The sequence below is a fragment of the Chiloscyllium plagiosum genome, unplaced genomic scaffold (genome assembly GCF_037043375.1).
Source record: "Chiloscyllium plagiosum isolate Xiang-an unplaced genomic scaffold, Cpla_swu_hap1 HiC_scaffold_33, whole genome shotgun sequence".
In the NCBI taxonomy this organism is placed as follows: domain Eukaryota; kingdom Metazoa; phylum Chordata; class Chondrichthyes; order Orectolobiformes; family Hemiscylliidae; genus Chiloscyllium; species Chiloscyllium plagiosum.
The window spans coordinates 20,111,324-20,255,502 of NW_028270171.1; the positions used below are offsets into that span (position 1 = coordinate 20,111,324).

General features: G+C 43.2%; 3 protein-coding genes across 4 annotated transcripts in view; 2 read left to right on the forward strand and 1 right to left on the reverse strand.

Moving 5' to 3' along the window:
- Positions 1-17,470: 17,470 nt before the first annotated feature.
- Positions 17,471-61,932, forward strand: LOC122542278 (ICOS ligand-like). Of its 2 annotated transcripts, XM_043679854.2 has the most exons (7): positions 17,471-18,156; positions 47,331-47,389; positions 48,344-48,685; positions 50,725-51,018; positions 52,642-52,788; positions 55,674-55,736; positions 59,652-61,932. In XM_043679854.2, the coding sequence occupies exons 1-7, from the start codon at positions 17,999-18,001 to the stop codon at positions 59,744-59,746; spliced, it is 1,158 nt and encodes a 385-aa protein (XP_043535789.2). In that variant the 5' UTR covers positions 17,471-17,998; the 3' UTR covers positions 59,747-61,932. The 2 variants fall into 2 exon arrangements, with proteins under 2 accessions (XP_043535789.2, XP_043535790.2); XM_043679855.2 differs by lacking the exon at positions 55,674-55,736 and having other exon boundaries at positions 17,473-18,156.
- Positions 61,933-73,827: 11,895 nt separating this feature from the next.
- Positions 73,828-89,027, reverse strand: LOC122542279 (uncharacterized). The gene is made up of 5 exons (XM_043679856.2): positions 88,554-89,027; positions 85,582-85,810; positions 84,549-85,474; positions 78,153-78,214; positions 73,828-73,965 (listed from the first exon to the last, which is right to left on the reverse strand). The coding sequence occupies exons 1-4, from the start codon at positions 88,791-88,793 to the stop codon at positions 78,197-78,199; spliced, it is 1,413 nt and encodes a 470-aa protein (XP_043535791.2). The 5' UTR covers positions 88,794-89,027; the 3' UTR covers positions 73,828-73,965; positions 78,153-78,196.
- A 34,769-nt stretch (positions 89,028-123,796) lies between these two features.
- Positions 123,797-144,179, forward strand: part of LOC148141244 (uncharacterized) — a 36,667-nt gene continuing 16,284 nt past the window's right edge. The window contains exons 1-2 of the mRNA XM_087978112.1: positions 123,797-123,836; positions 124,932-125,270. Of these exons, the coding sequence (XP_087834238.1) occupies positions 123,797-123,836; positions 124,932-125,270 (379 nt within the window). The remainder of the gene's footprint in view (positions 123,837-124,931; positions 125,271-144,179) is intronic.

A 144,179-nucleotide genomic window follows, 5' to 3' on the forward strand; every position in this document is an offset into this window, starting at 1 on the left:
TCTCCCGGATGTTAGAGTGTAGGAAAACATTGCCAGGGTGGAATGGATCTTTGAGAATGCTGGTGACCTTGCCTTGACTTTGGGCCTGGTAGATGGATTCTATAGATGGGAGGTTGGCCTTTGTGATTGTCCGGGCCAAATTCACCACTCTCTGTGACCGTCTCTGGTCCTGAATGGTATTGTTGTCATACCAGGGAGTGATACATCTAGACAAAATGTTCTCGATGGCGCACCTATTAAAAGTTGGGCAAGGGTATTCGCCAAATTTCCTCAGCTGCCTGAGGAAGAAAATATAATTTTGGGCCTTTGTAACCAGCGCATCCATATGAAGAGTCCGAGAAAGCTTGTTGTGGATGACCACTCTCAGGAGCTTGACACTCTCCACTCATTCCACCTCTGTGCTGTTAATGTGTAGGGGGGCATGAGTAACAGTCAATCATGAGTTCCTTGGTTTTGCCGGCATTGAGAGCTAGATTGTTCTCAGTGCACCATTTTTCCAGGTCGTGCACCTCCCGTTTCGTTGCCATCTGAGATTCGACCAACTATGGTGGTGTCATCAACTAACTTGTAAATGACATTAGTCTGGTATTTAGTGATGCAGTCATGGGTTTACCGTGAGTAAAGTAGGAGGCTGAGTATGCACCCCTGGGGGGGTCGCTGTTGAGTGTTAGTGAGGATAAAGTATTGTCCTCAATCTTCACTGATTGTGGTCTGTGGGTCAGGAAACTGAGGATCCAGTTGCAGAGAGTGGGGCTTTGTTTGATCATCCTACTCCATCTCCAGCTACCTGTTCCAGACTGCTGTATTCAAGTCACTCGCTGCCACATCCTTCCATTCTGTCTTCACCACTGGCCTCAGAACCAAGCTCATGGCCTACATGGTGCAATGTTACCTGCCCTTCTGTATGTGTTGGAGTTGTGGACAAGCAGACACCTCAAGTCATTAGAAAAATATCACCAGTGTCTGGCTGATTACTAAACATCCACTGGCAGGATCAGCACTCCTGTTTCAGTGTACTCTCTCAGACTAACATCCCCAGTATTAAGGCACTGGTTACTGTCAATCAGCTGCATGGAGTAGGTCATATCATCAACATGTCTGACACAAAGCTTCTAAAACAAGCTCCCCATTGCAAGCTTTATCACAACATGGTGGTACCAGAAGGACAGAGAAAATGTTTCAAGGAAGTCCTCTCTGAAAAACTCACTGACTCACTGTGATCTCTTGTCCAAGACTGCCCTAACTGGAGAAGTGTCCATGAAGGTGCAAACCAACTTATGCATCTGCAACAGGCCCAGATGAAGATCAACTACAACCAGAGAAAGCCACTTGCAAAAGCACAAGTATCCCTTTCATCTTCCTAATGAAACAGCATCTGCCCTTTATCTGGTAGGGTCTGTGGGTCCAGCATCGAACTATTAAGTCACGTCAGATCCCACAGTACTGGGAGTGGGAGAAAGACATCCTTGGTCCCCAAGGGAGTGTCTAAAAGAAAGGACCTTCCTGAATCTATTTCCTCTCCTCCTCCATAGCAGGTGATCATAGCAGGGATGTGGTAATGTACTGTTAATGTCACTGGACTGGTAATCCAGAATCTAATGTTCTGCAGGCAAGAGTTCAAATAAAATAATTCCAGATGGTGAAATTTAAATTCAATAAATCTGGAATTAAAAGTTAGACTAATGGTGGCCATAGTTTAACAGTGATCATCGTGAAAACCCAACTTGTTCACTAATGACATTTAGGGAAGGGAATTTACTGTCTTTACCTGTTTAGCCACAGCAACGTGACTCTTAAGGACGCTCTGAGATGCTTTGACAGCGGATCCGTTTAAGGGCAACTAGCACTGGGACAATAAATGTTACCCTTCCTAACAACTCCCATGCAAACACAAACACCAGTTCAGTATATTTCTGATTACTTTTTCCAATGCTCCAATAATCTTGAAACAACAATAGTGGATTGTGAAAGATAAGGGAGGGGTGGTGGTTGGAGTAATGTAGAAACAGTATGTTTGATTTATAGAAACAAAAAAAATCATACAGTAACGTGGTTGACTATTAACTGTCTTCTGAAATGGTCTAACAAGTCACAGTTTAAAGCTAATAGGACTAGGCAACAAATACTGGCCTTGTCATCAATGTCCATATTCCATGAAAGAGTCTTGATTAAAAAAATTCACCTACAATTTCCCCTCCAGATCTGGCTTGGAATTATAATTGCTGCTGGTTCACTACTGCAGGGTCAAAATCCTGGAACTCCCTCTCCATCAGGATTACTTATGCAACAGCGGTTCAAAAAACAGCAACTCATCACAATCTTCTCGAGGGCATTTAGGAATGGGCAACAAATATACCATCTCTAATGAAAGAATTTTAAAAAAAAATTCTACACAAGAATAAGCCCTCATGTTGTTGAGGATAATATGGCCACATGGATTGATGATTAACTAACTAACAGAATGCAAGCATTTGAGAAGAATGGGGAATTTGGAAAACTGTAACTAGTGGAGTGTTACAGAGATCAGTGCTGGAGTGTTACAGAGATCAGTGCTGGAGCCTTAACTATTTACAATCTATATAAATGAATCGGATGAAGGGACCGGGTGTTCTGTAGCCCAATTTGGGGATGATGCAAAGATAGATTGTGAACACATTGAGGATCTCACTGAATGGTAGGACAGGCTTGAGGATCTGAATGGTCTCCTAGCTTCCTACGACACAAAGCATCTGCAAAGGGATATAGATAGTTTTAGTGAGAGATTATTACACGGGAAAATGTGATGGTTTTGTATTGGTGGGAAGAGTAACATAAAGGATTTAAATGGAGAAAGAATGCAAAATGCTGTGAAATAAAGGAACAGCAGTTTCCTTGTACATGAATCACAATAGGTGAGCCAACAGGTACAACAAGTGATTAGGAAGGCAAATGGAATGTTGGCATTTATTGCAATCGGCTGAAGTATAGTGGTAGGAATGTCTTGCCAGAATTGTGCATAGTATTGGTGAGACCAAATCTGAAGTAAAGCTTATAGTTTTAGTCTTCATACTTAACGAGCGATGTACTTACATTGCAGTACCTAGAACATTCAAGATCGATTGCAGGGTTGAAGGGATTGTCTTCTGAGGAAAGTTTGGGCCTATGTGATTGGAATTTTGAAATTGAGCTGAGATCCCCTTGAAACATGTAAGATTCTGGATGCATCTTGTAAGTGTAGATGCTGGGAGAATATTTCCCCTCATACAACGATATAGAGCTGTGGAGCACAGTTTAAAAATAAGATGGAGATGAGGAGGAATTTCTCTGAGTTGTTAATTTTTTCATGTCACTACTCTGTGTATATTGAGTCATTTTACAGAAAAGAGGAGTTGAAACCACAAATAGAATAGAATCCCTACAGTAAGAAAGCAGGCCAATCAGCCCATTGAGTCCTCACCAACCCTCTGAAAGTCATCCCACCCTGAACCACCCCATCCCTGTAACCCTGCATTTCCCACGGCTAACTCACATAGCCTGTACATCCCTGGACACTATGGGCAATTTAGCATGTCCACACACCCACACACCTTTGGACTGTGGGAGGAAATCGGAGAACCCAGAGGAAACCTGAGGGGAGAATGTGCAAACTCTACACAATCACCCAAGGAAGGAAGCAAATCCAGGTCCCTGGTGCTGTGAGGCAGCAGTGCTAACCACTGAGCCACTGTGCCACCCATTAGCTCCTAACTCAAATGCTTTTAATGTCCTACAGATGAGCATTAAATGTGGGCAGAAAAAGATCCCATGGAAATGTTTTGGAAAAAAACATGGAAGTTGCACACAATGTCATAGCTAATACTTACCATTCAACAACAACATTGTGACTTGTCATGAATATGCTGCTGTTTGTGGGAATTTGCTGTGTGGAAACTGGCAACTGTATCTTCCCACAACAGTAACTAACTATAATTTTTTTAAAAAAGGACTGCTAGAGATCTGAAACAAACAAAAAAAAAATCAAAAGTAGAAATTGCTGAAGAAACTCAGCAGATCTGGCAGCATCTGTGGAGAGACAAAAGTTAATATTTTGAGTCCATTCTTCAGAACTGTGACTTCAGACTAAAACTAGATGTTAGAATAATACCCAACTAACCCCTTGAAAGTCCTTCACAAGCTGTGTGGGGTTTGAGAAATCATGAGGTTGTGAAAGATGCTGTACAAATGGACAATATGCTCAGATCATGGGCAGGAGGGAGTTTAAGATTGTGGTTAATGCGTAAAAGGAATCAATTTGAATTCTGTTTTTTCATTTCTCATACACGTTATATTGCCTCACTGTTTGTGAACAAAATCTCCAGATTTAAAAAACAATTTTGAAATTGTGGCATAAAAACAGAAAGTGCTGGAAATACCCATTATGCTCAGTGGAAAGCTAATTGGCTTAGTCAAGCTATAAATCAGATTGGCATGACTAAGAGGACAGTGTTTTTATAAGGCTCAGTAAGACTTTCATAAGACGAGCATTGGTAAGAACATGGACATAACAATGTCTCATCCTGTCCTTCACCTAGGAGCAGTAAATAGATTCAGTATTGCATAATACGATTTTAAATGGACAGAAAAAGTTGCAAGGTGACTTGCATTATATGAATGTTCTCCTTGTTATCATTTCAGTCCAGTTTGAGTCAGTTATGACTCAAAGATGTAAGGAAATGTCGTGAAGGGACGAAATACGAATGAAGATGAAATCTTTGGTTACGTGTGTCAGTATTCTGACCAGAAGCCTAAAGAGCATGTAGGGGGAAATTAAGATGCCATTTCTAATGACAGCATTAACTCTAAAAGAAGTAGTGTATATGCTTCTGAACGGAAAGCTGGGAGTGAGGGTGGCGGTGGTTATCAGAGTTAAGTTAGCAAAGTGTCCCAATGTCAGTATCAACAGATTGGAGGAAGTCAGTTCACAACTGGAGTCATATTGGACTGGATACATTAACTCTGTTACTCTCTCTCTCTCTCCCACAGATGATCCCAGATCTGCTGAATTTCTCCAGCATTTTTGTTTTTGCTTTTATTGTGGAGGAAGTTAGAATCACTATTTGGGAAGAAAGAACATTTGGACTGAAGACGGCTAAGTGGAAACAAACAAGTGAACAAATCATGCAAGAGATAATGCCCAAGAAAGAGGAACAACGGCGATGAAAGAGTGAACATGACTGTACTGCAATTACTGTGGAACAAAAACCGTACTTAGTGACGAGAAAGGAAGCAGAACACTTGGTGAGGCCACACCTTGAAATACCATGTGAAGTTTTGTCTAGGGAAAGATATACTTGCCTTGAGATGAATGCAATGTAGGTTTATCGGACTAATTCCTGGGATGAGGGGACTATCAAGAAGGGGAAAGCAGGAACTATTTGTCATTGGAAATTAATAGATTCCATTATAATTAAAGGCCTTATTACTGTATATTTAGAAAATCATAATGGGATTAGACAGAGTCCACACAGTTTTCGAAAGTGAAATCATGCACAACTAATCTATCAGAGTTTTTGATTAAGTAATAGGTTAGGTGGAAAAAAGGGACACAGCGTCCTTGGATTTCCACAAGACATTGGTAAGGTGCTACATCAAACATTACTGTACAAGATGAAGATGCGTGAAAGTAACAGGATCAAGGATTGATTAGTTAATAGGAAGCAGAGAATACGGATAAATTAGTCTTTTTCAGCTTAGCAAACTGTAACCTGTGGAAGAAGGCGTTTGGTATGCCTTCCTTTACTGGTCAGAGTATTGAGTACAGGAGTTGGGAGGTCATGTTACGGCTGTACAGGACATTGGTTGGACCACTTTTGGAATATTGCATGCAGTTCTGGTCTCCTTCCTATCGGAAAGTTGTTGTGAAACTTGAAAGGGTTCAGAAACGATTCACAAGGATGTTGCCAGGGTTGGAGGATTCAAGCTATAGGGAGAGGCTGAACAGGCTGGAGCTGTTTTCCCTGGAGTTTTGGAGGCTGAGGGGTGACCTTATAGAGGTTTATAAAATCATGAGGAGCATGTATAGGATATATAGACAATGTATTTTCCATGGGGTGGGGGTGTCCAGAACTATAGGGCATAGGTTTTGGGTGAGAGGGGAAAGATATAAAAGAGACCAAAGGGGCAACTGTTTCACGCAAGGGGTGATACATGTATGGAATGAGCTGCTAGAGGAAGTGGTGGAGGTTTGTACAATTGCAACATTTAAAAGGCATTTGGATGGGTATATGAATCGGAAGGATATGGGCCAGGTGCTGGCAAGTGGGACTAGATTGGGTTGGGATATCTGGTCAGCATGGACGGGTTGGACTGAAGGGTCTGTTTCCATGCTGTACATCTCTATGACTCTATGACTCTGTGAATACCACAGGACTCAGTGCTGGGCCCTCAACTATTTACAATCTGTATCAGTGATATTGATGCAGGGACTGAATGTAAATATTTTAAATCAACCTGTTATGGCACATCTCTGGAGCAGATAGGACTTAAACCAGATCCCCTGGCTCAAAGGTAGGGACATTACCACTGTACCATAAAAGCCATCAGAGACTATGGTAGTTAAATTTGATAATGATATCAAGGTAGATATTGTGGAATGAACTTCCAGAGGAAGTAGAGGATGTGGGTACAGATACGATTAAAAAACATTGAGATAAGTCGATAAATAAGAAATATTTGGGGGGATAATGGCAGAGTGGGACAAGTTTGGTTTGGGATTATGTTTGACATGGACTGGTTGAAATGAAGGGTCTGTATCCTTGCTGTACGATTCTATGACTATGACTCTATAGGTAGGGAAATAAAACTGAGAATTTGCAAAGGGATATAAATAAGTGGTTGGGTAGAAATTTGGAGTATAATGTGGGAAGATATGAACATGTCCAATTTAGCAGTAAGAACAGAAAAGCAATATGCTACTTACATTGAGAGAGATCACAGAACTCAGTGATACTGAGGGATGTGGGTGAATCGGTACAGGGATTATAAAGTTAATCTGCAACTGTAGAAAGTGGTTAGGAAGGTGAATAGAATATTGGTGCTTATAGAAAGAGGGCTAGAATACAAAGTAGCAATGTCTTATTGCGGCTACACATGGCCATGGTGAGACCATGTCTGGAGAACTTTGTACAGTTTTTGTCTCCTTATGAGAAAGGATGTTATTGCAATAGAAGTAATGCAAAGAATGTTCACTCAAAAAAGAAAACTCAATCCTGGGATGAAGAGTTAACCTTATGAAGAAAGGCTGAACAGGCTGGGCTAATACCCATGGGTGTTTGGAAGAATGAGAACTTTGCTGTTGAAACATGGAAGATCCTGAGGGGACATTACAGGTTCGGTGGTTGGTTATCCACCCGATCAACAGCACAAATACAGTACTGAGAAACAGCTTGCAGTCAGAGAAACATGAGAGAGACATGAAATTCTCTGATTGGGGGAGCAGCTGGTTATGGATTCTGTTCCTCTCATATAAAGAGATGACCTTACGCTGATTAGTCCATTATCATTTCCTGGGCATTTTGGGGGATTTTTAGAGGGGGGGGGATTTTGCCTGCCACCACACCCCTCACATATTTTCAGCTTTGTGAGGCACTCACTTGCTACTTTTGGTGCACTTGAGAAAGGATCAGTGCTGTCCAAGTTTCTCTGAACACACCGGCCCTGACAAACAGGACTATCTGCCCAACCCTCTGCCAGACTCTGAGAAAGTGTCAGGACGTCATTGCAAGTTCACATATTCCTGGCTCACAAGAGGAGCTGTTACTTCCGAAGCCAATAATTCCCACACAACATTCTGGAACAAAAAACAGGAATTATAAGAAATGCACACCAGGTCTGGCAGCATATGTAAAGCAAGAGATAGTGTTAAAGTTTGATGTTGATGTCCTCTCATCAGATCAAAAAACAGTATTTACAACTTTCCTTCTTTCTGCTCTCATCGCCATGTAGCTGTTGTGTTTCTCAATCTCTGGAAATGCTCGTCAGCAGAATAGGAAGGATTTGAAGGGATACAGTCCACGTGCTGGCAGGTGGGACTAGATTGGGTTGGGATATCTGGTTGGCATGGATGAGTTGGACCAAAGAGTCTGTTTCCATGCTGTACATCTCTATGACTCTATGAGCAGGCATTCAATTTCAGTCTGGCTTCTTGGAAGCCTGAATTACATCTTCCAGGGATGTTTCCAATCATCATGTTCTTCACCACCCTTAAAATGGCAGCACACAATTGGGGATGGGCAACCAAATGTTGGTGTTGCCAGCAATGTCCACACCCTGTGATTGAATTATTTAAAAAGGCACAAACACACACACACATACAGCCGTTTGGAATCACATTTCCTGGTTTTTCATTTTAGCCACTTTCTCCACATTCTCCTACTTATTTGGGGGCTAAATAGCCATTTCAACACCTCAGTGAGAACATCACCTCCCTCCAAAATGTCTATCCAGATGATATGCACAAGTCTTGGAGTGGGGCTCGAACCTTTCTGACGTAGATTGGGGTACCACTAACTTGCAAACCTAGACATAACTTCAATATGAGAATAAATCAGAACTCTGCTGCTCACTTTCCCTCTCTCAGCAACAATATTAATTTCTCCAAAGACAAAATGGGAAATTCCCACTGAGTTCAAAAACAGTGCATGGTGCCGACCAGCCAAGATTCAGGTTCAGTCCTGAGTATATTGCTAAGCTTGCTAAACTAGCAGAGGCCTTCTCTGTCAAAGAGATAGAAGCACCCCTTTCCTCCACCTCTTGCAACAAAAATCTCAAAAATCTTCTACATCAAAGGGAGCAGTGCTTCCGTAGCCATTCCGGAATAAAATCAGGACTATTTCTTCACAGGGTGTAGTCAGAACCTGGAACTCAAAACAGCTGGATTTTGAGGTGGAGAGGGACACTGAGAAGTGGATTGATTTGATAATTCCAACGTGTGGGGACCAGTTAGGATCAGAGGAGTGGAGATATACAACTATACAAATTCGGCCCCTTGAGCCTTTTCTGCCATTTGATAAGATCATAGCTGATCTGATTGTGGCCTCAACACTACTTTCCTGACTACCTCCAATAACCCGTGACTCCCTTGCTAATCAAGAATCGATTTGCCACTGCTTTCAATATATTCAATGTCTCCTCCTCTCCTGCTCTCTGGGGAAGGACATTCCACAGACTCATGACCTCCGAGAGATAAATTCACTTCTCAATTTTAAATAGGAGGCCCTTTATTTTTGAACTGTGACCCCTAGCTCTAGTCTCTTCCCTCTTCGATCTCTCAAATTAAAGGTTGGGGAGTTAGTGGGCGCTGTTTGTGGGCTGTAGGAATTTAAACAGATAGTGAGGTTCAAGGCCATTAAGGTATTTGAATGCAAGAGTGCTCCTGTATTAAATGTCTGACTTTAGTCCTATGAGGACCAATATAGAGGACAGGATGTTTATTGATGAATCTCAGGAATGGGTTACGGGCATCAGAGATTTGGATAGGATAAAATATTGCTGTCAGGGATCTTAGGTTCCTTGAGAAGGTGAATTATTAAAGATCTCCCCCACTCTGCAAACAATTGGAAATTATTGAATACAGCGAGAATTTCTTCCATAGGTTTTGGATGAGATGTTAAGCCAAGGCTCTGTTTTTCCAATTGGGACATATAAAATAACTCATGGAATGATTTTGAAGAAAAAGCATTTAATTTTGATTTGAGTTGAGTTTTTGTAGTCACATGTACCTAAGTACAGTAAAAAACTTTGTTTTGTGAGCAGTACTGGCAGATCATAGCAAACGAGAATAGGGTGCTTAGACATAGTGAGGTATATAAGGTTACACCGCACAGGAGGTGCACAAAGCAAGGTCAATATTGGCAAGATCACAGGTGAGCTTTCCTTGGTGCCTCAGCCAATATTTATCCTTCACAAAAACAGATCACCTGGTCACTATCACTCTGCAGTTTGTGGGAGCTTTGCTGTGCATAGATTGGCGCTGAGCTTTTGAGGAATAGTCACTACGCTTCACTGGCTATAAAGCACTTTCAGACATCCAGTAGTCATGGGAGGTGCATCTAAATGCAAGTTAGTCTTTTCTCATGTGCTCTTAGTTTGTGAAAAGTCTGAAGAAAGTTACATATTATCAAATGAACCATAACCGTTTTTTTTTAATAACATCTAAATTCGTAATTACTGCTAAACATCCTCATTGATGGATCCTCATCCATCAATTACTGCTAAACATCCTCATCCTCATGCTGGAAAGTTAGTTATACATTTGTTAAATGATAAATTTCTCATTTTGATAAAATTTCACCTTAAATTTTTAAAGTTTTAACATGATAGTTGGCTTATATTATAATGCAAATTATCATTTATTTCATGAGCTGAAATGTTTAAATTAAAAATGGAAAGGATTCAATGCTTTTAGCATCCTGCTCTGTGTACTGTAAGAATACTTTAACATGATTGGCTTCTTACCTTGTATGATGACATCATTGTTGTTGACATCCTGGAGATCCTCTTTGCTGCAGATAGGGGGAGATGGTGGTATAATGATAATGTCACTGCGCTATTCATACTGAATCCTAAAAGTAATGTTCTAGATACATGGGTTCAAATTGGCAGGTGGTAGAATTTAAAAATTCAATTGTAAAGGTTAATCCCAGTAATGATGACCAAAAAACTATCAATGATAGTAGCAAAAAAAAACCATCTGGCCCACTGAAGTCTTTTCGGGAGGGAAATCTACTGTCCTTAGCTCGTCTGACTTACAACACGTAACTCCAGAGTTTCAGCCAGCACGGAAACAGATCCTTCGGTCCAACTCATCCATGCTAACTAAATATCCTAAATTAATTTGGTCCCATTCGCCAGCACTTGGCCCACATCCCTCAAAACCCTTCCCTACTCATATACCTATCCAGATGCTTTGTAAATGCTGTAATTGTACCAGCCTCCACCACTACCTCTGGCAGCTCATTCCATATATGCACCACCTTCTGCGTGAAAAAGTTGCCCCTTAGGTCTCTTTTAAATCTTTTAAATCTTTCCTCTCTCACCTTAAACCTATGCTCACTAGTTTTGGATTCCGCTATCCTGGGGAAAAGGCCTTCACTATTTACCCCATCCACGCCCCTCATGATTTTATAAACCTCTATAAGGTCACCCCTCAGTCTCTGACACTCCAGGGAGAATAGCCCCAGCCCATTCAGCCTCTCCTTTTGGCTCAAACCCTCCAACCCCGGCAAATATTTTCTGAACCCTTTCAAGTTTAACAACAACACCTTTCCTATAGCAGCGAGACCAGAACTGAGCCTACAATAATGTGGTTGCCTCTTAATTGCCCTCATTTCAGGAGTATTTAGGGAAAGGCAACAAAAGCTGCTTTGCCTCTGATGTCCACATCCTCTGAAATAAAGGGACGAACATTAATCTGCGTTTGGAGAAAGGGAAAACCACAGCAGAGTGATCATTGGATCTCTGCCGACAGTAGTAGCATATGCCGTAGCTTCACTACTGATCACAAGATCCAAACTGATATGTTTTTTGGAAGTTTTGTGCTTAATTCCTTCTGATATTAAATCCCGCCTCCCTGGCTAACTAAAGAAATCAAGGATTGTATAAAATTGAAAGAAAAAGCATACATTGTTGAAGAGGGCAACAGACTGAGAACTTTTTATAACCTGCAAAAGATGATTTGGAAAAAAAAAACTTATAAGGAAAATCGTATGAGGAAAGACTGAGGCACTTGGGGCTGTTTTCACTAGAGAAAAGAAGGTTTAGGGGTGACTTGATTGAGGTGTACAAGATGATTAGGGGGTTAGATAGGGTCGACAGTATGAACCTTTTCCCGCGTATTGAGTCGGGTATTACAAGGGGGCATAGCTTTAAATTAAGGGGGGGTAGATATAGGACTGATGTTAGGGGTAGGTTCTTCACTCAGCGAGTCGTTAGTTCATGGAATGCCCTGCCAGTAACAGTGGTGGACTCTCCCTCTTTATGGGCATTTAAGAGGGCATTGGATAGGTATATGGAGGATAGTGGGTTAGTGTAGTTTAGGTGGGCTTGGATCGGCGCAACATCGAGGGCCCAAGGGCCTGTACTGCGCTGTATTCTTCTATGTTCTATGTTCTATGTTCTATGTTATATGGGAGACATTAGAATACAAAAGTAAACTAACAAAAAGTATAATAACATGCAGTAAGAGCTTCTATCAGTATACAAAAAAGGACAGAGGGTAGCAAAAGAAAATGTTGGCCCTATAGAAGATGAGATTAAAAATAATAGTAAATGAAGAAATAGCAGGGAATTCAATCAACTATTTACTATCTGTCTTTGCATTAACATAGACAAAAAATAAACTAAAAGTGATAGAAAATCAAAGGACAAAAAGTGAATAAATAAAGGACTTATTATCACTGGTGAAAACATACCAGGAAAATTGTTTGGACTAAAGGCTATTAGGTTCCTTGTACCTGATGGCCTATATCCCAGGATTTTAAGGAAAGTACCTGAAGAGATATTGAATACATTGGTTGTAATCCTTCAAAATTTCCTATGTTCAGGGAAGGTCCCAGTGAATTGGAAAGTTACAAGTGCAACACCTCTATTCAAGAAAGGAGGGAGACATAAAACGACAGGCCTGATAGCCTAACAGAATTACATAAATACTGGAATCTACATATTGAGGAAATTGTGGCAGTGTATTTAGAAAATCATTATATAATACAGCAGAGTCAACAGGGCAAGTGCAAAGCAGGACAGCAAATTTGATGTCTTAGTTTTAATATCTGCTTGACAAATGGGTCTTCCTGAATTATACAAAACGTATGTTTGCAGAATTCTGTGCTGAGTGATACTGTAAGCCTAGGTTCAATGGGAAAAGATTACAGTCTTTAGGCCTTTATACAGCAGTAGATTGATGTAAATATAGCTGTAAATTGCATTTGGAGTGAGACTTCTTGCCAGTTATTTGGCCAATTTGATCAACAACGCAACTCATGTATCCAAATTGTGATGTATAGAATTCCTTGAGTGCAGATGGAGGCCATTCAGCCCATTGAGTCTGCACCAGCACTCTGAAGGGCACCCCACCTTGACCCAGCCCAAAGCCTGTCCCTTTAACTCTGCATTTACTACAGTTAACTCACCTAGCCTGCACATCCCTGGACACAGTGGGGCAATTTAGCATGGCCAATCCATCTAACCTCCATATCTTTGGACTATGGGAGGAAATCAAGGCACTCAGAGAAAACCCATATAGATATGAGGAGAATGTGCAAACTCTACACAGGGAGTCGCCCGAGGTTGGGTTCAAACCTGGGTCTCTGGTACTGTGAGGTAACAGTGCTAACCACTGATCCACATGCCTTGCCTTTAAATCAGAAGGTTGTAGCTTCAACTCCTGCTCAACCTGGGCCCAAAAATCAAGTCTGATACTGCTGCACTATTGATGGTGCTGTTTTCAGATGAGATGCTAAACTGAGGGCCCACTTGCCCTCAGCTAAGATCTCAGTGTTTCAGAGAAGAGCAGGGGAATTCTCCTGTGTTGTCCTGATCAATATTTATCCCTCAATCATGAACAACCAAAATAAAACCAGACAATCTGACCATTATCCCATTTAACAAAGTTAAAAATCACATAACACGAGGTTATAGTCCAACAGGTTTAATTGGAAGCACACTAGCTTTCGGAGCAACGCTCCTTCATCAGGTGATAATGGAGGGCTCAATCCTAACACACAGAATTTATAGCAAAAATTTACAGTGATGTAACTGAAATTATACATTGAAAAAATGATTGTCTGTTAAGCCTTTCATCTGTTAGAATACAGTGATAGTTTCACTTCTTTCATGTGTAAATCACAAAACCTTTTTGTTTAAAGTTGCATTCTCAGGTTAGCTGTTAACAATGGTGATAGCTAGACAATATGTTGAAAGTGTTGGCTCCCTGTATTCTCTGTCTATGCCATGATGTTTATATTGATTCTGATCTAAAAAGTGAGATAATGGAGTTCTACATAAATTCATGCAGTTTTTGAGCAAAGTACAATGTAACCCTGCAAGTACAAATTCACCCCACAAAATATATGTGTGCATATGGGTCTGTGTGTGTCTGTCTGTTTGGGGTGGGGGTTGTGAGTGTGAGAAAGTGTATGTGTGTAGTGAGTGCAGAGTGTCTTAAGTTTGTGAGGGGGTGCATGTGTGAGTGTGGGAGTGTGTGTGGGTGTCTGTGTGCGCGTCTCTGTGTATGTGTGTCCATGTGTATAGGAGTGCCTGTGTGTGTGTGAGAGTGTGTGTGTATGTAGGAGTATCTGTGTGTGTGTATCGTGCAATGGTGGTCACCTGTAGTGTGACATGAACCCAAGGTCCTGGTTGAGGCCCTCCTTATGGGTACCAAACTTAGCTATCAGCCTCTCTCGGCCACTACATGCATTCATGTAGAACTCTGAGCTCAAAAACTGCATGAATTTATGTAAAACTCCGTTATCTCACTTTTTAGATCAGAATCAACCTAAACATCATGGCATAGACAGAGAACACAGGGAGCCAACACTTTCAACATATTGTCCAGCTATCACCATTGTTAACAACTAACCTGAGAATGCAACTTTAAAAAAAAAGGTTTTGTGATTTACACATGAAAGAAGTGAAACTATCACTGTATTCTAACAGATGAAAGGCTTAACAGACAATCAATTTTTCAATGTATAATTTCAGTTACATCACACTGTAAGTTTTTGCTATAAATTCTGTGTGATAGGATTGAGCCCTCCACTATCACCTGATGAACGAGTGACGTTCCGAAAGCTAGTGTGCTTCCAATTAAACTTGTTGGACTATAACCTGGTGTTGTGTGATTTTTAACTTTGTACACCCCAGTCCAACACTGGCATCTCCAAATCATGCCCATTTAACATGGCTTTTTGCAAGGGAAATCATGTCTCATAAATTTGATTGAGGTTTTTGAAGAAGTAACAAAGAGGATTGATCAAGTCCATATGACGTGATCTGTATGGACTTCAGTAAGGCGTTTGGCAAGGTCCCCTATGGGAGACCGGTTAGCAAGGTTAGAGCTCATGGAATACAGGGAGAACGAGCCATTTGGATACAGAACTGGCTCAAAGGTAGAAGACAGAGGGTGGTGGTGGATGGTTGTTTTTCAGACTGGAGGCCTGTGACCAGTGGTGTACCACAAGGATCGGTGCTGGGTCCACTACTTTTCATCATTTATATAAATTCTTTGGATGTAAGCATAAGAAGTATAGTTAGTAAGTTTGCAAATGACACCAAAATTGAAAGTGTAGTGGACAGCGAAGAAATTTAGCGCTGAAAATGTGTTGCTGGAAAAGCGCAGCAGGTCAGGCAGCATCCAAGGAACAGGAGAATCGACGTTTCGGGCATAAGCCCTTCTTCAGGAATGAGGAAAGTGTGTCCAGCAGGCTAAGATAAAAGGTAGGGAGGAGGGACTTGGGGGAGGGGCATTGGAAATGCGATAGGTGGAAGGAGGTCAAGGTGAGGGTGATAGGCCGGAGTGGGGTGGGGGCGGAGAGGTCAGGAAGAAGATTGCAGGTTAGGAAGGCGGTGCTGAGTTCGAGGGATTTGACTGAGACAAGGTGGGGGGAGGGGAAATGAGGAAACTGGGGAAATGTGATTTTGCTCATTTCCCCTCCCCCCACCTTGTCTCAGTCAAATCCCTCGAACTCAGCACCGCCTTCCTAACCTGCAATCTTCTTCCTGACCTCTCCGCCCCCACCCCACTCCGGCCTATCACCCTCACCTTGACCTCCTTCCACCTATCGCATTTCCAATGCCCCTCCCCTAAGTCCCTCCTCCCTACCTTTTATCTTAGCCTGCTGGACACATTTTCCTCATTCCTGAAGAAGGGCTTTTGCCCGCAACGTCGATTCTCCTGTTCCTTGGATGCTGCCTGACCTGCTGCGCTTTTCCAGCAACACATTTTCAGCTCTGATCTCCAGCATCTGCAGTCCTCACTTTGTCCAGTGAAGAAAATTAACTCAGATTACGACACAATCTTGATCAGATGGGCCAATGGGCTGAGAAGTGGCAGATGGAACTTAATTTAGATAAATGCGAGGTGCTGCATTTTGGTAAAGCAAATCTTAGCAGGATTTACACACCTAATGGTAAGGTCCTAGGGAGTATTGCTGAACAAAGAGACTTTGGAGTGCAGGTTCATAGCTCCTTGAAAGTGGAGTCGCAGGTAGATAGGATAGTGAAGGCGGCGTTTGGTATGCTTTCCTTTATTGGTCAGAGTATTGAGTACAGGAGTTGGGAGGTCATGTTGTGGCTGTACAGGACATTGGTTAGGCCACTGTTGGAATATTGTGTGCAATTCTGGTCTCCTTCCTATCAGAAGAATGTTGTGAAACTTGAAAGGGTTCAGAAAAGATTTACAAGGATGTTGCCAGGGTTGGAGGATTTGAGCTTCAGGGAGAGGCTGAGCAGGCTGGGGCTGTTTTCCCTGGAGCGTCGGAGGATGAGTGGTGACCTTATAGAGGTTTATAAAATCATGAGGGGCATGGATAGGATAAATAGACAAAGTCTCTTCCCTGGGGTGGGATAGTCCAGAACTAGAGGGCATAGGTTTAGGATGAGAGGGGAAAGATATAAAAGGGAACTAAGGGGCAACCTTTTCATGCAGAGGGTGGTACGTGTATGGAAATGGTGGAGGCTGGTACAATTACAACATTTAAAAGGCATCTGGATGGGTATATGAATAGGAAGGGTTTGGAGGGATATGGGTCAGGTGCTGGCAGGTGGGACTGGATTGGGATATCTGGTCAGCATGGGCAAATTAGACTGAAGGGTCTGTTTCCCATGCTGTACATTTCTATGACTCTATGCTGTTTAGTGGGAGCTTGCTGTGCATAAATTGGCTGCCCTGATTCCAATCTTATGACATCAATCAGGTGTAAAGTGATCTGAAGGAGCGTCCTCCAGTCATAGAGGCGTACAACAGGGAAATCGACCTTTTGGTCCAACTCCTCCATGCCGACCAGATATCTGAAATCAATCTACTCCCATTTGCCAGCATATGGCCCAAATCCCTCCAAACCCTTCTCATCCAGATGTCTTTTAAATGTTATAATTGTACCAGCCTCCGCCACTGGAAACAAAAAAGTTAACTCTGCTTTCTCTCCACAGTTTGGAAACAGGCCCTTCGGCCCAACAAGCCCACACCGACCCTCTGGCCAGCAACCCACCCAGACCCATTCCCTTACATTTACCCCTGACTCATGCACCTAACACTACAGGCGATTTCCCATGGCCAAGTCACCCTGACCTGCACACCTCTGCTACTGTGGGAGGAAAGCCGCACAGACACGGGGGAAAGAGTGTGCAAACTCCACACACAGACAGTCACCCGAGACTAGAGTCGAACCTGGCACCCTGAGGCAGCAGTGCTAGCCACCGTGCCACCCTGCCGAGTTTTTCCAGCAAGTTCCGCTTTTATTTCTGATTTTCAGCACCCACCGTACTGTCGGATTTGTTTTTGTCAGGTGTCAAGTGTGTCGGGTTTGTCCTGCAGCAGCGAAAGTTGCTACGAGAAATGTATACCCCTGTATAAATTATAATCCTCCCAATCCTCTGTGACTTGTAGTCCTTCCTCAACCCCCAGTTATTTAAAAGGGAAAGCGTGAGCAAGGCGCGCAGTCACTTCTGACAGGTGCGGCCGACAGACGAGGAAGATGATATTTTGGATTCGGAGATTGAGAAGAAACATTTGGGATTTCCCTCCCGACTCGACAAACACCCCCCCGCCGCCGAATGAATCATGAAAGAAATGAAAAGCTTGTAAATTGCAACTTGGCGTTGGAAAATCTGCGGGCGGTTGCCTGGGGGCGCTCGAAGAAAGAAAAAGAAAGTTTCGAAAAAGTCCTCACAACTTTCGATTGCCAAGTTTCAGTGTTTAACTTCCCTCCCTGCGACAGGACTGGTTTCGGTGCTGACTCCAGGGCTTACTGGGGAGTCAGACTTGATGACATTGACTGTCCAGGCACAAGGATATCAGGAGTTAGCACAGAGGGGGAAATCTATCATTTGGAATCTCTGGAGTCTCTCAGTACCCTTCGCCACAGAAGGCATGGCGGACTTTACCCCCCCTCAGATGGACCCAGGACCCAGGCCAACTTTCAGGTAGGATACTCAGTTATTCAGGTCGTGAGAGTAAACCTGCGCAAAATTCCAACGCGTTCACTTTTTCCCAACTTGTTCATACTTTCCCCTCTGTCTCCCTCGCTCGAAACCGTTTCAGGAGCACCGCTCCCCTCCCAAAAGCTGCATCTCACTGTCTGATCTGCATTTTCGTTGGATCAAGACGTGATTGCCAGGGGGCACCTCGCCTGTGGGGGGCCATCACACCCTGAATCGAACTTTCCCCGCCTCCTGATCGACCAGGGGTTTTGTTTTTCAGAAATAGGAGAGAGAATGTGGTCTTTGGAAAAGGCGTTGGAAACCGCCAACAGTGACTTTCGTCAGGGAACTGGGTTTGTAAGGGAGAATGGAGTGGAGCTTTCAAAGAGGCCAGGTCAACACTCTCTGCGTTTCGCTGTTCAAAATGGATCTGTCTGCAAAGTGAGACAGAATGATTTGAAGGAGCCAGTGTCGGACTGGGGAGGACAAAGTTTAAACAAAAAATCACACAGCACCAGGATGATGAAGGGCCATGGGTGGGGAAGTCGTGGGATAGTGGTCAAAGCCTCAAGTGTGTGGTAGAGAACAGGTGAATAGTGCTGGGGACTTCACAGAGAGTCAGCCACAGAGTTACTTTGACATTTGTGAAAGAGAGCGGCGATGACTAACTGGGAATAGGGCATGGCGACTGACACAACAAACAAACGACAAAGTCAGGACCAAACCTTATCAAGGAACCCCTTTAATACTGTGACATTTGCTCCTTTTTATATTATTGTGCCACCCATCAGTGGTAGACGTGTGAATAAGTGAAATACTACCTGTTTAGGGAATCCTTCCTATCTGCTCTCCCTGCTATAGGAAAGATGTTGTGGAACTTGAAAGGGTTCAGAAAAGACTTACAAGGAGGTTGCCAGGGTTGGGGGATTTGAGCTACAGGGAGAGGCTGAACAGGCTGGGGCTGTTTTCCCTGGAGCGTCGGAGGCTGAGGGGTGACCTTATAGAGGTTTACAAAATTATGAGGGGCAGGGATAGGATAAATAGACAAAGTCTTTTCCCTGGGGTGGGGGAGTCCAGAACTGGAGGGCATAGGTTTAGTGTGAGAGGGGAAAGGTATACAAGAGGCCTAAGGGGCAACTTTTTCACTCAGAGGGTGGTACGTGTATGGAATGAGCTGCCAGAGGATGTGGTGGAGGCTGGTACTATTGTAACATTTAAAAGGCATTTGGATGGGTATATGAATAGGAAGGGTTTGGAGGGATATGGGCCGGGTGCTGGCAGGTGGGACCAGATTGGGTTGGGATACCAGGTCAGCATGGACAGGTTGGACCTAAGACTGTACATCTCTAAGACTCTATAATCAGTGATGTTGTGGTAATGCCATTGGCCTATTAATTGAGAAACCTAAACTAAAACACTGGGAATATGGGTCAAATCCCACCATGGCAGACAGTGATTTTGTTTTTAAAATCTTGAATTAAAAAGATAGGTCTTGAATGGTGTAAAAAACAATGTGTTTCACTAATTCAGAAGTCACATGACACCAGGATATAGTTCAAAAGCAGCTCTGAAAGTTTGTGATTTTAAATAAATTTGTTGGACTATAACCTGGTGTCATGTGACTTCTGATCTTGTCCACCGCAGTCCAACATGGGCATCTCCACATTATGGTTCACTAATGACCTGGAGGGAAGGAAATCTGCCACCGCTACCTGACCTGACCAATCTGTGACTCCAGATCCACAACGATGTGGTTGACTTCTGGGTCATAAGGAATGGGCATAAATGCTGGTCCTGCCAGTGACACCCATATCCCATGAACAGGTAATAAACAAAATTGTACTTTTCACACCCGCTGGTTGTCTTAAAGTGCTTTACAGCCAATGGAACACCTTCTGAAACATAGTCACTGCTATATTGTAAGAATCACAGTGGCTAATTTGTGTTTGGCAAAGTCCCCCAAACAGCAACGTGGTAATCTGTTTCTTTTGTGAAGTTGGTTAAGGGTTGACTTTTGTCAGGGCATTGGGGAGAAACCATCTCTTCAAAAAAGCACCTGAGAGGGCAGATCGGGCCTCTGCTAAACATTGCATTCAAATGCCAATACCTCCAACTGTGCGGCACTCCTTCTGAACTGCACTCAATTATCAGCTGTGTTCCTTTGAACAGGGATACGAATCCAAAACCATGTGATTCACGGGCAAACATGCAACCAATGATCCCCAGCTGACATGAAGTGAGATAGATGTGTTCTTAACATAGCTGACAACATGGACTTGACAGGGTAAAGGGCTATGCTGTAGACCTCTATGACTCAGCTGTGAACCTGTATCATGGGTGGTGTTCCCTTTCTAAGCAAAGGAACCAAAGTTGGAAATTAAAAATGGAAAGAACTGCAGATGTTATAAATCAGAAACAAAAACAGAAATTGCTGGAAAAGCTCAGCAGGTCTGGCAGCCTCTGTGGAGGGAAGTCATTGTTAACATTTGGGTCAAGTGACCCTTCTTCAAAACTTAGTATGTTCTGAGGAAGGGCCACTCAATCCGAAACGTTAACTCTGACTTCTCTCCACAGATGCTGCCAGACCTGATGAGCTCTTCCAGCAATTTCTGTTTTTGTTTCATACCTAGGCATTCCTCACTTACTTTAAGACCACAACAGTTGGTGTTTCCTCACTGTCGGTTTCCTCTCACAGTCCAAAGATGTGCAGTTTAGGTGGATTGGCCATGCTAAATTTCCCATACTGTCCAGAGATGTGCAGGCTAAGATTAACCCTGGGAAAGTGCAGGGTTACAGGGATGGTATGGGTCAGGGTGGGAAGATCTTTGGAAGGTCGGTGTGGACTCGATGGTTCGAATGGCCTACAACACACTGTGGTGTTGATCTGCTGCCAAAGACTTTAAACAAAAACGCTTATTTAATCATTTGGGGAACAATATTAAAAACACTGCTCAGCCTGTTTCAAGTGAAAACTACAACCATAAACCTAAGAGTTATTAATAAATCCAAAAGGGAATTCCAAGTGAAACATTTTTTACGAAGGGGTTGGTTAGCACAATGGTTTACTTCTTTTAATGAAGGAACCCCATAACTTATTGTGAAATTCTGTGAAGCCCCAACAGGCACTCCCTGCTACCTCCCAATGTCTATATTTTACAAAACAAGAATGAAAATGAAGTAGAGAGCCATCGAACAAATGATTATCTTTTATTACCAACATGAGTTAGGAGTAGGAGTAGGCAACATGGTCTCTAGAGCCTCCTCTGCCATTCTGTACAATTTTAGCTGATCTGATAGACCTAGCTTCCCACCTACACATGATGGCCTTTTTCTCCCTTGTTTGTCAGGAATCTATCCACTTCTGCCTTAAAGGTATTCAAAGCTCCACTTGCACTGCCTTTCAAGGAAGAGTGTTCCAAAAAATTGGTGAGAAAAAGATCTCACCCTATCTCTGTTTTAAATAGCCCCCACATTTTAAAACAGCGTCCTAGTTCTAGGTTCCCCACAGCAATATGCCAAGGATCCCCAGATAGTGCCTTTCAAACACATGACCACTGCAATCTGGGAATTTGAGGGCAGCCATTGCTTGGGAACACCAAATCTAAGATGGTGGCAGTTAGGATGTTTCAGTCAGAGCTCATCCACTCTCTCCGTTTCTTTCTATGTCTTTCTTTCTGTCTCTTTTTGTTTCTATTTGGGTGTTTCTTTTGTTCATTTCTTCACTCACGACCTCAGCATTGGAGAGGCATTGTCTTGGCCCAGCCTATGGCAGTCCCTTGGTCCTGTCTCTTGGTGGCCTGTCGTGATCTCTTGGTGGTACAAGGTGGTCTTTTGGCCCAGCTTGGCGGTGTCTCAAACCGGTGTCTGGGCAGTCCGTGACAGTGTCTTGCCCTAGTCCCTCAGCCCCGGTGTGGCGGTTTCTCGGTGTGCAAGTGGGTCCTGTCTGGGCATGTTCCAGAGGCAGCAGGAGGAGTTCGGGGAGGCAGCAGCTGCAGCAACAGCAATGGCATTATAGCCTGGTGTGTGAGAAGGGCTCGAGGTGAAGGACGTTCCTGGTATCTGAGGTGACAACATTGAGAACAGGTAGCTGAGCTAAGTGGAGGGCTATCAAAGACTGTTGAACTTTTCACTTTTTTCCTTGATTTTTCTAATTTATATTAAGAAGCGCTTTAATGTTAACTATTACCTTTTAAAAAAATGTTTCTACTTATTTTATGAATGTAATGCTTGACTTTTTAATTTTGTTTCTTTTACTACTTTGAGCCCAAGATGGCACCATGTGTGGCGGCATTATGCACTTTTCACTGTACTCCTGTACGTGAGTACACATGACAATAAAATCTAAATCTAAATCTACAAGGGTTCCTCCAGGCCATTTACCATTCTGACTTGGAAATATCTCACCGTTCCTCTGTGTTGTTGGTTCAAAACCGCGGAACTCCCTCCCTAACAGCACTGTGGGGCCACCTATTAAGAATGAACTGCAGCGGTTCAAGAAGGTTCAAAATACTTCACGGCCATCTTCTTAAGGGCAATATGGAGTAGGCAAACATATGCTGGCCAGACAGTGATTCTCACACCCACTGAAGAAATGTTATAAAGGAAAAGGAAACACCTTTCTCACGTTCACCAGACTATGATGCCTCAGGACTTGTCTTAATCACTGTCCATGTTAGCCATACCTCAATATGCAGAGCCAATCAAAGTGACTATCGATATGTTGCCAGGTTTGGAGGGTATGAGCTGTAGGGAGAGGCTGAATAGGCTGGGTCTATTTTCCCTGGAGGGTCAGTGGCTAACAAAATCATGAGGGGCATTGATAGGGTAAACGGTCAAGGTCTTTTTCCCAGGGTAGGTGAGTCCAAAACTAGATGGAACAGGTTTAAGTTGAGGGGGGAAAGGATATTAAAGGAACCTAAGAAGCAACGTTTTCATGCAGAGGATGGAGTGTGTATCAAATGAACTGCTGGAGGAAATGGTGGAGCTGGTACAATTACAACATTCAAAAGGCAGCTGGATGGTATATGAATAGGTAGGGTTTGGGGGGATATAGGTTAAATGCTGGCAAATGGGACTAGATTAGATTAGGATATCTGGTCGGCATAGACAAATTGGACCAAATGGTCTGTTTCCGTGCTGTACAGCTCTATTGGTCTATGACTTTATGTTGCAATTAAATCGCCTCTTCCTCTTCTAAACTCAAAATGTACGAATAATGAAAAGTATTTCAAGATAAAAATGACCTGAAAATTGTACGTAATACTTTCGTTATGCTGGGGGATCCCTTAGGCTTCTGGGGACTCTGGCTGTATAACAGACTAGGCTAGATTATGAAACTGAATACCACAGCAAGCTGTTGAATAATGCCAAATGAATGCAAAAGAGGAAATTGAAACACAGGCAGGCATGGCTGGTCTAGATCTGTCTCCAGAGAGTGAATTCCATGCCTGACAACTGGCATGTGAAGAGAATCCGTAACTCTGCATTTCAAAATTGACATGTTGACGATGCTCTGATCCCGTTTCTCTTTAAGAGCTCCAACTGTTGCAGAAACCTCTCTGCACTGCTGTAATTGCAAGTGCACTTTAGGAAGGTGGGGGACTTCTGAAGTGATGAGGAAGAGCTGTGGGAAGAGAGACAAGGAACACTGGGACAAGGAACTCCTTTTTCTTTTTATTCCTGGTGACTATTTGGGAAACCCCTACAATTAATGACTGTTTCTGTTCCCACTGAGGAACTATCTTTAAGTGGGGAATTCCCATGGTCCGTAGAATGGAAAGAAATATCCTTTTTTTTTTGGCGGACGAGTGACAAGAGTTTCATTATTAAAGGTGCTGATATTATTTTTCATAGATTAGTTCAACACATGACAAGGCCATTGAGTAATCTGGTCTGTACTGGCTCTTTTCAGCTGTCTTTAATTCCACTCCAGTTTTTGCTCCTCATATCCCTGTGATTTTCTTTCTTTCAAAATTTATTTGTGGCAAAGCAATTGAATGTGCCTCCACCACATTCTTGGGCAGCGCATTTCAAATCCTGAACATTTTACTCCTGCCACCCCTGTTTCTTTTGCCTTTTGCACAATATCCACACCCTCTGCTTACTGAGGCTCTAAACATTGATATCTGTTTCTCTTTGTGTACTCATGCAAAACCTCTCCTGATTTTAAACATATATTCAGTCAGAGAGTCATACAGCACAGAGGCAGACCAATCAGTCCAATAGTCCGGGCCAGCTATATTCTCAAACTAAACTACTCCCACCTGCCTGTATTTGGCCCATATCTCTCCAAACATTTCTTATTCATGTATTTATCTAAGTCTCTTTTAAAAGTTGTAACAGTACCCACATGCACCACTTTCTCTAGAAGTTCATTCCTCACACATTTCACTCTCTGTGTAAAACAATTGCCCCTAAAGTCTTTTTTAAATCTTTCCCCTCTTACCTTAAAAATATACACTGTAGTATTGAAATCCCTCAGTCGAGGGAAAAGACACCTTATCTATACCTCTTATGATTTTATAAACCTCTATAAGGTCACCCAGCAACCTCCTATGCTCTGGTGAAAAAAGTCCCAGCCTATCCAGCCTCTTCTTATAATTCAAACACTTTATTCCCGGCAACATCCTGGTAAATCTCTTCTGAACCCTCTCCAGCTTAATAATATCCTATAATGGAGGGACAAGAACTATTCACAGTATTCCAGAAGAGGCCTCACCAATGCTCTGTACAAGCTCAGTGTAAAGAGCCCAAATCCTAAAATCAGAGGTCTGAGCAATGAAGGCAAGCATGCTAAATGCATTCTTAGCCACCCTATCTATGTAACTGAACCCCTAAGTCTCTCTGTTCTACAACACTACCCAAGGCCCGGCTTCTAATTGTGTAAGCCTTGCCTTTGTTTGTTTTAGCAAAATGCAATTTCTTGCATTTAGTGTCATAGAGTCATAGAGATATACGGCATGGAACAGATCCTTCAGTCCAACGCACCCACGCCTACCAGGTATCCTAAATTAGTCTAGCCCCATTTGCCAGCACTTGGTTCATATCCCTCCAAACCTTTCTTATTTATATACCCATCCAGATGCCTTTTAAATGTTGCAATTGCACCAGCCTCCACCACTCCCTCTGGCAGCTCATTCCATACACACACCACCCTCTGTGAAAAGATTGCTCCTTAGATCCCCTCAACTTAAACCTGTTCCATCTAGTTTTGGACTCACCTACCCTGGGAAAAAGACCTTGACCGTTTACTCTATCAATGGCCCTCATGGTTCGTTAGCCACTGACTCTCTAGGGAAAATAGACCCAGCCTATTTAGCCTCTCCCTACAGCTCAAACCCTCCAAACCTGGCAACATATCGATAGTCACCTTGATTGGCTTTGCATATTGAGGTATGGCTTTTCAACCTCTCTCTATAGCTTAAATCCTCCAACCCCGGCAATGTCCTTGTAAATCTTTTCTGAACCGTTTCAAGTTTCACAACGTCCTTTCAATTCATCCAAATTAACCCATCTGTCACTCTCAGCCCTTTGACCCAATTGATCAAGATCTCTTTGTAATTTCATAGAAACCCTACAGTGTGCAAACAGGCCATTTGGCCCAACATGTCTGAAGAGTAACCCACCCAGACCCACTTCCCTACCCTAATGCTCTAGATTTACCCCTGACTAATGTACCTACCCTACATATCCCTGAACACTACGGGCAACGTAGTATTGCCAAAACACCCTGACCTGCACATCTTTGGACTGTGGGAGGAAACCGGAGCACCCGGAGGAAACCCACACAGACACGGGGAGATTGTGCAAACTCCACACAGATAGTCACCCGACGCAGGAATTGAACATGGGTCCCTGGTGCTGTGACGCAGCAGTGCTAATCTTAGATAACCTTGTTCACTGGGAACTATACTATCAATCTTGGTGTCATCTGCAAATTTACAAATCGCACTTTCTATATTCACCTCTAAAATATTGTTGGAGAAATTCCCCAGACTCAGACCTTGTGTATTGACAAACTTATTGCATGATATCACAGGGAGCACACCTTTCCTAACCTTGGTGCGGCGCTGCTTCAAAGCACTCTAGATCACCACGGATTTAGATAGTCCAACAAATGCCAAGCTGAACCACAGGATAATCACTAGAGGGCCTACGTGGCTATACACCAGTCTAAGGTCATACCTTGCCTAGAACTGTACATTAACGAGCTATTGTTCTCAGACCTCGAGTCAATGCACACTACATTCACATGCTGATAATGTTTGGCTAAGTTGTCCTTTCGCCTAGCAAGTGTCTACAGAGAAACAGTTCATGAGTTATGTGGAAAAAGCAGAAGCTATGTGGTTGATTCAGACTGTTCTAACAGGCCAGGGCAGGGGGCCAAGCCAAGCGAGATCAAAATCATGACTGACTAAAAATGGCTGCAAACAGGCAGTCCAGCAAAAACAGCTCCCACAATCCCTCCTTTTTGATCATAAGATCAAAGCAACAGGTCAGGATTACCTGCATAAGGGGAATGTAGCCGAAGCCTGGGGTATTATCCGATGCTAGAAGCTCGGAATCAAAGGGGTAACCCATCTGTATCAGAGTGAGGGATTTCAGCGAGGGGGATTGTGACCATCTGGGAAGTTAATGGGACTGAGGGTAGTAATAGCAAGCTAAAGTGTGCACAACACTGATTAAGGCAGATGAAATAATGACAACAAATATAATGAGGTCCTGCTAGAGACCCATTTCTAAGGGACCGGACCATCCACTCATCCATCTCCACAGATCCCAAGGGGAGCTCGTGTCAATGTGCTTGGAGGCAGCCTTCCAAATGTGATTGGCAAGGTTGGGAATGTTCTCACTTGAGTTTGGAATATAGCTGCAACATTCAGAGCCAGTGAGGGCACAAGTGTCCCCTTTCTGGGCTACTGGATAATCAAAGGCCAATCTGTTTTATAGGACGACAGTGCGAATGGTGACCACCTCCACAGTCAAGGGCTGCTATTTCCTCAAGAATTGAGGCCAATTTCCTGACCTCCGTTGCCAGTAGAGTGGTCCTATAAGACCACTGTGTGAAGAGAATGGCCAAGAATTTCTCAGTGTCAGTTATAGCTCTCTTGGTGCGAGGCCAAGACCATTGGAACAGGGAGGAATGTGAGTCATAAGTAAAGGGAACTACATACCCTAGATAGGAACTACCCAAGTCCAGGGTAGGCCTTATGGTCACAAATGAAATAGGTGCCATTATAAGTTCTCAAGTAATTGGTTCCAGTCCAAAGACTTGTGAACTTGGCACTTGTAGTAGTCTTGTTGAGAACTTCAAGGTTCAGGATACTCCCAGCAGAAGTGGATCAGTGCACGGACGGGGTAAGAAGCAGGGAATGGGTACATTTACTGGTCCCAGCATTCCAGCCTGACATGTGGCTGCTTTTAAAGCAGATGGTTCCCATGGGTGTACTCTTTCCTGTGGTATTAGTGAGGACCAGAGCTGGGGGTGTATGCCAGAGGTTGTGGTGAAGCCGGAACCAACCCTTACACTTTTCCATATTATAACCTGCGGACTCCCAAGGGAACCTATTATTGGTGGCAGAATTGGCCCTGTCAGGGTCTCGCATAAAAGGGTTGTGAGACTCCCAGGCAAACCTACCCCCCCCCCGCAGGTAGACATATCGGAGGACCTGTTTTGTTCCAACCACATTCAGCTATTTTAGATTCCTTAAATGGGATGAGTGTCAGGGGTTTCCTCTCTTAGAGTGTATGGGGATATGGGCGCATACCCAGCAGCTAGACTGGTTAACCTTCTGTGTGTAAGTGTAAATCATGTGAAGAAAAGTGTTGACATGAACTCCATTGTGACAGAGTTCATCATTCCATCTTCCCTGTACCCCTCATGCCCAGTCAGCATGAACAAGGCAATATCAAGATTAGAGTGGTGCTGGAAAAGCACAGCTGGTCAGGCAACATCCGAGAAGCAGGAAATTCGATGTCCTGATGAAGGGCTTTTTCCTGCTCCTCGGATGCTACCTGACCTGCTGTGCTTTTCCAGCATCACTCTAATCTTGACTCTGATCTCCAGCATCTGCAGTCCTCACTTTCGCCTTTGAACAAGGCAATGAGGAGCACAGAGACTGAAATGGCGATCAGTCTCTAAATATTGTGGATGGCGGGTGAGCTGATGCCTCTGGCGTTTTCTGCTTGTGTCCCTCTGGGGATGGCGCTCTCTTGCAGCAGGTTCCATGCGTCCACTCAGGTCTTCCCTTGACCTTGACAGCCATCCGGCTTACCAGGAGGACGAGGTACGGGCCTTTCCACCTTAGAGAAAGGGAGTTCTTTTCCAATGATTTTATCATGACATAGTCCCCAGGTTGGAAGGGATGCATTGGGTCATCACTAGGTGCGGGAATGGCCTCCATTATCCGATCATAGGTATGGGTAATCATCTTACAGAGTGCTTTGACATAATCCAGAACAGCTTCCTGTGTCAAGAGTAATGCCGTATCCACTGGAAATTTTGTAGACATTGGTCTCCCTCTCAGGATCTCAAATGAGGTAAGTCCTGTGGTTATGTTGACCATGTTTCTTATGGTATGCAGGACAAAGAGTAGGCCTTCTGGCGAAGGTAGACCCGTGTACTGTAAGATCTTTGTCAGAGTGGCTTTAAGGATATCATTCATCCATTCCACCATGCCTGAGCACTGGGGCTGATAGGGAATATGACATTTCTACACAATGCCTAGTGCTTTAGTAAAATTGTCTGTGACTGCCACGGTAAAGTGAGTACCTCTGTCACTGTTAATGCTCCCGAGAATTCTAAACTTAGGGATCACACCCTTCGTGAGGCATTTGACCACTGTTCTAGCATCATCTTTCCATGTGGGGAAGGCCTTTACTCATTTAGAAAACATGTTAACAACAACCAACATGTACTTTAATCACTGTAGAGCTGGCACGTGAATGAAATCATTCTGTAAATGATTAAACGGCTACAGGTTGAGCATTACTGTTCTGTAGACATATTAGATATTTTGATACTTGTGCTGCTGCTGCAAAGCCTGGTCGGTACCAAGTTTGTAGTACTGCATGGATCATCCCTTCTTCTCCTGCATGACCGACCCCATGAGCGGCCAGTGCAAGAACATGCAAGTAGGCTTTAGGACAAATGAACCTTCCATCAGGATGCACCATTAGCCCTAAAGGGGATTCCTTAGTTCCTATGCACATCCAACTATTGTTCTGAGCTTGTGGAGTGTGTTGCTGTGTAGTCTGCATCCCCTCTACTAGATCTAAAACCTTTGTTGCTTCCCCTGTCTTTGGAGCTTTGTAGAACCCTTTCTACAAAGGGAGCTAATGCTGCTCACCTAGCAGCTTGGTCAGCGCGAGCATTCCCTCAGGCGATTGGGTCATCAGTGGCGGTAAGGGAGGTGCACTTTATTTCCGCTACGGCGGAGGGGAGCATAATGGCCTGAAAAAGATTATTGATGAGCAGGGCATGCTGCAAGGGCCTTTCAGAAGAGGCAATAAATCCTCTGTTTCCCAGGGTTCCAAAATCATATACCACTCCAAAGGCATGTCTGGAGTTGGTACAAATGTTAACAGACCTCTTGCCAGCAAGGACACAGGCTCTGGTAAGGGCAGCCAGTTCGGCTGCTTGCGCAGAAGTCCCTTTGGTGATCGGAGGGTCAAAAAGAGGAGCCGTCTGTGAAAAGGATCATGTCTGGGTTGTCTAATGGAGTTCCAGAGAGGTCGGGATGCAGGGGGACAACTTCTAGGACTACATGCAGACAATCACGATCCTCTGCCGGGGAATGCTGTATAACAGGGAGAAGGGTGGCAGGGTTTAAAGTGGGGGCATGCTGAAGTTTAAGATTAGTGAGAGAAAACAGGACGACCTCATAGCCAGTTAGCCTTGATGCCGTAAAATGCTGAGTCACTGCTGAATTAAGCAGCAGGGAAACCGAATGAGGAACAAAAACTGTACAAGGATAATCCAGCACAATAGGGGTGGACGTTTTTACCATTACAGCAGCAGCCACCACAATGCGGATACAGGCCGGCATTCCCCTCATAACAGGTGGTATCTGTACAGGTTAATAGACAACAGGGCATCAGAGATCCCCACGCAGTTGTATTAGAAAGCCGGACGCATATCCCTCCTTTTCGTTAATATACAGCTGAAAAGGCAGCGTGTAATCGGGGATGACCAGAGCAGCTGCTGAGGTTAGGCACCGTTTAAGTTCCTTAAAGGTTTGGGCCATTTCAGGTGTTCAGTTCAGTGAGGTTTGGCGAGGATGCCTGGCAGAGAGGCGCATCAATAACTCAATAGACCGGTATCCAGTGTCTGCAGTAATTCACCCATGCCCAAAAAGGACAACAGCTCAGTTTGTGTAAGGGGAGGAGAAGGGTTAATGATGGCTGCAATGCGATCTTGAGACAGTGCTCTGAGACCGTGCACACATTTGTAGCCCAAATATTGTGCTGTGTTTTGGCAGAGTTGCATTTCTTCAACAGAGACCTTATATCCGTCCTGAGCCAGACGGTGTCGCAATGCAACACGAAGACATCAAGAGGCCACTAATAAATCATTGGCGTACTGAACCAAGGTGCTTTTACATGGCACTTGGAGGTCCTTCAGGGTCTGGTGTACCGCAGACGCATATACAGTGTGGCTCTCCGTGTATGCTTGGGGAAGCTGTGTCCGTGTATACTGGCGGCTGCCCTAAGTAAAGGCAAAAAGGTACTGGCTGTCCAGTGATAGTTTAATGGAGAGAAAGGCCGAACCGAGACAGAAAAACTATTGGTAGCAGAAGGGAGGCTAGCAAGGATGGCATTGGTGTCTGGCACCACTGGGGAGCATGGTGGCACAGTGGTTAGCACTGCTGCCTCACAGCGCCAGAGACCCAGGTTCAATTCCCGCCTCAATGTGTGTGGAGTTTGCACATTGTCCCTGTGTCTGCGTGGGTTTCCTCCAGGTGCTCCAAAAATGTGCAGGTTAGGTGAATTGGCCATGCTAAATTGCCCGTAGTGTTAGGTGAAGGGGTAAATGTAGGGGTATGGGTGGGTTGCTCTTTGGAGGGTCGGTGTGGACTTGTTGGGCCAAAGGGCCTGTTTCCACACTGTAAGTAATCTAAATCTAAACAATGGCATTGACTGCCCTCAACTCCTGCACAAATCTCCACCATACTGGTTTTCCTGTATTAGGAATAGGGAGGATAGGAGTGTTGCAGAGGCTAATGGTAGGCACCAGGAGGCAATCAATAACTGGTTTTATACCTTCATTGGCAGCTGGTGACAAATTGTACTGTCTGATAGATGGTCTGATGCCCCCATGTTTCACAGTGACCGTATGAGGCGGAGTCATTGGAGTGCCGTGCCCATAATGATGGTGGCACATTATTGAGCAATAAGGGACTGTCATAGGAGGGGCAGAGTTGCAGGGTCTGCAAGGTAAACGTCATATCTTCAAATGAGGGAAAACAATGTAGACAAAACTCCTCCTCTCCAAAACAGGAAATCCGCATGGTGGTCGGGATCCACAGGGTCCAGGGGGTTTCAATTCCTTCAGCAGACTGCGGAGTCCGTGCACCATGGGCCCCAAATCCTTTGGGTGCCACGGGGCTTTAACAATGATTGAAACCATGAGGAAATGAGGAGGGATTATATTGGAAAAGCGGTCTTTGTTCGGCATTGAGCTGAATGTCAGCAGTCATGGCGGCCTATAAAAGTGGAATCGGAGAGCTCCAAGGTGAGGCCCTGTGGAGAGCAATGAATGGAGGCATTAAGTTTGCAGACAGTCTAGTGGCTGAGAAGGGCCACCGGGCAGGAAAGGGAGATTATAACAGTGTTGGGGACCGCCGATGGACCAATGACAATAGGAATGTGGAGGGGTAGAAAGACAATCAACCATGGGCAGACCAGAGACACCCACGGTGGAAACTGTGTCAGAGCTGAGAGGAAGGGCCGCTGAAGGAGGCGCTGGGTAGCTCCAGAGCCCACCAAAACCGAGACAATATGACCCCTCATCTCAACCCCTCATCTCAATATGACCCCTCATCTCTGACAGGTAATGGGAGAATCGTATTGAGATGACCTGCAAAATCTTCCTTATGCAGCAGCTCGAGACATTAGGGGTGTGGGGAAAAGGGTCGTGAAGAGTACACATGGCCTGTCGTGGCTGTCGTTGCGGGGGAAGTTGGTGGTGCTGCTGTTGAGGGGTGGCTGGACTGGCATTCTGGCACCCAGTGGCCTATTTTCCCACATGCTCTGCATCTGACTCTGCTTTTATCCCTATGTTGCTGTCCCTTTCCCTGGCTTTGTCCCTGATTCCACACCTGTGTTAATCGGGGGGGGGGGGGGGTGGGTAAGCCTCTTTTTCCTTCTTGTAATCGAAATGACCCTGTCGATCCATATTGGTAAGGGCAGTGAGGAGGGGATCCCAGTTCATCTCCTGCCAGTTGAGGTTATGGGATTTGAAGGTCTGGGCGCGATGGGGCTCCGGCAGTTGACAGAAGTTTGGACCGCTGAACAATCATTGTCTGAGAGAGGTATGCCTGCAGATGATTCCCAAACTTCCTTAAAGTGAACAAGGAAATCAAGTATAGGCTCATTCGCCTTTTGCAGACAGCGCATGACTACTCCAAAGTCTGCCTGTTGACATGCTGCTGTCATAATGGCAGGCTTAATGGTATCCACAAGCCAATTTGCTTGTACATCTGCATCAGTCTATGGCGCCTGGGGGAATTCAAGGGAGCTTTTTATGACTTCCCAATGGGTCCCATACACCAGATGTTTTAAAGCCTGGACGTCCTGTGGCAGGCAATTATAAATACTGCAGATTTGTACTCGCCAATTATAAAATGGTATCGGGCGTTTGAGTGGATCAGAGCATGCCGTGGACCTCAGTAAGGGTTCAAGGCTTCTCGAGGGGCGTGTTGCTGATCATTACCCGCGGTAACTGAATGGTGGGCTTCGTCGTCGAGCATGTGGCATGTCTTTTGGTGCTCGTGGAGAACACGGTGGAGTCGGATTCTTCCTGACCTTGTCCCCCCAGCGGCACCCACTTCGGCCACTTGTTGTTGTTGAAGGAAAGAATTCTCAATGAGATCCTCTTGGCCTTGGAGGTGGGCTGGAGGATGAGTAGCAACAAAAGCGACAATTTCGTTCATAAGAGGGTCTGGGTCGAGGGTGCAGATGGGAACTTTAGGATACTAAGGGGTATAAGATGTTGGGGCAGAAGTTGTGGACCGAGAAGACGAAAGGTAGTCGAGCAGCTGACAGGGGTCTTTATTTTTAGGGAGCTGATGGCTTTTCGCAACTTCTTTAAATTTAGCTAAACATCGGAACATGTAATCAGTATTCCAAGAGGAATCACCGTAACGACCCTTAATGTTTATCCTCTAATAATCAATGTTTTCCAATTTAAAGGAACCTCCATAAGGCCAGTTCCAGTGGGACCACCCATATAAGTCGGAAGTGAAAGCAATAACATATCTACTGTCCCCTGTTTCCTTCCAACCAATATTGGCTGGTGACCCTAGTGGCACCAGGGGGACTCCTACCTTATTTTTGCATCGAACATATTTACTGTGGCACTGCTGCATCTTTATTGAGGGGAGAAATGGACGTGGGCCTTCCTTCTCGGCAAGACATGGTTTAACTTGTCCCCGAGGCCGGCCCACCAGTTGTTGACCCCATTGTCGCTTCCTCAGTTCTGAAGCACGGATCTACGATCTGTGGAGAAATGAACAACAAACATACAAAGACTGACAAGCCAGCACTGGCGCCATTGTCAATCCCTCAAGGTCACCTTAAAATGATTTCTGTCCTACAACACCGATCTTTCCATGCGCGCCTTGTCACAGCATCTCTCCCTAACTTGGGATATGCGTGTCGACTCAGGTTTGGGTTACACAGGCAGCCTTGTTTTAAAAACTACTGCAGGTTTGCTCAGAATTCCGTAATTAAAGGATCCTGGCGACTACACCAGATTGTTGAACAAAGTCCCTATACTCAAACCTTGATTATGACAAACTTTGTTGCATGATATCATGGGGAACACACCTTTCCTAAGCATGGTCCAGTGCTACTCCAAAGCACTCCAGATCACTGCAGATTTATATAGTACAACAGATGCTGAGTTGAACCACAAGCTAGTTACTAGAGGGCCTACGTGGCTATACACCAGTCCAAGGTCTTGCCTTGCATAGAACTGTACATTAACGAGCTTTTGTTCTCAGACCTTGAGTCAATGCACACTATGTTCGCACACTGACAATGTTTGCCTGAGTTGTGCTTTTGCTTAGCAGGTGTCTACAGAGAAACAGTTCATGAGTTATGTGGGAAAAGCAGAAGTTATGTGGCTGTTACAGAATGTCCTAACCGGTCAGGGCCACCGAGGGCAAGGGGCCAAGCCAAGTGAGAATAACACCATGACTCACTAAAAATGGCTGCAAACAGGTAGTCCAGCAAAAACAGCTTCCACAAACATTTATATAAATGACAAACAAAAGTGGACCCAGCACCAAAACTTTCATTTAAATTATGAATGTAGATTGTAAATACAATAGTTGAAATCCCGGCACTAATCCATGTGTCAATCCATTACTTAAAATTTGCCAACCTGAAAACGGCCTATTTATCTCAACTACAAGTAACATGTAAATCAAATCTCTTTGAATACAGAAGACTTTCTTACTTTCTCCTGTCTATCCACATAACTGTAACCTTTCAGCTCTGGGTAAATTTCCTGTGTATACTCCAAAGCTTTCAGATCCTTCTTAACCTGTATTGACTTAGCACACAAGCCGAACAAGTGGTTTCTAACTTCCTCCCATTTGTAATCATTGCCTCTATTCATAAAGCTCCTAATCCCACATGCCTCATTAATTGCTGTGTAAACCTATCCTGCTACCTTCCTGCCATGACATGTGCACAGATATCCAATTGTCACCCTGTTTTGAGACTGTACCTTTCAGCTTAAATCGCCTTCCTGTATTCTTCTCATAAAATGAAATGCCTTCTGTCTTGAATTTCATTGGCAGTGTTATTTCACCCATTCCATCAGCTTCCCTGTATCTTCTTGAAGCCAATTTTTGGATTCTAAACAGTTTCTGAACCTTTCAAATTTTGTGTCATCTGCAAACTGCAGAACTGCACTTTGTATCTCCAACTTTTTCACACAGAGGAATGAGCTGCCAGAGGAAGTGGTAGAGGCTGGTACAGTTCCAGCATTTAAGAGGCATCTGGATGGGTATATGAATAGAAAGGTTTAGAGGGATATGGGCCAAGTGCTGGCAAATGGGACTAGATTAATTTAGGATATCTGGTTGGCATGGACGAGTTGGACTGAAGAGTCTGTTTCTGTGCTGTACATCTCTGTGACTCTATGACTAAGTCATTAATGTGTATCAAAAACGAAAGTGGTCTTCGGACTATGCATTGGGGAGGAGCACTATAAAAGAGCACAAGAAATAGAAGCAAGTTTAGATCATTCAGCCCATTGAGCCTACTACGTTCTGGCCGATTGAGGCTGACCTTGGGCTTCAACTCAACTTTCCTGCCCGCTCTCCATACTTTTTGATGCCCTGAGAAAGTCTATCTATCCCAGCCTTAAACATGTTCAATGCCAAAGCATCCACCACCCTTTGGGTAACAAATCAAAATGATGTTTATTCAGCTTTTAAATTTACAATGCTCACTTAACTGCTGCGCACTACCTCAAACTATTTTTTCTCACTGTTGAAGATTTCTGTCTATGGCATATCAATTCTGCCACATGGATGTTACATCCCGGGGTATAATGTCTTGTAAATATCAGACTGTTTCTTGGCCTTATTGTTGGCACAGACTACAAGTGTAGGATAAAAGAATTAAGATTGCTGCCAATGATAACAGGCACAGGCCTGCTTGATGTGCTGCCTGCAGTCACAAACCAGCTGTTCCTTGGGAACATTACAGTTATTAGCCGAGTAGGCCATTCGGTCCTTCAAAACTGCTCTGCCAATCAATACAATCACAGCTGATCTGGTCATAGTATCAGCTTCACCTTTGTTTGACGACCCCATACCCTTAACTCCCTTGCCTATCAAAAGTTGAATAAGTTCAATGTTCCAACCTCCATTGCTTTCTGAGGGAATGAGTTCCATACAGTAACCATCCTCTGAGAGAAACACAACGCAATCGCCATCTTAGGCAGGAGATTTTTGTTTGCAACGGTGTTCTCTAGCTCTCATGCCCCTCACAAGAGGAGACATCCGTCCTGTCAGATCCCCTCAGGATTCTGTCTGTTTCAATTAGACTACCTCTCTTCCTTCTAAAGAAAGACCAGGATGTACAACACTATGAAATACATCCTTCTGTGCATGGATGAGTTGAGCAAACCTTTGGTGAACTGCTTTATATTGTATCCTTTCTTAAATAATGAGTTCAAAGCTGCACACAGTGCTGTTTGCATGTGGTCTCACCAAGGCCTTGTAGAGATGTAGTAAAGTGTCCCTAACCAGTATATTCCAATACCCTTGCAAGAAACATCAGCAATCCATATTTTCGTAATCCCTTGCTGTACCTAAACTCTAACATTTAGTGGTTTATATCCCAGGGCACTCAGATCCCTCAGTTCCACCAAGTTCTGCAATCTCTCTCCATTAAATATTATTGCTGCTTTTCTATTCTTATTGCCGAAGTGGAATAATTCACATACTCGAATTAGAATTAGATTTAGGTTTATTGTCATTCAAGTACAGGAATACAGGAGAACAGTGAAAAGTTTACAATATCGCCCTTAATGGTGCCATTTTAGGTACACAGTATCTCAGTACAAAGCTTAGACACAAAATAGAGAAATTTTAAAAAAGTTACATTACCTTACAGTGATTCATAGTATAAGTTGAAAAATAAGACATACTCCATCTGACAAATTTTTGCTGAGTCATTTAATTTATATTCCTTTGTAGCTTATTTACTTGTTTTTGACACCATAGTAACCCACCAATCTTGATGAGATTGGCAAGTTTAATGACCGTACATTCAGTCCCTTTGTCATCATTGAAGTTTTAAATTGCTGAAGCTCCTAGCATTGATCCTACTGTGGCACTCCACTCCCACGCCTCCAGCTATTACATTGTGTAATATTCTTTGATGTAACACCTTAACAAATGCCTTTTAGAAATGCAAGTTTTTTTTTAGATTACATTACAGTATGGAAACATGCCCTTCGGCCCAACAAGTCCACACCGACCCGCCAAAGCGTAACCCACTCATACCCCTACATTTACCCCTTACCTAACACTACGGGCAATTTAGCATGACCTGCATATCTTTGGACTGTGGGAGGAAACTGGAGCACCCGGAGGAAACCCACGTAGAACGTGCAAACTCCACACAGTCAGTCGCCTGAGGTGGGAATTGAACCCGGGTCTCTGGCGCTGTGAGGCAGCAGTGCCACCGTGCCGCCCACCGTTCCCTGCTATGATTTCCGCAAAGCACTCTAGTAAATTAGTTAAACATGATTTCCCATTTACAAAACCATGTTGACTCTGCCTGATCCCATTATCATTTTCTAAACATTGTGCTCTCTCAGCATTTCTTTAGATGAAGATTTTAAGAAGGTTGTACTTGTCATTTCCAGGCTCGCTGATTGGCTAGTCAGCAGGGTGCTTAGATTCTTCCACAGTGGGTCACGTGAAGGTGAATGGATCTGCCCTTCTCCACCCTTCCACCTTCGTGCCGAATGCTCGCTCAGTCTCAGAGGAGACCGAAGCACTCCTGATTTGTGTAGTCCCAATATAAGAATGGCATTATTAAACCGGAGACGGCTTATCAAAGACTTACCAGGATGTTGCCAGGAATGGAGGGTTGGATGTATAATAATAAACTGGAAAGTCTGGGACTTTTTTCATAGGAGCATAAGAGATTGAAGGGGTGACCTTATTGAAGTTTATAAAATCATGAGGGGTGTAGATAATGGCAGTTACCTTTCCTCTAGGGTAGGAGATTTCAAGACTGGGGGCATACCTTTAAGATGAGAGGAGAAAGATGTTAAAAAGACGTGAGGGACAACTTTTTTTACACTGAGAGTCGGTCATGCATGAAAAGCTCTGCCAGAGGATATGGTAGATGCAGGGATGGTTACAATGTTTAAAAGACAGATAGGAACGTTTTGGAGGGCTATGGACCGAACACAGACAGGTGGGACTAGCTTAGTTGGGAACATGATTGGCATGGACTGATTGGACTGAAGGGTCTGTTTCCATGCTCTATGACTCTATCTCCAGGTATCTGGATCCAGGGCCCATGCTTCCCATTGGCAATGGTGAATGTTCCATGCAGAAAGGGACTTCTTCAGGGAATACCTAAAAGGTCTGTGTGGGCCCCCTCTGTTAGATTAACCAATGGTCAGCCCTCTGTACACTATGATCTTGGGCAGGCAGCTATCATCCATCTCGGCAACATAATCTGCCCATCACAGTTGGCTGGTATGTCCTTGATGATGTTGGCTATTTCCACGACTCAAATATTTGTGATTAGATCTTTCCAGGGGATCTTGAGGATGCTGCAGAGTTAATTCTGGAGGATGGGCTCTAGAAAGCGAACATATCACCTGTATCACCATAGGACCCATGCATGGCTCAGGCCCATACTGAAGGGTGGTGTGGACTGTGGCTCTGTACACTTTGAGTTTGCTCAGCTCCACACTTGTTTGTAGTGCCTGCTGTTTGCTTTTGAAAGTCTATTCGCTACTTAGCATCATACAGCATGAAAACAGAGCCTTGGGCCCAATTCATTCATGCTAGCCATATTTCCTAAACAGAATGAGGTCCATTTACCTGCTTTTGGCCCATATCCCTCTAAACCTTTCCTATCCATGTACCTGTTCAAATGTCTTTTAAATGCTGTAATTGTACTTGCCGCTACCACTTCCATCAATACACCAGTTTCTTGCCTCTGGTGGAATTGAGCTGAAAATGTGTTGCTGGAAAAGCGCAGCAGGTCAGGCAGCATCCAAGGAGCAGGAGAGTCGACGTTTCGGGCATGACCAGGGTCATGCCCGAAACGTCGACTCTCCTGCTCCTTGGATGCTGCCTGACCTGCTGCGCTTTTCCAGCAACACATTTTCAGCTCTGATCTCCAGCATCAGCAGTCCTCACTTTCTTTCTGATGGAATTGAACAAGGAGGCCCTTCTCAAAGCAGTAAATTGTTTGATGGCTTCTAGCTCGTGTACTACTGATAATGTTTGGTGGAATCATAGAATAGGAGAAAGTGAGGACTGCAGATGCTGGAGATCAGAGCTGAAAATGTTTTGCTGGAAAAGCGCAGTAGGTCAGGCAGCATCCAAGGAGCAGGAGAATCGACGTTTCGGGCATGAGCCCATCTTCAGGAATGAGGAGAGTGTGCCAAGCAGGCTAAGATAAAAGGTAGGGAGGAGGGACTTGGGGGAGGGGCGTTGGAAATGCGAACCCTCGAACTCAGCACCACCTTCCTCGCCTGCAATCTTCTTCCTGACCTCTCTGCCCCCACCTCCACTCCGGCCTATCACCCTCACCTTAACCTCCTTCCACCTATCGCATTTCCAAGGAGCCTGTACTGTGCTGTATTGTTCTATGTTCTAAAGTATAATTTACACTTATTAATGATTCAATTTCATTGTAAGTATATACACAAGAATAAAGTGAACACTGGTAGATAAATACTGAAAATGTAAGAAATAAGAGTGGGCCATTCAGTCCATCAAGCCTGCTCTGTCAATAAACAGATTATGGCTGATAACCTACCTCTATGCCATTTTCCACTTTCTATTGATTTCTGTCTTGAACCTGCTCAGTGCCTGAGCTTCCACAGCCCTATGGCATATGAATTCTAAATATTTACAATCAGCTGAGAGAAGAAATCCCTACTCATTCTAGTTTTAAATGGGATACTCTTGGTTTATGACTCATCAGCCAGGAGAAGCATCCTATTCACATCTACTCTGTCATACCCTGTCATTATTAAACTTTCTCAATGACACATATACTCCTCCTTAGATAAACTGTACACAGTGCTGTAGGTGCAGTCTCATCATGACTCTATACAATTGTAGCAAGATATCCTTGTTCCTGTACCTACTTCCCTTTTTATTGAAGCCAACATTCAATTTACTTATCAAATTTCTTGCTTTATCTGTCTGCAATCTTTTTGTGACTCATTATGAAAAGTGCCCAGGTTCATTTGATCATCAACAATTCCCAACCTCTCATCATTTAAGAGAGAGATTCTGCGTTTCTGTTTATATTTCTACCAAAGTGGATAATTTCACAATTACTCACTCTATATTCCATTCACTCAGCCTGTCTAAATCCCTTGATGCGTCCTTTCTCTCTCCTCACAGCCCACACTTCCACCTGAGTATTTCTAGAGCTTTTCTGCACCATATCTTTTGGATAACCTATACGTTTGTCAAGGAAGACTTCATGTATAAGTCAACCATGATGTTTTTGGCTTAAGAAAACCATGCCGGTTTTGTGTTTGCAGCAAATGTGGAAATATGCCAGTTGATTCCAATATGCAAATCATTGATCGGAATTGTGAGCAGATGTCTTCAAAGCACTGATTCGTTTGGTACCCCACTGGTAACAACCGACCATCTTGAGAATAGCCTGTTTATTCCTCTGCCCCTTTTCTGTCTATTAACAATTCTCAATCCAGAGTAGTATACTACTCCCAATCCCATGTAGTTCGATTTTGTTTACTAACCTCTTGTTTGGCGCTGAAGTAACTGCACAGAGGCAGATATCCCATTATCAAATCACCCTTTATTTACATGTGTACAATATACTGACTGTGGCCAGCCAGCTCAGAGTCAGTCCCTGAATTGAGGAGATTCTGAATTCCCTGTTTATGTTTTTTGTAACCTATTTTCCTAATCAACCTGTTCAGAGATTTTATTAGAGCTGAAAATGTGTTGCTGGAAAAGCGCAGCAGGTCAGGCAGCATCCAGGGGCTTATGCCCGAAACGTCAATTCTCCTGTTCCCTAAATGCTGCCTGACCTGCTGCGCTTTTCCAGCAACACATTTTCAGCTCTGATCTCCAGCATCTGCAGTCCTCACTTTCTCCTCAGAGATTTTATTACACAGCTTTGGAGCAGGTGGGACTTGAACTTGGGTCTCTTGGTTCAGGGGGTAGGGTCACTACATCTGAATCACAAGAGGGCCCTTAGTCCCCTGTTTATGTTGGTCAGCCAGGGCTTCCCAATTGGCCCAGGTTAACAAACCCAGTCAAGGGGGTCATAGTAAGTAAGGTCTACATGGTTCAAATCACTACAGGGACATATCAAGAGCCTTCTGAAAATCCAAACACACCACGTCCACTGTTTCTCCCTTAATTATGCTACAAGTAACATCCTCAAACAACTCTAGCAAGTTTGTCGAATTCTTTCATAAATCCATCCTTACTCTGCCCAATCACATTATTTTCTAATTAGCCAGTTATCACATACTTTATAAAAGATTCGCTAATAGACTCTAACATTTCCCTACGACAGACGTCAAATAATAAGTCTGTAATTTTCCACTTATCTGTTCTTTTCTTCTTAAATAATGGGGTTAAAGTTGCTCCTTTCCAGTCTGTAGCCCTTTTTGCAGAGTCAAGAGAATTCTGAAAGATTGTCACCAATGTATCCATTATCTCTGTAGCTACATCTTCCAATACACAGGGATGCAGTTTGTATGGTCCAGGGTATTTACCAACCTTTAACCCAATTAATCTTTTGATTACCACCTCTTTATTAATTCTAATTTCTTTCAGTTCCTCATTTTCACAAGGCCTTAGTTTCCTTGTATAATGGGAAATTTTCTATATCTTCCTCTAGGAAAGTAGATGCAAAATAATTGTTTAGTATTTCTGAAAAAAGTCACATTTTGTTGAGTCTTTTCATCTTGCATTCATCAGGACATTTTGCAAGAATACAAATCCAAGGGGTAAGCCAGTATTTTCAGTGAATGAGAGGAGGATGCTGAAGGGCAGGCAAATTGCCTGTGATTGGTAGAGCTATTGCCATGGAGAATGCACTCAATAATGCTGCTCAGTGGTTAACAGCTAGGCTTTGTTTAAATTTTAAACTAAGCAAGGGCGGCATTGTGGCTCAGTGGTTAGCATAGCACAAGGGACCTGGGTTCAATTCCTGCCTCAGGTGACTGTCTGTGTGGGTTTTCTCCCACAATCCAAAGATGTGCATGACAGGTGAATTGGTCATGCTAAATTGTCCATAGTGTTAGGTGCATTAGACAGGGGTAAACATAGGGGAATAGGTCTGGATGGGTTACTCTTTGGAGGGTAGGTGTGGACTTGTTGGGCCAAATGGCCTGTTTCCTTACTGTAGGGGATCTAATGTTGGCTCTGTTAGGTGAGGGCATCCTGAGAAATGAACCAGTGAATGGTTGTCACCCATTTGTTGAGTTGTAACAGGTGTGATAAGTATATATGTTTCAACTGTCCATGAAGAACAGGCCCCTGTTTTTTAATATGTTGCTCCCACTACTCGCAAGTGTACCACACTGTGAGTCATACTGACAATCCTAAGTTGGTTGTCAGTGTAATTCTTTGCAATTAATTTCTCTGCCATTTCCCTATTTTCCATCATAAATTCTCCTGCCTCTTCTGACAATGTCTTTGTCTTTGTTAATTTGTCATTTCCACATACCTTTAGAATATTTTACAGTCCAGCTTTATGTTACTCGCTAGCTTCTATTTATATTGTCTTTCTCCTTCCTTTATCTGTCTCTTGAACATCCTTTGTTGGATTTTAAATTTCTCCACATGCTCAGGACAGCATGGTGGCTCAGTGGTGAGCACTGCTGCCTCACAATGCTAGGGATCTGGGTTTGATTCCAGATTCAGTGGCTCTCTGTGTGGAGTTTGCATGTTCTCCTCATTTCTGTCGGGTGCCCTGGTCTCCTCCACAGTCCAAAGATGTGTAGGTTAGGTGGACTGACTGTGCTAAGTTACCCATAATGCACAGGCTGGGTGGATCAGCCATGGGAAATGGAGGGCTGGGTATGGCTGGAATGTTCTTCAGAGGGACGGTATGGGCTGAATGGCCTGCTTCCACACTGTAGGGATTCTAAGAATCTTCTAAACCATCTCCTTTGATCTAACACAGGCAATTAACTTCTTTATTAGTCATGATTAATTCAACAAGGAGCCTTCAAGGCATATATATTTATTATGGACATATCTCTTTTTATTTTGTTATGATTTATTCAAATTATCTGATTCAATGTGAATGTACCTACTAAAGAAGATGCGAAACCTGACCTACTCTTGGGAAATAAGGCAGGGCAAGTGACTGAGGTATCAGTGCAGGAACACTTTGGATCCAGTGACTGTAATTCTATTAGTTTTAACATAGTGAGGAAAAAGTTAGACCAGATCTAAAAGTTGAAGTTCCAAATTGGAGGAAGGCTAATTTTGACGGTATTAGGCAAGAACTTTCAAAAGCTGACTGGGAGCAGATGTTCGCAGGTAAAGGGACGGCTGGAAAATGGGAAGCCTTCAGAAATGAGATAACGAGAGTCCAGAGACAATATATCCCTGTTAGGGTGAAAGGAAAGGCTGGTAGCTGCAGAGAATGCTGGATGATGAGAGAAGTTGAGGTCTTGGTTAAGAAAAAGAAGGAATAGACAAGGTCTAGACAAGATAGATTGAGTGAATCCTTAGAACAGTATAAAGGCAATAGGAGTTCCCTGAAGAAGGAAATCATGAGGGCAAAAAGGGGACATGAGATAGCTTTGGCAAATAGGGTTACGGAAAATCCAAAGGGTTTTTATTAATACAATAAGGACAAAAGGGTAACTAGGGAGAGAATAGGGCCCCTCAAAGATCAGCAAGACAGCCTATGTGTAGAGCCGCAGGAGATGGGAAGATACAAAACAAGGATTTTGCATCAGTGTTTACTGTGGAGAAGGACATGGAAGATATAGACTGTAGGGAAATAGATGGTGACATCTTAAAAAATGTACATATTACAGAGGAGGAAATGCTGGGTGTCTTGAAATGCATAAAAATGGATAAATCCCCAAGACCTAATCAGATATACCCTAGAACTCTGTGGGAAGCTAGGGCAGTGATTGCTGGGCCTCTTACTGAGATATTTGTATCATCGATAGTCACAGGTGAGGTGTCAGAAGACTGCAGGTTGGCAAACGTGGTGCCACTGTTTAAGAAAGGAGGCAAGGAAAAGCCAGGGAACTATAGACCAGTGAGCCTGACCTCGGTGGTGGGCAAGTTGTTGGAGGGAATCCTGAGGGATGGGACTTACATGTATTTGGAAAGGCAAGGACTGATTAGGGATAGTCAGCATGACTTTGTGCGTGGGAAATCATGTCTCCCAAATTTGATTGAGTTTTATGAAGAAATAATGAAGAGGATTGATGAGGGCAGAATGGTAGACGTGATCTGTATGGATTTCAGTAAGGCATTTGACAAGGTTCCCCACGGGAGACTGGTTGGCAAGGTTAAATCTCATGGAATACAGGGAGACCTAGCCATTTGGATACAGAACTGGCTCAAAGGTAGAAGACAGAGAGTGGTGATGGAGGGTTGTTTTTCAGACTGGAAGCTTGTGACCAGTGGAGTGCCACAAGGATTGGTGCTTTTTATGATTCATGTAAATGATTTGGATGTGAGCATAGGAGGTGTAGTTAGTAAGTTGACACCAAAATTGGAGGTGTAGTGGACAGCGAAGAAGGTTACCTGAGAGTACAAATAGATCTTGATCAGACGGGCCAATGGGCCGAAGAGTGACAGATGGAGTTTAATTTAGATAAATGTGAAGTACTGCATTTTGGAAAGGCAAATCAGGGCAGGACTTATACACTTAATGATAATGGCCTGGGGAGTGTTGCTGAACAAAGAGACCTTGGAGTGCAGGTTCATAGTTCCTTGAAAGTGGAGTTGCAGGTAGATAGGATAGTGAAGAAGGCAATTGGTATGCTTTCCTTTATTGGTCCAGAGTATTGAGTATAGGAGTTGGGAGGTTCATGTTTCGGCTGTACAAGTCATTGGTTAGGCCACTTTTGCAATATTGCGTGCAATTCTGATCTTCTTCCTAGCAGAAGGATGTTGTGAAACATGAAAGGGTTCAGAAAAGATTTACAAGGATGTTGTCAGGGTTTGGAGGGTTTGAGCTATAGGGAGAGGCTGAACAGGCTGGGGTTGTTTTCCCTGGAGTGTCAGAAGCTCAGGATTGACCTTTTGGAGGTTTATAAAATCGTGAAGGGCATAGATAGGGTAAATAGACAAAGTCTTTTCCCTGGGGTGGGGGAGTCCAGAACCAGAGGGCATAGGTTTAGGGTGAGAGGGGAAAGATTTAAAAGGGACCTAAGGGGCAATTTTTTCACGCAGAGGGTGGTATGTGTATGGAATGAGCTGCCAGAGGAAGTGGTGGAGGCTGGTACAATTACAGCAGTTAAAAGGCATCTGGATGGGTGTATGAATAGGAAGGGTTTAGAGGGATAAATTGGACTAGATTAGATTGAGATATCTGGGCGAGATGGATGAATTGGACCGAAGGGTCTGTTTTCATGCTGTGTATCTCTATGACTCTATGATTCTAAATGATAAGGTTACAATGACAAACCATGTTGTGAGTATAAAATTACTTACTGATAATTATTTGAGATCATCTTTTCCACAGTTCATTAGAGTTTCTTTTGGATTTCCCTTGCGGCTCAAATCTAACATCACATGGAACTATAGGACTTAAGGGAGGAGTAGGCCATTCAGCCCTTTGAGTCTGCTTCACCATTCAATCGCCTGACAACTAATTTGGCTGTAATCTCAATTTCACCATGTATCTGTGTAAAAATCAATCTCAAGACTGTTGAACTAAAAATATCGACTTCACACAAGTATATATGGTCTATGGTAGTTGTCAAACTTTGCTGTACCCCTAATGTTCAAAATACATTTTTGACTTCAGTATTGAATTGTGTTATGAGTAAAATTCCAAAGTGTAGTGATTATAACAAGGTCAGCCAGGTGGACCTCCTAGAATATGAGTTCCCTGATTGGGACTGTTCAACTAGTCCACTCAGGGAGCCCTGGCTGACAGATATAAACAGGAGTGTCAGAGGTTCTGTTCACTCTGAGAGCTGGCTCTGAGGGAGCCGGATCAGTGTAAATAAAGGGTGACTTGGTGATGGGATACCAGTCTCTGTGGAGTTATTTTGCAAAGCAATAGTTACTTTCCTTTTCTCACCACCTATTAAAGCTATCTGGTCTATGCCTCTCACAATAAAAGACCACAAAGAAACAACAGATAAAGACAATTCATAAGTAAGACAAAAGAAATTACTAGGACTTGACTGCCAATCAAGAATGCGTTTGAACATATCCTAAAAGATATTTCTCAGGAATTTTGTGTTTGGCTGCAGCTCCAAACAAACCAGTTAATTGTTGCAGTCACAAATCAAGTTAAGCTGAGCTGTGACTTTTGTTCCTTGTTAATTTTTAAACCAAATACTTGAATTTCCTTGAGCTTTCTCCTGCTATGTCTCCTGCAACTTACTTGGTTGATGCAAATCCTGGTTTATCTGTGTAAATGGAGTTATAGAGTTATAAAGTCATAGAGTCATAATAAAAACAGACGTTTCAGTCCAACTCATCTGTGCAAACTAGACATCCCAATCAGACCTAGTCCCATTTGCCAGCAATAGGCCCATATCCCTCTAAACCCTTCCTATTCATATACCAATCCAGATGCCTTTTAAATGTAATTGCATCACCTCCACTTGAATCCATTTTCTTCTCATCAGAGACAAATGTGCTACTAACTGAGCCATCACCAACACCTATGCCCTTCTCAGTTGCAAATGTACTATGTAGCATCATATTATGATGGCTTTGCACTTAATAATATTTGTGCAGTTCGGGTTGTGGATACCAGTTCCTTTTTAAAGACGTCAACGAAAGGATTTAGGAGCATTTTTTAAACAAGGCATTTCTTGGCTCTGTTACATATTAGCCTTCATTGCAAGAGGATTCGTGTTCAGTTGATGTTGTATTTGCAGTGAAGTTACAACAGCAAACTGCAAAAAAAGGGTGACAAAACCAGTGCATCAAATTGTCAAGAAAAATGATTCATTTTTGACACAAATCCATTGTCATTAATATTTCAAAATCTTTGAAATAACAATTCTTTTTACTTTGTCTTAGGGGAGCCAGACTGGTGCCTGGGCTGTTTGAGTGTGGATTGCTTTTGTGTTGGGGAGCAGGTAAATTTAAATGTTCATTTCTTAGCAACAACTCACATTTCCTTTCATGTTGCCTCCATATCACTGATGTTCTATGGGCGTGATTCACTTTCATCTTTATCGATCTTCCGAAATGTGCACTATCCTTGTACAAGCTGCAGTAAACAGTCTCTCCAAAGTCCGCATCAACTAATAGATGGTAGGAAGTGTGCCTGGGTGCGGTTTTAATCTGAACCCATTTCTTTTCCCAGGGCTAAAGGGATCAAAGGGTGTGGGCAGGAACAAGGTACTGAGTTGGATGATCAGCTGTGATGGTATTGAATGACAGAGCAGGCTTGAAGGGTTTGCTTCTGCTCCTAACTCCGAAGAAGTTAAACTTTTTTTTTGATCACTTACAATTCTCCAGCATCACCACAGGATCATCAAATCCCTACAGTGCGGAACGAGGCCATTTGATCGATCAAGTCTATATCAACCCTTCTAAGGGCACCCCACCCAAACCCCTACTCTCTAACCCAGTATTTACCATGGCTAATCTACCTAGCCTACCCATCCCTGGACACTATAGAAAATTTAGCATGGCCAATCCACCCTAACCTGCTTATCTTTGGATTTTGGGGAGGAAACCCATGCAGATACAGGGAGAATGTGCAAACGCCACACAGACAGTCTCCCAAGGGTGGAATCAAACCCAGGTCTCTGGCAATGTGAGGCTGCACCACTGAACTCCCATGCCGACCTACAGATGCAGCCATATTAAAGAAGGATTGGAAGATTATAAACAGTGCTCTTCATTTCTCCTTTGTTCCCTAAGGATCCTCTTCGTTCTATCTGGTCTCGGTCACTTTTCATTTAAATCGCTTCTAATACCTCCTGCTTATCAGCCTGTGATGTTCTCCTCATTATTTATTACTTTTCCAGTTTTTATCATCGGGACAACAGCATTTTCATGTATTCTTTATTTTTATTCCCCAGTTTCCTTGTCAACCCTCACAGTCTCAGGAATTGTTGGGGAAAGTGCTCTGCTGCCCTGTGTGGATAGCACTATAAAAAATCATGCTCTTGATGAGATACGCGTGTACTGGCAGATGGCTGACCAGTTAGTCCATGCCTTTCACTCAGGGAAGGAACATGCTTACCAGGACTACAGCAATAGAGCCAGACTTTTTACAAAAGAATTCAAGCAAGGCAACTTCTCCCTTCTCCTGTCTGACCTCCGAGTGAGTGACGAAGCTGAATACATCTGCGTAATTCAGATGAAACAGAAGACGGGGTACGATGTGGTTCTGTCTGTTTCAGTCAGTTTGCAAATAGCAGGTAAAATTTTTCTTTTTTGTTGAGCTGTGTTTTAAAAGGGGAATGGATAAATGGCTCTTGAGATTTTCTTTGTTTTACATAAGAGTGAACTTCCTTAATAAATGTGCTTAATGTGCTGTATATTCTATTTAATAGTTGCATCGATCTCTTTCCCTTAATAGCTCAGCTGTTTTTTGCACAAGTGTAGGTAGTGTAATACAGAACACCTGGTTGGATTACTGGCCGTGATGTGCTAAGTTGGAATGAAAATCTTTAATACTCAGCAATTGTTTCCTTTAATTTTCATTCTGGGAAAGTACATTTCCTGCGCTGAAGTTTTGTGCTCAAGATGTTATAGTGGAACTTATGACTCAGTACCACAATAACAATACCACAGATGACATTAAAGAGGCATATGACTGAATTTACAATTTATCCAGTAAGTGTTAAGCTGTCATGTTGTGAATAGCAGTATAGTGGACTCATGATCTGAAGACTTACTTTCAAATGTCATCACATTTAACTGAATTTGAATTTGGTTGACCAAACTAGTCTGGAATTAAGTTAAATAGCTAGACTCATTAATGGTGACCATGAAACTGCTGGATTCTTGTTAAAACCCCATCTGGTTCACAAATACATTTTTAAGGAAGGAATTTTCCATTCTTACCTAGTCTGAGCTACATATGACTCCTGACCCACATCAATGTGGTTAACATAGAGTCATACTGCACGGAAACAGACGCTTCGGTCCAACCAGTCCATGACAAACATAATCCCACACTAAACTAGTCCCACCTGCCTGCTCCTGGCCCCTATCCCTCCAAACTTTATCTAGTCATGTGCTTACCCAAATGTCTTTTAAATGTTGTAATTGTACCCACATCCACCACTTCCTCAGGAAGTTCATTTCACATGTGAACCCTCCACTGTGTAAAACATTTGACCTTCATGTCTTTTTAAAATCTCTCTCCTCTCACCTTAAAGTCTTGAAATCCCCCATCCTAGGGGGAATAAAACTACCATTAATCCTATCTATACCCCTCATTATCTTATCAACTTTTATAACATCTTGATTGATCTTTGTAGTGATCAAGCAGGCCACTGTTTTCTGGAAGGGGACTGACCAGCCTCTTCTCAAGGGCAATTAGGAATGGACAATAGATCTTGCCAGTGATGCCCACCTCCCCTGAATGATTTTTATTCAGAGAAACAAACTTGTGGCAGCCACAGTTGATGATTGCACTCTCCCCTTGATCTCGGTCACGTTCATTCTCCTTTGTTGCCTGCTTGACACCAGCTACAGTTTAGACTGACTGGTTTCAGCAGGTTACGTTTCTCTCACTTCTGACAGTTAGGCCTCTCCTATCAAGTGCAAGGCAATGAAGTGGGCCAGACCACTACAACAGGGGCCACTTTGCTCTCAAATATTCCTTCATTTGGGCTCCGCTTGGTTCAAGTGCTGAACTCCGCTCGGTCCTGAATTAATAAACGGATCAATCAGAAAACTTAGAGCTAATTCTGGTTAACACTCGTCACTTGGATTTGGATCTCTGGGATGGAGTCATGGTGCTCTACAGCACAAACAAAAAAAGCCCTTTGGCCCATCAAGTCTGTGCTTGTCAAAAACAAGTACCGAACTATTCTAATACCATTTTCCAACACTTGGCTCATAGCCTGGTATGTCTTGACATTGCAGCTGCACATTGAAATACTGTTTTAAGTGTTATGAGGGTTTCTGCCTCTACCACTCTTACAGTGGTAAGATTCCAGATTCCCACCACACGGTGGGTGAAACCCCATCTAAACCTCCTGCCCCTTACCTATAATCTGTGCTCCCTGATGTCCCCCCAGTACTCCCTGATGAAGGTACAAAGCATAGATATTAATTCCAGATCTGCTGGTAAGGATGCGCAATGTGTTCATCTCAGCTATGAGAGTGGATTCTATGCTGTTCATTGGGAGAGACAGAGTAATGTCTCAATTAAAGTTTAAAAGCGACTCTTGAACTCTGTAACTAACCTCTGTGCATTACTATCCTTTTTGGTTGGTGATTGTAGCTCACTATATGGAGCCGGTGTTGAGTGCACAATCTGAGCCGGGTCATGAAGCTCTTGTGAAGCTAAATTGTTCCTCATGGGGCGGCTATCCAGAACCACTTGTATACTGGACTGATGACATCACGAACACCCTTCCTGAAAACAGTACAGTCAAGAATGACATTATTTTTTCTCATGGAGGACTGTACAACGTTACCTCCATCCTCTGGATCCAAGCTGCATCATACTTGACATATACCTGCTCTATATACAATCCCAAGCTTCAGAAGAACAAAACTGCAACTTTGCATTGGAGTAAGTAAAATTAAACATTACATTCTTCTGCTTTGAAGGGAAATAATTGAAACATAGGCTGCCACCTTTTTGTGTGCTGAGTCCCTGAAACATTCAGATTCTGTTGCCTACCCAATGGCAACCCAGCTGTCCTGAACTGTGAGGTTTGCAGCAACTTCCAAAATTATTCAACTCATCAAGAAGTATTACCTAGTCCTGCACCCTCCCATTACACATTGGAAGCTAAATTAATGGTCAGGGGCTCAAATCCTGTTTGATTTTTATCCCTCCCAGCATCATAAACATTGACGTCAATTGTAACCTCATCAACTACTTTTCAGACTGAGATCGGTTAATGTAGAACTAAATTGGAAGGTCCCAGATGAGATCCTAGTCAATATAAACCAGCACTCCAGTGGGACTTTCCTGGCTTGTATAAGGTCAATGTAGCCAGTTGTAACCAGTCTAAACTGCTTTCTATTGTCCATGGAATTTGTAGATATTTTGACAACATCATTATAAGTGAAGGTATTATTGGTTCAGTTAATTGCACTCCAGTAGCCTGACTTTAGAGCCAGATTTAAGGAAAGGTATAATTTCATTGGAGACAGTTCAAAGAAGGTTCACTAGGATGATCCCTGGAATGGAGGGATTGTTTTATGAGCAAAGGCTAAACGTATTGGGACTCTACTCACTGAAATCTAGAAGAATGAGAGGTGATCTCATTGAAATATATACGAGTCTTCAGAGGCTTGACAGCACAAAATGTTAAGATGATTTTTCTCTCATGGCAGAGCCTATGACCATAGGGCATAGTCTCAGAGTAAAAAGGCCACCACTTTAAGAATGAGATGAGGAAGAACTTCTTCTCTCAGAGGGATGTGAGTCTTCAAGAGAGCTGTGGGGGCAAAGTCCTTGTATATAGACAAGGCTGAGATCGATTCTTTATCAGTATGGGAAATCAAGGATTATGGGAAAAGGCAGGAAAGTGGATATGAGTAATGTTGGTCCTATTGAATGGTAGAGAAGGCTTGAACATTCTACTCCTGTTCCTAGTTAGTCTGCTCCTGTTCCTAGATCTTAAGGTCTAATTCACTGTGCAAAGATATAGGAATGGACCATTTAGCACTTGAACCTGTTCCACTGCTACTTAGCGAGAACATGACTGTTCAGATAGATGGCGAATGGTTTTTGCCATGGTCCATTTAACTCTCAGTGGCCTTGGCACTACAAGTTGCTGGGAGTGGGTGGTGGAGACAGTGCCCCCTAGAAGGCACATGGGATGTTTGAACAGATGAGGCAATTATGTATTGCCTTAACCACATGGTCTGAAATATTGTCAACTGAACAATACAACAAAAATGTGTCCTTCACCCAAGTTGCTTGAAATAATAGTGTAATAAATAATGGTGAGCGCTCTTAGCCTCCCTGTTGTTTCGATGATAAATTGTGGCCCATTGTTTATGAGTTGTGGATACCGTGTAATTGCAAAGAAATTTTGAACTGTAAGTGTAAACCTTTCTTTGCTACTCATTGCATGACTCATATCTCCAAACATTGCACAGAAAAAATGGATAAGAAAGTGAATTGCTTCATGTTGTTTTACATTAATGTCTCAGTAATTTTTTTTTTGTATTTGGGCAGATATTTCTGAAGGAGACCGTGAAGAGATCAGTGTCAGTGACACGCATCACAGATGGATTACACCAGTGGTTTTAGTTACACTCATCTTTGTGGTTACACTGGCAGGTTACATTTTGCTGAAACATTTTCCCAGGTCGTCACTGATGAGTAAGTGAATTATTTCCTCCAGTTTACTGAACTGGCACTTAGGTGGGTCCTACCTGCCAATCTTCCTTCCCACCTATCTGCTTCACCCTCCTCTTCGACCTATCACCTTTACCCCCCCCCCACCTCCATCCACTTATTGTACTCTTAGCTACCTTTTCCTCAGCCCTACCCACCCCTCCCATTTATCTCTCCACTCCGGAGGCTCCCTGCCTCATTCCTGATGAAGAGCTTTTGTCCGAAACGTCAATTTTCCTGCTCCTCGGATGCTGCCTGACCTGCTGTACTTTTCCAGCACCACTCTAATCTTGACTTTCGCCTGGCACTTAGGTGGGCCAAGTGGAGTTCAATTCTGCATTGACTCTAATGAACGGAGTTTGTCCAAACTGATTGGGACTGAATGGTGTCTAACCTGCCTGTTATAAATACCTTTGGCAAACTGTGTCAAATTGGATGTGCCCAGCAGTTGTGTACCTGTTAGAAGCACAAATATTTTTAAATTCTGAGAGATTACCAGAGGCAGGTATGAGAATTGTATAGTGAAGGTTGCTTTCTGGGATTGGTTTATGGTACATTTGTGGCCAGAGAAAAAGTTGAATTGTGGTACACCTATCCGCAGTCAGTGTGAGCTGGATGATAATATTGAGGACAAAATGTAGAGCTATGTCCCATCTCTCTTAACTTTGCTGACATCATTGTATCCCTTTTTACTTCCTTAAAGAATATTAGTAAATTAGATAAATATCATTTCCCTTGCATGAAGCCATCTTGACTCAGCCTGATTGCCTTAAGATAAAGTGGCTTCCGATAGCATTCTTAATGATGGATTCTTGCATTTCTAGCATCTCTGGGTATGTCCTATCCCATCAGGAGGGCAAATCCACCAAAGGTGGTTGTCCAGTGGTGTACAGTTGGGAAGGAAGAGCTCTGGGAGTCCCCAGCATTGACTCAGGTCCAGATGAAATCCTATGGTATTGGGTCAAACATGAGCAAGGAAACCTCCTGCTGATTACCACCTACTCCTGTCATCATACCCTTGTAATAACCTTTATATAAGTTCAGTCATAGAGTTTCAGACCAACAGTTCTCAACCTTGAATGAAATGTGAAATTCTATTATGTTACTATCACTCTCACCAAAAGGATCTTTTATTATGAAAACATTGAATAACTCTGCCTCATTAGGTTAAAAGTAGCCTTTTCATTGGTTGTTTACTCAACTATTATTTTAAGAAATGGTCTGGAATACATTATTAACCAGCGAGTTTTGAGAAGAATTGCAGTTCAGGTTGAGGTTCTGGATGTAAGTTTGCTCACCAAGCTGGAAGATATGTTTTCAGACGTTTCGTCACTATACCTAGTATGGTGACGAAATTTCTGAAAATGAATCTTCCAGCTCGGTGAGCAAACTTACATCCAGACACTATGAACTCTTATCCTAGATTATCTTTACCAATTTGATTCATCCAATCTGAATTACGTTTAAAATTACTGTTGATAATTGACATTCTTTTCTTAGAAGTTTCCTTTATTTCTTAAATCATACTCTGTTCAAGAGTATATCTGCTGTCAGAGATTAAATTAAATTTCATCCATTTGTCTGTCCATTTCACCAGTCTGTCCATATCCTTTTGAAGTCCTCCACTTTTCTCCTCATGTGCAACAATACTTTCAAGTTTTGTTTTGCTCGTCACAAAAAACAACTTTACACCAAGGTCTGGGTCATTAACATGTGTCAGAAAGGCACCAACCTCTGGGCCACTCCATTATCTGCAAAATAACAGTTTACCACTACTCTTTGTTTCTTGGCATTCAACCAATTTCATAGCCAAGTTTCAACTGTATCTTTCATTCCATGAGCCCCAGCGTTGCTGACAAGTCTGTTGTGTGGTACTGCATCAAATATTTCATCCACTTCAAATGATATGAAACTTTGTTCTGTATGTCCGAGATCGTTAATGTATATTGAAAAGTGTAACACTGACCCCTATAGAACACTATTGTACACATGGAGAGTTAATGTAGACTCAGCCTTTTGTCCTATATCCTATTTTGTATTCATGTCTTCACTGTCTGTTTTAATTCCATGGGTTTAAGGAGATACTTAGAAGGAAATTAATTCCAGTGACTGAAGAGTTGGTAGTGTGTGCACACAGATTTTAAACAATTAACAAAACAACTACAGGTAACATGAAGATTTCTTTTACACACAGTAAGCTTCCTGGGACCTGGTTCTGTCTCAAAGAATGTTGGAAGCAGATTCATAGTAACTTTCACAAGCAAATTTGATAAATACTTGACAAGAATAACTTTGCAGAGCCACAGGGAGATATCAGGTGATTGGATAACTCTGCCAAACGGCCAGCCCAAGACTCAATAAACTGAATGTCCTCCTTCATTGATGCTATGGTATCATAAGCACTGATGTGGACTGTTTTGGGCTGATTACCTGTTTCTGTACGTTCTGTGGTAGTTTATGTGTATGATAATATCCTTTCAATTTCAACGGGCCTCCAAACTGTCAAGATTGAGGGCTAAGACCTGCTTCTGGAGAAGATTGATCCAACAGCCCAAGTATTGTCTTGGTGGGATTAAGTCAAATGCATTCATTACCTTTGAGGCTTCAGTTTTCTTCTGGCTGGTGGGGGAGTTGGAAACCAGGCTCTTGCCCCAGATTTTCACAGGAACTCCTTGATCATCCAGAAAGGAGACATATTGAAAAGGAATGGAAAGACTTTAAAGCCATAGCCTTGGATATTTGCATGATCCAGTTATGCTCCGAGTAAATCCAGCTTAATGGGACCGGGGAATGGGAGGTATTGCTTTTCCTATAATTGAAATCTCCTTCAAATGTCATCTGCAAGATAAAATAAATTGTACTTTTTTCAGGAGTTGGTGTGGCTGCAGGACAATGTGAGTTAGCTTCCCTAAATGTCGTCAATCCTACATTAGGTGAGTGATCCCATTTTTAGGTGATTCTGATATTGACTATCTTCCTTCTAAAATAGAAATATTGATTTATAAACACTATAGAACACTGCGCTGGGACATGAACTCAGTATCTCCCTGAAAAAGTCATTTGAAAGAAATGGTGCCATGTGTAAATACACAGTATGGATGATGCTGAGTCATGTCGAACAATGAGGTCCCTGAGTTATTTTAATTTCTGCCTGAGCGATAGCAGTTGTGCGACAATTAGTCTCAGTGTCTCTGATTCCATGTGAACTCTGCTCAAACCTCTGGCTCGTTATTGGCTTGCACTTCGACCTGAGCTGGTTTCCTTGGCAGGTTTTGTCTGTCATTACTTGCCATTGCCTTCCACATAAGCCATTCCTGAAGAAGGGCTTATGCCCGAAACGTCGATTCTCCTGCTCCTTGGATGCTGCCTGACCTGCTGCGCTTTTCCAGCAACACATTTTCAGCTCTGATCTCCAGCATCTGCAGTCCTCACTTTCTCCATTGCCTTCCACTCTCAGGGTCAGGCTGAGGAGGCAGGACCCAAGTCAACCTCTAGCTCGCTGTTTTAGCCAACTCAGACAAATGCAACTGGTCCCCGCAGCTTGGATTAAAGAATACAATAATATTCTCACCCTGCTTATTGTCAACTCAGTTTAACCACATCGAAAAATATTAATGATTTGGAGATGCCGGTGTTGGACTGGGGTGTACAAAGTTAAAAATCACACAACACCAGGTTATAGTCCAACAGGTTTAATTGGAAGCACTAGCTTTAGGAGCGCTGCTCCTTCACCAGGATCAAAATATTAATGATCCATCATGAATATTTTGAACCCGTACAAACTGGACTATGTCCTTTCCATGCATACCATGTCAATCTCACACCACCAATCTCCCAAGTTCTGTATGTACTGTCTGGGAAGAGTTGGTACTATTTTTGCAACTTCATAATCTGTCCTTTAGAGAACACTGTGAGTGGTGGGAGGATTGGCAGTCTGCCAGTCTATGACACAAGTACTCCTTTGAGAGTGATAAACATCTATGAGACCAGGTGATAATGTAGTTAATGAGAACAATTTAAGGCTTGTAATATGGCCCGATTGCTTGTACTGAATGCCACAGATATAATCACACAGAGCACTATGTTCGCAGGCAGAAAGCACATACAGTCATAGATTCACGCCAGTCCATGCTGAACATAATCCCAAACTAAACTAGTCCCACCTGCCTGCTCCTGGTCCATATTTCTCTCAGCTTTGATCTCCAGCGTCTGCAGACCTCACTTTCTCCTCCATATTTCTCCAAACCTTTCCTCAACAAGTACTTATCCAAATGTCTTTTAAATGTTGTAGTTGGGTCCACATCCACCACGTCTTCAGGAGGTTCATCCCACATGCAAACTATCTTCTGTTTGAAGAATTTGCCTCTCACGTCTTTTTCAAATCTCTTTCCTCTCACCTTAAAAATGTGCATCTTAGTCTTGAAATCCTCATCCTAAGGAAAAGACAACTCCCGTTAACCCTATCTACACCCCTCATGATTTTATAAACTTCTATAAGATCACATTGTGCCTGGTTCAATTCAACAAAATGAGAGACAGCCATTCTCTTCTTCATTTCTCTGGACAGTGTATTAACAATCAGAGTCAACCTACTTGGTTTAAAATTGGAAACAAAAACAGAAGTTGCTGGAAAAGCTCAGCAGGTCTGGCAGCACCTGTGAACAGAAATCAGAGTGAACATTTGAGTCCGATGACCCTTCCTCAGTTCAGCTTAGGGGAACTTCAGAGGTGATTTCCAGTCTGTGAAACTTCAAAACCAGACAATTTGAGTTAGAAATCTTCAAGTTGTTTGCATTGAGACAGTTTAGGTCATCGAAATTGTGAAAGGTTCATGCCCTCAGACTCTGAAAGAAACCTGAAAATTCTAGAAAAAGTAACCGGAAAACTTCAGTAAAGTAAAGATTAAAGAAACTGAGCTGGGGTGATATTTCTCTTGGATTAAGTCTCTAATGAATGGTGTTGGGAGAAAGGTTGAACACTTTGTGTTGATATTTATGTTAAGATCTTTCTCTGTCTTTTATATATTGGTTTGTTTGTTCACTTTACTTTGTGTAATAAACTTATGTTCAGTTGTCAAAGAACATCATATGAATATATTTCAATGACTAAACATTTCTAATAACTTTCAAAAAATTAAATATATAATCTATTGAGCTACTTTTCATTCTGAAATTGGGTTGGAATCATGCCAGATCCACCTGATTCAAATATGTGCAAGATGTTGACCCATACATTTGAACCAGGAGTGCCTGGCTAGTGGTTTGAATACTGTGGAATTTATTGGGCAAGTTACGACAAAGTTGAAAGCTCACTCTGATGCAGTTCCAGGTTGGATTTATGGATTGTTTCTCTTTACAGTGTGAGATCATGTTTCTTTAAGAACTTTAGAAAAATAAAATGTTTTATTTTCTGATACCTGAATCATTAAGTCACCTCAGCAATAGGTTGTTTTTCCAAAGTAGTTTTTAATAAACAGAAAAACACCTCCACATTGAAGGAGAAGAGTTAAAGGAAGAACAGCAGAAACTGAGTTTCCAAACAAATGGGTTTTGGTAAGATCTTTAAAAATGGGGAGAGGAGTAATGTGACGCAGAAGTTTAAGGATGAGTCAAATAAAGGATGCTGGTGGTTCTGTTGTCGATGATGGAACATTTAGAGAACGATGTAGAGGAAGCAGATGGCATGTCTGGAAGGTATAGCTGGAGAAGGCTATAAAGTAGGGGTGACCATGGGAGGCATTGTGGGCAGAGTATTTAACGTCAGTGAATTCAGAGCAGGGCAGTTATTGAAGATCAATGAGGACAAGAGCTATGGGCAGAGGAGTAGAGGCGGCAAGACTATGGGCAGCAGAAGCTGGGGAATAGAGATGCTGAGGGAGAAAGCCTGGGAGATTTGGATGAGTTCAGTGCCAAAAGAGAAGCCATCATGCATGTTTAAGCAACCATGAAAATTCTTATAGCCTTCTCTTATTATTGATATGATCCCAGTTGATGTAATATTGGACAACACAGATCCCAGAATGCAACGTGGCTTGATAGATAAGTTTACTCTTTGCAGTTGGTTATTGACTACAGGTACTCAGTTCCTCAGAAGTATGTCTGCTGCCTCAACTCTTTCATTGCTTACTTAGCTGACTCTTTTTTTCCATCCTGGACTGTTGAAATTATTTTAAGACCAATTTCTAGCTCTTATAACCCAGAACCCCGTTCAGTGTCTGCACAAACTCTCAAAGCTTGGAGACTTCACAAACCAAAGCCCTTGTGCTAAGGGGAAAACTGCTTGGTTGAACTGAAAGACAGGATATAATTGTGCCAGCATGAAACTGTAACCTGATTTTTCTGAATTCGATTCAGATTAAACCATCAGTCACTTCTGATTTTGTTTGCTGACTCTCATAAACTCAGTAGTATAAACATTTCATCAGTTAAGAACACAGATATCTGATCACTAAGTGATTTGCATTCTTGGTAAACATGCATTGAAGTCACTTTTCTGAATAACCTTTTAAAAAGAAAAGTTACTTTTTGCAGAGCTGTTGCCAAAGCCAAGATCTGTTTTAAAAAGTAAGACCATTAATAATGGAGTAGACATAGGTCATTCAGCCCATTAAGTCTGCTGTGCCATTCAGTGAGGTCGTGACTGGTCTGATTATCCTCAACTCAACTTTCTTGCCTTGGAGTCATGAACACAGCCCAGCACACAAACCAGCCTTCCATTCATTGTCTCCATCTATACTTCCCGAAACCTCAGGAAAACAACCAAAATAATCAAAGACCCCTCCCACTATGGTTATATTCTCTTCCCGCTGGGGTGTGCTTCTGTTAATTTTCTGTGTTTGCTTTCTTTAGACAGAAGAAGCCATATTCAGGATGACCAAGGTGCTATTGAAACTGAACCATTTACCAAAAATTTAGAAGACCATAAAGGAGAGACTGAAACGTGAATTACTCTGTTGCCACTGAATGTAACTGTTATAATATGTTCTTTGTACGTCTTTGGATTATTTGTATATGTCTCATTTGACTGCTTACGGTGATCACATTGTCAATAGTGACTCGAAAATGGCGAAAAATGCTCTGAAGTCCACGCCTGTAAATGATACTTCGCTATCAATTGTGCAACACTTTCTTTTCCTTTTTCTCCTCTCCGAAGCTGAAATGTTGGGCAGTTTGCTCAGGTATTGTATCGAAGTATTACAATCAGTGAGAGGCTTGGAACGACAGAGGAGCAGAAAGATGCAGAGAGGACATGTACAGAAATTGCTAAAAGTGGGCTGACACTTATGATCATGAATTAAAAAGCTGCTGGAGCAAGCCTTTAGCTGAAGAGGGCTGAAATACAGATGTTATGTTGCTGACATAGTTAGACTCAATTCTTTTCCTTAATTCTTTGTTAAGATATGGGCATCGCTGACAAAGCCAGCATTTGCTGCCGTTTCCAGTTACATTGGAACTGAATGGTTTGCTGGGCCGTTTCAGAGGGAAATAAAGAGTCAACCACATTATGGTGGATCTGGAGTCACATGTAGGTCAGACCAGCTAAGATTGGCAAATTCCCCTCTCCGAAGGTGAACTAATGGGTTTCTAAAGCAATGAATGATGGCATGATTGGTGCACTATTATAGTCTCAGTAATGGGAAACATTAAACGTGTTCAAGTTGGGGCAATGTGCCTCAGGAAACCGATATTACCTTTGGAGGGCTGCAGTGAGTATTTACCAGGATGACATGAGGGGGAAAAGGGTTAAGCATTGAAATCAGAATGCACAGATTAAGCTTGTAGTTCTTTGATCAAAATGTGATGTTCAGAAGAGGAATAAAATTAATAGGACAGAAAGAAAGGTAATTTCCTCTGAGGGAGGGGTGGGGGTTGGAGGGAGTGGAGTCCAGGACGAAGGGGCTTACTCTTAAAAATTAGATTCAGACTATTCAAACTAATCTGGAGAAATACTTCTTCATACAAAAACACACTGGAAATCTAGAACACTCCCTACTGATGCTGGAGAGCAAATTGAAAAATTTCATTTTGAAGATGTATTGTCTGAAATATTAATTGACTGAACCTATATCGGATATTTTTTTGTAAAGAATCCTTTGCAGAGCTAACAGCAGGCAAAAGTATTGCATTTAGAAAGGACACTACTTCTTGATTGGAATGTTTGAGTCTAATAATTTCAGAGAAAGTTCACATGATTGAGTTGATGGATGAAATAAATCTATTGGATATGAACACAGACAATCAGAGGGCTCTCTTCTCTGGAGCAACAGCCTTTGCTGTCTCTGTCTTCTTTGCAGTTTCGGAAACCTCTCGTTACAAAGGTTGTGAGCTGAAAAACTGTCTGGAAGGCCTCGCCGCTACAAGTAGAGAGTTCCTTCACAGAAAGATCTTCATTGCCATAACACAAGTGTTCATAAAGGAGAATCTGGTGTGGGGCAGAAAGACTAAATGAATTATCCGACCCGCAGGTACACTTCCAGCATCAAAAAGGTTATTGTTTTACACTGGAGAGAACCTCTGGCAGTCCAGGATCTTCTCCACTGAACATAGAGAAAGTTACCATTATTTATATTTTTACTTTTAGCCTGCCTTTAGCTGGTAAAAACCAATCATACTATTAATTGATTATATACACATTAATCAGATTAATCATGTGACTGCATGATCGATCCACAACACCTTTGGGTCATCTCATGATGTTCACCAGACCCTCCTATCACTTATCCTTGAGCCTTCACAATACATTTTACTCAACCACATTCCAGGCGTTAGCTCCTGCATCAGTGACTCAATACTCCCCTGCTAATTGCAAGGGTGTCTCCTGTCTGCCTTAGACTGAATGTCCATGGGCATGCAGTTAAATTCCTTAATACCTGCACACTTAAAACTCCATGTTTTATATATAACTTGTGGCTACGATTACTTGGGGGTCAAACCCTACCCTTCTATCCAATAATCAGTACCATACTTTTGTCCAGCCTGGTTTGGAGACTTCTCTCAGTATTTCTCAAGGATGTTCATTTTCAAACTGTCTCTATACATGCAGCTATTGTATTTTTACTTCTTATTCAACAGGACTCTTCTGTATGCATTTCACAAGACCCTTTGTGTACAATTAAACTGTTACATTGGATGTGCTTCTTCTATGAAGTCTACAATTGCTCTCGCTTATAGTTTAACTTCAAACATCTGACTATGGAAGCTCCTGTTTCAGCTAAAAATCTTCATCAGCCTATTTATGTCACTGAAGACCACTTTCAGCTATTTCATGCTGAGTCAGCCATAGGCAGCCCTAACTCTAAAATCAGAACAAAACGACGGTTGGAGGAAGAACGCCTCATCTTCCGGCTAGGAACCCTCCAACCACAAGGGATGAACTTGGATTTCACCAGTTTCCTCATTTCCCCTCCCCCCACCCTGTCTCAGTCAAATCCATCAAATTCAGCACCGCCTTCCTAACCTGAGATCTTCTTCCCGACCTCTCCGCCCCCACACCAGTCTGACCTATCACCCTCACCTTGACCTCTTTCCACCTATCACATTTCCGACGCCCCTCCCCCAAGTCCCTCCTCCCTATCTTTTATCTTAGCCTGCTGGACAAACTTTCCCCATTCCTGAAGAAGGGCTTATGCCCGAAACGTTGATTCTCCTGTTCCCTGGATGCTGCCTGACCTGCTGCGCTTTTCCAGCAACACATTTCCAGCTCTGATCTCCAGCATCTGCAGACCTCACTTTCTCCTCCTAACTCTAAAATCGACCACTGCTGTCTCCAGATAATAAAATCCAGCCATACCCAATCCAGGAAGAAATCTCACTGCCACAGTTTATGCGCAAAGTGACTTCAACTACAGCCCAACAATTGGACAATGTCTTTTTGTGAATGTTGCTGGATTTGATCAAAGAAACTTTAAGATAATGCACTGCAGAGTTTTTTTTTTATTCCCAGACTTGGAGGTTGTGCGTTAGATCTCATGGATATTTGTATATATTTTTGCAGATGAAATCTTTTTGTCTTTGCATCTTTCCTTGATTAGGTTTTGATTTCAATAACCCAGTTCTGTATTTGTTTCTGAAAGAACTTGGCTGATTTGTTTCCGACGTGGAAATATTTGCAGACTGTTTATATATAATTGAAATATTACCTGTCTTTTTAAGTTCAAACCTTGTTGCGACCAGCATAGGAGTGAGTTAGGGATAGGGATCATTCATCCATCCTATCTTGTGAGTAGCAGTTTGAAAATTATGGTTGATAGGTTTTTGTTGGGTAAGTTTATGGTTTACAGGACCAAGGTTGTCAGATAAAGAAAAAAATCAGTCATAATCTCATCAAGTAGCTTCATAGTCTTGAGTGACAGAGTACACCAATAACAGTATCTATATAGTGTCTTCTGATGTAATACAATTGTGCTATAAACTTTGTCATGGTCATGGGTTTTAAGAAGTATCTTAAATGGGGAAAGAGGTCGGAGCAGCAGTGATGTATAAGGAAGGGATTTCGGAGATAATTGTAGGCACAATTATCAATAATGGAGTTCTCAAAGCCAATACTGCTCAAAAGACCAGAATCAGATATTTCAGAGGCTGGTGGAATTACAGGGAGAGTTTTAAAATTGGGGTATTACTTGACTAGGAACTTTGGGCAGCACGGTGGCTCAGTGGGTAGCACTGCTGCCTCACAGTGCCAGGGACCCGGGTTCAATTCCCGCCTTGGGCAACTGTCTGTGTGGAGTTTCCACATTCTCCCCGTGTCTGTGTGGGTTTCCTCCGGGTGCTCCGGTTTCCTCCCACAATCCAAAGATGTGCAGGTCAGGTGAATTGGCCTTGCTAAATTGTCTGTAGTGTTAGGTGCCTTAGTCAGGGGTAAATGTAGGAGAATGGTTCTGGGTGGGTTGCTCTTGTTGGGCTGAAGGGCCTGTTTCCACACTGTATGGAAACTAATCTAATCTAATGTGGGCGAGCGAACATAGATTTAATGGATGAGCAGAACTCAATGCAGGAAGGATAAGTTAGCCGAGGTTTGGACAACTTTACATTTTGGGAAGCTACAACTTTGACGGCCAGCAGAGAAAACGTTTATTCAAAGCATGGATGAGGGTTTCAGCAGCGGATGAGCTTAGGCAGAGTTGGAATTGGAAATAGGTGGCTTTAATGATGCTGTTGTCTCAGAGTCAAATGTAACACCAAGGCTCTGATGACCTTTTCTTCATTCCAAGTAGCTCAAGTGTGATGTGTGGCTATTGGACTGACTATTCAACTATTGAGGCCTTGACAGCTGGGAAAACAAGCTTCTCACCTAGTGTCCACAAACAGCGGGGCAAGGTAGCTGGTTCTTTCCCCAGTGGAGATACATTGAGGTCACTAGACCTTGTTGAACTCAGTGCAAATGTGAATGGGTCATAGCCTTCCAATTTGAGGGGTAAATGTGTACACTTCGAATATTCATTGTAAATGTGTCATAGTGTGTTTTGTACTTGTAATTTGTGTGTCTGATAAGATTTTTGTTTAGACAATAGGTGCAGGAGTAGGCCATTCTGCCCTTCGAGCCTGCACCACCATTCAATGTGATCATGGCTGATCCTCCTTAATCAGTATCCTGTTCCTGCCTTATTTCCATAACCCTTGATTCCACTATCCTTGAGAGCTCTATCCAACTCTTTCTTAAAAGAATCCAGAGACTGGGCCTCTACTGCCCTCTGGGGCAGAGCATTCCACACAGCCACCACTCTCTGGGTGAAGAAGTTTCTCCTCATCTCTGTCCTAAATGGTCTACCCCGTATTTTTAAGCTGTGTCCTCTGGTTCGGCACTCACCCTTTAATAATCCTTTAATAATCTTATATGTCTCAATCAGATCCCCTCTCAGTCTTCTAGACTCAAGGGTATACAAGCCCAGTCGCTCCAGTCTTTCAGTGTAAGGTAATCCCGCCATTCCAGGAATTGACCTTGTGAACCTATGCTGCACTCCCTCAATAGCCAGAATGTCTTTCCTCAAATTTGGAGACCCGAACTGCAGACAGTACTCCAGGTGTGGTCTCACCAGGGCCCTGTACAGCTGCAGAAGAACCTCTTTGCTTCTATACTCAATCCCTCTTGTTATGAAGGCCAGCATGCTATTAGCCTTCTTCACTACCTGCTGTACCTGCATGCTTACCTTCATTGACTGGTGTACAAGAACACCCAGATCTCTCTGTACTGCCCTTTTACCTAAACTGATTCCATTTAGGTAGTAATCTGCCTTCCTGTTCTTGCCACCAAAGTGGATAACAATACATTTATCCACATTAAACTGCATCTGCCATGCATCTGACCACTCACCTAACTTGTCCAGGTCACCCTGTAATCTCCTAACATCCTCATCACATTTCACCCTGCCACCCAGCTTTGTATCATCAGCAAATTTGCTAATGTTATTACTAATACCATCTTCTATATCATTAACATATATTGTAAAAAGCTGCGGTCCCAGTACTGATCCCTGCGGTACCCCACTGGTCACTGCCTGCCATTCCGAAATGGAGCCGTTTATCACTACTCTCATTTGTTCACTCTCATGGAATAGGACAGGTCAACAAATATGAAAACGTTCAATGTTATTGGATTTAGTCGGGTAGAAATGGGACAGTGTGGACCAGTGAGGGATGCTGTGTCAGATCAGTGAAGATTGGCTTCAACACGGCACTGTCCAATGATCAGATATTGCTGGGTTGTAAGCTTCACCTTCCATCCTGTTGGACCACTTGTCTATTTTGTGGCTTGATGAGGCTACTAGGAAATTGACTATAATTAATGAATAGTGATGCTCTTTTACCTGAGGCAGAGTCCTATCAGTAATAATTACCTGCCTGTTAGTGCTGTGACATTTAGGCAGATGGAGAGGCAATTAGCAAGCAATTCTATTTGAGAGGGTAAGATTTGTCAGTGGGAGTATGGCTGTGTGTGAACTTCAGGAAGTGGAAGCAGAATAAGAGGTTACATCTAGACTCAGTCGCAATACTTTAAAGGACGGAATTGGCAATTCTGAGGAGGTGAACGGGCAAATGCTTGCAATTGTTCCATTGTCAGCCTCAGACGAATCCACCAGATAATGATGAATGTTCAGAATTGGCTGCCAGATCCATCAGTTGTTAAATGGGACAGGTGCGTGTGTGGGGGCAGAGGTCAGTTGTTCTCATAACCATGAGAGGAGTAAACGTTTCGTGACACCCCAACTTTGAAAGTGGCTGTGGGTAATGAGCAGATCTTGACAGAACAATAGCTTGGGAGGAAGGGGGAATGGTAAAATGAACTAAAATGTAACCTTGCTGAGTCACAATGTTGTCATTTCTTGCTAGGTGACCAATTTGCTCTCAGTTCTGCTCAAATCGCTAAACCTCAATCTAGACTTAATGGTCAAAATTGGTCAGGCTAGATCCCAGAGTTTTAATGAGTGTGATGCTGCCATGTTGGACCATGTAGTCCTCCATTCACCTTGGCAACACATGGCACTCACAATGGTTTGAGATGATGCCCTCTGGCTCTTCTGTGCCCTCAGGGTCCTTGCTGCTCCAATTGGATATCACTTCCAGAGGCAGCTTCTTAACTGGTCTCTTTTGGGAAGCTTTCCTGCCTGCCCATGTCTGAGTTCATAACCAGGAAATCAGCCCAATGTTAATTGTGGCTCAAATAGGAAAATTCAGCCCCTAGAGTCAAATCCGGCATGTTCTGAGCCTGTGGAGAAAACTGGGAAAATTCATTCACTTAAGTTTATAAATTATTTGAATGTTGCAGTAAAATACTGAGGCATTAATTATTGATGCAATGTTTGAGAAGTTGCTAGCACGTGTAAGTGATACAGATTTACTTTGCCCTCGTGTGAGGAATCATCTCTCACTGGGTTGATGGGTGGGGGAAAGGTCCGCTGTACCAAATTTCCACACTTGTTACACTGGCCTAGATTTCCTTGAGATTCCAAGTTAGTAAGACTCAGCCTGTGTATATAGGCCTAGGCCTGCATCATGGAAACCTATAGTGCAGAACACATGCCTTTCTGTCCATTAGGTCTGCACTGTCCCATCCTCTCCCTGTAACCCCACATTTACTCTGGCTAATCCTAACCTACATATCCCTGGCAATTTAGCATAGCTAAGCCACCTATCCTGCATATATTTGGTGGGAAACAAGAGCACCTGGCAGAAACCTACGCAGACAAAGGGAGAATGCGCAAACTCCACACAGTCATCTGAAGCTGGAATCAAACTTGGGTCTCCGGCGCTGTGAAGCAGCAGTGCTAACCATTGAGCCACCATGAATTAGGCAATGGCGCAGTGTAGGAGTGAAGCAGTTAGTGACGCTGTTAGTGCCCAGCCTCTTCTTTTCCTGGGTATGTTTACCGTCAGTGTAGGACTCCATTAAAAAGAATCTGGTAACTGCAAAATAACTGAGGGTGGGGGGGAGAAGAAACATACCAATTTATACACCACTAAAGTGTCCAAAGGCACTGCACAGGAGCATTGTCAAACAAAGTTTGACATCAAGTCACACAAGGAGCTTTTGAGACAGATGACCAGAGGTAGGTTTCAAGGAACATTTTAAAGGAGGGTGGAGTTCCTGTGAGGTGGAGTTCGAGAGTTTAGGGCCCTGGCAAGTGAAACCTCAGCCAAGAATGGTCAAACAATGGAAATCAGGGATGTGCAAGAGGCCAGAGTTGTAGGACTCCAATTTTTCAGAGGTTTGATGGGCTGATTCCAGGGATAGGGAGGGACAAGACCTGGAGGGGATCTAAAAATGATAATGAGAGTTTTAAGATTGAGCCATCGCCAGACCAGGAACGAGTGTCTGTCAAAAACATGAGGAAAGTTTGCATGTTTAATTTTGAGACTCATTCACTGGGTATTCAGATTACTGATCTCCGTCAGCTTCAGGAATCAGCAGATTCCTGGCTTCAGGAATCAGCAGATTTTCTGACAGTGTAACATTCAAAGAGGTGGTTCTGTACTTGTCATTTCCATAATCCGACGCAAATAACTCATTGGAAGGTGAAATTTCAGTTGCTATTCCTTTTTGGTTGCACAGACTCAAATTCAAATCTTTCCTCTTGATGAATGCGAAATTTCAGAGCTGTTGTCACTTTCAAGGATTGAAAAAAAAAATTAAATGCAAAATAAGAGTCTATTTCCATGCTGTATGACTATAAGTGCACTCAGTGTCATGGGCTATTTCTGACTTGGGACCCAATGCCATCTACAGGTGATATTCGATTTCACATCCTGTAATATGTACTGATTGACATTGCTCATGTCATGAGTATGGTTTGTTCTGACTTAAAGATAACTAACTTCCTGGATAAATGGAAATCAGGGATGTGCAAGAGGCCGGAGTTGTAGGACTCCAATGTTTCAGAGGTTTGAAGGAAAAAAAACCTCTCATTACAGGTTACCCAGCAACATACTTACTGTTAAACTTTAAATGTCAGTATAACATTTCTAATGACTACATGAGGTATTTTGCAATTTTTGTCATTTCATAGCTGGACATCACAACTAGTTATTTAATCATTATTCCCTCAGCTACTTTCTTGCCATGTAATTCCCCTCAGCTAAAAAGGAGATCATAAGTCTTAAACTGATCTGGAGGATGACAGTAGCAAAGTGGTCTAGAGATATGGGTTTAAATTCAAATAATTAATAAACCTACAACTGATAACTAATCTCTCTAATGCTGACCAGAGAACTGTCATTTATTACTGTTAGAAACCCATCTGATCCCGTTCAGGGAAAGGAAATTTGCTTACTTGGCTGCATGTTAACTATCCTCTGAAATGGCTTGGTAAGCCACTCAATTCAGGCCTAATAAGGAGGGGCAATTAGAATTAGGTTTACTGTCACATGTACTCAAATGAGTGCAGAGGAAAGTTCACAAGTCATCACTTATGGTGCCATCAAAGGTACAACGACACCTAGGTACAGATTCTTAAATTAATGGTAGGACCCTGGGAGTGCTGTTGAACAGAACGGCCTAGGGGTGCAAGTCCAAAGTTTCTTGAAATTGGCAACACAGATAGACAGGGTGGTAAAGAAGGCGTATGGCATGCTTGCCTTCATTGGTCAGAGCACTGAGTACAGGAGTTGGAACATAATGTTACGTAGATAATGGTAAGGCTACTTTTGGAGTACTGCATATAATTCTAGTCACCCTAGTATAAGGAAGGATGCTGTTAAACTGGAAAGGGTGCAAAAAAGATTTACAAGGATGTTACCTGAACTGGCAGGTTTGAGTTATAAGGAGAGGCTGAATAGGCTGGACCTTTTTTTTCCCCTTGAGTGTAGGAGGCTAAAAGGTGACCTCAGAGTTTTGTGAGGGGCATAGATAGGGTGAAAAACCTTATTAATGCTGGCCATGCCAATAACACCCACATCCCATGAAATAAATAAAAGCTATTTGGTTTATTGTTCGTGCGTCATATTTCCTATATCATTTCCACTGCTCCTTGTTTGTGTTCAAGTACAGTCGTTGACTGGTTATTGTGGGCAGTGGAGCTGTTTGCAACAGGATTAAATAACTCAGCACTATTCAGCTTAATGAAGGAAATGTTGGTTAGTTCATGTTTTCTCTTCAGCAAAACTATTAAGAAGTGCACAACTGGGACATTAACAATAGCACATGATTCTAAACTGTAAAGGAAATGTAACTAACAATCTCCACTATCAAAGGTCACAAGATGCTGTGGTAGACTGAATGCTTATAAAAATGTTTCTTTTCAGAATCAGGGGTTACAGTTTAAGGATAAAAGTGCCTTAATCATATGGGAACCGTGGAGCTGCTCTTTCATTAATGAGTCAGGACTGGTGGTGGTACTAATATGAGGGTCACCTTGCCTCAGGTAAGGTTGAGCAGGAGAGTTCTTCATGGTAACCTTAGCCAATGCAAGAATTGAACTCATGCTGTTGGCACTACTTTGCTTTGCAGCGAAGCATTTGAGACAACTGAGCTAACTGACCCCTAGGTTAAAGGTTACATTTGGTCTGAAATGAAGAGAAATTCCTTCAGCCAAAAAGTGATGAGCCTATGAAACTCTCTGCCACAGAAAGCAGTTGAGGCCAAAACATTGAATGCTTTCGAGGAGACAGATATAGTTTTTCAGGCTAAAGGCATCAAAGGGTCTCGGGATAAAGTAGCAAAAAGCTATCAAGTTGGATGATCAACCCTGAACATATTAATGGTGGAGCAGGTCCAAAGGGCCAAACAGTCTACTTCTACTCCTATTTTCTGTTTCTATGAAACTGTAAGCCTTCAAAGGAATTTGATAGATAAAACAGTATGTTTTTTACACAATTACAACAATTTTGCTAGGCAGCTCTTTGATGGAAGGCACTGTTTCAAGTTGGCTAGCTGAAGGCCTAAGTTGACTGACCGCAGCAAACCAAGGAAGAGAATTTCCACTATGGGTGCAATCAGCAAGTTGCACCCAATGTTGTCTTAGAGTTGATAAACCTTTTGCTTTCAGAGTTCTCACTTAAATTCAACTCCAGGATTATGTTCCTTCAGTGTCATTGGATCAAAGTCCCTGAATTCCCCCTTTAACAGGAGTGCGGATCAGCATACAGTACATGGACTGCAGCGATGCACATGGCCTGCAGTGATTCAAGAAGGCAGCTCACCACTATCTTCTCAAGGGCAACTAGGGATGGGCAAAAAATACTGGTCCAACCAGCAACACCCATGCCCCACTAGTGAAATTTTTAAAAAGACAAACACAAATCTATTCCAAACCATCACAATCTGGTGTTTCAATCATGACCCTTCAAAAAAATCTGTGTTTTAAAAAATATTCCTTGATATATTGAAGAATGGTAAATTGCAGTGTATACAACTGAACTGAGGTTTCTAATAAAAGTAAACATTCTTAAGCACATTGTAAATCGATGACTGAAAATGACTTTAAAAATATACAGATCCATTTGCAAATTTCATTTGGATAGTTCCCTGGTAAATTTTAAAATATTATATTGAAAAGTTTTTAACATGTGTCTTGAGTGTCCTCACACCCCAAAAGCATATTAAATTTCAGAGTTTCTTTAAAAGCCTATAACCAAATACAGTAAGTGGGATCTCTCAGTGGTGTATGATTTGTCCTGCAGATATAGTTGGTTTTATGGGCGGGCGTCATTTCAAGCAAGGTGCTTTTTAAACTGACAAACAGTGACGTGAGATTTCAGAAACTTGCATGAAATATAACAAAATACTTGAAAATCTATGATATTTCATGCTCATTTGGTCAATTTCAGTCTAATTGTGCCAAAAATGTCAGCACAGCTGTGGGAAACCTCAGATCTGATGCATATTAAATTGGTCAGTAGAAGGTACTTAGTCACTGCTGACTTTTTACCTGTGTTGGCCTAATAGCTGATGGCATAAATTTTCAGTGCCCACCTTGATTCAGTCAGATGTGTGAGAGGCTGGAAGTAAATTACTCCCTCAGAAACTGAGCATTTTGTGGAGGGGTAACTCCTCATTCCACAAAGCCTGCCCATCACCTACAAGACCAGTTTGCCTCTCTCGCTTCATAGGATAGTCCCACCATCCTGGGAACAAGTCTGGTCTATGGCAATAATATGTTTCCTGAGGCAAGAACACAACTGCACACAGTACTCTCGGTGTGGTCTAACAATACTATAAAACGGAAGCAAAATTTCACTACTCCGGTCCTCAAATCCTCTTGCAATAATAGATAACATTTCCAATAGTTTGTTCCAGCTCAATACCCAATTGACAAGGACATACGGGTCCCTTGTACATTGACACTTCCCAACATCTCTTCTTTGCACATCTGCATATTTGGAAATATTGCATTTGAGCCCAAGTACTGACCTTTATAGTATTTCACAAGTTACAAGCTGCCAATGTGAAAACTATCCATTTATTCCTACACTGTTTTCTGTCATTGAATCTCATCAAATGTTTTGAAGAGGTGACTAAGATAGTGGACAGGGCAACATCTTTGAATGCTGTTTATACAGACTTCCAGAAGACAGTCCCACATGAGATATTGTTAACCAAGATAAAAGCCCACAGAACTGAAGGTAAATTACTGACATGGCTTGGAAATTGGTTGAGTGGCAGGCGACAGAAAGTAGGGATAACGGGTAGAATGTGAACAGCGGAGTTCTACAAGGATCTGTGTTAGGGCCTCAAATATTCACTTATTTAATAATGGCTTGGATAATATCATAAAAATTCAAATTTGTTAGGCAAAGTTAGGCAGCATTGTAGATGACAGCATAAAATTACAAAGAGACATTGATAGAATAGTTCACAGGTCGGCGCAACATCGAGAGCCGAAGGGCCTGTTCTGCAGTTTACTATTCTATGTTCTATCAAAGGCTGGGAGGTGTTTGGAACTATCTTCCGCAAATAGCAGTGGATGTTGGATCAGTTGTTAATTTTAAATCTGAGACAGATAAACTTTTGTTAAACAAAGGTATTAAGGAATATGGGCTAAAGACAAGTATGTGAAGTTAGGCCACAGATCAGCCATGATCTCATTAAACGGAGCACAGCCTGTTTCTACGTATGTTTGCCAATCATTAGTCTGTGTTAGTATATTTACTCCCATCCCATGTGCCTTAATATTTTTAAATCAGCTTCCTGTGAGGGACTTTACCAAAGGATTTCTGAAAATCTGCACATACTATGCCAATTGGCTCTCTTTAATCAATTTTGTAACATCCTCAAAAAGCTCCTGACTTTGTCTAACCCTAAGTGATATTCAAGTATCTATCATATCCTTTGTTCATTTCTTTTATTGTTTCATGGATTGTGGGATTTGCTAGTCAGGCTGTTAAAAAGTCAATCACGTTAGAACAGATTCTGGCATTTTTCCCGTCAGTGTAATTCTCCATTTTCCTTCTTGCTCCCTTAAATAGTGGAGCGATATCAAGGGAAAAAGGGATGAGTTCAGGAAAACGGTGTCAAGTAGATCTCACTGAATGACAGGGTGAACTCGAGGAGCTGAATGGCCAACACTGCTTTTGTTCTTAGGCATGGAATTGTGGCCCAGCCATTGACACTCACATCCCACGACAAAATTAAACTGACCATTGATTTCGATCTCCATAAAAGAGAACAGATACTTAAGTATCAATGTGAATCTCTTTATTTCACAATAAGAACACAGTCTATTCTACAGATCTAATGACATTTCATGGCTGTGCCTCCTTTAATATTAACCTAATCAGTATGTAACCAAAATATGTTTCTGAACATCTTTTAAAAAAAGATATAGATTAAAAATTCCTGGTTTAAGTGCTGTTAACTTTACAAACTTCCTCAGATGGCCCCTTCTAAATGATAATGAAACAGCATGTTCACTGTTCCCACATGCTCACATTTCTTTATTTTCAGACCAATTGTTTGTTTTTCTGCATTCTTTCATTTTCTCCACAACTGAAGGTGTTGGATCATTCCTTGGGTAGAGTGATTACACTAAATTTCCAGTTTACTGCTCCCAAAATTATGGGTGACATTGCAGATGAGCCACCTGCCAAGGAAGGCACCCAAAATGGCAAGTAAAGCATCTAACCCACCCACCTCCACCAGATAATGGGCACCAGATGATGCCAGGATGGGCCTCCGCCAAACAGCTGTGTTGTGGCACGCAAGAGTAGCAGATCCTCAAAAACTATCTAATCCAAGGTTGGAGTCAAGTTTTGTTCTGACTGATACTGGTAAATGTCGGAGTAGCAACCAGCAGTGGGAATGACAATTAGCCGATTTCTTTCTCCCTCCCAAGTCCAGGAATACTGGGACCAGCCCTAATGTTTGTCCAAGCCTCACAAAGCACAGGCCAATGTCTGAAACACAAAGCTTTCCTTGACCTGAATGAGCATTGCACCACCAATGTCAACACTTCCTCGTCAGTGAACAAAAATCTGCTCAGCATCATTCTAACCTCTTGCCAAGATAATGTTAAAACCTTTGAACAAAAAAAAAATGCAGTAAAACTGGTGAAATGCTTGCACTGCGTTCTGTTTTCAGTCACTTTGACGAACAGCTGGTTGGCAATGAGTTTTTTTTTAACAGGGCTTCCTGCCGAACCTCTGCATACACCATTTGACATGCTGCACTACGTGTTCGATTTGTTGGAGATAGGTTCAGTGCAGTATAATGGATCTCTTCCTCCTCCAGATGATTCTGTAGAAAGAAAAATCATATCATTCATCTTAACAGAGAAGGAAGAGGGAGCTGGGGCAAGTGGACACAGGCAGGAAGTTCCCCTTCTTTTCTTGCTGGTTTCTGACTTTCCGCTCACCCCACTACTTAAGGAGAAAGGCTCAGGCCTTTGAGGTGATTCCGCAGGGCACCAATGCTTTCCCAAAATAAAGCAATCACATGTAAGTCCTGCCACTCTCCCTTCCTGGAAGTATCAGGGTTGATATTCCTATTTATAAACAAATTTTTATGGTTATAGTTTAGGAGCATATTTATAAAAAAACTGAAATAGTTTTATTATCCTAAAGTCAAAGTACAAAAGCTAGACAATTCAACAATTCACTTCCTTCAAGCAAGTTGTCTATCTAGACACTTATTAATGACTTGGATGAGGAGATTGAAGGATGGGTCAGCAAGTTTGCAGACGACACAAAGGTTGGACGTGTCGTTGACAGTATAGAGGGCTGTTGTAGGCTGCAGCAAGACACTGACAGGATGCAGAGATGGGCTGAGAGGTGGAAGATGGAGTTCAACCTGGATAAATGCGAGGTGATTCATTTTGGAAGGTCGAATTTGAAAGTTGAGTACAGGATTAAGGATAGGAATCTTGGCAGTGTGGAGGAACAGAGGGATCTTGGTACGCAAGTACATAGATCTCTTAAAATGGCCACCCAAGTGGACAGGGTTGTTAAGAAAGCATATGGTGTTTTGACTTTCATTAACAGAGGGATTGAGTTTAAGAGTCGTGAGATCTTGTTGCAGCTCGATAAAACTTTGGTTAGACCGCACTTGGAATACTGTTGTGGTTCTGTTTGCCGAGCTGGGAATTTCTGTTGCAGACGTTTCGTCCCCTGTCTAGGTGACATCCTCAGTGCTTGGGAGCCTCCTGTGAAGCGCTTCTGTGATCTTTCCTCCGGCATTTGTAGTGGTTTGAATCTGCCGCTTCCGGTTGTCAGTTCCAGCTGTCTGCTGCAGTGGTCGGTATATGGGGTCCAGGTTGATGTGCTTATTGATTGAATCTGTCGGTGAGTGCCATGCCTCTGGGAATTCCCTGGCTGTTCTCTGTTTGGCTTGTCCTATAATAGTAGTGTTGTCCCAGTCGAACTCATGTTGCTTGTCCTCTGCGTGTGTGGATACTAAGGATAGCTGGTCGTGTCGTTTCGTGGCTAGTTGGTGTTCATGGATGCGGATCATTAGCTGTCTTCCTGTTTGTCCTATGTAGTGTTTTGTGCAGTCCTTGCATGGGATTTTGTACACTACATTAGTTTTGCTCATGCTGGGTATCGGGTCCTTCGTCCTGGTGAGTTGTTGTCAGAGAGTGGCTGTTGGTTTGTGTGCTGTTATAAGTCCTGTGGTCGCAGTAGTCTGGCTGTCAGTTCAGAAATGCTCTTGATGTATGGTAACGTGGCTAGTCCTTTGGGTTGCGGCATGTCCTCGTTCCGTTGTCTTTCCCTTAGGCATCTGTTGATAAAATTGCGGGCGTATCCGTTTTTGGCAAATACATTGTATAGGTGTTCTTCTTCCTCTTTTTGCAGTTCTGGTGTGCTGCAGTGTGTTGTGGCCCTTTTGAACAGTGTCTTGATGCAACTCCTTTTGTGTGTGTTGGGGTGGTTGCTTTTGTAGTTCAGGACTTGGTCTGTGTGTGTGGCTTTCCTGTGTACCTTTGTGGTGAATTCTCCATTAGGTGTTCTCTGTACCATCACGTCTAGGAATGGGAAGAAAAGGACAACCAACTCCCATTCCTAGATGTGATGGTACAGAGAACACCGAATGGAGAATTCACCACAAAGGTACACAGGAAAGCCACACACACAGACCAAGTCCTGAACTACGAAAGCAACCACCCCAACACACACAAAGGAGTTGCATCAAGACACTGTTCAAAAGGGCCACAACACACTGTAGTACACCAGAACTGCAAAAAGAGGAAAAGGAACACCTATACAATGTATTCGCCAAAAAGGGAACTCCCGCAATTTCATCAACAGATGCCTAAGAGAAAGACAACGGAACGAGGACATGCCGTAACCAAAAGGACTAGCCACACTACCATACATCAAGAGCATTTCTGAACTGACAGCCAGACTACTGCGACCACTAGGACTCATAACAGCACACAAACCAACAGCCACACTCAGACAACAACTCACCAGGACAAAGGACCCGATATCCAGCATGAGCAAAACCAACGTAGTATACAAAATCCCATGCAAGGACTGCACAAAACACTACATAGGACAAACAGGAAGACAGCTAACGATCCGTATCCATGAACTAGCCACGAAACGACACGACCAGCTATCCTTAGTATCCACACACGCAGAGGACAAGCAACATGAGTTCGACTGGGACAACACTACTATTATAGGCCAAGCCAAACAGAGAACAGCCAGGGAATTCCTAGAAGCTTGGCACTCATCGACAGATTCAATCAATAAGCACGTTGACCTGGACCCTATATACCGACCACTGCAGCGGACAGCTGGAACTGACAGCCGGAAGTGGCAGATTCAAACCACTACAAATGCCGGAGGAAAGATCACAGAAGCGCTTCACAGGAGGCTCCCAAGCACTGAGGATGTCACCTAGACAGGGGATGAAACGTCTGCAACAGAAATTCCCAGCTCGGCGAACAGAACCACAACAACGAGCACCCGAGGTACAAATCTTCACCCAAACTTTGAACTTGGAATACTGCGTCCAGTTCTGGTCGCCCTATTATAGCAAACATGTGGATGCTTTGGAGAGGGTTCAGAGGAGGTTTACCAGGATGCTGCCTGGAATGGAGGGCTTATTTTATGAGAGGTTGACTGAGCTCAGACTATTTTCATTGGAGAAAAGGAGGAGGAGTGGGGAGCTAATTGAGGTATACAAGATAATGAGAGGCATAGATAGAGTCGATAGCCAGAGAATATTTCCCAGGGCAGAAATGGCTAACACGAGGGGTCATAGTTTTAAGCTGGTTGGAGGAAAGTATAAGGGGATGTCAGAGGCGGGTTCTTTACACAGAGAGTTGAGAGAGCATGGAATGAATTGCCAGCATCAGTTGTGGAAGTGAGGTCATTGGGGATATTTAAGAGACTGCTGGACATGCATATGGTCACAGAAATTTGAGGGTGCATACATGAGGATCAATGGTCGGCACAACATCGTGGGCTGAAGGGCCTGTTCTGTGCTGTACTGTTCTATGTTCTAGATGAGGAGGAATCTTTTCAGCCGGAGGTAATGAATCTGTGGAATTGATTGCCACAGAGGCCTGAGGAGGACAAGTCAATGATTGTCTTTAAGACAGAGATAGACAGACTCTTGCTTAGTAAGGAGTTCAAGGGTTATGGTGAGAAGGCAGGAGATTTGGGTTGAGAAACATATCATGATCAATGGCAGAGCAGATTTGATGGGCCACATAGCCTAATTCTGCTCTTATATCTTATGGTCTTGTGGATTGACCAGGAATGTTAATCTCCACTCAGATAACTTTTCCTGTCACCTCTGTCAAGAAATTTTGATAAAATTATGCCTGCAGAACTCATCTCAGTAAACAGTTAACCATGGCTTTGAGCTGGCTGTTTGACATGTCAATTTTATTGATGACAGAAGACACTAAACATTTATAATGATAAATTGCTAACTAGCTGTTGTTCCAAGACGAATGTCAAAAACAGGATAGTCAGTTAATTACTAAGGCAGATTTTATTGACTAATTTGTTTCCATGAACTTGTCATGTACAAATTAGAGGCTACATTGTTGTTAGATAGGCCAATGGACTAGATGTAAAGTGTAACCCATTAGGTATAAAGCAAGGTCTTGGGGTGTGGTGTTCCCGTCTCTTAACCAGAATATCTGGGTTTGATATTCCAAGATCTGAGGCCATGTAACATTAGTTCATAATATGGCCAAAATGTTTGTCTATCATGCTGGCAATCCTTCCAACACACACCAATGGCAGGCAGTGAGAGTGGGAGAGATTCCTGGTCAGTTAAGAGATAAGAACATTATTGGAGTTTCTACCCTCACTAACCATAGCTCCAAGCTATAAGGTATGTGTAAAAGTGTGTGTTACTGCATTATGGATGGACAATAACACACCACCTCCCAACATGGAAAGTACCTTGCAACCGTGGCAAGTGCTTTATAAACAGACTGATGCTGCAAGTCATTACTTCCTTACCTCACTAGTAATTGCACTCCTAATTGATGTCACTTGGTTCCTGGTCAATGCGAGAGCCCAACCTGATAGATTAAAATAAGAAGAATTTGTAAGAGAGAGAAAGGGGATTTTGTTTAAAAAAAAATGCAACTTGCATGTGGCCTTAGGACAAGGTCAAAGTACTGCTGATTCAGGAAATTTGAAATACGAACAGGAAATGCCTGAAATACTCAGGTCAAATGACATTCTGTAGAGAGAGGAACAGAGTTAACAATTCAGATAGACTTTTCCTTGAAACATCGATTCTTCTGCTCCTCGGATACTGCCTGACCTGCTGTGCTTTTCCAGCACCACACTTGACTCTAATCTCCAGCATTTGCAGCCCTCACTTTCGGCTAATTCAGATTGATAACCTATGTTCGGAACTAGACGATGTTTGAGATGAAACAAGAAAAGCACCAGGTACAAAAAGCAGGTGTGGCACAGAGAGAAACAACAAGGTCTAGAATAGGGTAGAGCAAGCAGGATCAATGCTAAGATGGTGTGAGACATAAGCAAGTGATAAGGTAGGGCTAAAATAAAAAATTATTCTGGAAATGGTAACAAATGGTTTGAATGAAATTGCAGCAATATTTCACCTCTTGTTCTGAAAGACTTACGACTCACTGGGGACTTTTGACCAAAAGAAAAGTTGGTTTAAGTCTTAAAACACAAACCCTTGACCTCCCACATGGTCACTACTGTCTTAAACTTCGAATGGATGGTGGGCAGGCTACCACATTCAAGGAGGAGAGTTGGCACTTAAAATACAATTATTAAGTGGGAGGCTGCATGGTCACTTACCTTTTAACTCCAATTCTGATCCCAACTGAGCACAACTAAACTCCAAGTGAGGACTCAGTGGACCAGGAGCTGAGTGATTTTAATCTGAACTTCTGAAGTCATTTACGGTCATTTAAAATTGGGTTAACCACACGTTGTGGTTGACAGTAATTTACAAATACCATTCTTATGTGATAAACCCATCTTCAGTTGTATTAGTCAGAGAAGGTGGCACTCTTAAATTGGAATATTTTTGAAACACATTTTGTCAAAGTTTTTCATCTTGCATTCGTCAAGATATTCACAAGAAATACCAAAACAAAGGGCAATAACATTTTCCAAGAAGACAATGCTGAATGATTGGCCAGTGGACACTGACTGGTAGAGGCATTTCCATAGAGAATATATCAGTTAATGGTAACTCACAGTTAACTACTAAGCTTTGTTTAAATTTAAACCAAGCAAGTTGACTATGACTGGTCATAACATTGTCATAGGAATGAACCAGTGAATGGCTGTTGCCTATTGTGTTAAAGTCAAAGAGACACAGTCTCTGTACATATTCAAGAATCGGCGCCTTGCTATAACTCACTCATAGTACATGCAAATGCACCTCATTATAGCTGCAGCTGCATGCAAGAATCTCTTTGCATGTCTCAACGGTCTCCTTTCTGCATTCGAATTGCTTTGCAGCAGTCAAATGAGCTGCCTTTCCATGACGTGCAAATTGAGAAATCTGCTGGTGTTTCTTTATTGCTGGGTAACAGGTCTATCTTCATGGGCCAGCACGTGTTAAAATTCCTACAGTTCTACATGCTATAAAATTGGCCTTATTAGTGTTGTGGTTCTGTTCGCCGAGCTGGGAATTTCTGTTGCAGACGTTTCGTCCCCTGTCTAGGTGACATCCTCAGTGCTTGGGAGCCTCCTGTGAAGCGCTTCTGTGATCTTTCCTCCGGCATTTGTAGTGGTTTGAATCTGCCGCTTCCGGTTGTCAGTTCCAGCTGTCCCAAGCTCTGAGGATGTCATTGAGACAGGGGATGAAATGTCTGCAACACAAATTCCCAGCTCGGCAAACAGAACCACAACAACGAGCACCCGAGCTACAAAAATCTTCTCACAAACTTTGGCCTTATCAGTAATCTTGGAAATAGAAAATGAGCCATTTGTTCACCATGTAAGCTTAATGCTGAAAAAGGCACATGTTCTGGGATTAAAGTCTACCCTGATCTGATCAATTTTCTCTATATATCATAAAAACACTTGAATCAGCCTAAGGCTGCAACTTTCAGTTCTGAAAGGACCCGAGGTAACCTTGGAAGGGTAAGATATCTCAAATCGTTGACCAACAGGTGAAACTAACTGTTTCATGCTAACTACATTCCTGCTAACTTCTCCAGCTGCTGTGCAGACCTCCATAGTCTCTGCATGGCAGTGGCTGGAAATACCGCAAGTTAATAGGCTGGCATGCCATTTGGCAAGTGTGGACTATTGGGAGCATCTGCTTGTGTGCGCACCTTTAAGAAGGATTGTTTGCTGCCACTATGCAGTAGCAGCAAAAGTAGTGTTTGGCATTAACAAGAGGCTGCAATCAAGCAAACAAAACCATTCTGCCTACCACATAAACGAGTTACATGATGTAAGATTCAGTGCCAATGTGATACTAGGTATATAGTCCATAAATCACAAAGATATTGGATTATATCAAACATCCTGTCCCTTCTACTGTTTGCAAGAGATAAGTTACTGACCACACCCAACAAAACTCAAAAAACAGAAAGTTCAACATTAAACAAGGTTCAGTGATTCGACAATATTTGCTAAATAATTCTAAGTGTGCTATGAATGACACTGGCAACCAAGTTAAGATTGCCAGTCAGCTCACAGTGTGACGCACATGTACATATTAAGACGCTATATACACTCATACATATATTCATACACGCGGCCCTGTTCTTTGCAAACAGGAAAAACACAATCACACTTTGCACCTGTTTCAACTTTCATATGATCAGAATATCATTTTTTGGTTCATTATGTAAGGCAATGTCTTGACCAATCAAAGTGCCTGGTTGAAATTTAATCAAATCTTGGCAGCTAACTGTCAATTAATACCAGTTGATGCATTCTCCATGGCAAAGCCTTCACCAATTAGAGCCCACTTGCCCACCAATCAGCTCTTCTCATTCAGGACAAAATGTTGTTCCCCTTTGCGCTGGTATTTTTTTGTAACTGTCCTGATTGGTGTCGGATGAAACTTGGACAAAATGCGTTTTTTTCAAGCAATAATCAAGTTTGGTTCCACCAAATGACCCGGAAACATATCAGGGAACATTTTCACAAGCAAAATGTCTTGAAAAACATTACTTTTTGAACTGCTGAGCAATTTCAGCTGGCTCATGTCAGGTTTTATATCAACTGACTTGTAAACGTGCTGAACATAACCTCTTTTTAAAGCCAATTCAACTGTGGTCTAAAAATAGCACCCGGCCTATTCCCAAACTGAAAACTCTACATCCAACGACGTACAAGTCATTCCTTTGTCTGCTTCCCAAAATGAAGCACATGGGGTAGGTCACTGTCCAGGAGTCTTGAGATTCTTAAAGATTTTGTCCCATGCTAACCAGAGTTCAGAGTCATCTTAACCATGAAACCCAGAGCATACCTTTAGTCAATTTGAAAAACATTCTGGTATCATCAAGTTACTGACTATACAAAGCCAGTTTACACTTGCAATAATCAAAAAACAGAGTCCAACATTAAATAAGAGTTGGTGATTGGACAGTATTTGTTAACTAATTCGAAGTGTGCTATGAATTATGCTGGCAACCAATTTAAGATTTAAGGAGCGCAATTAATATTAACTGTTTGGAAAATAGATCTAAACAGAATGAGAAAATGGCAGAAACTTGAGTCAACAGAGAAAGATGAGGCTCCAATGGCATAGTGCAAAGACTTCAGTGGGACTGTGTAAATGCTCTCATGCACTCAGTAGTGTTCTACCAAGGATTCTTGGGCAAACTGCCTCCTTTCAGAAAGATCTGATGGGATTTATCAGAAACCAGTTGCCAGGGCTTGTTGCGATCGGCAAGTGGTTACCGCAATGGGTTTGAAATCTATTGTGTTCTTCTTGTACATCTCTGAATCCCACTGACAATGCTTCTTATTATAGAATCAGTACATGTGGTGCATTTTCAAAAGGCTTTTGTTGAAGTCCCACATAAGGGGTTAGTGTGCAAGGATGTGGCATGTGGAATTGGGAATAATATATTAGCATGGACTGAGAATTGGTCAGCAAACAGGAAACAAGGAGCCCAAATAAATAACTCCTTTTCAAAGTGAAATGCGAGTTCCACAGAGACCAGTATTAGAGCCCAGGTATTCACAAAATATATCAACAATTTGAATGAGGGAATTCTATGTAACACTTCCAAGTTTGCAGACAACACAAAATTGGGTGGAGTTGTCAGCGGTGAGAAGGGAATAAAGTGGTTTCAAGGCAATTAAGACACATTCAGTAAGTCGGCAAATGTGTGCAGATGCAGCGTAACATGGATAATGAGACCAGACGTAGAGTATCATGTGCTCTTTTAGTCTCCATCTAAAAAAAAACTATACTTGCTATTGAGGGAGTATAGCAAAGATTCACTAGACTGATATCTGGGATGGCAGGATTGTCACATGAGGAGAGATTGGTTTGACCAAGCCTGTATTCACTAGAGTTTAAAAGAATGATAATGGATCTCATTGAAACATATAAAATTCCAACAGGTCTGGATAGATTGGAATTGGCTAGAAGTCTAAAACAAGGGATCATGGTTTGAGGGTACAAAATAGATTATTTTCTCATTAAGACAGTGGTGGATCTGTTGAATTCACAGCTTCCTGTGTAAAGGCACTGGGCATATTTAAGAAATGGATAGATTAAAGACGTCAAAGGGAAGATGTGAGAATATGTTTTTGAGATAGTGGATAGGGATATATCATGAAAATACTGAATGAAGGAACAGGCTCGAGGGGCCAAATGGTTTCTACTTACTATGTTTCTAAACCTGACTCTGTTGAACCTCTCGTGCAATTCCAGCGATCTCAATCTATTTAAAATGTTACAACAGATGTTCCCATTGTCTCAGGCCTCTGCATAATGTAGAAGCTGACGTCCTCAACTTTGAAATAGTAATAATGGATTCACCCTGACACGGAGAACATTCCGGCAGCACCCGAAATGTCATACAAGCTTGCATGCTGTTACACAAAGTGGGAGCAGCAGAGATTTAGAGAGGCATTTATAAGTCCATCTCGAGTCCCCCTGGCGAGGTGGGACAGCAGCCCTGCTGGTTACATTTGAGTCTGGGTGGGGACAAGCTTTAATTAAGCAAATTGCTGGGAAAGCTCAGCAGGGGGCAGCACGGTGGCTCAGTGGTTAGCACTGCTGCCTCACAGCTCCAGGGACCTGGGTTCAATTCCAGCCACGGGCGACGTCTGTGTGGAGTTTGCACATTCTCCCTGTGTCTGCGTAGGTTTCCTCTGAATGCTCCGGTTTTCTCCCACAGTCCAAAGATGTGCAGGTTAGGTGAATTAGCCATGCTAAGTTTGCCATAGTGTTAGGTGCATTAGTCAGGGGTACATATGGGGAATGAGTCTGGGTGGGTTACTCTTCGGAGGGTCGGTATGCATTTGTTGGGCCGAAGAGCCTGTTTCCATACTGTAGATAATCTAATCAATTAAGGCCTGCCATGGCATCCTTGGTGAGAAATCAGAGTTAAAGATTTTGGGTCCAGTGACCCTTCCTCAGAACTGGAGGACCCGAAAGTTAACTCTGATTTCTCTCCGCAGATGCTGCCGCAGATCTGCTGAGCTTTTCCAGCAGCTTGCTTTATTAAAACTGGCCCCAATCCGGGCTCATTTGTAACCAGCTGGGCTCTAATTTCTGATTTGCTTTTAGTTAAAATCACACAACACCAGGTTATAGTCCAACAGGTTTAATTGGAAGCACACTAGCTTTCGGAGCGCGTTCTATCATCAGGTGATACCAAATAAACCTGTTGGACTATAACCTGGTGTTGTGTGATTTTTAAACTTTGTACACCCCAGTCCAACACCGGCATCTCCAAATCCTGATTTGTTTTTGTTCTGGATGTAGGTTTGCTCGCTGAGCTGAAAGGTTCACTTTCAGACATTTCGTCACCCTACTAGGTAACATCCTCGGTGAGCCTCCGGACGAAGCCCTTCAGCCCACTAAAGGTGTTACCTAGGACGGTGACGAAACGTCTGAAAATGAACCCTCCAGCTCAGCGAGCAAACTTACATCCAGAACCTCAACCTGAGCGGCAAATCTTCTCAAAACTCGCTCTGATTTCTTTTTTGTTTCTAAACCCGCAGCTCTTTGGGTTTAATGAAGCAAGGCTAGAGGCTGGGAAGTAGAGTTTGTAAGGGGTAAGACCAATTCTCAGCTGCTTCCAGAAAGCACTGCACATTATAATGAATGGAAGAGTCACAAACCCTGGCACCAATGGACGGGTTGGGCCCGTTTCCATGCTCCCTAAATCTGGATGTAACTTGATCTGCTTTATTTTCAAAACGGCAAGGCTTACTCACTTTGCCACTCCGACGAGATGTTCCTCCAGTGAGGCAGGAAAGAGCGGGCGGCTCCTGCGACGGTCGCGACCGTTGGCTCCTGGCTGCGCGTGCTCGCGGGGCCGGGCCCTGGGGCGGATGTGCCGCCGGGCCGGCCGCTAGCGCCCCCTGGCTCAGCTGACCGTTCGGCGGCGTGGGCTGAGCAGCGCGAGGCGGAGGGCTTGGTGGGAAAGGTGGGCAGGCGCCACGAGTGAGGGCGAAGCTCGCCTGCCCGCTCGCGTCGCCGCCCTCGCTGGGCTTCGCCTCCTCGCTCCCTCCCGCCAGCGGCAAGGCGCACCGCAGGAGGTGGGAGAGTGTCTCGAAGCCCCGGTCGACGCGGTCCACCAGGGTGTCCAGCCGACCTGTCAGCCGCTCCAGGGCCGAGCAAACGTCGGCGCCCAGCGCCTGGACGGCAGCCGTTTGAGCTTCGATCAGAGCCTCGAGGGTGGGCGATGGGGTCTCCGGCTGAGGGGGCTCTGCCACCGCACCTTCCTGGGGGGTGCTTGTGCTTTCCAGGGTGGACTGCAGAGTGGAAATCACGTGCGACACCACCCCGCACATGGCAGAGGTGGACTCCTCCATGCTCTCGGACATGGCGCTCAGTGTCTTCGGCAGGCCCTCCAACACCTGGTACAGCCGGTGGTGAGCTTCCAGCATCTTCCGTTTGATGGCCGGGTCCCGCGGGTCATCCCACTCGGCGGCACCGGGGAAAGGTAAGGCCCGCCGACGCGACACCTCCAAACCCAGGCCCTGGCCCGGGGCCTCCGGTTTCTGCTCCGTCCCGCCGAGCGGAGCCGGGCCCTGGGCCTCACTCAGGCCCGGCCCTGGCTCGGCCAGCTCCGCGCTCGCGGGGGAGGCCGCGGGTTTGTCTTCCACCGAAGGCTCCACTTGGAAAACCTCCCGAGGACCTGCGGGAGAGAGAAAAAGAAGAGAAACGGGGCAAGAGTCAGGGGTGGGAAGGAATTCTGGGGGGTTAAAAGGCTAGCGCTTGCAGATTGAGAGGCTTTGGCCGTACTGGGCGAGGTCTTGATGCTGACTGGAATTGCCTGGGCCGTGTGAAGAGGCACGATGGTGAAGCAGTCGCCGTGCTTGGAGAAACCGCCGGCCTCGCCGTCTCCGATGCTGATCTCCCTCGGCGTCCCGCAAATGTCCATCGCCGATTGCTCCACAGGGGTGAGAGCTACAACATCAGTTGTGCCCCCACCCAACCTGCTCCTCTCCCTCACGTTGTGCGCTGCCTTTTCCTGCAGATCAGAAGGAGTGAGGTAGACGAATTACCTGAAAGATCATCATGAGACAAGTAAAACAAGTAATTATTGTTAACAGACATGAAGACCCAGATAATACCATTATGAAGATTTAAGTGAAACAATACAAGACTTCTACATTTATAGAATTTAAAATCCTGCCATTCAAAGGACCTGGATCTGCACCTTAAGTGCTGTGAGCTGCAGGGCTATGTGCAGGAAAGTGGGATTAGAAAAAAACACCTGAGTGTCTCTGGGTCATGATGTGGAGGTGCCTGTGTTTGACTGGGGTGGACAAGGTCAGAAGACATACAACACCAGGCAGTCTGAAAGTTTGGTGATTTTAAATAAACCTGTTGGACTATTTATCTCTCCACCCCAGAGGCTCCCAGCCTCATTCCTGATGAAGGGCTTTTGCCCGAAACGTCTATTTTCCTGCTCCTCGGATGCTGCCTGACCTGCTGTGCTTTTCCAGCACCACTCTAATCTTGACTATAACCTGATGTGTGTGACTTGTGACACTACACCTGGTGCTCTAAAAGCTTGTGATTTCAAATAAACCTGTTGGACTGTAACCTGGTGTTTGTGACTTCTGACCTTGTCTCTGGGTCAGCATGAACAAGGTGGACCAAAGAGTCCCCTTCTGTGCTGTATCATTTCTATGGTTCTATGCATCTTCTGTTAAGTTTGATGCATCATATGTTGTCAGGTTAAGTTCATTAAATTCGTAGTCGATTGTGTGGTACTGGAAAAGCACAGCAGGTCAGGCAGCCTCTGAGGAGCAGGAAAATGGACGTTTCGGGCAAAAGCCCTTCATCAGGAATCACTGAGAATTCCTGATGAAGGGCTTTTGCTCAAAGCGTTCACACTCTCGACTCTAATCTCCAGCATCTGCAGTCCTCACTTGCGCCCACTTCATTACGTTTGCAGTCATTTTAACACTATATATGATTTATATAAAGAAGGGGACTGATCTGTCACATCGTGTATTAGTTCTTGATCTTGTCCGCAGAATGCTGGGGGGATGAAAGGTGAGATTCAATAATTTTCTTGCAAAGTTCCAGACCGCCTCCTGCCCTTTGATGAGGAAGATATAGTTCGAGACATTTATCAGTTAAAGGTCAGCTGTCTTGAATGAACTGGGGTCGTTGCAATTGTCAGCTGAGGAAGAGTCATGAGGAGAGGTGCAGGAACAGATTTGTCTGTAGTTTTATTTCATGACTTTGAAAGGAAATAATAGAGTGGATGGAGAAGAACATGTCCCATTGGTCAAAGGGCAAGTTTGGGATGAAAAACACAGCCTTAGGGCCAAACTTTACAGGAGAGAAATTAGGAAACACTTCCGCACGCAAGTAGTAGAAGTTTGAAGATCAAATAAAAAACACTAGAGTCACTGATGTAATGTGAGTGGACTTGCAATGAGAGACATAGATTAAAATCCCACCATAGCCACTGGTGGAATTTAAATTCAATAAATGTGGAATCAAGAACAATTAATTGATATTTGTGAAAGAAACACGTCTGGTTCACTAATGTCCTGTAGAGAAGGAAATCTGCTGTTCTTACTCTGTCTGGCCTCCATGTGATTCTAGACCCACAGCAATGTGGTTAGATCTTAACTGCCCTCAAATGGCCAGGCCCTCAGTTCTAGACCAATTAGAGATGGGCAAAATATGCTGGCCTCGTCAATGATGCCAACATTCCAGGAATGAGTTCAACACACAGTTGCTGAGTTAAGATCAGGACAGTAATGACCTCACTGAATGGCAGAACAAGCGTGTGGGGCTGAATGGCCTGCACGTGTTCCTCGATGTGAAACATACGTCTAGTAATGGTTTGCATGTGTACTCAGTGAGTGGGAAAGGTTTTGCTTTAATTCATTCAAGGACATGGGTGTTGTAGGTTAGGCCAGAATTTATTTCTTGTCTCTAATTATCAGTTTGGGCGGGGGGAGGGGGGAGGAGGAGGAAATAGAGGGGAATGCTGCAGGGCAGTTACTTGTCCACAAGCTGCCACATGAAGGTCTGGGTCCTGGGTGTTTGACTTGTTACATCATAACAGGACATGGAAATTGCAGTCACCAGGTAGGATTGTTTCCTTTGAACAGAGAGGGGTGACTTAACAATGTTGATGGATTTGAAAGACTGAACAGAAAAGTCCTGTTTCCCCTTGCTGAGAGGTCAATTATCAGAGGGTCCCGATTTAAGATGATTGGAGAAAGGGTTGTCAGCAATTCTTGGCGAATGACTATGTTTGTCTACCTAGGTCATCCTGTGTCACTGCTCAGGGATTCCGGGGTCCTTTGTGTGGCTAATGCACCTAATCCTATAGCCACATCTCTAAACACCCATTTGGCAGGTACATCTGTCAAGCAGAAGGAGTAAAGGGGATATGAGGAAAAACTTTTCCACCTGGAGTGGGGATCTCGAACTTGTTCCCAATTCGGCAGTTGACATGGAAGCCCTCAGCCACTTCAAAAGGCACCTGGATCTGCACCTACAAAACTCCAGGTGATGGAAAGTGAGAATAAAAATGGGTGGCTGGTTGTGGACGCTGCAGACAAGATGGGCAGAATGGCATCTTCCTGGACTGTAACTTTCTATAGACTGAGGCATGGGAGAGCTTGAAGGGTTCCGAACTGAACTTCAAACATGTTTTCTGCATCTACACGTGCTGCCTGACTTGCTGAGTTTCTCCAGCACACACACACACACACACACACATTTGAATTTCCACTTACCCTGGCTGAACGAGTGAGATCATTGAATCTCTTCCGGCACTGGATCCAGGTCCTCGGGGTGATGCTCAGCCTGCTGACCTCCTCGGCCACTTCCAGCCACGCTTTCTTGGACAGGCTGCCGTGGACCTTCTTGCTGGAGCGAGGGAAGAGCACTCTGGCCCTGGCTCTGACAGCCGCCACCAGCACCTTCAGGGAGGTGTCTGAAAACCGGCGGGCCACCTTCCCCCTCCGAGCAGCCATGGCTGGGGCAAGTAGGAGCCAAGGTTAAGATTCGGCTCGATGGCTTTTAGCGTTATCTTGGGGGGGGTTCAGGAGGACGGGAACCACTGCCGGAAATTGCGCTGAAGCAGAGGGAAGGGCAGGAAAAGTGGGCGGTCGGCTGGACGGGCGTGATGTCGCGCTGGGAGTGAAATAAGTGCAGTTTCTGCGGTTAAAATCCGCCCCGAACTGCAGCGGCGAGCTCCCCCCTCTCCTGGTGGGAAAGGCTGGAATTCAAAGCTGACAGACAGGCCCCTCTCTCTCTCTCTTTCTCTCCCTGTTCAGAAATTAAAATGCAACAAATGACAAAACCATCCTGACTTCTGAAGGTATCCCCATTTTTTTTTTGGGGGGGGGGGGGGGGAGCATCTTGTGGTGCTTTGGTTGCGTCTCTAACCCGAGACACCAGGTTAAAGTCCCATCTCCTTTGGAGGTGTGCAATAACATCTTCTGCAAGGGGGGGGGAAAATAGGTTAAAAAATTATCATCGTCGATTCTCCTGTTCCCTGGATGCTGCCTGACCTGCTGCGTTTTTCCAGCAACACATTTTCAGCTCTGACCTCCAGCATCTGCAGACCTCACTTTCTCCTAAAAAAATTTTATCACTGGCAACACCCCCAGCATACTGCAGTGTATCTCCCGTGACATGTGACGATGCAAATTTTATTTTTATTTTAAAAATGCACCTTTCTTGAGCTGCAAGATGTACAGCACGGCCGCCAGTAGAAATAGGATGGATATTACAGCCAACGCCAGGAAATAAACAGACGGAGGATCCAGGGATCCGCAGCTCACGCACCTAAAGCCCTCAGTTGGAGATGGGGAATTGCTGGCATCTTCCGGCCCTGAAATTCAAACATAGTCATCAGAGGGTAGCCAAGGAGAGAACGACAGATCCGCTTCACGACCGCCACCCCCATTCGCAAAACTAAAACTAACAAACAAAAAAAATCATTTTCGCATCTGTTTATCTCCAACTTTTACGGACACGGAACAAATGTTTTAAAAATGCATTCAAACGGATTACATTTAGGTAAACGTGTTCCCGCCTGCCCTTCTGTCGTCCTTCTTTTGCACGAGGTAACTTAAATGAAACAAAGTCATAGAGACATACAGAATGGAAACAGACCCTTGATTCAACTTGTCCATGCCCACCAGATATCCTAAATAGTCCTATTTGGTCCATGCCCCTCCATGCCCTTCCTGTTCATATATCAATCTAGATGCCCTTTACGTGTTGCAATTTTACCAGCCTCCATCACTTCCTCTGGCAGCTAATTCCATACATGCACCAAACGCTGCATGAAAATATTGCCCTTCTTGTCTTGGCTATTTACCCTACCCACGCCCTTATGATTTTATAAACCTCTATAAGGTCCCTCCTCAACTTTCAATGCTCCAGGGGAAACAGTCCCAGCCTATTCAGCCTCTTCCTATAACTCAGACCCTCCAATCCTGGCAAAATCCTTGTAAATCTTTTCTGAACCCTTTCAAGTTTCACAATATCCTTCCTACAAGCAGAGAGACCAGAATTGAACGCAGTATTCCAAAAGTGACCAAACTAATGTATAGCCAAAACGTGACCTCCCAAAGCCTATACTTGATGCACTGATCGATAAAGGTAAGCATACCAAATGACTTCTTCACCATCCTATTTACCTGCAACTCCACTTTCAAGGAACTATGGACATTCATTCCAAGGTCTGTTTGTTCAGCAACACTTCCCAGTACCTTACCATTCAATGTATAAGTCCTGCCCTGATTTGCCTTTCCAAAATGCAGCATCTCACATTTATCTAAATTAAACTCCATCTGCCACTCCTTGGCCCATCTGATCAAGGTCCTGTTGTACTCTGAGTAACCTCAGATGATGGTAAATGTACAGTGAATCCAGTACATGAACAGTGAGAATACATGTGATGACTTCTATTAGAAAGTCCTCAGAGCCTAACCCTAAAACTGAAGGGACTACCTAAGATTGTTAGCCTCTTTCTGCTACACTTTGCTCAGGTCCTGCTTTTGACATCTGCACAGCAGTCTGGACAATGTGAGATCCTGGAAGTAATTCACACTTAAGGCCACAAGAAGCGTGTGTGTTGATGACATTCACAAACTTACCTTAAACGTCCTTAACATGACCATAACCATTACTTACTCTAACCTCACATTATGTTTAACATAAGCTTACCGTGCACTTTAATCTTAGATTTACTATAACCATATACTTCCTATAACCTTAACTATGCACTTATTTTAAACTTATCTTAAATTTACTGTAACCTTATCTTGCACTTGTCAAACCTTATATTTACTACTATCCTGCATTGCACTTAACAATAACCTTATCTTACATTTACTATAACCTTACACTTACTATAAGTTCACACCATTCTTAAATAAATAACTTGTAGTTATTTGGCTCCTTTCCCACCGTGAGTATATCAGAAGTCTTCACAGCACTTTGAATATGTTTTGGACTGTAGTCACTGTGGTACTGCAGGGAAAGAGATTGCTAAATTTTGAATGAAGACTGACAAATAGAAATTGGCTAAGAAATTGCATTGTGTGTTTTGGGTCGTTTGGTTGGCGTAATACTGCCCAGAGGGGACGCTGCAAAGTTATTTCAATTTCCAGCACCTGTAGTACTTATGTCAAAAATACTTCCATCGGTTGCGGAAGCTTTTAAGAAATGCAAGTCATTATATAAATGCCAGTTCTTTCTATCTTGACAATGAATTTTATAGAAATGTTGACCTGTCTAATCTCTCCTCACTGTTGTGCAGGATACTTATTGCATTTTGAATCTTGGTTTAAAGTGTCCTGCTCTTGCAGCTTTAATTAATTTCATTCGTGTCTTCGCTTATCACTTTGCTCATCTGTGAGCTGATTTCATTGCAGCTTAAGACAATGTGTTGCTGCATTTACTGAGGAGGTGAATCCGACGTGGCCCCATTGCTCTTTGGAATAATTGTTCGTGCAACATCATCAAGTATTGCTGGAAATTGCAAGTCTAGAATTACAAAACTGAAGATAAAGGTTGATTTGTTCTATATTCTCAGCTTTTGACTGATATGATCTCCACATTGGAAAAAAGTTAGTTTCTTTCTGCTGGTACATGTACAGGTTGTCCGTCTGATCTTGTAATCTGCTGGTGCGGTTTGAGGTATAGTATGTATGGGGAAACAGACATATGAACAAAAGAGGTAGCAACAAAAGGTCATTCAGCCCTTAAAGTTGCTGAGCTGCTCTCTTCCACCCTCTTCCATCAGACGGAAGATACAAAAGTTTGAAATTAAAAACAACAGATTTAAGAACAGCTTCTTCCCCACTGTTATCAGACTCATATATAAGAGTTGCTCTTTCTCTGCACCTTCTCTGTGACACTGTATTCTGCATTCTGCTCTGTTAGCCTGATGTATTTATGTAAGGATGATTTGTCTGGTTAGCATGCAAAATAATACTTTTTATACATGTGGCAATAATGAATTAGATCAAATCAAAGGTCATGGCTGAGCATCTATCTCAATTCTATACTCCTACACTATTTCTATACTCCCTTAGCACATTAAACAAGTACCTCAATAACTGAGCATCTTAACCCTCTGTGGTAGAGAATGCCTTCAGGTGAAGAAATTTCTCCTTATCTCACATATTCACAGATCCGTAGCTCTATACTTGCCAGGCAATGGAGGCATTCTCCCAGTACCTACGCTCATGCCCCTTAAAAATTTTGTTTCAATTAGAACGCCTCTCATCGTTTGAAAGATGAGGGAATATCAGCTTAGTATTTTTGATCTTTCTTCCCAAAAATCAGAACAAGGAACATACATTGTATTCCCTCAGAGGCAGATTCTTAAGTAAGGAGACCAAAACTGTACATAGCGTCCCAGATATGATCTCAACAGGAGTATATACAATAATATATAATAATATATATTATTGTGGGCGGCACGGTGGCACAGTGGTTAACACTGCTGCCTCACAGCGCCAGAGACCCGGGTTCAATTCCCGCCTCAGGCGACTGACTGTGTGGAGTTTGCACATTCTCCCCGTGTCTGCGTGGGTTTCCTCCGGGTGCTCCGGTTTCCTCCCACAGTCCAAAGATGTGCAGGTCAGGTGAATTGGCCATGTTAAATTGCCCGTAGTGTTAGGTAAGGGGTAAATGTAGGGGTATGGGTGGGTTGCGCTTCAGCGGGTCGGTGTGGACTTGTTGGGCCGAAGGGCCTGTTTCTGCACTGTAATGTAATCTAATCTAATAATAGTAATATGTCATTATTCTCATGCTCCCATTTCAATGCAATAAATGCTAATACATCTAATTGTTCCAGCATGTTAACTTTACAGGTCCCTTTGAATACCTATATTTCCTAGTCTACTAACATTTGAGAAATATTATGCATCTCTAACCTTTCTACCAAAATAGATAACATCACATTTCACATTATATTCCACATAGTTGCTCATCCATTTAACCTGTCTCAACATTTTGCTTTTTTTTTGCAGTTCCTCGTGGTTTACATTTCCACCTAACTCTTTATTATTGATAGACTTGAATGCATTATACTTGGTCCCCTCATATTACTCATTGACTTTGATTATAAATGGCTGAGACCCAGGTTCTGATCTTTGTCATTTTGTGCCACCCCGAAAATATCTTGTTTATTCCTGCTGTCTGTTTTCTGACCATTAAAGCAATATTTAATCCATGCCTATATACAACTGCTAATCCCGTGAGCCCAAAGTTTGTGAAGTAATTGTGTTTGAACATTTTTTGAATCTCCAAATATATTACACCCACTGTTTTCCCCTGAGCTACTCTTACAATCTGGAAAAGTGCTAACAGATGAATCAAACACGATTTGATCCCTATTATCATTTTTTCCTGTATCTCTCATGCTTACTGCTACTCTTTCTTTTTACTCAGCAATAGACCTTTATGAATCTGCTTTATGTTTCTTGATAGTTTCCTCTCAGATTCTCTCTTCTCATAGAGTCCCTTCAGTGTGAAAGCAGACCATTCACTCCATCAAGTCCACACCAACCTCTCTGAAGAGCATCCCTTCTAGCCTCCATGCCCCAACCTTATCCCTATAACTCTGTATTTCCCTTGGCTAGTCCATCTAACTGACACATCCCCGGACACTACGGGCAATTTAGCACGGCCAATCCATCTAACCTGCACATCTTTGGACTATGGAAGGAAACTGGAATACCTGGAGGAAACCCATGCAGACATGGGGAGAATGTGCAAGTTCCGCATAGACAGTCACCCGAGGGTGGAATTGAACCCGAGTCTCTGATGCTGTGAGGTAGCAGTGCTGACTACTGAGCCCAATTGCTGCCCAGTTGAACTCAGTCAATTGTTGCTCACCTTTTACTGAGTTCCAAAATTCTCCAAGTGCTCAGGTTTGCTTCTCTTTCCTTTTTCCACACCACAATAAGCTCCATTCTTTAATGTAATGCTACCGTAAAATGGCTTTGTTAACCATAGCTGGATGACCATGTCTGTTGGGGTGTTTAATCCTTGAGAGTATACTTGTTGAAATTTATAAAATTATTTTGCGAACATCCACTGCATATTTATACCTAGTATCACATTAATTTATTTAATTCAGATTTCCAATGAACTGAGCCAACTTTTCCCTTATAGTGGCATAGTTTGCTTGGTTCAGATTTTAATATCAGACGAACGAAACCATTCTCAAGATATATATTCTTAAACTATGAGGAGCGTGTGGTATAGTGATAATGTCACTGGGCCACTAATGTAGAAATCCCACTGTTCGAATGCTGCCTGACCTGCTGTACTTTTCCAGCAACACACTCTTGATTCTGACCTCCAGCATCTGCAGACCTAACTTTCTTCTAATGTCTAGGGGAATTGAGTTTGAATTCTGCCATGGTAGATGGTTAAAATTTGACTCCATTGAAAAGCTGGTTTAATGCCAACTGTGTAACCACTGTCAGTTGTTGTAAGAACCCATTCAGTTCACTAATGCCCTTTAGGAAGGAAACTTTCCATCCTAATCTGGTTTGGCCTACATGTGACTTCAGACCCACGGCACTGGAGATGATTTTTAACTGCCTTCTAGGCAATTAGAGATGGGCAGTAAATGCTAACTTAGCCAACAATGTCCATGTCCCATGAACAAATAATATTAAAAATTATCATTTTATTATCATCCTTCCATAAAGATTATTCATATTAATTCAGTTTTTAAATTGTATATAAAATTTAAAAAAACCTGTTCCCAAGGTGATTCCTCAATATCTAGAAGATTTAGATATTTTAGAAAACTGCAAAAATGAATCACCTTTACACTATTATTGCAATTTGGTTTGCACAGCTAAATGAAGATTTCGATCCCCAATAACTACCATATTGAACTTGTTACGTACACCATAGTTTTCTGATTTATAGTCTGCCTAACGCTACTGCAAATGTTAGTGCTTTTTTTAAGATGCACTAAGCAACAACTTGGAATAGAATATGTATTGAAAAAAACAACATTGTGAACTTGCAGCAACTTTTAAAATGCAACTTACACTATTCATGGGCAAAATTATAGAGCCCAGAGGTATTTGTGCCCTACCAATACAAAGAATATTTACAGCAAATATTTATGAAGTCTATTCTTCTACTATCAATGTTTTCAGTACATTTTTTTAGCTCCATCCAAATTAATTAATAAAGTATTTCAATTTTAAGAGCTAACATTCTTTCTCTCTATGGTTTTTATCCCATTCCTTTATTATCATGGTTACTCTTCTCCTTTTTCTTTTACCAATCTCTTCTCGAAGTCAAGTGTTTTTATCCCAACCCTTTATAATCAAAAGTACTCTTCCCCTTTTGGTTAACTAATCTCTTCTCGAAGTCAAGTGTATTGTAACATTTATTTCCCAACATTGGTCACTGTGCGACTCCATCTTTTATTAAATCAAGCTCATTAAATTCTAGCTGTGCTGCTCATGTTATCTGTTTCACTATGAATATGTTGTGCCTTCAGATATAGTGCTGCTTGCTTTAACATTTTGGGTTTTTTTTTCTGATTTCACATTCATCAGTAAAATCTTATACTCTTAAATTAGTTTGGCAAAAGCAACAGATGAATGAATGGATCGACGCAAGCATTCATCTAACAGGACAGCACATTAAAAAAGATCACTAAGTTCATCAGATATGTCCTGGTAGACTCATAATACACTGATACAGAATGTTGAATTGCCATTCCTGCCATCGTTCAGCCAAATCTGTCATATATATATAGTATGCCCAAATGCCAATCTGTATTCAGCGTGTTTATCTTATTCCTTGTGCTCCTTACATTAAAATATATTCCATTCAGAGTCATAGACTCCCTACAGCGAAGAAAGAGGCCATTCGGCACATTGAGTCTACACCAACCCTTCAAAGAGTATCCCACACAGACCCAACCCTGCACTAATCATGGTTAGTCCACCTAAATCTGCACAACTTTGGACTGTGGCAGAAAATTGGAGTACCCAGAGGAAACCCACGCAGACATAGCGAGAATGTGAAAACATCCACACAAGCAGTCAGCCAAGGCTGCAATCACGCCTGGTCCCTGTACCACCAAATCTATGATTTGGAGATGCCGGGTTATAGTCCAACAGGTTTAATTGGAAGCACTAGCTTTCGGAGCGCTGCTCCTTCATCAGGTCATTGTGGAGAGCACAATTGTAAGACAAAATTTGTAGCAAAAGTTTACAGTGTGATGTAACTGAAATTATACATTGAAAATTACCTTGATGGTTTGGTAAGTCTCTCACCTGTTAGAATGACCATGTTAGTTTTACTTCTTTCAAATGTAAATCACAAAACTTTTTAAAAAAGTTACATTCTCAGGTTAACTTTAACAATTGGTATCAGCCCAGATAATGTGTTGAAGGTGTTAGCCCCCGGTGTGCTGTTGTCTGTGCCATAATGTTTAGACTGATTCTAATCTAAAAAATGAGTTCACATACACACACACATACACAGACACTCACACACTCCTACAGGCACACACTCGCACAGACACACACTCCCACACTCATACATTCACCCTCTCACAGACTTAGACCACTTTACACTCACACATACACTTATACACTCTCCCTCACAGAAACTCACAAACCCCATTCCCCACCCCAGACACACACACACGCACACTCCGACAGACGCGCACACTCACAGACTTACACTCCTTTACACTCACACACACACACACACGTATACACGCTCTTCTCACAGACACACACAACCCCCCCCCCCCACCACCACAGACAGACACACATACACATATGTGGGGTTTGTGGGGTGACTTTGTACTTGCAGAGTTACATTGTACTTTGTTCAAAAACTGCATGCATTCATGTAAGACTCTGTTAACTCATTTTTTAGATTAGATTCAGTCTAAACATTATGGCACAGACAACAGCACACCGGGGGCTAACACCTTCAACACATTATCTGGGCTGATACCAATTGTTAAAGTTAACCTGAGAATTTTAATTTTAAAAAAAAGTTTTGTGATTTACATATAAAAGAAGAGAAACTAACATGGTCATTCTAACAGATGAGAGACTTACCAAACAATCAAGGTAATTTTCAATGTATAATTTCAGTTACATCACACTGTAAACCTCTGCTATAAATTCTGTGTCTTACAATTGTGTTCTCCACAACCACCTGATGAAGGAGCAACGCTCCGAAAGCTAGGGTTTCCAATTAAACCTGTTGGACTATAACCTGGTGTTGTATGATTTTTAACTTTGTCCCCCAAATCTAGCCTTGGTAAACTCACTTCTTTCTTACCAAGCCTATGTTTTCTTTGTCTTCCAGACTCACTCACTTGCATTTTAACTTCTAATTCCATCTCAGCTGCTCTCCCCTCTGAAATACTTGTCAAGATTCCATCAGCCTGTCAATCCAGTTCAAATTCATCCAACAGCATTTGTAAACCTCCCCATGAGATTATTACTCCTGTTCCTGGTCAGCTGTAACCTGTCCAGTTCAAACTAGACCCCCAACCCCTAGAAATAGTCCCAATATTTTTTTAATTTCAAAAATAAACTTTATTAATTTAAAAAAATCTTTATATCCATACATAGTCACGAGACCAGTTTGCATATGGAGAGCAAGCAAACATTCCCGACAGTTTCAACAAACAAACCTAAGGCATTTCTTACTTATGCAAGATACTTTTTGCATATATTTCAGGGTCCAATAACTGAACGGACCCCTATTGTACTTTGGCTGAAAGAGCTTAGATGGTGGTCTTTCCGTACCTAAGGGCCTCTGTCACCCGGTCCTTTCAATGATGCTGACTGCCTGTCACAGAGTCTTCACCTTCCCTGGTCCTCTCAATTGTTGACTAATCGTGACACAATGGCTCAGTGGTTAGCACTGCTGCCTTGCAGCGCTCAAGGACCCAGGTTCAATTCCAGCCTCGGGTGACTATCGATGTGGAGTTTGTACATTCTCCCTGTGTCTGTGTGGGTTTCCTCTTGGTGCTCCAGTTTCCTACCACAGTCCAAAGATGTGCAAGTTCGGTGGATTGGATATACAAAATTGCCCATAGTTTCCAAGGATGTGCAGTCTAGATGGACTAGCCATGGGAAGTATAGGGTGGTGGGTCTGAGTGGGCTGGTTTTTGGAGGGTCAGTGTGGACATAATGGGCAAAATGGCTTGCTTCCCTACTGTAGGGATTCTATGCAAGGTAAATATCTGTGATTGAGAGATTTGGGAAAAGTTAAACACTTTTCTTTCTCCTCTCATTGTCATGTTCCAATTTACTTGGTTCCTAAAATGCTATTTTCTGAAAGAAGGCTGTGACATTCCTATTGACGTGAATCAATACAAACTTTCAATTGTTTCCTAAGGGAATCAATTCCTTGGATTGGCCACTGAAAGAGTAATGGTCCTCATATTTATGGGGAGTTCTCAAGAGATGCTGAAAATGGTCAAGGAATATAGTCATTGACCCACAGACTTTGCCTAATTTAACAGCAGGAGCTCATTCTAATTTCTTTTTTCTATTTGCCACTTGGCAGCGGGCAAATGATCTGGCCGCCAGGCAGGAGGTTGTGATCCTTGACTATTTTAATGAGGGGGTTTTAGTGGCTTTAAGCTTGAGGCTTGAGGAACAAGGAGAGAGAAAATCGTGAGAGAGCAAGAGGAGAGAAGATCAGTGCTTGAGATGGGTGTGCGGGGGGGGGGGGGGGGGGTGGAGGTGAGTGGGTGCAGAGAGAGACAAATACAAATGTGGGAAAGGAGGAAAAGGCCAGAGGTCGGTGTTTGGGTGGGGCAAGGTTGGTTTTTGCCTGTGATATGGAAAAGATGTTGACATTTGATGGGTTAGGGGTGATTCCACATTGTAAGAGAAGCTACGAATGGCTACTGGAGGAGGAACGAAGGAGTCGGTAGAATCACTTGTATTTCTCCACCAGAAAAGGAGCTCTGAAAAAAATATCACATTGCTCCTTGAGTCGACAACTGCCCATTACCTTTTGCTGCCAGCTTTCTCAAGATCTGAGAAGACTATACAGGGTTGAATTTAAACTTGGTTTCTAATTGAATAATGAGAACCCACGTTAATGAAATATTTTATCTATCCATGTTGGAACACTTATGGGAGATAGAATCTATTATCATGAAAATAGTGGCAGTGCACATGTGGTGGTTGAGATCATATTCTCAATTTTGTTCTTTCCTTAATGCCTTAATTCTTTTCTTGCCCACTGTGAGAAGGCAGCAGAGGGATTAATATCATGGTCAATATTGATTAATTTCAAATTAATCTCCCTTCCTGTCCTCTCCCTCTCCTTGTCCTCCTTCCTTTTCATTCCTGATAAAAGGTTTCTGCCTGAAACATCGATTCTCCTGCTCTTTCTGGTGCTGCCTGACCTGCTGTGCTTTTCCAGTGCCACAATTTTCGACTGTGATCTCCACTAACCTCAATTTCTCTTATTATCCGAGTTCAAATCCTACCAGGCAGATGGTGGAATTGGAATTCTGGAATTAAGAGTCTAATGATGTCGATTGCCAGGGAAAACCCCATCTGGTTCACTAATGAGCTTTAGGGAAGAAAACTTGTCTGGTCTGGCCTACATGTGACTCCAGATCCACAGCAATGTGGTTGACTGTTAACTGCCCTCTGGGATGGGCAGTAAATACTAACCTAGCTAGTGATACCCTCACCCTGTGAATGAATGAAAAAAGCCCTGTCTTTCTTAAATGGCAGTGACACCAGAGCTATAGAGTCAAAACGTGTGGTGCTAGAAAAGCACAGAAGGCATAAGCTCTTCAACGTCGACTTTCCTACTCCTCAGATGCTGCCTGATCTGCTGTGATTTTCCTGCACCATACCATTTGACTCTGACTCTCCAGCATCTGTAGTCCTCACTTTCTCATATAGGTTGTTATTAGCCAAAGGTATTACTGGTAGATGAAAGGGAGTAAAAACAGATATATGGAATTATGTCGCAGATCAAGCATGCAACAATTAAATGGTGGGGCAATCTCAAAGGGTTAAATAGTGAATTCCTGCTGGTGTATTATTAATAGCTTAATCTACTTAGAGTCATAGAGATGTACAGCACGGAAACAGACCCTTCAGTCCAACTCATCTAGATATTCTAAATTAATCAGACCAGATATTCTAAATTAATCTAGTTACTTTGCCAGCACTTGGCCCATATCCTTCTAAACCCTTCCTATTCAAATACCCATTCAGATGCCTTTTTAATGTTGTAGTTGTACTAGCCTCTACTACCTCCTCTGATAGCTCATTCCATACATGCACCACCCTTTGCATGAAAAAGTCACCCCTTAGGTCCCTTTTAAATCTTTCCCCTCTCACCCTAAACTCCAGTTTTGGACTCTCCCACCCCAGGGAAAAGACCTTGTTTACTTAACCTATTCATGCTCCTCATGATTTGAAGGCTACCTTTACGGAATCTTGTACCTATCTACTCAAGAGAAGTTTGCTTTTCTGCTTCATGTAAAATTGCCTTCTTTTTTCCATCTTTTACAATTCCTATTATCCTTTCCCATAAAGACAGGCATTCTTAATCAAAATTAAATTAGTGGAGGGGCTGTTCGATGAACAAAGAATCAAACTTGAATTAGAAGTAAAAAAATGTGGAACTTTCTCAAATTATTTTGTCATTAGCCAAGTCAAACGTGCCCTCCAGTCTGATGGTTGTGGAAAGTTTAAAGTTTGCCAACGGACATCACGGTCTCCTTCTTTAGGGACGCCAGAGTGTAGATATAGCTGCTAAGGAATGGAGGGTAGTTGGAACTGCTAGTCCTTTTGATTGTATGCTGCCTGGACCAAGCTGTCAAGCTGAGGTGTAGGCTCTTGTGGAAGTCCTCTGACTTAACCTCTCTCTTCCTCTGTACCAGATGCACAAACTAGGAGCATGGGGCTGTAACCCAGCTACTAAAGCAATGAAAAACCCTTCTTATTCTTACTGTTGAAATGCATTACTACACAGGCGTTTGTATCAAACAGTATTTTCCACCAATCTGCCAGCTACAGTTCTGCATTTTCACAATCTTCTTCATAGCATATGTTAATCCTAAATTGATATCGGCAGCAAATTCAGATAATATCCATTCAACTTGCAAGTCTAGATGTATGAAATAAGAGCACTAGGGAATGGGGAGCATCGTTTATCTTTGCAGTCTTAAACATTTCTGTTTATCCTTGTCTTTGTTTTTTTGCTCTCCAACCACTTCTCTATCTATGTCAGCCCCAGTTTCTATGTGCCATTATCTTGTCCCTGAGTGACCTGTCCAGTATCCTATGAAATATTGCATTTTCACATTTGGAATGCCCGTATTTATTTTATCATGGTTTTGCGTTCCTTGAAATAAATTACTTACCCGTCAGGATCAACTTGGTCCCGTTTCTTAAGGCTAAGACCCCAAATTGCCAGTCCATGCAGAAATAAAGGCCGGCGTCAGATGCATTGACACTTTCTATTGTTAAGTTGAAGCTCCGGGAATCCAGAGAGACACGAATGGATGCTGTGGTCGGCAAATATTTGGGACGGAAGACATGCTTTGTGTTGAAAAAGGAATAGACCAGAATCACAGGTGTCTGTCCTTCCTGCTGCTTCAGCCAGTATGTGTAGGTTTGGTCAATGAAGGACTGGATCTTTATGAAACACATGAGGGTCACATTATCTCCCAGCCTGACAGACCGGGATTCAGCAGTTTGCAAGACCAGGTGATGACAGTGAACATCTGGAGGGAATGAAAGCAGAAAACATGACAGTAACAAGGAGTAACGTAAAATTTCCTCCATTACAGCAGCATGTTTCGACGATAAAGAGCAGAGGTATGCCCTTCAGCCCATTGAATCTGATTCAACGAGAACATGGTTGATCTGATAAACCCCAACTCCACTTTCCTGTCTTCATCCTATAATGCTTGACTCCCTTACTGATTAAACATCTATCTCAGCCTTGAATAAACTAAATAACGCAAGGTCAACAGCCCTCTGTGGCAAAGAATTCTATAGATTCAATACCTTCAGACCAGAAATTCATCTTCATCTGCCTCTTAAATGTGTGACTCCTTATTTTGAGAGGTTTTTAATAAATTTCCTTGATGCTGAAACACTGTGGAATATCCTAAAGTCCTGAAAAGGGCACGTATTATCCAATTTCCTTCCCAAGAATTTGACCATGATTTCAGAACTCATAATTAGGATTAAAAGCAAATGCTGGAAATCCTAGTTGTGTAAAAAAAAAAGGTTGAGACTGCTCTGAACAAGAGTCATTACTGGACTCCAAATTATAACTCTGTTTTTCTCTCTCCACAGATGTTGCCAGATTTGCTGAATTTCTCCAGTACTGACTGTCTTTATATAAGTTAAAAATGTTTTTGTTCAACAATTGGAAAGGATTACACATATTTAAACCCATTTGGAAACATTCGCATCACAGCGTCTGTTGATGTACACTCGCAGCTTGAGGCCTGGTGATGCAGTGGCATATCCCTACTCTAGTCTAGGAGACCTGGGTTCAAGACCCACCTGCTTTAGAGATAGAATCATAAAGTTGTACAGTACAGAAACAGAAGCTTCAGTCCAAATCATCCTATCTGATCAGATATCCTGAATTAATCTAGTCAAATTTGCTAATATTTAGTGCATATCCCTCTATTCATATACCCATCCAAATGCTTTTAAAATTGTACTTTTACCAGCCTCCACCATTTCCTCTGGTAGCTCATTCCATACACACACCACCCTCTGTATGCAAAAACTGCCCCTTAGGTCCTTTTAAATCTTTTCCCTTTCACCGTAAACCTCTAGTTTTGGACTTTCCTACCCTGGGGGAAAGATCTTTGCTATTTACCCTATCCATGCCCCTCATGACTTTATGAGCCCCAGTAGGGTCGCCTGTCAGCGTCTGAAAGCTCCAGGGGAAATAGTATCAGCCTATTCAGCTACTCCCTGTAGCTCAAACTGTTCAAATCCAGACATCGCTGAACACATTGATTAGAAAATACCTGAATGTAGGAACCAAATGTAATGGCAATCATAATCAGATCTCCACTCCTACATTTATAAGGGCTCATGTGGCACAGTGGTAGTGTCTGTACCTTTGAGCCAGGAGACGCGGCATTAAAGTCCCACCTGTCCCAGTGATGTGTCATAAAGAATCTGAAGAAAGTTGATTAAAAAATATCTAAAAACTTACAGCTGTGCAGGAGAATAGGGACCAGCAGATGCCACATGTTTGGCAGAGAATGACTCCTCCCCAGGAGCAAGTGCAGAAAAGTGCAGTAACCTGTCGCGCCCCAGACTGGGGTGGTAGCCAGGAAAATAGGTCACTCAGAGATTCCCCTCCCTTCCACCCACCCCCACCCCCCCTTTCCTGTTGACACCACGGTTTCGAAACTTGCAACCTTGATGTGTTGAGACCAAATGGAAAATGGTTGATTAATCTTGCTCGAGATACGAGCACCCTTTACATTTTATTCAAGGCAGCACCAATGATGTTAGAGGCAAGAACAGAATGTGTTCAGAAGAGAAGATCTGAAACGAATGTTCAAAATGGAACACCCTCATCTGAGAAGAGACCCCAGGGTTTTATGAGAGTCAGGTTAACAGTGCGAGCTGAGAATCTATCACACCCCTGTCCACAAATAGATGGTGGTGATGGAACCGAGAGGATCTAATCGGTAGGAAGACCCTTTGGCAGCTGGGAGTCTGACAGAAGGCTGATGGGTGACTTCATAGTTTAGAAATTAAGAAGAGATTCCATATTGTCAGAAGCTGTTTCCACTCATGGGGGAAGGCAAACACTGGGCGCTATAAAGATGTAATGATGTGTAACCAACTTAATAGGGAATTTGGAAAAAAAATGCCTTTTAACCTGTGCATAATCTTGGTTTTCTGGAGGTGGATGTTAGAGATAAATTACCTGTAACACTACAGGTAAGGTAAATCTTAATAACAAAAAGGGAAAAAGAGGAATGAAATATTGGAGGGGAGTTGGATGAAAATGAGTGGGCGGAGCTTGGTCTGGAGAAGAGACACCCAAACTTTCATTGGTCAGAATGAGTACAGGAGTTGGGATGTCTTATTGCAGCTGTACAAGATGTCGACAAAGCCACATATGCAGTACTGGTCGCTATGCTATAGAAAGAATATTAAAATAGAAAGAGTGAAGGAAAGATTTACTGGAAGGTTTGAGTTATAAGAAGAGGCTGGGGCGATTTTACTGGAGGTTAGGAAACCGATAGGTGACCTTACAGAGGTTTACAAAATCATGAGTGGCATAGATAAACAAGATAGCATCAGCTTTTCCTCATGGTAGTGATATCTAAAACTAGGGGTCATAGGTTTAAGGTGAGAGGGGAGAGATATGAAAGCGTCTAGAGGGGCAATGTTTTCACACAAGGTGGTGAGTATCTGGAATGGGATGTCAGAGGTAGTTGTGGAGGCAAATGCAATTTTGTCATTTTAGAAACATTTAAACCGGTACGTGGATGGGATAAGTATAGAGGGATATGGATCAAGTGCAGGCAAACAGGACCAGTTTAAGTTGTGAAAACTAAGCAGCCTGGACAAGTTGAGCTAAGGGCTTGTTTCCATGGTGTAGACCTCCATGACTCAAAACTGTTGAATTCATGTTCTGTGCTGTAAATTACAACGTGATAGCCTCAGACTATGTGCTGAGAAATACACTAACACCAGAGGCAGCTGCCTCTCAAGCACAGCGGAGCAAGGTCATTGTCTAATGCCCTTCAATATAGCACAGTAAGAAGCTGGGAACTGTGTAGAACTATTCAGAGAGTAAAGCTAACACAGAATAGACTCTGTGATCATCAAGATTATCACAGTCGTAATGAGGCAGAGGGGGATATGGTATAATGGGACAGGTTCAATTTAATTGCAGTTTCTGTAATTTTCAGTATATAATGTTTAGTTATGTACTTTTATAAACCTTTAATCAGGCTTAGGAAATTTGAAAATAGGAAATAGGAAAAATGTCCATAAGGACTCTCACTAACATCTACAGATGCACCACAGAAGGTATTCTATCCAAATGCATGATGGCTTGGTATGGTAACTGCTCTGCCCAGAACTGTAAAATATTGTGGACATAGTCCAGTCCATCACGCAAACCAACCTTCCATTCATTGACTCCATCTATTCTTCTCATTGCCTCAGAAAGACAGCCAACATCATCAAAGACCCCTCGCATCCCAATTATAATCTCTTCTACCCTCTTCCGTTAGGCAGAGAATACAAAAGCCTGAACATATATCCCAACAGGTCGATGAACAGCTTCTTACCCCCTGCTGATATTACACTTCTAAATGGATCGCTCAAATTTCAAATCTAATGTTGATCTCGCTCTTTGTTTACCTTTTTGCAGCAGTAGCATTGTATTCCTTGCCCTGTTCTATCCAATTGTGAGCTTTGTATGGTGTGATCTGTCTGTACTGCATGGAAAACAAAACTTTTCACTGTACCTAGGTATATGTGACAATAAATCAAATCAAATCAAAATATTAGCAATTGAAATGAACATTGAATCCCCAGACCTGAGCTGGGGAAGGTTTCTTAGATTCTGGATCAGTGGTGCTGGAAGAGCACAGCAGTTCAGGCAGCATCCGAGGACAGGCAAAATCGAGGACACCTCTTCCTACTGCCCCCTTGACCATGACCCCACCCCCCATCACCAAACCATCGTCTCCCAGACCATACAGAACCTCATCACCTCAGGAGATCTCCCATCCACAGCTTCCAACCTCGGGAACCCCGCACTGCCCGGTTCTACCTCCTGCCCAAGATCCACAAGCCTGACCACCCTGGCCGACCCATTGTCTCAGCCTGCTCCTGCCCCACTGAACTCATCTCTACCTACCTCGACACTGTCCTATCCCCTCTAGTCCAGGAACTCCCCACTTACGTTCAAGACACCACCCACGCCCTCCACCTCCTCCAAGACTTCCGTTTCCCCGGCCCTCAACGCTTCATCTTCACCATGGATATCCAATCCCTCTACACCTCCATCCGCCATGACCAGGGCCTCCAAGCCCTCCATTTTTTCCTCTCCAGACGTTCCCAACAGTACCCTTCCACCGACACTCTCATTCGTTTGGCCGAACTGGTCCTCACCCTTAACAATTTCTCCTTTGAATCCTCCCACTTCCTCCAGACCAAAGGGGTAGCCATGGGCACACGTATGGGCCCCAGCTATGCCTGTCTCTTTGTTGGCTACATAGAACAGTTGATCTTCCGTAATTACACCGGCACCACTCCCCACCTCTTCCTCCGCTACATTGATGACTGCATTGGCGCCACCTCGTGCTCCCGCGAGGAGGTTGAGCAATTCATCAACTTCACCAACACATTCCACCGTGACCTTAAATTTACCTGGACCATCTCTGCCACCTCCCTCCCCTTCCTGGACCTCTCCATCTCCATCAGTGACGACCGACTTGACACTGACATTTTCTACAAACCCACCGACTCCCACAGCTACCTGGATTACACCTCTTCCCACCCTACCTCCTGCAAAAATGCCATCCCGTATTCCCAATTCCTCCGCCTCCGCCGTATCTGCTCCCAGGAGGACCAGTTCCACCATAGAACACACCAGATGGCCTCCTTCTTTAGAGACCACAATTTCCCTTCCCACGTGGTTAAAGATGCCCTCCAACGCATCTTGTCCACATCCCGCACCTCCGCCCTCAGACCCAACCCCTCCAACCGCAACAAGGACAGAACACCCCTGGTGCTCACCTTCCACCCTACCAACCTTTGCGTAAACTAAATCATCCGCCGACATTTCCGCCACCTCCAAACAGACCCCACCACCAGGGATATATTTCCCTCCCCACCCCTCTCCGCCTTCCGCAAAGACTGCTCCCTCCGTGACTAACTGGTCAGGTCCACGCCCCCCTACGACCCACCCTCCCATTCTGGCACTTTCCCCTGCCACCGCAGGAACTGTAAAACCTGCGCCCACACCTCCTCCCTCACCTCCATCCAAGGCCCTAAAGGAGCCTTCCACATCCATCAAAATTTTACCTGCACATCCACTAATATCATTTATTGTATCCATTGCTCCCGATACGGTCTCCTCTACATTGGGGAGACTGGGCGCCTCCTAGCAGAGCGCTTCAGGGAACATCTCCGAGACACCCGCACCAATCAACCAAACCGCCCCGTGGCCCAACATTTCAACTCCCTCTCCCACTCTGCTGAGGACATGGAGGTCCTGGGCCTCCTTCACTGCCGCTCCCTCACCACCAGACGCATGGAAGAAGAACGCCTCATCTTCCGCCTCGGAACACTTCAGCCCCAGGGCATCAATGTGGACTTCAACAGCTTCCTCATTTCCCCTTCCCCCACCTCATCCTAGTTTCTAACCTCCAGCTCAACACTGTCTCCTTGACTTGTCCGGACTTGTCCGACCTGCCTATCTCCTTTTCCACCTATCCACTCCACCCTCTCCTCCCTGACCTATCACCTTCATCCCCTCCCCCACTGACCTATTGTACTCTATGCTACTCTCTCCCCACCCCCACTCTCCTCTAGCTTATCTCTCCATGCTTCAGGCTCTCTGCCTTTATTCCTGATGAAGGGCTTTTGCCCGAAACGTCGATTTTGCCTGTCCTCGGATTTTGCCTGTCCTCGGAACTGCTGTGCTCTTCCAGCACCACTGATCCAGAATCTGGTTTCCAGCATCTGCAGTCATTGTTTTTACCTCTAAGGTTTCTTAGATTGTTAACTAGAATGAGCCAATTGTCTCATGAGGAATAGTTGGACAGACTGTGCTTGTTTGCGCCGGTGTTTAGAAAAGTGAGGGATGATTAGATTGCTGGAAAAGCGCAGCAGGTCAGGCAGCATCCAAGGAGCAGGAGAATCCACGTTTCGGGCATGAGCCCTTCTTCGGGAAGGGTAGGTCAAGGGTAGGTAATTCCTGAAGAAGGGCTCATGCCCGAAACGTGGATTCTCCTGCTCCTTGGATGCTGCCTGACCTGCTGCGCTTTTCCAGCAACACATTTTTCAGCTCTGATCTCCAGCATCTGCAGTCCTCACTTTCTCCTAGATGATTAGATTGCACTGTGTACAATCCTGTGAATGGTCTTGACAAGGTAGATGTGGAAAGGATGTTTCCTTTTGTGGGTCAACCCAGAACAAGGAGGGTGGGGCCACTGTTTTATTAATTGGGGGAGGTAAATATCGATTGAAAGGATATAGATATTGATTGGGAGGAGGTGGGTATTGAACGGGAGAGGGTGGATATGGATTGGGAAGTGGTAAGTATTAATTGAAAGGGGAATTCTAGTGGCACAGTGGTAGTGTCCCTATCTCTGCACAAAATTGGACTAATGGCAATGGTGTCTGTTTAGTTCCTTTAACACTAACAATCTCTGAGACAGACCTGACCACAGAATAAATTTTACACACACATAATGAATTTTCAAATTCTTCTCAAAAAGAAAACCCAAATACTGAGGAAGCTGGGAAGCTGAAATTAAAACTAGGAAATGCTGGAGAAACTCAGCAGGTCTGGCAGTACCTGTGGAGGCAGAAACAGGGTTAAAGTCTTGAGTCCATTCTGAAGAAACCATTATGGACTCAAAATATTAACTCCATCTCTCTCTATTTGACAGACACTGCTGAGTTTTTCCAGCTCTTTCTCTTGTTATTCCAATATTCTCTGTTATTACAGCTCCTTCGGCTCTTGATCTGTGGAACCAATCTGAAGCCCATCTAGCCTACACTATTCCATTATCATCCATATATTTATCCAATGACCATTTAAATGCCCTTAAAGTTGCTGAGCCTACTACTGTTGCAGGCAGGGCATTCCACACCCTTACTACTCTCTGAGTAAAGAAACTGCTTCTAGCATCTTTCCTATATCTATCACCCCTCAGTTTAAAGCTATGGCCCTTGTGCTAGCCATCACCATCCAAGGAAAAAGGCTCTCACTGTTCACCCTATCTAATCCTCTGATAATTTGTATGTCTCTATTAAGTCACCTCGTAACCTTCTCTCGAATGAAAACAGCCTCAAGTCCATCGGCCTTTCCTCATAAGACCTTCCCTCCATACCAGGCAACTTTCTAGTAAATCTCCTCTGCACCCTTTCCAATGCTTCCACATCCTTCCTATGATGCGGTGACCAGAACTGTACACAATACTTCAAGTGCAGCCGGCACCAGAGTTTTGTAAACTGCAACATGACTTCATGGTTTCAAAACTCAATCTCTCTACCAATACCATACGCCTTCTTAACAACCCTATCAACCTTGGCAACTTTCAGGGACCTAAGCAAATGGACTCCAAGATCTCTCTGCTCATCCATATGACCAAGAATCTTACCATTAGCCCAGTACTCTATATTCCTGTTACTCCTTCCAAAGTGAATCACTTCACAATTTTTTGCATTTAACTCCATTTGTCAGCTTTCAGCCCAGCTCTGCGGCTTATGTATGTCCCTCTGTAACCTGCAACATCCTTCCGGACTGTCCACAACTCCACCGACTCTAGTGTCATCCACAAATTTACTAACCCATCCTTCTACGCCCTCATCCAGGTCATTTATAAAAATGACAAACAGCAGTGGCCCCAAAACAGATCCTTGCAGCACACCGCTAGTAACTGTGCTCCAGACGAACATTTCCCATCAACCACCACTCTCTGTCTTCTTTCAGTTAGCCAATTTATGATCCAAACTGCAAAATCCCCCTCATTCCCATGCTTCCCCATTTTCGACAATAGCCTACTGTGGAGAACCCTATCAAATACCTTACTGAAATCCATATACACCACATCAACCACTTTACTCTCATCCACCTATTTGGTCACCTTCTCAAAGAATTCAGTAAGGTTTGTGAGGCATGACCTATCCTTCAAAAAACCATGTTGACTATCCCTAATAAAATTATTCCTTTCTAGATGATTATAAATCCTATCTCTTATGATCCTTTCCAACACATTACCCACAACCGATGTAAGGCTTACTGGTCTATAATTACCAGGGTTGTCTCTACTCCCCTTCTTAAACGAGGATGCAACATTTGCTATCCTCCAGTCTTCTGGCATTATTCCTGTAGACAATGATGACATTGGGGCAGCACGGTGGCACAGTGGTTAGCACTGCTGCCTCACAGCGCTAGAGACCCGGGTTCAATTCCCGCCTCAGGCGACTGACTGTGTGGAGTTTGCACGTTCTCCCTGTGTCTGTGTGGGTTTCCTCCGGTTTCCTCCCACAGTCCAAAGATGTGCAGGTCAGGTGAATTGGCCATGCTAAATTGCCCGTAGTGTTAGGTAAGGGGTAAATGCAGGGGTATGGGTGGGTTGCGCTTCGGTGGGTCGGTGTGGACTTGTTGGGCCGAAGGGCCTGTTTCCACACTCTAATGTAATCTAATAAAGATAAAAGCCAAAGGCTCTGCAATCTCCTCCCTAACTTCCCAGAGAATCCTAGGATAAGTCCCATCTGGCTCAGGGGATTTATCTATTGTCACACTTTCCAGAATTGCTAACACTTCCTTATGAACCTCAATCCCATCTGGTCTAATAAACTTCATTTCAGAATTCTCCTCGGCGACATTTAATTGGCATATTTTTGACAATTCTAGGATTAGATTTAAGGTTAGTATTAGACACTGGGAAAGAGTATTCAACGTTTAAGATCAGTTTTTTTTATTTCAAAGGCACACTATATTCATAAGACTATCTTGATGTATATACATAGTCATTAAAGCAGTTCGGTTCTGTACAGTAGCAAATGAAGAAACAAACATTGGAGTTTAACCCTATTCAACAAACAAACCCAAGGCATTTATTACTTGTACAACACTAACATTTATGTATACTTGAGGCACTGGCAGGATCCGATAACTGAACAGACCCCCCCCCCCCTATTTAACTTCATCAGATCAGGTCTTACCCATTGCGCTTTGGCAGCTGCTGCCCCAAGCTTTAGTGCGCCTCTCAGCACGTTGTCCTGGATCTTTGAATGTGCCAGTCCACAGCAATTAATCTGGAAGACCCAGACCAAAGAGCGTCTTTCACTGGATTAAATTTAAGATTTGTGTTGCACACTGGGAAATAGTGTTAGGGCTGGGTTTTGGGTTGAGGTGAGTCAAGGGGAAACAACTGTCTGAAATTCTTTTATGGTAACTTATTAATTCCGAAACTAATTAGTAATTAATTAATACTTTGAAAACAAATTAAAGAGATTAAAAATATGCTCCTTGTTAGAAAAGGTTCTAGCTCCTGTTAACATATGTAGATCGACAAATGTAGGAATTGCCAATTCAAATCTAGTTGATTGGTGGCATAGAATCAACAAATTATTTTCATTTGCTCTCATCTCTTAGGCAATGTCATAAATCTTGAAGTTTGGTGGCATTTAGTACACTTGTCTTTATTTGTCAGTGCATTGAGTATAGGAGTTGGGAAGTCGTGTTGCACCTGAGCAGGACATTGGTCAGGCCACTCTGGGAATACTGCATTCAGTTGTTGTCTCTCTCCTATAGGAAAGATGTCGTTAAACTTGAAAAGGTTCAGAAAATAATTACAAGGATATTGCCGGGGTTGGATGGTTTGTAGGGAGAGGCTGAGGCTATTTTCCCTGGAGCATCAGAGGCTGAGGGGTGACCTTAATGAAGTTTATGAAATAATGAAGGGCATGGATAAGGTGAATAGCCAAGCCTTTTCCCCAGGGTAGACGGGTCCAAACCCAGAGGGCATTGGTTTAAGGGGAGAGGGGAAAGATTTAAAATGGACCTAAAGGGCAACTTTTTCAGGTAGAGGGTGATGCCTGTATGGAACAAGTCAGAGGAAGTGGTGGAGGCTGATACAATTACAACATTTAAAAGGCATCTGGATGTGTGTATGAATAGGAAGGGTTTAGAGGGATATGGGCCAAATGTTGGCAAATAGGACTAGATCAATTTTGGATATGTGGTTGGCATGGATGAGTTGGACCGAAGGGCCTGTTTCTTTGCTGTACACCTCTATGACTACAAATAAATGGGCTAAAGATCTGGGCAGAACCTACTGGAATCAAAAGAAAAAGTTTTCATCATCTTCGATCAGCTACATGGTAAATATTCAGATTGCACAAACCAATTTCAACCAACAGCATCAAACTCCGGGCAATAACAATAAATAGAAAACTGAACCTTTTGAAGTGGCTAAAACTAATCAACAATTTTTTAAAAATGCAGGAAACAACAAAAAGAAAGTTCAGTTTGTGCATACATTATTGCAAAATAGGTTTTATTTATTAAGTTATTTTGTTCAAACCCTAAGTCTGGACATTCTAAAATTCAGTTAGAGACAAATAAACACATTAAGAAAAATTCTTAAGTATTTTTGTAGAGTTTAAGGAGAAAAAGCTGCCATCTTGTGACAATGATCTGTAATTACATTGGTGCAACATTGGATTTTCATAGAATCCGGATAGTGTGGAAGCAGGCCACTCAGCCCATTGAGTCTACATGGACCCTCTGAAGAACATCCCACCCAGACCCAACCCCTTACCCTATCCCTGTAACCTTGCATTTTCCATGGCTAAACCACCTAGCCTGCATATCCCTGGACACTAAGGGCAATTTAGCATGGCCATTCCACCTAACCTGCAGATCTTTGGACTGGGAGGAAACCAGAGCACCTAGAGGAAATCCTCGCAGACACAGGGAGAATGTGCAAGCACCACACAGACAGTCGCCCGAAGGTGGAATCGAACCCGGGTTACTGGTGCTGTGAGGCAGCAGTGTTAATCACTGAGCCACCGTGCCATTTTCCATTATAAAATTGAACCCAGGGAATTTGCATTAAGCTATTTTCAAACTTACATCAAACTATTTTCATTTACTCTGATCTCTTAAACGATGTTATAAATCTCGAAGTTTGGCGGTGAAGAAGGCATTTGGTATGCTTGTCTTTATTGGTCAGTGCATTTAATATAAGAATTGGGACGTCATGTTGCAGCTGAACAGGACATTGGTTAGGCCACTTTTGGAATATTGTGGTCTCCTTGCTATAGGAAAGATGTTGTTAAATTTGAAAGGGTTCAGAAAAGATTTACAAGGATATTGCCAGGGTTAGAGAGTTTGAGCTATAGGGAGAGATGGAATAGTCTGAGGCTATTTTCCCTTGAGCGTCAGAGGCTGAGGGGAGACCTTATAGAAATTTATAAAATCATGAAGGGCATAGATAAATATTAATAAATGTAAACGTAAAAATAGTTATCATATACAGTAAGAATATGCCATCATGAACATTCCAATCGGGTGTATTTTGGTTCATTGATATGGATGAGGTGTTTATTTTATGGAAATATTGGGAAACATGCTCATCACTGAGGAGAGCTGTATAATTTTCATTCTAAATGACTCCAGCTAAGGTAGGCCCCTCCCACCTGGGCAAACTAAATATAGATTATTTATGATATCTACAACACATGCTCCACTGAGGTAATATACACTTTTTATTAACGTGTTTCAATGGATTTCAAGTGACAGTGAGGAAGAAAGAGTTAAGTTCTAAGAGGATATAAAAGGATTGCTCAGATGGGCAGATCAGTTGCAGATGGAATTTATCTGCAATAAATGGGTTGATGCACCTCAGAAGAAAGAACTATACAAGAGAGTACTCAACGAATGGCAGGTCACTGGGAAGCTCAGAGGAGCAGAGGGAACTTGGGACGTTTGTCCAGTTTTATATGCAAATTATCTCACTTTTAATTCGGCTATTTATTCAGAAATCTCACAGACAATCAAGTGCTGAAACTATTATTTAAACTTTATTAGATGAGACCCATCAAGCAAGCAAGATCAGCCTCACAACCCAACTTTGCTATTACCCAATTAATGGTGGAACTCAGCTACAATTCCAACAAGCAGTGTCTGTGTCTGGATGTGTCCAGGGTTCGAATCTCATTGAGCATTGTTCTCCTGAGTTCTGCTCCAGGAATTCTGGAATTGAATTCTAATCTGATTTTCCATCCTTCAAGTTTGTGGTGTGATGGTATTAATATTTTTTTAGATTCTTTCATCCACAATATTGATTACTCCTCTGTCACCATCAAGTCTGCAGCTTGCCTTCTTATCAGAAGCAGCTTCTCTGTTCCTTGTTATATTGTCTGTTGAAGGCACAGCTTTCCTGGTGATTAATTCTTTAAATTCTTCTATAGAACAATCTGTTGTCCTTGCAGCATAAAACAGCCAGTTATAGAGTCATAGAGATGTACTGCACGGAAACAGATCCTTTGGTCCAACTCGTCCATGCCGACCAGATATCCCAACCCAATCTAGTCTCACCTGCCAGCACCCGGCCCATATCCCTCCAAACCCTTCCTATTCATATACCCATCCAAATGCCTCTTAAATGTTGCAATTGTACCAGCCTCCACCACTTCCTCTGGCAGCTCATTCCATTCACGTACCACCCTCTGCGTGAAAACGTTGCCCCGTAGGTCCCTTTTATATCTTTCCCCCTCACCCTAAACCTATGCCCTCAAGTTCTGGACTCCCCCAACCCAGGGAAAAGACTTTGTCTATTTATCCTATCCATGCCCCTCATGATTTTATAAACCTCTATAAGGGCACCCCTCAGCCTCCGACGCTCCCGGGAAAATGGCCCTAGCCTATTCAACCTCTCCCTATATCTCAAATCCTGTAACCCTGGCAACATCCTTGTAAATCTTTTCTGAACCCTTTCAAGTTTCACAACATCTTTCCGATAGGAAGGAGACCAGAATTGCATGCAATATTCCAACAGTGGCCTAACCAATGTCCTGTACAGCCGCAACATGACTTCTCAACTCCTGTACTCAATACTCTGACCAATAAAGGAAAGCATACCAAACCTTCTTCACTATCCTATCTACCTGCGACTCAACTTTCAAGGAACTATGAACCTGCACTCCAAGGTCTCTTTCTTCAGCAACACTCCTAGGACTATTAAGTGCACAAGTCCTGCTAAGATTTGCTTTCCCAAAATGCAGCACCTCACATTTATTTAAATTAAACTCCATCTGTCACTCCTCAGCCCATTGGCGCATCTGATCAAGGTCCCGTTGTAATCTGAGGTAGCCTCCTTCGCTGTCCACTACACCTGCAATTTTGGTGTCATCTGCAAACTTACTAACTATACCTCTTACGCTCACATCCAAATCATTAATATAACCGATGAAAAGTAGTGGACCCAGCACCGATCCTTGTGGCACTCCACTGGTCACAGGCCTCCAGTCTGAAAAACAACCCTCCACCACCACCCTCTGTCTTCTACCTTTGAGCCAGTTCTGTGTCCAAATGGCTAGTTCTCCCTGTATTCCATGAGATCTAACCTTGCTTACCAGTGGGGTTCCATGGGGAACCTTGTTGAACACCTTGCTGAAGTCCATAAAGATCACGTCTACCGCTTTGCCCTCATCAATCCTCTTTGTTACTTCAAAAAATTCAATCAAGTTTGTGAGACATGGCTTCCCATGCACAAAGCCATGTTGACTATCCCTAATCAGTCCTTAGCAATCCACATGTAAATCCGATCCCTCAGGATTCCCTCCAACAACTTGTCCACCACTCACGTCAGGCTCACCGGTCTACAGTTCCCTGGCTTGTCCTTACCACCTTTCTTAAATAGTGGCACCACGTTAGCCGACCTCTAGTCTTCCGGCACCTCACCTGTGACTATCAATGATACAAATATCTTACAAGGGGCCCAGCAATCACCTCCCTAGCTTCCCACAGAGTTCTAGGGTACACCTGGTCAGGTCCTGGAGATTTATCCATTTCTATACGTTTCAAAGTTAAAAATCACACAACACCAGGTTATAGTCCAACAGGTTTAATTGGAAGCACACTAGCTTTTGGAGCAATGCTCCTTCATCCGGTGGCAATGGAGAGCTCAATCCTAACACAGAATTTATAGCAAAAATATACAGTGTGATGTAACTGAAATTATACATTGAAAAATTGATTATTTGTTAAGCCTTTCATCTGTTAGAATACAGTGATAGTTTCACTTCTTTCATGTGTAAATCACAAAACCTTTTTTTAAAAAGTTGCATTCTCAGGTTAGCTGTTAACAATGGTGATAGCTAGACAATATGTTGAAGGTGTTAGCCCCCTGTGTTTTCTGTCTATGCCATGATATTTAGATTGATTCTAATCTAAAAAGTGAGATAACGGAGTTTTACATAAATTCATGCAGTTTTTGAGCTCAGAGTTCTACATGAATACATGCAGTTTTTGAGCAAAGTACAATGTAACTCTGCAAGTACAAATTCACCCCACAAAATATATGTGTGCATATGGGTCTGTGTGTGTCTGTCTGTTTGGGGTGGGGGTTGTGAGTGTGAGAAAGTGTATGTGTGTGTGTGTGTGTAGTGAGTGCAGAGTGTCTTAAGTCTGTGAGGGCGTGCATGTGTGAGTGTGGGAGTGTGTGTATCTGTAAGGGTGTGTGTGGCTGTCTGTGTGCGCGTCTGTGTGTATGTGTGTCTGTGTGTATGTGTGTATAGGAGAGCCTGTGTGTGTGAGAGAGTGTGTGTGTGTAATGAGTGCAGAGTGTCTTAAGTCTGTGACGGGGTGCATGTGAGAGTGTGGGAGTGTGTGTGTCTGTAAGGGTGTGTGTGGCTGTCTGTGTGCACGTCTGTCCTTGTTCCTTCACAACTTATTTCAAACAGTTTTTTTTTAAATTTCCAAAATATACTTTATTCATAAAAATATCTTTATACGGACATCTTCACTGAAGTACTTCAGTTCTGTGCAGTAGCACATGAAGAAACAAACAAATATTGGAGTTTGACTCTCTCTAGGAAACAAACCAAAGGTATTGTATAAGATTATTTTTGCATATATTTGAGGCACCAGGAGGGTCTGATAACTGAACAGACCCCTATTTAATTTCAGGCTGAACGATTTCAGACAATGGTCTTTCCCCACCACCCCTTGGCAACAGCTGCCCCAAGCTTTAGTGCGTCCCTCAGCACATAGTCCTGGACCTTGGAATGTGTCAGTCTGTAACACTCACTCGGGGTTAACACCTTGCTCTGGAAGATCAACATGTTTTGGGCAGACCAAAGAGCATCTTTCACCGAGTTGATGGTACTCCAAGCACAGGCGAAGTTTATCTCGGTGTGCGTCCCGGGGAACAGACCATAGAGCACAGAGTCCGGTGTCACGGAGCTACTCGGAATGAAGCTTGACAAAAACCAATGCATCTTTCTCCAGATTTTCTTTCAGTTATTGCTGCTTCTTTCAAACACTATCACAGATGCTCCTCTTTCTTCATTACCACAGATCCCTGAAGGTGGTAGGACAGGTTAGTAGTGTAGTTAAGGATGCATAATGGACACTTGCCTTTATTGTTCAGGGCTTAGATTATAAGAGCAGGGCAGTGATGTTGGAGTCGTACAGAACTTAGATCACAGCTGGAGTAGTGTGTGTGGTTCTGGTCCCCACACTATAGGAAGGATGTTTTGCACTGGAGGGGGTGCAGAGTAGATTCACCAGGATGTTGCCTGGGATGGAGTGATTTGGCGATGAAGAGAGCTGGATAAGATTGAGGTGTTTTCTTTGGAGCAGAGAAGGTTGAGGGGGAACCTGACAGCAGTGTATAAGATTATGAGAGGCGTGTTCCCCTTAGTTGAAGGGTCAATAACAAGGGCATCATTTTAAAGTGAAAGGCAGGTGGTTTAGAGGGGGCTTGAGAAAAAACATTTTCACCTAGAGGCTGATGGGGGTCTAGAGTGCACTGGAGAGTAGTTGAGGTGGGAAACCTCACAATCTTTAAAAAGTACTTGGAGGAGCATTTGAAGTGTCATAAACTTAAAACTATGGGCCTAGTGCTGGAAAATAGGGTTAGTGTAGGTAGAACTGTATTTTTGGCAGCACAGATACAATGGGTCAAAGGGGCTCTTCTGTACTGTATAATCATATGATTCCATAATTCTAGATATGAGGTTACTCCAAATCACTAAAACTCAGTGTTTGGGGAATCAAAAAGACCATCAACCATTATCTGAAGAGATCTGGAATAAAAGAAGGTGGACATGATTCAGGTCCATTGTACCCTGAAGGTGGCTGCACAGGTGGATAGTGGTCAAGAAGGCATATGGTATGCTTGCCTTCATCGGACGGGGTACTGAGTATAAGAGCTAGCAGGTCATGTTAGAATTATACAAGACTTTGGTTCGGCTGCATTTAGAATACCGTGTACAGTTCTGGTCACCACATTACCAAAAGGATGTGGACACTTCGGAGAGAAGGTTTATGAGGATGTTGTCTGGTATGGAAGGTGCGAGCTATGAAGAGAGGTTGAGTAGGTTAGGATTGGTTTCATTAGAAAAAAGGAGATTGAAGGGGGATCTGATTGAGGTCTACAAAATCATGAAGGGTATAGACAGAATGGATAGAGATAAGCTTTCTCACAGGGTGAGGGATTCAATGAGAGGTCATGCTTTCAAGGTGAGAGGTGAAAAGCTTAAGGGGGATACATGCAGAAAGTACTTTATGCAGAGGATGGTAGGCGACTGGAATGCATTGTCAGCAGAGATAGTAGAGGCAGTCATGGCAGATTCTTTCAAGGTACATCTGGACAGATGCATGAGTCTTTGGGAAACAGAGGGATACAGATGCTTAGGAATTGGGCAATAGGTTTAGACAGTGGATTTGGATCAGCTCAGGTTTGGCGGGCTAAAGAACCTGTTCCCGGGCTATAAATTTTTTTCTTTGTTCTTTGATGCTACAGACATATAAAAAGTGAAGTTGCTATAGTCCCAGAGGACCATGGGCTGTTGTCTCATCAGAGAGAGAGAGAGAGAGAGAGAGAGAGACAGATGACGGGGGATGGGGGTGGTTTAACCTGAGAGTCACCACAATTCCAGCGCGGGGAAAGGTTGAGAAGCAGAGTCCTTCATGGTAATCTCAGCCAATATGGGAATTGGACCACATAAAGCCATGGCTAGACCCCCATTCTGAGAAGTGCTTTTTGATTTGTGTGTGAAGAGGGATATGTTGGGTTTGAGGTGTTGCAATACTCAGAACATGAGTGGCATGAAACGTGTCAAGATTATGAGCACAGATGCATGATCTTGCCAAAGCAGATGCTTGCCAGGGAGGTGACAGATAAGTCATTTGATAGATGATGGATAAAAGATAGATAAAATTTGGAATATTAGATAGCAGTGTCATTAACTCCATGTAATCTAGGTTTTAAAAAAATTATTTGTGGGATGTGGGTGTTGCTGGCATTTATTGTCCATTCCTAGTTGTCCTCGAGAAGGCGGGGGTGAGCTATTTTCTTGAACCATTGCAGTTCACCTGCTGTGGGTTGACCCACAATGCCATTAGGGCAGGAGTTCTAGGATTTTGATCCAGTGACAGCGAAGTAACAGTGATATATTTCCAAGTCAGGATGGTGAGTGGCTTGGAGTGGAATTTGCAGGGGTTGGTATTCCCATGTACCTGCTGCTCTTGTCCTTCTATATAGAAGTGTTTGTGGGAGTGGAGGGTGCTGTCTAAGGATCTTTGATGAATTTCTGCAGTGCATCCTGTAGATAGTACACACTGCTGCTACTGAGTGTTGGGGATAGAGGAAGGGGAAGCTTGTGGATGTATGCCAATCAAGCGGGCTGCTTTGTCCTTGATGATGTCAAGCTTCTTGAGTGTTGTTGGGGCTACACCCATCTAGGCAAGTGTGGGAGTATTCCATCACACTCCTGACTCATGCCTTGTAGATAATGGACAAGTTGTGGGGAGTCAGGAGGTGAGTTACTTGCCACAGCCTCTGACTTGGTCTTGTAGCCAACTGCGAGCTTGTTGCAATTCCAGTTGAGTTTCTGGTCAATGATAAGCCCCTAGGATGTTGATAGTGGGGGCGTCAGTCATAGTAACACCATTGAATGTCAAGGGACGGTAGTTAGATTGTCTCTTATTGGAGGTGGTCATTGTCTGGCATTTATGTGGTGTGAATGTTACTTGCCACTTGTCAGCCAAAGCCTGGATATTGTCCAGATTGTATTGCATTTGGACACGGACTGCTTCAGTATCTGAGGAATGGTGAATGGTGCTGAATATTGTACAATCTTCAATGAACGTCCCCACTTCTGACCTTACGATGCAGGGAAGGTCATTGAGGAAGCAGCTGAAGATGGTTGGGTCAAACCCTTGTGAGGAGTGCAGAGATATCCTGGAGCTGAGATGACCTGCCTCCAACAACCAAAACCATGTTCCTATGTGCCAAGTACGATTCCAACCAGCAAACAGTTTGCCCCAATATCCATTGATTCCAGATTTGCCAGGGCTCTTTGATGCCTAACCGAGTTGAATATGGATTGGATCCAATCAAGGTGACAGTGGAGATTGCGGGCTTGAGCTTGGAGCTTGTCTACTCTGACCCACACCCCCCTCCCCCTTTAATTTTGTTTCTCTTTCACTTTCTTTTCCTCTTTCACTACTCCTTTTCTTAGTTTAATTCGACATACCTTCGACAAAGTGTGACTCCGTGCGGCGCAGAGGATTGTGAAGGAGGAGAGCAAGCCAGCATGGGGGAGCCGAGTTCAATGTAGCAGCGAGAGAGGTCGCTGGTATCGAGGGTGGTCATCCCAAGCGATGACGAGAGCAGGAGCGGGCAGGAGGGGCAGGGAGGCTGAGATCGAACCCAGGGCGGGTGTGAGACTGAATCCAGAGTTGGGGGAGGGGTGAGTTTGAGCCGGGTTGGGGGATGGGGTGAGATCGAGCCCCGGGTGGGGTGGTGTGGGGGTGAGATCCAGCCCGGGGCAGAAGGTGGGCGTGAGATCGAGTCAGGGGCTGGGGGGGGGGGGGGGGGGGGGGTGAAGGTGAGATTGTGCCTGGGGTGGGGGGAGGGTGGTGGGTGTGGGATCGAGCCCAGGGTGGAGAGTGGGGGTGAGATTGTGACCGGGGCAGGGAGTGGGGGAGGGATTGAGCCTAGGGCAAAGGGTGGGGGTGAGATTGTGCACAGGGCAGAGGGGGTGGTGAGATTGAGCCCAGGGTGGGAGGAGATGGTGGGATCATGCCGGGGGCGAGGAGTAGGGGGAATGGGATTGAGCCTGGGTTGAGGTACGGGTGAAATCGAGCCCGAGGCAGGGAGGGTGGTGAGATTCCAGTCTCAGGCAACTCTCTGTGTGGAGTTTGCACGTTCTCTCCCATGTCTGTGTGGGTTTCTGGCAGGGGAGGTGCTGAGTGTGTGGGGGAGGACCACCTGATGTTGTTGTGGGCCTGGTCAAAATGGCCATCAACAGATTTAGGCAATGGGTTGTGGACGTGGCAGTGAAGAAGGAATTTAGTACACTTTCCTTTCTTGATCAATGCATTGAGTACAGCAGTTGGGAGGTCATATTGCAGATGACCAGGACATTGGTTAGGCCACTTTTGTAATATTGGGGTCTCCTTGCTATAGGAACGATGTTGTTAAACTTGAAAGGGTTCAGAAAAGGTTTACAAGGATGTGGCTAGAGTTGAAAGTTTTGAACCATAGAGAGAGGCTGAAAAGACTGGGATGTTTTTCCTTGGAGCGTCAGAGGCTGAGGGGTGACCATATAAAGGTTTATAAAATCAAGTGGGGCATAGATACGGTGAAGAGCCAAGGTCTTTTGCCCAGGTTCGGAGAGTCCAAAACTAGAGGGCGTTGATTTTAGGTGAGAAGGGAAAGATTTAAGAGGGACCTAAGGGGCAATATTTTCACGCTGAGGGTGTTGCGTGGATGGAACAAGCTGCCAGAGGAAGTGGTAGAGGCTGGTACAATTACAACATTTAAAAGGCATCTGGATGGGTATATGAATAGGAAAGGTCTCGAGCGATAGGGGCCACATGCTGGTCAATGGGACTAGATTAACTTAGGCTATCTGGTCGCATGGATGAGTTGTATCGATGACTCTATGACTCTAAAGGGCATATTTTTAAGGTGAGAGGAGAAAGATTCAAAGGGACCTGAGGGACAGCAATTTTATACAGAGGGTGGTTCATGTGTGGAATGAGCTGCCAGAGGAATTGGTAAATGCAGATACAGTCACAGCATTTAAAGGATATTTGGGCAGGTACATGGATAGGAAAGGTTTAGAGGGATATGGGCCAAACGCAGACAAATTGGACTAGTTTAGTTTGAGATGTCTGGTATGAGTTGGACTGAAGGGCCTGTTTCTGTGCTGGATGACTCTATGACTCTAAATAGTTATTGCTGACCAGCACAGACTGGATGGGCTGAAGGGCCTTTTTCTTTGTTGTAGACTTTATGTCTCTATGACTGTATATATCCAATTTAATACAAATAGCTTCCAGGTATAAAAATAAGCTCACAAAGAAATGATTTGCATTCATATGGTAGTTCAGAATGAATCCAAATCCTTCTCAACCAAGGAGATTAGTGTAGTTACTGTTGTACAATGGGGTGAGTGGATGGGGGAAGAAGTGAATATATCTTCATAGTTGGAAAACTCCATGGACAAGATGGTAAGTGGATGTGTTTAGAGGCAGTATAACAGTAGTAAACCTGAAAGAGGATTTGGTCAAGAGTTAATATTCAGAGATGAGTGCCCATTAGGATTTCCTGTGATATTGGGACCAATAATTGCATGATAGTATAGAACCTAGACATTGTTAAAATGGAGAATGAGATTGGAGCTTCTCACCTTGCACTTATCAGGATTAAAAGTCAAAACAACCAATTTTCTTCCTGTACAAATCATTATTTCCTTTCTAAATTTGATTTTCTTGAGTTTCAATCCTGGTATGTCAAGGTGAAAAAGTGATTGGAACCATTGATTATGAGATCCTTGATTGGGATTGGGCCAATCAGGGAGTTGTGGCTGACAGATATAAACAGAGGATTCAGAGAGTCTCCTGACTTCAGGGGACTGACTCTGAACTGGCTAGCCACGATCAGTGTACAGTGCATAGGGGGTGACCTGGTGACAGGATATAGGCCTCTGTGCAGTTATTTTGCATCCCATGTCCCACTTTAGCAACATTGGAGCCAGGTTGGTAGACATGGGCCACAATAAGAACTGAATCTTAAATTAGCATGATCTTTGTGCATCAGAGACTGGTTTGTAAATGACTTTGTTTCCATTGTAGTCAGATTATTGTCATGGCCGGAAACCAGATCGAGGTTATACTTATTGTCATTGCATCATATTCTGACTTATTTAAAAACTTCTTTTCTAATACGTAAAAATCTATCGTGAACTTTCGCAACCGGATTGATTCTGCCAGTCTGAGTTGGGCGGATGTCAGAGTAGCAACCAGAAACCAGATTTCACAATCTCAGTGTGACCTTGAAGTCGCTCAGTCCCCAGGCCACTCGGGGGTTTCAGTGGAATCAGCACTTTAGTGTGAATACCTAAGCAGCAGGCTGATGTGCAGTGTTGTTGTGGCTGTGGAAACTGAGTGAAACCGCAAACTCAGAAAAGCCACGGGCCAAAGAAGCCGAGTGTGTAGGTGAAGCGGCTCAGAGACCAGCATGAACAGCTTGCAGAGGGTCATCTTGATGTGGCTGAATTGTAAGTATTGCATCTACCCAACTGGGTTACTGATCCAATTGCTTCATTACTTCTCCCCATCTTCTTACTGTCCGTTGCGCCCATGCATTTGTGAAAACATCTATTTATTCAATCATTCATCAATTGGATCCCAATTTCTAAATCCGCTGGATTGCCACCACTGATTTATTGGATCCCAACAGCACTGTTCATGTGCCTTCAGCTCGAAGGCTGCAGTGCTTTAAGAAGTTGGCTCAAGGAAATTTGGGGGTGGACGATAAATGCTAGTCCAGCCAGTGATATGCGCATCCAACAAGTAAGTCGACAAAACTGTACCCATTGCATGAAAATTATAAAATAGGAAGAAAATTGGCCATGATCTAGATGCATGGCAGAGCAGCATTGATAGAGTCTGATAGAGTCATAGAGATGTACAGCACGGAAAAAGACTCTTCAATCCAACTCGTCCATGCTGATCAGATATCCTAAATTAATCCAGTCCTATTTGCCAGCATTTGGTCCATCTCCCTCTAAACTCTTTCTGATTCACCCATCCAGATACCTTTTAAATGTAATTATTCCTATTTCCAATGTTAATTAGATTATGGCCTCTGTCTTTCTTAGATCCCTGTCTTAATCTTTGGATCTAGCTATACTGTTAACACTGTTCATTGGTTCCCCTTAGAGTTGTAGCAATATTTCATAATGTTATGCGAGTTTAAAGACGAAATGCGCAATTTGAAAATGCTGCACAAATATGGTTGGCGTTTGCATGTTCACCTTCGGGAACATTGGGGGAGAGTAGGGAGGTGATCACCAAATGGTTGAACTATGTTTGAAAATATATAGACTCCTTTCCTTGGTCCTCAAGTGGAACTTGAAACCAAGATATTAGACTCATTAACTGAGACACAGTTCATGTATCTGAAGACCACCCTATGTTACAAGTGGGGAACTTAAAAGTTGCCCCTTAAGTCCCTTTTATATCTTTCTCACAAATCATCATGGCAAGTTGAGGGTGGATTTATAATAAGGTAGGCAGAGACTACAGCCATGTCCCCGGTTTCAGATATTCTTGTCACCCTCTTAATGTTTACTTGTTTCTTCTGAATACAGATAATTGCATCATGGCACGGACTTCGTGGATAGCAGCGCTGTCTGGAGAGACAGTGAGCCTGGGATGTGAGATTCAAAATAGTTCAGATCTGCTGTACTGGTTTGTGCAATTTCCCAGCCAGTCTCCAACTTCACTGTTATATCACCATCGCACCGGCATCACCGCCACTTACTTTAATGGTTTCGGGTCTCGTTTCTCTCCCTCGTTTGATTCATCCACTCAAAGCTCTCAGCTAAGGATCACAAATGTCAGTGTTTCAGACACTGGGAACTACTACTGTGCTTTCAGAGTACACGGTGAGATGAGATTCGGGACAGGAACCATGCTAACAGTAACAGGTAAGAAAGTGACCACTCTCTCACCTGAACACAGTTTGCTCTAAAAGATTAAAATCTCCGAGGAATGTAGACTTGAGGTAGAGAGATCTTTAAGGTGTTACAAACAGGTCCAGAAGATAATCAAGGAGATTAAGAGAATGCTGGCCTTTATTATCTCCAGTACTAAAGGCGAGAAGGTATGTTTCAATTGTACAGAGCCTGGTTAGAGCATACCTGGAATCACTGTGAGCTGTTCTGGGCGCTACACCTCAGAAAGGAGATATGGATCTCAGTGGGTGCGCAGGATCTATTTACCAAGCTTATCTCCAAGACCGAATTAAGTGGAGAGATTGCACTATTGTTATGTATTGACAAAATTGTGACAATTCAGTAGGAGGTCACTTAGCCCCCTGTCTCTGTACGGGCTCTCCAAATGAGCAAATCACTCGCTGCCATTCTCCCACCTTTTCCCTGTAACCCTGCACACTCTTCTTTTATATATAACCGTCTAATTCGAGATAAACACCAAAAGAGCTGCAGATGCTGTAAATCAGAAACATAAACAGAAATCGCTGGAAAAGCTCAGCGGGTCTGGCAGCATCTGTGGAGAGAAATCAGTTAACATTTCAGGGGGGTCAGTTCTGAGGAACGGTCACTCGATCGGAAACATCAACTTTGATTTCTCTCCGCAGATGCTGCCAGACCTGCTGAGCTTTTCCAGCAATTTCTGCTTTTGTCTAATTCTAGCTTCAATCTCGACTGAAGCTCCCACCATCATAAACAGTGTCTTAAACATTTGCTGCAATAAAAAGATCTTCCTAATGCCGTTCCTTTTTACTGATTACTCTAAACCTGTCCCCCCTCATTCTCGATTCTGTTACCGAACAGGAACTCCCTGTCTAATCTGTGCAGACCTCTCATGCTTCTACCAGGTCCTCTCTCAGCTTTCTTCCCTTCAAGAAGACTGGTCCTAACTTCTCCAATCTACCTTCATTCCTGTTCCTCATCTTGGAACAAGTTCTATTCAGCTTGACTATACTCACTTTGAAACCTTCACATCTTTCAAGTGTGCAGCCCAGAGCTGAGGCTAGACTAGTGTCTGGTAGAAGTTCAGCATAACCTCTTTGCTCTTGTATGTCCCTATGTTGCCAGAGTTGGAGGGTTTGAGTTATAAGGGAGAGGCTGAATAAATTGGGGCTGTCTTTAGAGTGTCAGAGGCTGAGGGGTGACCTTATAGAGATTTATAAAATCATGAAGGGCATAGGTAGGGTGAATAGCCAAGGTCTTTTCCCCTGGGTAGAGGAGTCCAAAACTAGAAGGCATAAGTTTAAGGTGAGAGGGGAAATATTTAAAAAGGAGCTTAGAGCAACATTGTCACGCAGAGGGTGGTGCATGTTTGGAATGAGCTGGCAGAGGAGGTGGTGGACGCTGGTACAATTACAATATTTAAAAGGCATTTGGATGGGTATATGAATAGGAAGAGTTTAGAGGGATATGGGTCAAATGCTGGCAAATGGGCCTAGATTAAGTTAGGATGGAGGACAGGAAAACTTTCTGGCTGTTAGAGCTGCTCCTTTTTTTTGAGGTATTTTAGGTGTTGTTCCTCGAATTCCAAGAGCAGCAATTACTGTTTTATATGCTGTTCCATTGTTTTGGAACTTTGGAAAAAAAAGTCAAAACAACAGCAGTTTAAAAGGGAGAAGAGCAGACAAAGGAAACACATGGCGAGGACAGTGCAGGAGAGAGAGAGAGAAAAAACCTGCACAGTTACCGCCTTTGCTGTTTGAATTCGTGTATCGCTGGACATCGGAGTGCATCTGGGAAAATTAACAAACAGTGAAATTCACAACTAATCTTGGAGGAACTGTTGGGCGAAGTTCACAGCACAGAATCGGATAAGTTAATTGTTGTTTTAAGTCTGTCCAAGAGAAAGGCTGCACTAGTGGGTACAGTGGATTCTTTCTTGATTATATGGTTTTGGAGATAAGTCTCTTGATTAAACTTAAAATATAAGCCATAGCTATTAATTTAACCTGGGGTAGTGTTTGTAGAGGAATAAGACGGTGTTATTTTCTGGGTCTGTAGATTGTGAAGGAGCAAAAATGGCCTTTGCAGTGATATGTACTACTTGTCAGATGTGGGAGTTTAAAGAGAGTTTAAGGGTTACTGCAGATTATATCTGCCACAAATGCTGTTGGATGCGAATCTTATCAGATCGAGCGGATTGGTTGGAGAGACAAATAGAAGCGATGAGGAATTTGCAACAGCAACAGTATGTGATGGATGGCAGTTATAGGAAGGGGGCAATGTCTCAGATACAGTCACATAGATGGGTTAACTCCAGGAAGGGTAAGGGAGGTAGGCAGCTAGTGCGGGAGTCTTGTGTGGATATACCCATTTCAAACAGGTATGCTGTTTTGGAAAATGTAGGGGGTGATGGATTCTCAGGGTAACGTAGCATGAACAGCCAAGTTTCTGGTGTTGAGACTGGCTCTAATGCAACGAGGGGTACGTCGGCTTCCGAGAGATCAATTGTGTTAGGGGATTTTGTAGTCCGAGGTACAGACAGACGTTTCTGTGGCCAGCAGAGAAAAAGCAGAATGGTGTGTTGTTTCCCTGGTGCCAGGATCAAGGATGTCTCGGAGAGGGTGCAGAATGTTCTCACGGGAGAGGGGGCCAACAGGAGGTCACTGTCCACATTGGAACCAACGACATTGGAAGGGAAAAGGCTGAGACTCTGAAGGGAGATTACAGAGAGTTAGGCAGAAATTTAAACAGGAGGTCCTCAAGGGTAGTAATATCTGGATTACTCCCAGTGCTACGAGCTAGTGAGGGCAGGAATAGGAGGATAGAGCAGATGAATGCATGGCTGAGGAGCTGGTGTATGGGAGAAGGATTCACATTTTTGGAACATTGGAATCTCTTTTGGGGTAGAAGTGACCTGTACAAGAAGGATGGATTGCACCTAAATTGGAAGGGGACTAATATACTGGCAGGGAGATTTGCTAGAACTGCTTGGGAGGATTTAAACTAGTAAGGTGGGGGGGTGGGACCCAGGGAGATAGTGAGGAAAGAGAACGATCTGAGACGGGTACAGCTGAGAACAGAAGCGAGTCAAACAGTCAGGGCAGGCAGGGACAAGGTAGGACTAATAAATTAAACTGCATTTATTTCAATGCAAGGGGCCTAACAGGGAAGGCAGATGAACTCAGGGCATGGTTAGGAACATGAGACTGTAATATCATAGCAATTAAGGAAACTTGGCTCAGGGATGGGCAGGACTGGCAGCTGAATGTTCCAGAATATAAATGCTACAGGAAGGATAGAAAGGGAGGCAAAAGAGGAGGGGGAGTGGCATTTTTGATAAGGGATACCATTACAGCTGTGCTGAGGGAGGATATTCCCGGAAATACATCCAGGGACGTTATTTGGGTGGAACTGAGAAATAAGAAAGGGATGATCACCTTATTGGGATTATATTATAGACCCCCCAATAGTCAAAGGGAAATTGAGAAACAAACTTGTAAGGAGATCTCAGCTATCTATAAGAATAATAGGGTGGTTATGGTAGGGGATTTTAACTTTCCAAACATCAACTGGGACTGCCATAGTGTTAAAGATTTAGATGGAGAGGAATTTCTTAAATGTGTACAAGACAATTTTCTGATTCAGTATGTGGATGTACCTACTAGGGAAGGTGCAAAACTTGACCTACTCTTGGGAAATAAGGCAGGGCAGGTGACTGAGGTGTCAGTGGGGGAGCACTTTGGGGCCAGCGACCATAATTCTATTCGTTTTAAAATAGTGATGGAAAAGGATAGACCAGATCTAAAAGTTGAAGTTCTAAATTGGAGAAAGGCCAATTTTGATGGTATTGGGCAAGAACTTTCAAAAGCTGATTGGAGGCAGATGTTCGCAGGTAAAGGGACGGCTGGAAAATGGGAAGCCTTCAGAAATGATATAACAAGAATCCAGAGAAAGTATATTCCTGTCAGGGTGAAAGGGAAGGCTGGTAGGTATAGGGAATGCTGGATGACTAAAGAAATTGAGGGTTTGGTTAAGAAAAAGAAGGAAGCATATGTCAGGTACTGACAGGATAGATCGAGTGAATCCTTAGAAGAGTATAAAGAAAGTAGGAGTATACTTAAGAGGGAAAGCAGGAGCGCAAAAAGGGGACATGAAATAGTTTTGGCAAATAGAATTAAGGAGAATCCAAAGGGTTTTTGCAAATACATTAAGGACATAAGGATAAGTAGGGAGAGAATAGGGCCCCTCAAAGATCAGCAAAGCGGCCTTTGTGTGGAGCCGCAGAAAATAGAGGAGATACTGAATGAATATTTTGCATCAATATTTACTGTGGAAAAGGATATGGAAGATATAGACTGTAGGGAAATAGATGGTGACATCTTGCAAAATGTCCAGATTACAGAGGAGTAAGTGCTGGATGTCTTGAAACGGTTAAAGGTGGATAAATCCCCAGGACCTAATCAGGTGTACGCGAGAACTCTGTGGGAAGCAAGAGAAGTGATTGCTGAGCATCTTGCTGAGATATTTGTATCATCGATAGTCACAGGTGAGGTGCCACTGTTTAAGAAGGGTGTTGTGGTTCTGTTCGCCGAGCTGGAAGTTTTTGTTGCAAACATTTCGTCCCCTGGCTAGGCGACATCATCAGTGCTTGGGAGCCTCCTGCGAAGCGCTTCTTTGATGTTTCCTCCAGTCTTTATAGTGGTCTGTCCCTGCCGCTTCCGGTTGTCAGTTTCAGCCGTCCGCTGTAGTGGTTGGTATATTGGGTCCAGATCGATGTGTTTGTTGATGGAGTTTGTGGATGAATGCCATGCCTCTGGGAATTCCCTGGCTGTTCTCTGTCTGGCTTGCCCTATGATAGTAGTGTTGTCCCAGTCGAATTCATGTTGCTTGTTGTCTGCATGTGTGGCTACTAAGGATAGCTGGTCGTGTCGTTTCGTGGCTAGTTGATGTTCATGTATGCGGATAGTTAGCTGTCTTCCTGTTTGTCCTATATAGTGTTTTGTGCAGTCCTTGCATGGTATTTTGTACACTACATTAGTTTTGCTCATGTTGGGTATTGGGTCCTTCGTTCTGGTGAGTTGTTGTCTGAGCGTGGCTGTTGGTGTGTGTGCTGTTATGAGTCCTAGGGGTCGCAGTAGTCTGGCTGTCAGTTCCGAGATGCTCCTGATGTATGGTAGTGTGGCTAGTCCTTTTGGTTGTGGTATGTCCTCGTTCCGTGGTCTTTCTCTTAGGCATCTGTTGATGAAGTTGCGCGGGTATCCGTTTTTGGCGAATACCTTGTATAGGTGTTCCTCTTCTTCTTTTTGCAGTCCTGGTGTACTGCAGTGTGTTGTGGCCCTTTTGAATAGTGTCCTGATGCAGCTTCGTTTGTGTGTGTGTTGGGGTGGTTACTTTCATAGTTTAGGACTTGGTCTGTGTGTGTGGCTTTCCTGTATACCCTTGTAGTGAATTCTCCGTTCGGTGTTCTCTGTACCATCACGTCTAGGAATGGGAGTTGGCTATCCTTTTCTTCTCTCGTGAATCGGATTCCTGTGAGTGTGGCGTTGATGATCCGGTGTGTTTTTTCTATTTCCGTGTTTTTTTTCCGTGTTTAAGAAGGGTGTTAAGGACAAGCCAGGGAACTATAGACCAGTGAGCCTGACCTCGGTGGTGGGTAAGTTGTTGGAGGGAATCCTGAGGGACAGGATGTACATGTATTTGGAAAGGCAAGGACTGATTCGGGATAGTCAACATGGCTTTGTGCGTGAGAAACCTTGTCTCACAAACTTGATTGGATTTTTTGATGAAGTAACAAAGAAGATTGATGAGGGCAGAGCAGTGGATGCAATCTATATGGATTTCAGTAAGGCGTTTGACAAGACTCCCCATGGGAGACTGATTAGCAAGGTTAGATCTCACGGAATACAGAGAGAACTAGACATTTGGATACAGAACTGGCTCAAAGGTAGAAGACAGAGGCTGGTGGTGGAGGGTTGTTTTTCAGACTGGAGGCCTGTGACCAGTGGAGTGCCACAAGGATCGGTGCTGAGCCCTCTACTTTTTTGTCATTTACATAAATGATTTGGATGCGAACATAAGAGGTACAGTTAGTAGGTTTGCAGATGACACCAAAATTGGAGGTGTAGTGGACAGCGAAGAGTGTTACCTCAGATTACAACAGGATCTTGACCAGATGGGCCAATGGGCTGAGAAGTGGCAGATGGAGTTTAATTCAGATAAATGCGAGGTGCCGCATTTTGGGAAAGCAAATCTTAGCAGGACTTATACATTTAATGATAAGGTCCTAGGGAGTGTTGCTGAACAAAGAAACCTTGAAGTGCAGGTTCATAGCTCCTTGAAAGTGGAGTTGCATGTAGATAGGATAGTGAAGAAGGCGTTTGGTATGCTTTCCTTTATTGGTCAGAATATTGAGTACAGGAGTTGGGAGGTCATGTTGCGGCTGTACAGGACATTGGTTAGACCACTGTTGGAATATTGCGTGCAATTCTGGTCTCCTTCCTATCGGAAAGATGTTGTGAAACTTGAAAGGGTTCAGAAAAGATTTACAAGGATGTTGCCAGGGTTGGAGGATCTGAGCTACAGGGAGAGGCTGAACAGGCTGGGGCTGTTTTCCCTGGAGTGTCAGAGGCTGAGGGGTGACCTTATAGAGGTTTACAAAACTATGAGGGGCATGGATAGGATAAATAGGCAAAGTCTTTTCCCTGGGGTCGGGGAGTCCAGACCTAGAGGACATAGGTTTAGGGTGAGAGGGGAAAGATATAAAAGAGATCTAAGGGGCAACTTTTTCACGCAGAGGGTGGTACGTGTATGGAATGAGCTGCCAGAGGAAGTGGTGGAGGCTTTCAATTGCAACATTTAAGAGGCATTTGGATGGGTATATGAATAGGAAGGGTTTGGAGGGATATGGGCCGGGTGCTGGCAGGTGGGACTGGATTGGATTGGGATATCTGGTCGGCATGGACAGGTTGGACCGAAAGGTCTGTTTCCATGCTGTACAGCTCTATGACTCGAATAAAGCCTTGGTTATAGTATGCTTTATGAATCATGCTCTCAATCTCTCCTGCCACATTCATTGACTTGTGCACCTACCCATACATTCTAGTCCTTCAGCTCCTGCACCCTATTTAGGGTTGTGCCCTTTATTTTATAATTCATCTGAATGTTATTTGTACCAAAGGTCACCTTTCTCTGTATTGAAGTGCACCTGCCACCTGCCTGTCCATTCCACCAACTTGTCAATGTTCTTCTGGTGTTCTACAGCATTATCTTCACAGTTCACAACGCTTTCAAACTCGTGCTCTGTGCACCAAGGTCTAGGGAAAGGAAGGGTCTCAACACTGTCCCTTATCAAACCCCATTACAAACTTTACTTCACCCCAAAAAAAACTCACCCATTTGCTGCTGCTATAACATGGGTTGCATTTCCTGGGATTTAGAAGATTACGGTGAGGTTTGATCAAACTTTTCATAGATATTACGATGAACTGACAACATAACTGGAGAGTAACGATCTCTGGGAAATCTAGGACAAGGGAACATCATCGTAAATTAGACAGAGCTTTCAGGAGTAAATTAGGAAATATCTTTACTTATAAAAGGCGATCGAGGTTCATTACTCAAATCCACAAATTTCAATTCACGCTAAATTTTAAAACGGTCATTGATTTTGTTCAATGAAGGTTATAAGGGGATACAACAGAGATCAAACATAATCCCATTGGATAATAGAACAGGCTTGACGGGACGAATGACCTTCCCCATTGTTTCATTGATGGGGAGAACGGGAAAGAGGAGGTCTTCATGTACTGACACACAATGTTGCTCTCTCTATCATAAAAGAGTCTTTAATTTCTCATTTTAAATCTGAGAGAGAGGAATTTGCGAACAACACATTAACATCACACAGCAATGGTAGGTGGGTAAGAGCAGGAAAGACTCCCTGTCAGCCTCACGAGGAAAGGAATGTTGGAAACTCTCAGATCATTTTCTCTGGTTCCAGATCACAATGTGCATGCAAAAAAAATAGATGTTACCACAGCCAACCTGGTCTCCCTGAGTGAGCTGTCACATTTTGGCAACAGTGAGATCTACTTCCAGTGCCACGTCTATCGACAATCTTATCCCTACCTCAGAAATGTTGTGGGCACAAGTCCTATTCCAGAGATTTGAGTGCAAGGAAATCCATGTCGATATTCCACTGAGGGAGTGTAGTACTGCCAGAGAGAAAATATTGTTTTTGGCTATAATGAGGGAACTGTGAGATATTCCCCTGTCACTCCTTTGGAAAGGAGACTCCCCAGTCATAATACCATTAGAATTGGGAGCAGGAGCGGGCCATTCAGCCTTCCCAATCCTGGCAGTGCTGAGCTGGAAGTTTGGAACTACGGTGAGGTGGGGGAAGGGGAAATGCTCCTGACGGATACGAAATGCTCCCGATGCGGTCTCCTCTACATTGGGGAGACTGGGCGCCTCCTAGCAGAGCGCTTTAGGGAACATTACTGGGACACCCGCACCAATCAACCACACCGCCCCGTGGCCCAACATTTCAACTCCCCCTCCCACTCTGCCGAGGACATGGAGGTCCTGGGCCTCCTTCACTGCCGCTCCCTCACCACCAGACACCCGGAGGAAGAACGCCTCATCTTCCGCCTCGGAACACTTCAACCCCAGGGCATCAATGTGGACTTCAACAGTTTCCTCATTTCCCCTTCCCCCACCTCACCCTAGTTCCAAACTTCCAGCTCAGCACTGTCCCCATGACTTGTCCGGACTTGTCTGACCTGCCTATCTTCTTTTCCACCTATCCACTCCACCCTCTCCTCCCTGACCTATCACCTTCATCCCCTCCCCCACTCACCTATTGTACTCTATGCTACTTTCTCCCCACCCCCACCCTCCTCTAGCTTATCTCTCCATCCTTCAAGCTCTCTGCCTTTATTCCTGATGAAGGGCTTTTGCCCGAAACATCGATTTTACTGCTCCTCGGATGCTGCCTGAACTGCTGTGCTCTTCCAGCACCACTAATCCAGAACCACAGCAAAAATGGTTGACTTTAACTACCCTCTGGGCAATTAGCGGTAGGCAATAAGTGCTGGCCTAGCCAGTAACATATACATCCTATGAATGAATGCTAAAAAAAAATGGCATTTGATGGTAGCTTTTCTCTGTACATAACAGAAGCCCAGTTTTCTGCATTATAAGAGCAATGGTGCTTCAAAAATACTTTGTGGGCTCCATGGCTCATTAAGACATTTTGAAAGGGGCTATATGCATCTGAGTCTTTCTTTTACACAATCTTCGGCCCCAAAATGCCTTCCAGCCAATGCAATATTTTTGAAGAGCAGCCATTGTTTTAATGTAGGAACCCATTTGTCACTCAGAAAATAATTTCAGCTCCCAACCCTTGAAATGAAGCTTGGAATAAGATTGTTCAATTTGTTGACTTGTAAGAAGATTCACAAGGATGTCGCCAAGGTTGGAGGGTTTGAGCTGTAGGGAGAGGCTGAATAGGCTGGGGTTAGTTTCCCTGCAGCGTCGGAGGTTGAGGGGTGACCTTATAGAGATTTATAAAATCACGAGGGGCGTGGATAGAATGAATAGACAAGGTCTGTTCCCCAGGATAGGGGAGTCCAAAACTAGAGTGCATTGGTTTAAGGTGAAGAGGGGAAAGATTTAAGAGGGATTTAAGGGACAACATTTTCATGCAGAGGGTGGTGCGTGTATGGAATGAGTTGCCAGACGATGTGGTGGATGCTGGTACACTTCCAACATTTAAAAGACATCTGGATGGGTTCATGAATAGGAAGGGTTTAGAGGGATATGGGTCAAGTGTTGGCAAATGGGACTAGATTAATTTAAAATATCTGCTCGGCATGTACGGGTTGGACCAAATGGTCTGTCTCTGTGCTGTACATCTCTACGAATGTGTTTTTTTAATTAGCCTGAATTGCTGGCTCCTCCGGCAACAGTTTGAGGCTAAATTAAAACAAAAACCTAGAATCTCAATTAATGCAGCAAAGGTATCAAAACGTGGCAATGAATACTTCCCCGATACTTTCTCGTGGAGCAATTTTAAGGTTGCTAAGTTTATTTTGAAAACAAAAGCTAAGAGTACAGAGAAAAGGTTGGAGACCTGCAACAGGTCACTGTGTATTTAAGACATACACTGAACCTCGCTCACTTTATATTAACACAAAGACCTGTGGATGATGGACATCTACTGCAAAAATGGAGAGTGCTGGTGGGTGACTGGAAGTGAAATATTAACTGTATTTCTCCTTCAATACATGCTGCAAGTTCTGTTGTGTTTCTCTACCATTCTGGGTACTTGGTCTAGCCCTGTCTGTCTGAGCATCTTCAAGAATTTTCCACGCTTATCACAAATCTATGGGGAATGATTACTTAGTGGGATTATCTCTAAACTATTAATCCAGAGAACCAGATATTGTTGTGGGAACCTGGGTTGAAATCTGACCTGGAATTTGAATTTAATTAAATAACAATCTAGAATTGAAAGTCTAATGATGACTGTGTAACCATTGTCTGGGAAAACCATGTTTGGGTCACTAATGCCCTTAAAGGAATGAAATCTGGTCGATATGTGACTCCCTCAGGGCAATTAGGTGATGGACAATAAATCCTGTGAATAAATACATTTTTAAAGTTATATTAGTGCAGGTAAGGATGGCATAAATATTCAAATACTTTTTTCCCATTGTGGGCCAATTTGGGGCTTGGAAGTTGGGAATCCTCAGTGAGAATGGAAAGTGTGAGATTGGGCCCTGTGAGAGCAGGGATGCAAATGTTATAAATTAGATAGAGCAACATGTCAACCCTTGCTGTCTCAGAGTTCCCAAAATTACAACTTGCAACTCCACTTGGTCTCCTAATCCCCCAGATGAGAAGCTCTTTAATGGAATGACACAGCAAATATTTTGACAGAAGCATCTTCAACAAACATTTCGCCTAGAGCTGTTCCATTTATCAGCATTGAATTGCAACTTGTCTCCTTAAAGTGATCTAGCAGTGGGTAAGTCGATAGGTTTGGCAGAAGGATTCAGAAAAGATTTACTAGGATGTTGCCATGTTTGAAACGTTTGAGCTATATGAAGATGCTGAATAATCTGGGGCTGTTTTCCCTGCAGGGTCGGAGGCTGAGGGGTGACCTTACAGAGTTTTATAAAATTATGAGGGGCATGGAGAGGGTGAATAGCCAAGTTCTTTTCCCCAGGGTGAGGGAGTCCAAAACTAGAGGACTTAGGTTTAAGGTGAAGAGGGGAAAGATTTAAAAGAGACCTAAGGGACAACTTTTTCACACAGGAGGGTGGTGTATGTATGGAATGAGCTGCCAGAGGAAGTGGTTGAGGCTGGTACAATTATAACATTTAAAAGGCAACTGGATGGGTACGTGAATAGGAAGGGTTTGGAGCGATATGGCAAATGGGACAAGATTCATTTAAGATATTTGATCTGCATGGACGAGTTGAACCGAAGAGTCTGTTTCCGTGCTGTATGTCTCTGTGACTCAGTGAATTGAAAATTACCGCATGTTATTGAACAACCTGTATTTTTCCACAATTAGATTTGGGAAAATATTGCATTTCGCACTTAATCTGTCTCCGACAAACCCAATTCTGGTGAAGCTGCTTCATTAGCTGGTTAAGTGATTGTTAAAGTTCACTATAAAAAGTCAGTTTTTTTTACTGAAGATAGTAAGCATGCTTTAACCAACTGGTAAATGATTGCCAGGCAATCTCTCTTGTGCAGGGCATAGGCAATTACCAGTGACCAATCTCATTTCTTCAAGTTGTGAAATGTTTTCAGGTCGTTTCATAAATTTTTAATTTCAACCTTTTTGTTTTTCCTCCCTGGTTATTTCTTTCTCCTCTCTTCATTCAACCTTTCAGATATTCTCCCAATCGACAGGTTCAGAGATGTTATTTCACACCTCTAGAGCTGGTGGGATTTGAACCCATGCCTCCTGGCTCAGGGGTAGGGACACTACCACTGCACCACAAGAGCTCCCCACATCCAAGCTTTCAATCCCGCATTTTATTTTTCTTCCTGCTTCTGATTTTGATTTCAAATATATTGGTTCGAAATCCAGCTCTATCTTCCTCTTTTGAATTCTCAATCTGTAAGTCTCATCAGTTGAGAGGATACACAGGATGGGGACTCCTGGCTAGATACCTAATCAAAAGTTTCAGGTGAATTTCCTACAGTGAATAGGTGCCTAAGTTACAAATGAAGAGCTGTTGCGTGACCTGAATAATTTATATATAAACCAGTGGTTATTTAAAAGCAAATTGCAGATTGCACTTGCTATGAAATAATATGAAACTAGGATTGTGTGAAATACTCAAATTAAACTTTCTGGTGGTTTCTGTGAAAGATAATAGAATGTACGTGAAACCCTTCAGATAATTTCAACTCAGAGGAATGTGTCTTCAGCAGAGAATGCAGAGCAAGGACCTAATTCAAAACTTAGGATATTTAAACTTTATTCTTTCATGGGATGTATATGTCGCTGGCAAGGCCAGTATTTATTGCCAGTCCCTAATTGCCCTTGATCTGAATGGCTTGCTGGGCCCTCTCAGAAAGCAATTGAGATTCAACCACATTTACTTAAATTGAAAAAATATACTTTGTTCATAAAAATTATGTCTGTCAGTATGTACAAAAAGATTCTGATGCTGTTCTATATCATCATTCCAATGAGGAAAAAAGTACACAAACAGTACATTGGAATTTTACATCTACTGTACAAGATAATGAGGGGCATAGATAGAGTTGATAGTCAGAGACTTTTTCCCAGGGCAGAAATTGTTAACACGAGGGGGTCATAGTTTTAAGCTGTTTGGCGGAAAGTATAGAGGGGATGTCAGAGGCAGGTTCTTTACACAGAGAGTTGTGAGAGCATGGAATGCGTTGCCAACAGCAGTTGTGGAAGCGAGGTCATTGGGGATATTTAAGAGACTGCTGGACATGCATATGGTCACAGAAATCTGAGAGTTCAAACATTAGGTTTACCTCACATGAGGATCAATGGTCGGCACAACATCGTGGGCTGAAGGGCCTGTTCTGTACTGTACTGTTCTATGTTCTATGTTCTATGAACTACTGCGCAGTTGCAAATAGCAGTTTTCAGTAGGAAAATCTTTTACATTTTGAGGCAAAGAGACAGTCTGATAACTGAACTGACCATCATTAAACTTCAACAGAAAGACCTCAGACAATGTTCTTTCCCCACTGCGCCTTGGCGGCAGCTGCCCCAAGCTTCAGTGCATCCCTCAGCAGGTAGTCCTGGACCTTGGAATGTACCAGTCTGCAACACTCAGTCAGGGTCAACTCCTCATGCACTGGAAGACCAGCAAGTTTCAGACAGAACAAAAAGCGTCTTTCACTGGGTTGATGGTCCTCCAGGCACAGTCGATGTTTGTCTCGGTGTGTGTCCTGGGGAACAGACTGTAGAGCACAGAGTCTCGCGTCATGGATGAACCTCTGGGTCTGGAGTCACATGAGCCCAGCCTGGGTAGGGACTGGAGGATCTGATGGGCTTTCATAACAATCCACTTCATGGTCATCATTACTGAGATCTGATTCCAGACTTAGTTAATCGAGTTTAAATTCAACAAACTGCTGTGATGAGATTTGAACCCATGTCCCTCGAGAATGAGCCTGATCTTTTGTACATAAGGCAGTGAATACCATCATCTCCTCTCTGAGGAAATAATGAAAGATCTCATGGAGTTTGAACAAGATCTGTACCCTGGAACTGCCCTGGATTGCTGCCTGTAATTGACAAATAGACAGTGTATCATTTCTGAGCTATCCAAACTTTTCTTTACTCATTTTGTTTTTGCATTCTCTTTTAAGACAGAGATGAGGGGATTTCTTTTCTCTCTCAGCGTCCTTTTGGAACTCAGTGTCTCAGCAGACAGGATCCATGAATAATTTTGAGGCTATGTGGTGGATTGATTCTTATTAGGTATGGAATCGAAGTTGATCCGGGACAGGGTGGCACAGTGGCTCAGTGGTCAGCACCGCTGTCTCACAGCGCCAGGGACCCACGTTCAGTTCCAGCCTCGGGTGACTGTCTGTGTGGAGTTTGCACATGCTCCCCCTGTGTCTGCATGGGCTCCCTCCAGGTGATCCGGTTTCCTCCCACAACCCAAAGTTTAGGGTGAATTGGCCATGCAATATTGCCCATAGTGTTCAGGGATGTGTAGGTTAGGCATTAGTCAGGGGAATATGTGGACTAATAGGGTAGGGGAATGGGTCAGTGTGGGATTACTCTTCGGAGGGTTGGTGTGAACTTGTTGGGCTGAAGGGCCTATGTCCACGTTGTAGTGATTCTACGAAAAGGTGGGAATGTGGAATGGGAAACAGATCAGAATGATCTTATAGAATGGCTGAATGGCCTACTTTTTCTTGGAATTTGTACATTTGTGTGTTCCAGCTTTCGGTGAGACCTATTTTCCTGTGAGAAAGTGTTACGTCCCCAGATATCTAGGTCACATTTCTAATGTATCCTAGCCAGACCATTCCAACTGGCTTTTATCAGACAATCCTTTTTGGACCTCAGTAGAACAACGAGACGAGAGTTTGGCTTGTACTGTCACTAACATTGATGGTGCATATGAATGATGCTGTTGACATAACCGTCCTATTTGAAATGGTTATTTGGTTTTGCTGTTGAAATACCTCCACAGAGGCCCGTGTCCCATCACCAAGTCACCCGTTAGTTACACATACATATTACTTGACACTGATCCAGCTCCCTCAGAGCCAGCTCTCAGAGTGAACAGAATCGTGTTTCTATCTGTCAACCAAGGCTCCCTGATTAGACCAGGTTAACAGCCCCAGTCAGGGGTCTCATATTCTATGAGGCCCGCCTGGCCGATCTCATTCCAATCATCTTGCTGATCAATAGACAATAGTTGGCTAATGGCTAAAGTTTAAAACTATTATAAAACTATTAAAAGTTATTCCTCTTAATATGGTTATTTTTATTTCACCATGTACTGCAGATGTCTGTCAATTTCACTCCAAATTTCACTCCAGGCATATGTGCAAACACTAACATAAAGGATCAAAAATACCTATAAAAATGACTAGGATCCAGGTTATAATAATTATTCCATTAAACAAAAGAAACTGGTCACTCAGGGGTTAGCACTGCTACCTCATAGTGCCAGGCACCTGGATTCGATGCCATCCTGAAGTGACTGTCTGTGTGAAGTTTGCACATTCTCCCTGTGGCTGTGTGGGTTTCCTCCAGGCGCTGCAGTTTCCTGCCACAGTTCAAAGATGTGCAGGATAAGTGGATTGGCCATGCTAAATTGCCCATAGTGTTCAGGAATGTGAAGGTTAGGTGGGTTAGCCATGGGAAATACAGGATTACAGGGATAGGGTAGGGAATTGGATCTGGGTGGGATGCTCTTCGGAGGGTTGGCGTGATCTTGGTGGCTGAATGGCCTTCCTCCACACTGTAGGGATTCTGTAGTTCTATTGGAACACCTGCCAATCAGGAGGGATGGGGATAGAGGCAGCACCATAAGGGGTAATGTCCCCGGATAGTAATCGATGGACCGAAAGGCCTACCTCTGAACCTACATCTTGTATTCTTAACTCATGTCAATCTGGTCTATATGTGACTCCAGACCTGCAGCAATGTGTTTGACCCTTAAGTGGCTTCCAGGCCCTTTCCACTGACACATTGTGAAGCAAATCCTGTCAAAAAATAAAATGAAATTGATCAAATTTCTCCAGCTGAAGGCCTCAGAGGGTGGCGATTCCGTGAATGTGGAGAAACTATTGCCAGTGTCAGTGACCAGAGAACACAGTGACAGAAGAACGTGGGGGAACGATCTGTTTGAGGGGAGCTGCTGTGGTCTGGGAGGGCAGTGGAAGCAGATTCAATCATTTGCAAGAGAATTAAATAAGTAGTTGTAAATGAAAAGAGGAACACATCAGGCTGTGGGCAAGGAGCTGCGTGAGTGGTACCAATTGAAGAGCTCTTTGTAAGATGTGGCACAGGTACAATGGGAGAAATGTCCTCTTTCTCTGATTCTATTTGCAATATCAAGAAAAGTAACGAACAGGACCTGCCCAAAATGGCTGCTCATAGGAAACCACAAAGACTAATTTTCCATTATACTCGAATCTAGGTCAACGACTTGGAAACTTCTGTCGAAGGGGCTTTGCTGAATCAGTACATCGGTCACTCTGACAAAGAGAAGCTTACTTCTCTATTTCTGCCCACTGCCACCCCCTTCATCACCTGACAACAGTGTAATGCAATGAAGATTGAGAATACGACCCACCAGCAGTACACTACAGCTCAGATAGCTCCCAAGGGGACTTAAACATGGCTGACAAGGGAAGCCAACAGCATAAAAGCAAAAGAAAAAGCATACGATGTGGGGGTGAAGATGATTGGGAATCCTTTAAAAGCCAGTGGAAGATACCTTAAAAAGCAAAAGGAAGGGAGAAGATGAAATATCAGGCTAAGCAAGTTAGAAATATAAGATTGCAAAAAATGCTTTTAGATATACACAGGGTAAGAGTGGACATTGAACCACTGGAAAATGAAGCTGGAGAAGTAGCAATGGGGAACAAATAAATGGCGGGAGAACTGAATAGGCACTTTACATCAATCTTCATGGTGGAAGACACCAGCGGCATGCTAGAACTTCAAGAGAGTCAGGGGGCAGAGGTTAATGTCATGGCCGTCACTAAGGAGAAGGTGTTTGCGAAGCTGAGAGGTCTGAAGGTGGATAAATCACCAAATGGACTGAACCTCAAGAGTTCTGAAAGAGATAGCTGAGGAGATTGTTGAGATACTGATGGTGATCTTTCAGGAATCACTGGGGTCAGAGAGGGTTCCAGAGGACTGGAAAATGGTGAATTTAACACCCCTGTTTAAGAAGGGAGGGAGACAGAAGACAAAGCCCGTTAGCCTGATCTCAGACATTGGTAAGATTATAGTGTTCATTCTTCAGGATGAGATTGCGGAGTACTTGGAAATGCTTGGTTAAATAAGGCTGAGTCAAGCACAGCTTCATCAAAGGGAGGTCATGCCCCACAAATCTGTTACAATTCTTTGAGGAGGTGATGAGCAGGTTAGACAAAGGAGAGCCAGTGGACATGATCTATTAAGATTTCCAGAAGGCCTTTGACAAGGAGTTGCATAGGAGGCTGCTAAATAAGATAAGATCCCATGGTAATAGGGGCAAGGTACTGGCATGGATAGAGGATTGGCTGACTGGCAGGAGGCAGAGAATAGGGATAACTGGATCCTTTTCAGGATGGCAGCTGATGACGAGTGAATTTCCACAAGGGTCACTGATGGGGCTACAAATATTCATGTATGATCTGGATGAAGGAACTGAGGGCATTGTTGCTAATTTTGCAGATGACACTAAGATAGGAGGAACAGGTAGTGTTGAGGAAGCAGGGAGGCTGAAGAAGGACTTAGACAGGTTAGGAAAGTGGGCAAAGAAGTTGCAGATGGAATATAATGTGGGAGGACAAAGGGAGGTGTGGACTATTTTCTAAACGGGGGAAGGCTTCAGAAATCTGAAGCACAAAGAGAGTTGGGAGTTCTAGTTCAGGATTCTCTTAAGGTTAACACGCAGGTTAAGTTGGTTAGGAAGGCAAATTCAATGTTAGCATTCATTTTAAACATTTCACTTTAACAATTCATTTTAAGTTGTGGGACAGTGGTAACACCCCTACCGCTGAGCCAGAAGGATTGGGTTCAAGTCTCATCTGCTCCAGATATGTGCAATAGCATCTCTGAACAGGTCGATTAGAAAATATCTCCATTGTTGGTTAAGGAAGAAAGAGTAAAGATTGGTGGTGAACCATTGTTTTTTAAGAGAGGCAGAAATAAGCAGTGATTCCCACTCAGCTTGGTGTAAGGAGTTGCTGCTCCCCACGATTAATGACTTGAGGTATACAGGGCCTGACTTCAAAGCCCACAATGCCTCAAAATGTGGAAGTTTGCTAAACAAAAGGGAGGCACGAGAACAGAAGAGATTTTCCAGGGTGTTGCCAGGAATGGAGGGTTTCAGTTATGAGGAGAGGCTGGATGGGCTGGGACTTTTTCACTGGAGTGTAGGAGGTTGAGGGTGACCTTATAGAGGTCTATAAAATTATGAGGGGTATAGGTGAGGTGAATGGTAGATGTCTTTTCCCTAGGGTGGGGGATTTCAAGACCTGGGGGGCATTTTTTTAAGGGGAGATGAGAGATTTTAAAAATACATGAGGGGCAATCTTTTTACACAGAGAGTGGTTTGTGTGTGGAATGAACTTCCAGAGGAAGTGGTGGATATGGGTATAGTTGCAATGTTTAAAAGACGTTTGAATAAATTCCTGAATAAGCAATGTTTGGAGGGATATGGGTCAAGTGCAGGCAGGTGGGACTAGTTTAATTTGGGAACATGGTCGGCATGGACTGGTTGGACCAAAAGGGTCTGTATGACTCTAGCAGTAGATGCTACAAATGCCAAGTTGGCCACAGCTTGGCTCGATGGTGCCAGTGATTCCTTGACATTTGCTTAGATTCTGAATCATCTCCACACCTCAGCTCAGCGAAGGATTGTGATCAGCCGCATAGCAAACCCAAGGTTCCATTTAAATGAAAGAGAAATGGAGGTTGGAACTGTTTTAACTTACAGTATACTTACATGTGTTTCTCATCCAAAATCTCACCTCAGTGGTTCAAATTTAATTCAGAGATTGGGATTTGCAATTTGTGGGAGGTATAACAATCAGCAAGCAGTGATGACTAGGGACTGGGACCATTATGAAGAAGTTCAATATGTTTGTTACCTCATGGAGTGCAACTATAAAACTAAGGTGAGCTGCTTTCACAGAATCAGAGTTTTCGAGATGTTT

Bases quoted from the DNA above. Each gene is read 5' to 3' on its own strand.
- LOC122542278 (XM_043679854.2), top strand. From the start codon at position 17,999: ATGACATTGACTGTCCAGGCACAAGGATATCAGGAGTTAGCACAGAGG. The intron at 47,390-48,343 runs GTAAATTTAAAT...TTTATTCCCCAG, and splicing joins GCTTTTGTGTTGGGGAGCAG to TTTCCTTGTCAACCCTCACA. The intron at 55,737-59,651 runs GTGAGTGATCCC...TGCTTTCTTTAG, and splicing joins TGTCGTCAATCCTACATTAG to ACAGAAGAAGCCATATTCAG.
- LOC122542279 (XM_043679856.2), bottom strand. From the start codon at position 88,793: ATGGCTGCTCGGAGGGGGAAGGTGGCCCGCCGGTTTTCAGACACCTCC. The intron at 85,811-88,553 runs GTAAGTGGAAAT...TCTGATCTGCAG, and splicing joins ATCTCACTCGTTCAGCCAGG to GAAAAGGCAGCGCACAACGT. The intron at 85,475-85,581 runs GTACGGCCAAAG...TCTCTCCCGCAG, and splicing joins CAGCATCAAGACCTCGCCCA to GTCCTCGGGAGGTTTTCCAA.